Here is a 117,990-nt window from a genome sequence, read left to right on the forward strand (position 1 = left end):
AATTACCTAGTTTAAGTTTTGTTTTTTAAATTTTTTTAATTAATTATCGGTTTTATTACGGGAAAAACATTAAAAAACCAATATCCACGGGGGTTTGGAAATCAAAAGAAAAAAATGATTTTTTTGATCGCGGGGGCCCCGGGAAAAAGGGGCCCTTTTAAAATGGCTGATTTTCTGTTTTTATTTTTTTTTAATGGGAGGACCCCGGGGGGAAGAAGGGGGCCGATATATTCGACCTCTTTTACGCGAATTATGTGCGTAAAAGGACCGAAGTGTAAATGTACACTTTGGTCCTTTTTACGCACGTAATGCGTGCGGTGAAAGCCTTATTTACGTTCTTTTTTTTTTTTAATAGGTTATTCTGGTTCCAAAAATTTATTTTTGGGTTACAAAAGTCTTGGGCCCATATCGAAGGGAATGAGAACTTGAAACTGTGAAGGAACTCGTTTGTCCTTGTCTCGTCGCACGTGGTATGTTAATGGTAGTTTTGATTTATTTATTTTTATTCGGCGTCTGACACCCATATTAGAATCTGATTACATTTAAATTCGCACCGGATAAAACCCAATTCGTTAATTTACTCTTCTCCCTAGATTACAGATCCAAGATACTAAAGCTTCTTCTCTTGAGCATGACTTGTTCCTCTAGCATCACTACTACCTCCAACTCATGCGCTACGTCACTGAACTTGCACTCTAGATACTCCGTTTTCATCCTGCTTAACCTGAAACCTTTACCTCCGATTCTGTTTTCTGAAAAGTGGTTTTTAAAAAAGTGCTTTTGGACAAACGCCTTTTTTAGCTTCTGAAAAACAGCTTCTGCTACTCCACAGAAGCACTTATTTTCTCCCAAAAGTCTGGCCAAACACCTCACATTTTTAAATTAAGTATTTATGTAGAAAAATAAACTTTTTTGGGAAAAATAAGCTTGGTCAAACAGTCTATTAATACTAGCATTATTCTACCCAATACACTCTACCAAACGATCGCTTAATCGGCTTAGGTAGGAAGTAGTATTATATTTAGGCTATTTTGTAGAAACGTGTTACAGTCAAATATAGAGTAACAATACAAACTTAGCATAACACTTTGAGTAACTAATGGTGATACTGTTACTAAATATGATAAATTTCTAAATATTCACAGGTGATCAAAAGGGTACATTTTAACTAATTGAATGTTACACATTTTAGTTAAATACAACAAGGGTCAAACTTAATATTTACGACTAATTAAGGGACTTATTATATTATTAATCTGAGATAAAAAGTCACTCGACCTAATTCAATATAAATTCATGCCGATTTATAATTAATTAGGCGTTTAGCCACAAAAATTATTCACTTTATTCCGGAATTTTTTTTTCACTTTTCAGCGTTTGACCATAAGAATTTCGAATACAATTTCTTTTTAACTTTTTTATAATTACATTTTATCAAAAACTACAATTTCAAAAACCATAACCAAACACAATACCAACTCCAACTCTAAAATTTCAAAAAAAGTTTTTTTTTTTTTTTTTTTTTTTTTGGTATCTATACATAAACGGGCCTAAGTTACAAATTAGGTAAAATTGTGTATTAAATGCCTTTTCACGTCATTCATCCAAAAATTTACTCCATTTGATTGACTCTCTCTGATGCAATTCCGTGACACTTCACTGACATTTTCTACCTTTTTCTCTTTAATTGAGTCCCCGTACACAATTTATTCCTTCTTTTATCACTTCATTTATCCTGTGATTTGCTTTGACATTTTTAAATTTTTCAAACGTCGATTTGACCAATTTAATATTTATTTTGACCTATTTAACGAGCCAGAAGTGTAGTTAAAGCTTTAAGTCAGATCTATTCGAACGAAATGAGTAATTAAATCTTAACTGCATACTGTATTTATCATGCTTTAATAGTATTTTATCATGACATATTATCTTTGCTTTGAGTTGATTGTTTTTGTGTCGAGCGTCTATCAGAAATAACTTTTCTACCTCACAAAGAGAGAGGTAAGATATGCGTACACTCTTTCCTCACAGATTTCACTTTGCAAGGTTACACTAGGAGCCTGTTTGGATTGGCTTATAAGTTGCTTATAAATTTATTTTTTTTGAATGTTTGGGTCATTTAAAAAAATTTTGTCTTAAAATAAGCCCAAAAAATTAATTTAGCACGTTTGACTTAGCTTATCTACAGCGGCTAATAAAAATTAAGTTCAGTACTATAAGTCGCTTTTTTAAGCCCGTCAGGCGAGGTGCCCAAGACTTTTCTAACCCAAAAATAAATTTTTGGAACCAAAATAACCCATTAAAAAAAGAAAACCTAAATAACCTTCTAGCACAGATTATGTGCGTAAAAGGACCAAAGTGTAGTTTTACAACGCAAGTCCTTTCACATACAGCATTGCGTGCGTGGCGGCCCCCCCCCCCCCCCCACACAAACCCCAACCTTCATTCTTTGAAAATCAAACTCAATTAAGCTTTTTTCCATACTTTGATCGAAAATTAGTCACGTTTCAAAACACCGGAATATAAATATTTTATATAAAACTTAATATTTTTTTCGTGTACAATAATATCCACTCATTACATCAAGTATACATATACATTTAGATCGTCGTTTTAGAGATTGTAAAGTGCTCCGAAGTAAGTTTGAAAACTTATCATACATATATGTTTAAATCGTCGTTATACGGTTCTAATTAATATAGGACATCGCATGAGTTATTATTAATCGACAATAAATACTAAAATAACTAATTATCATTAAAAAAAATAATACCCAAAATTATATATAATATTAACATAAAATGTACATTTTATTTACAAATATACAATCAACTAAGGCCTAAGGATCCTCACAACCCCGCAAACCTCACTATCATCGGGATCCTCTCTCCTCCTCTTAATGATGATGATTTATGGCATGATCATCCTTTCTTCCCTTCCGAGGCCCTGGGTGAAAATATGCTTCCTGTGGGAGACGGCGGTGGTCTCCACCTGAGTAGCCTTAATAGATGCCTTAGGAGATGACTCAATCGGAGAGGGCGGACCACAGACAAGAATGAACTCGAAATAACATATAAACAATTTAATTTAGATTTATCATAAATTAAACATGAAATAACATATAAACAATTATTTAATAAATTATTTCTTTAAAAAAAAAAAAAAAAAAAAAAAAAACTTGTGTGTCGACGACCTCCGAGATGGGCCGATCGAGGAGGGCTCCAGTCGGCTCCTCGGTGGTCTCTTGAGCGCTACCGGGCTGGAATGAGTGAAGACGGGTCAATACGAACAAGAGAGACGGGTCCCGGACGCTTGAAGAATGAAGTTATAATACATGTAAATAATTTAGTTTAGATTAATAAAATAATTAATTAATACATTATTTTATTTGTAAGAAAACAAACTTGTGTGTTGATGGTCTTTGAGATGGCATGTGAGGAGGCTCGGAGCGGCCGCGGAGCGGAGATGCGGATGAATGCAGAAGTCCGCTTTGGGCGTAAGGAGGAAGAAAGTAGTCATCGAAAATAATATTCAAGTCATGTCCTCGTCTCCGTAGTCGCTATAAGTAGATCACTAATCGGCACCTTCGTGGAAATGATGACCAAGGATCATAATGTGGGACCGTATCCCGGCGATATCCAAGTCTCCGTGAAGTCGACGGCCGGAAGAAGAAATCGACGGGATATCTATACCGAAACTTTGACGACGAACTATATCGTCGAGGGCTCGTACTAGACCCTCTGCAACCCGCAGGCCACCTGCCGCCGGCCCGACCCCTCTATCGGCCTTACCGCCAGAACACCCCTACGAGTGCGAGGGCTGCGGAGCATCTTCGTCGACAAGATGCCACTCCACGTGCTGTGTCGCCTGGTATCGGTAAGATTAACTATCCGTGCGCATATGCCGCTATCCTGGGATCGGTGGACTCAAGTAAGGGAATGCTCTCATGGCGTATCGTCGAGTCGTCCGTAGCTGCATATATTTGCAAATTTTAAGAATCGAATAAATTCGTAAAGTAATACATAATAAGATGACGATTGAAGAAACTTACTAGCGCCTCATACGCTCCTGAGAGTGATGCATGTCCTCGATTATCAGGACGCGGCGTCGAGGGGTTGGTAATCAAGGAGCGAGTGATACACATGTACCACGTCATGTACTCATGGACCGGAGTGTCATGTTTGACCGCCGCTAGAGTCGTCATCCTCTCGTTCCATGAATCGACTTGCGGTGCGCCACGCGCCCGTGTCGCCTTGTCGATCGAACGCTCGTCCTCGGTATAGTAGGTGTGCTCCCGACGTGTAGCCGCGGGTATGATGCGTACATGCCCAAGCGTCGTAATACGATCGAGGTGCGTAATCCTCGACGATGTCCATATGGATCGATGGACACCGTGCCATCCACGTGTGCTCACCAGCCACACAAAACGGCGGCATCGACCCGAAATACGTTAAATACGGCGTCCGTATGAAAGCCTATAAAAGGAATTCAACTAGTTAACAATAAAAGACTAACAAAAATAACAAACTAATGTTAAATCAAAAAAAACTTACCTCGGGCGCGGGTCGTGCGGTCTAACTTATCCCTAAACGGGACAATGACACGGTGCGTCCCCGCCTCTCGGTGTACGGCTACCATGACCATCTCCGCGCGTATTGCATATCCTCAGCAACATAGTCATCGGGAGGGTGAGCAACTATTGGCTGAAAAGGTCTCAACCTAGTCCACACCCATATCTATCATAGTCATCAAAAAAATTATTTATCAGTCGTCATTTCAAAAAAATATATTTAGTATTTTATCTACACACACTTAAATATATTACCTGAAGAAGAGAGCTAAATGCAGTGACCTCAAGCCTCTTGCCCATAGAGGCTTGATCAAATCCTCTGTACATGTAAGCCAGGACAGCGGCGCCCCTCGTAGCAACATCCCGGCGGTCTAGATCCTTAATAAAGAGCAGATACCTCATGCTCATATTCGCACCCGACGTGTTCGGGAACATGATGCCCCCGAATATGATGAGAATATATAAACGAGCACGTCGATCAACATCAGCCTGAGGCGTCGCCTCGTCAATTGGATCCTGCAGATCTACGAAGCGCAAGTGAGCATAGAGGGAGGACCGCAACAACCGACTCTGTCCACACATATCCCTCTGCAGAGGCTCGAAACCGATGAGCCTAGTTAACTCCTGGCGATACGGTAGCATCTCCGGAGGCTCCACTCTATACAATGCCTGTCCATCAATCTGTAGACCATAAATCACCTCGACATCCTGTAGGGTGATGGTAGCCTCGCCAGTGCGGAGATGAAATGTATGGGTCTCCAGTTGCCAGCGCTCAATCATGGTCGTCACTAGAGCCCTATCGTGCACAAGCCGACCAACCTCGATGCACCGGTAGATACCGCCAGGATGTAGTATATCTATGACACGGAGATGTGGGGAATAACCTCAGAATATCCCGTGCGACTCACGAACAGTGCGGACCACTCTACCAGAGGATCTCGGTGCATCCCATACATACTGGGACCTATGCTCATGCTGTATATAAAGTACCTCTCTATTGTCGAAGGACCCCGGCTCCATAGTGGTGTCCTATCTATTTTAGGCATTTTAAATTAATCATTAATACATGAAGTAAGGATTAAAATGGTATATTTTTTCCGTATTTTAAATTAATCATTATTTTTTTAATTAATCTCTAATACGTAGTATTAGTTATGTAATATTTTACCGAGAAATTATACAAAGGATTGAATCCTAAACTAAGGTTTTTCAATTTCTAATTAGCAAATAAATAAATTAACAATTAAAGATATAAAGATTAATAATTAACAAATCAAAAAATTAACAATTAGCTAGCAAACAATTAGCATATAATTAATAAATAAAAAATTAACTAACTAATCAAATAATAAAAAATTAATTAGCATATAATTATTAAATAAAAAATTAACTAACTAATCAAATAATTAACAAATTATTAAAAAATAAACAATTGGCTCAACAAAAACTAAATAAATAATTAGCTAGTCTAACAATTGAAATAACTAATCTAACAATTACCAAATACTAAATAAACAATTAATAAAAAATAAATAATTAACTAACTAATCAAATAAAAAAATTAATTAGCATATAATTAATAAATAAACAATTAACTAACTAATCAAATAAAAAAATTAATTAGCATATAATTAATAAATAAACAATTAACTAACTAATCAAATAATTAATAAATTATTAACAAATAAACAATTGGCTTAACAAAAACTAAATAAATAATTAGCTAGTCTAACAATTGAAATAACTAATCTAACAATTACCAAATACTAAATAAACAATTAACAAATTAACAACAAGTAAAAAAATAAAAAAAAATAAAAAAAAAGAAGAAAAAACGGGCTGAAAACAGCCCTTTTGCGCACAAAAAAAGTGCGTAAAAGTTTTTTTTTATTCATATTCGCACAATAGTAATGTTTAGGTTAATAATGTAATAGAAAATCGTAGTAAAATACCTAGATTGAAGCTTTGATTTTGAGTTTTTGAATTGAATTATGTCGCATTTTTATTGCGAAAGAACTTGTTCTGAAACTTTAATATATCAAAAATATTGACTTTTGGGTTGGAAATCAACAAGAAAACGACGTTTTTGATCACGTGGGACCACGGAAAGGAACCTTTAATGGCTGATTTTTTTATTTTATTTTTGAATTGGGGGCACCAGTGGGGAAGAAGAAGGGCCCGATTTATGTAACCCCTTTTACGCACAGATTCTGTGCTTAAAAGGACTTCAGTGTAAAATTACAATTTGGTCCTTTTACGCACATAATCTGTGCGTAAAGGCTATTTAGGTTCATTTTTTTTAATGAGTTATTTTAATTTCAAAATTTTATTTTTGGATTATAAAAGTCTTGGGCCCTCCGGACAGGCTCTAGATATGTTATTATTGTTATTATTGATCTAAAGTCCGAAACACCTGGACATTCATACCGTACAAACAAATGAAGTGCTTAGTTTCTTTATTATATCAATTAACTGATCACTAGGTCTTACTAAATTATTTTTTATTTCACAAAGAAAAAAATACAGAAAAATAACTAAGTCCAGTCCCATACAACAGTTATTACCTCCTTACATAATCAATTACACATAGTTTGGCTAATTAAAGCAAAAACCCCTTAAGATTTTCAAGAACATTATAAACTTCCAAAAGAAGATACTGGCAGGTGAGCATGTGGGAAAACAGTAATCACTGAAATAGCTATAAGCCTAGAACTTTAAAGCTTGAATAATTACTGCCAATTTGTCATATCAATTTGTACCTGATTTTCACTATTTTTTTTTTTTTTTTTGTTTATTGACTTTACTTGAAGGTACTACTCTGTATTTACTTTTTATCAGGAGTTGGTCGACCTGATTTTCAGTACTTACAATGGTTTTGATTTAACGTGACAATTTAAACTTTAATGTTGTTTCGAATAACAATGGTGTACAAAGGAAAAAAAAATAAAAAATTATGGTGGTAGAGCTCAACTAAGAGCCCGTTTGGATTGGCTTATAAATTGCTTATAATTTGCTTTTCGAACTTTTTGAGTGTTTATCAGTTTTAAAGTCATTTTGTCTTAAAATAAGCTCAAAAAAAAATAGTGGCCCATTGACTTAACTTATCTAAAAAACGAACATAAAGGTAAAAACGTTTTTTATAAGCAAAAAAAATAAGTTAGACTACTCCAACTTATTTTTTTAGCTTATAAGTTAACGAAATGAACTATGCGCAAGTAAACATCCAAACAGGCTCTAACACTAGTTGTGTGAGGCGCCACCCATTGCTTGATAAGTGAAATTTTGAGTCCCACTAGTAATTTTGCTTGCCCACCCTTTATATATTCTTTTCACTTTATCATTTTCTTCATATTTTTTTTAACCAAAATATAGCAAGAGAAAAAGGTACCAGATGATACGAAATATTTTTGATTGAGCCATACAATTTCATAGTTCAACCAACAGACATTTAGGAGGCACTAGGACATGTAATTTGAAATCATGCGATAAAATTAATATTTGGACATGTATTTTATAAAAAGTAGTTATATTACTATTTATGTTAAATTTTCTTTTTTATTAAACTAAAGTTTGATTAATTGATGTTGTATTTTTTTAAAAAAAGTATTCTAGTAGCGTATTAATTTTGTTATGAACTGTAACTTGCTCATTTAGTAAGACTGTATGAGAATTGAGAATATTTTTATAGTTTTCACAACTTGTAGAATTTTTATGTCTATAAGAAAAAATACAACTTAAGAAATTTAAAATGCATATCCAAACATGATTTCATCTCATGATTTCAAATCATGTCCAAACGGCTCCTTAGTTTTCAGTAATAAATTTGTTGTTAATTTGCCTTCTAGTTCTCACCTAAAAAAAAGAGGATATTTTTCTTCAAAATTTTAAATATATGCAAAACATATAAGTGAAAGTGGTTACAATACAAGGAATAGTTAATGCATTTCTGAAATTGCTTTTAACAAATTACATTTTTTACATGGGATTTAAAAATTGTATTCTAGCAAGGTGATCTATAAATTATATTTTGCGAACCTGTTTGGTATGAGAATTATTCACTTTTCACGAAATATTTTTTTCACTTTATTTGAAAATCAGTGTTTGGCGTAAATATCAAATGCAACTGTATGTGAAATTTAGAAAATACCTAAAACCCTATTTTCACCTTTTTTGCGTTTTTCACTTTCAGTACATTCAAACAACAAACACAACTCCATCTTTGACTCCGACTTCAAAATTTTCAAATAAAGTGAAAAATATTTGGTTCCCATGGCCAAACACCTACATACAAATGTGAGTTAAGATAAACCTCGTTTTTTAAAGGGTTTATTACCTCAATTGACTTAAAATGCATGTATGTCACATTTCGCACATATTTGCATATTTCAGATTTCTAATTAAAATTACTCCTTCCGTCTCAATTTATATGGTATTGTTTGATTTGACACAAATTAAGGTTAAGAAAGAAATGAAGATTTTTGAAAATTACGGTCTAGAAATCTTAAACATTTGTGTGACTATAAATTATTTCGTTAAAGGTAAAAAGAAAATTTAAAAGTTAAGTTATTTCTACTTTCTACTAATTATAGGAAGGTAACTTTTTATTTTTATTTTTTATAACAGACTAAAAATGAAATGATACCATATAAATCGACACATAGGAAATATGCATTAGTGAAATTCGATAAAAATAAATTCCATGTTTTGGTGAAAAAATCATAAAGGAAATCATGCGGAGTAATTATTTTCCATACAGAAAAAAAGCTTTATCTCTATGCCGGAAATTTGATGTGGAAGAAATAGATGAGTTAAAAATTTTTGACTCTGTAGAAAAAGAGTTAAAAAGCTTGAAAGGCAAAGAAGATCATTATGTAGTTCGCCTAATTAATAGTACTTCGTACTCCATAATTAATTCATTCTTTAATCATCATGAGTTAGACATGAATTTGAGTCTAGTAGATTTTATCCGTTTTATAATTGGACATAAAAACAATCTTTCTTCGACTATCCTTCCTGTCTTAATTCTAATAGGTCATTTGGTACACAGGATGATAAGGTGGGATATTGCAATACTTTAGTTTAATTTTGTACTCTGTTTGATAAAAAGTGTAAATTCATTTCATGATAAATTTATACTTCTACCAAACAAGGTAAATGATGTCCAAACTTAATGATGGAATATCCCACTTTATTCCATTAATCTTGAGATTATTTTATCACATCTCTTAGATGGGATAAATTAGTCTCAGTATTATAATCTCAGGACTATAATTCCAGGATAACTTAGTCCACATACCAAACAACCCCTTATTGTATTGCATTTTGTGATCCCTCATTCTTTCATTACAAAAAAAAATGAGTAATTTGCGAAGGTTGAAAGTTACAATTCGCGAAGGTTTCAGCCTCTTCTAACAACTAATGGAGGCTAAAACCTTCCACGAATTGCAACTTTCAATCTCCGCGAAATATTTTTTTTTTTTGTAGTGGCTTTTCAAATAGATGGGATCTAATATCAATATATATCAGCTCCACGTTTGGATTCCCTACAACGAGTGTGCTAGAGCCATCAACGAGCTTTAACTTATCCAATGACGTTATAGGTTAAGTGAAGTGAAAATGACATTTATACCCGAATAAAGTGATCAATAACATCGCTACAATGGTACGTTATCCTCTATTCGAGACTAAAATAGGTTAGAAAAATGATTTTCATATCTTAAAAAGAAATACTTTGTTAATATCTAGGTTCATTCCTTAATCCTTAGTCCCTCATGTTCATAATAAATGTTCACTTAGTCTTATTTTGATTCAAAATAAGTGTCTACTTACAAGTTAATAAGGAATTAACTATACTTTTTCAAATTTGCCCTTATTAAGTGTTAAGTGACAAGATCTTAATGTGTCAAGTTAGTTATACTAATATGCAAATTTTAAATAAGGATAGTTTAATCAAATTACCTATTTATTTTTAGAAGTTAATACTTTTTAAAACGGTGTGCTAAAGGTTAAGTAGACACTTGAACCGAGTATACTAATATGTTAATTATACTATATTACTCCCTCTGGATAAAAAAAAAAAGTGTTCATTTAGCCTTTTTCTCTTGGGTAAAAAAAAGTGTCCACTTATCAAATAAAAAAGAATTATTTTTTTCTTCCGGATATTCCCCTATTAAGTGTTATAGATCAAATCTCAATACCTATTTAATTAGGGATAGTTTAGTTAAATTACCTATTTTTGTCTAGGAGTTACTCCCTCCGTCCCATAATAAGTATCACCTTAGCCAAAAAAAATTGTCCCATAAAAAGTGTCACCTTAGGAAACTAAAACATAAATTGACTTCTTTTTTTTTCAATTCTATCCTTGGACAATAAAGTAACATCTAAATGATGATTGAAAAATCCACATAATAACTTGGTATTATTGGATTCCCAATTTCAAAAGATTTACTTTTTGTGCATGTTCTAATCAAGAGGTAAAAGTTATTTGTTTTTGTTACATAGGGGTAAAATAATTTGTCTTTATGATATAGGGGTAATTTGGTAAACTTTATGTTGCATTATTGGTTCCTTAATATATACTACTCCCTCCGTCCTATAATAAGTGTCACCTTAGCTAAAAAAATTTATCTCATAATAAGTGTCACCTTAGGAAACCAAGATATAAATTGACTAGTTTTTTCCAATTTCACCGTTAGAAAATAAAGTAACATCTAAATAATAATTGAAAAAGCCACATAGTACCTTGTTATTGTCGGATTCCCAATGTCAAAAGGTTTACTTTTTGTGCATGCTCCAATCAAAAGGTAAAAGTAATTTATTTTTATTATATAGGGGTAATTTGGTAAACTTCACATTACATTATTAGTTTCTTAATATGTGTATTTTTGGCTAAAGTAACACTTATTATGGGACTGAGGGAGTATGTTTTTGGCTAAGATAATATTTATTATGAGATGGAGAAAATAATATTTTTGTAAGAGATGTGTATATGGTTAAATGAACTTTTTTTTATCCGAAGGATTAACATATTCCTAATGGTTGGAATATTGGATTATGCATTAGTGTTAGACATTTTATCTAAATTATTGCAGACCCTTTATCTCTCTCGTGATAAGTCATTATGACAATCATTACGGTGAAACCCTTAGTTGCTCCCTTATTTCTTCGCATGTTAGCTTTTGAATGAAATTAAAACTGTGCAACTGTTTTATCAAGTTCTTGAATTAATGAAATTAAATGGCGTTTAACAAATGCTAACGTCCGCTACTTCATCTATATATACATTCTCATGTTCCTTTCTTTTTGAAAGAGATTAAAGTACAAATTCTCCCTCCCGCATATTAGAGCCCGTTTGGATTGGCTTATAAGTTGGGCATATTATTCGCCTTTTTTTGAGTGTTTGCTAGGTTTGTCTTAAAATTCGAAAAAAAATAAAATTTTGTAAGGCGCAAAGTTTTAGAAATAAGCCAATCCAAACTCTTATATTCCTATTAAAATAAAATTTTGTTAGTTTTTATGTTCCTACTTTATATTAGAAGAGCTTATTGAATTCTACAAATACACCTATACTGGGTAAATATTCTTAAGGATATTGTCTTTAACGTGCACTCGCACCCTTCGAAAAAAATTATGTATATATATGTGTATATACCTTGAGAAATTAGTATCTATTTAATTGTGCCCTCTAACAAACGAAAGCGTCTTTGGGGCATGTTGGTCGCAACTGTTGCTTCCCTTACATGTCACCTCGGATTAAACCCGAATGTCACTTTTAATTATTTTTTTTAGCCTATTTTTAGAAAAACAATAAGCGTTAATTGAGCTCGCCCAGATTCGAACCTGCACTGTCACCACATGTTGCACAACCTTAGCCACTGTGATATCTCTTTCAATTGCTTCATTGTGTTAAATTTTATTTATTACACATATTTGACCCATATATTTGTATTTTCATCACTGCTAAGTTATTAGTGACCGATCCGACACAGTATTATTTCTCAATCGTCATTAAAAATTTTATTGGCGTTTATGTTAAAATAATAGTGCCCCTGCTGTCTTAAAATCCTGGATCCGCTTCTGCGTGATAATCACCAAAGGATGTGGTGCAGCAGGTGGGACTTTGCTCCTTCCTTAATCAAAGATATCGGGTTCGAGCCTTGGTTATAGAAAATCTTTCATACACAGCGTTTCCCCCGAATGGACCCTACGCGATGCGAATTCGAATTACTCTCCTCCAATACGAGCACCAAACACTGGATGGAAAAAAAATGATGCTCGTGATTTGTAGATGCTAGATTTGACCGTAGGCACTTAGTAGCTCAGTTGGTTGGCTGCCTGAACTTTCACCTTATTATTGAGGGTTTGAATCCCCACATTGTAATTCCCTCCCCATTTTCCCTTCCCCCATGTAATAAAGTAATAAAGCATTAAAAAAAATGCTAAATTGGACCACACATACTAATAAATGGAAAGAAAAAACATGTACATCTTTTTTTGAATGAAAAGAAAGAATTTAATGTAACAATTTAAACTTCATTACTAAACAAATTTGAATGAAAGTCTTTATTGCACAAAGATTTACCACATTTTCTTACCACTTTTTTGGGAACAAATCTATAAACACAAAAAAAAAAAAAAAAAAAAAAAAAAAAGAGTATCAAATGGTGTCTGTATAAAGTCCAAAAATATATAACGCGTGCCTTTCATATATTTATATAATATATTTTAATCGTTAATTTGTAATACCATCTCAATTTTCCATAAATATAGTGTATCCAAAAATCAAATAGTTATGGGCCGGTACTGTTCACTTGTTCAAGATTGGGGCGAGCCCAACTAATGTTAAGAACTCCAAAGTGGCCATGTATATTCAGGTGGGTGCTCTTTTTTCATTTTTCTATTCTTATTGGGACATAATCATGTGAGCTTTTAATACGTTTGAATAAACTGGACTTAGAATAAAGATACATTTAACTTTAACTATATTATTTAAAAAGATGAGAGACTTTTCAAAGAAGTTCAAAAAGAAAAATATGACAATCATAAACATTTAGCATGATTTTTATTCTTATCATTAACATGCACCATGTACTGTCGTTGCCCCTTTCTAGGTTATCACAAATTACTTTTATTTTCCTAATAAGTTCGATAAAAAATATTCTCGTTTATCGTTTCTAGTTCGTCTGACCAATAGATGCATTAGTAATATATACTACTGTTCATCCATTAGTATGTTACATCAATGGATACAAACTTAGTATAAATATATTATTGTTTGAATCTTGCTCGTCTCTATAAGTCGATGATCGTGGAGTGCACTCGTCCCTATTAGTGATAGTTGAAGTGTTGTGGCATAGATTCATGTTCAAATATTGCGTAATAACTTATCTCTTTCTTGTGAATATTATGCGATATAAATTGTTTATGTAGACTTCATTTTGTTGCATATAATGTTCATGTCATTTTAGATGGTTAATATGTATGCAGATCGAATGACTAAAATGCTAAAATGTCTCGCTTGTAACCATATTGTAATTTTCAATACAATGGACAAATGTGATTTACATTGGCGATCTAACAGATGAAAGACAATATGGATTGCCCCAAAAGGTTTCCAAAGACCAAAGAAGAAAAATTGACAAAAACTAATACACACTCCGTTCCATTGCTAGAGAATTCAAAAAAGATTTTGGTTATAATTTTATAGAAAGCAAAGAGAAGTGTTTGTGGACCAACTTACTTTAGGCTTGCTGAACAATGACCTGTAATGATTGTAACCAATGGAGATGTCTAAGTTGGCCTAAGAAACGGAGGGATCATTGCTAACACATTCATATATTTTATTTTATTAACATATGGTAATTATTATTGATAAGGCCTCTATTAGAAACACTCCATAGCTAAAAAAAAAAAAAAAACGATCGATATCTTTATTTATACAATTTTATATTGAAATGTTTTGCATTTGAAAGGCCCAAATCACAACTAGAATACCGGTATTGATAAGCTTATATTAAAAGAGAAACACTCCATATCTAATAATTATATATATAATAAAAAAGTTATACAAAAAACAAGAATGGACCATACATATATATGTATAACTTACATATACTTATATATATGTATAACTTAATATATATAGTATATATACTTATATACTACATATATATATATCCATATATAATGTATAACTTAATATATATACTAAATATATATAACTTAATATATATACATATATACTATATATACTAAATATGTGGATAACTTAATATATATACTATATATATGTATATATATATATATACTATATATATACTATATATACTTAATATATATCTAAATATATGTATAACTTAATATATATACTATATATATATTAAGTTATACATATATATGTATAACTTACATATACTTATATATTGTATAACTTAATATATATACTATATATATGTATAACTTAATATATATACTAAATATATGTATAACTTAATATATATACATATATACTATATATACTATATATACTTATATATATATACTAAATATGTGTATAACTATATATACTTAATATATATACTAAATATATGTATATAACTTAATATATATATCTATATATACATTATATATACTTAATATATATACTAAATATATGTATAACTTAATATATATATATATATACTTACTATAAGTATATACTATATATATACATGAGCCATATTTTTTATTCTTTATTTATACAATTTTATATTCACCAGCGAATGTTTCGCATTTGAAAGGCCCAAATCCCAAGAAACAACTAGTTGTGCGTAAATCATTACATCTACTATGTTGCTGTTTTTTTTTTTTTAATTTCGGGTGGTCGAATGGATTAACAATAGGTGGCTAATAAAAAAGTTTATTACTCGTAATATATTGTTATTTTAAGAACAGAACTAACCAAAATGATTGAAAGTAAAGCATTACAAATTCTGCATATACAAGTATGATTCTATCGCCAAATCAATTTACCAAAAAGAACAAATTTTTTCAATAATCCAAATATTTCTCTTTGGGATTTATAAATTTTTTGCTCGAGAATTTAATACGTTGCAAGTTCTTTCTTACCAAAATTTTTGGATCTCCTTGACATTTTAAATAATTAACATGGTCATTGAAGGAATTACAAGAGTTGCAACTTAATTTTAAATTTAAATTATAAATGATCGAAAGTTCTTTCATTTTTCACCTTCTTTGTTCACCTCACCGGTTCACTTTAATTTTAAATTTTCTTTCAATCTTCCATGTCCTGTTTGATACTTAATAGTTAATATATAGTAGTAGTAGTAGTAGTGTTACAGTATCTGCGAATACTGTTTTAATTACTAATACTTGGTTGATCATTGATATTTGTATATACCTAACTAAAATTAATCTTCGAAATACTGGTGAAATATTATAACGTCTTACATCGTTCAACCATATGGCCATGTACGCAAATGTTCCTTTTTAGGCCATAATTTAAATTTTGTCCCTATTTTAAAAGTTGTGCCAATATAGCTCTTGAAAACTTATCTTTTGGGGGTAATATTAAATCCCGGGTATAATGTTGTTCAACCTTAGTTTAATATTTGCAATAACTTACAAAAAGTTAGACTGTGGTTTAACATTTTTAGTTTGCTCAAGATGAATCTTTAAGTCATAATCTAAAGTATATAAGTTGTAAGAGAAATAAAAGAGGGCCATTTACTAAATAATTATTCAAAAAAGGATTAGATGACAAAGATTTCTGGATAATATCTTCAAATAGAATGTAAAAAAAAAATTATGGGCTACCTTATTTGATACCGTTATTTAGTTGTACCTATTTTTTAATTTTTTTTACACGTCTACTCATTTCGAAACTACTTCCTACGTGAAGTGTCTGAAATTACATATGAATGAATTCAAGCAAAAATGGTTGAACTTCAACCACATAAGCATGGATTTTAGTCATATGAAACTATGGATACCACGAATTTAAAGTTGTTCTAAAGTAAATAAACTTACATATTTTTTACGCACTTAATATGTGACTTTAATAGTGATCTCAAATTCGGATATGTGTGCGCTTTAGCCTAATTGAATTACTCCTTCCGATTAAAAAAGAGTGTCCACTTATCTTTTATTTTTTGGTTAAAAAATTGTGTTTACTTATCAAATCAAGAAAGAATTAATCATATCTTTTCATATTTGCCCTTATTAAGTGTTTAGTAACCAAATCCCACCACCTATTTAATTAGAAGTAATTTAGTTAAATTACTTATTTTTATTTAGGAATAAATATTTTCTTAAAAATTATGTAAATAGCCAAGTGAACGCTCTTTTTGAACCGGAGGGAGTAACAATCAGTTGGGCCAAACTTCAAACCATAATCAATAACAAGGGCCCACAGAAAGCAACTGCACGTTGTCCAACTAAGCAGAAGAAGCCCAGTTAAACATGGCACACTCACGTATTCCCTCCGCCTTATCTTTAAAAAAACTAGGTGCATTAAATATTCTCCCTCCAAGGTGTCCTAAATGAATAGGCAAAATAAATAGAGCAAACTAATACTTCTTCCGTATAAAAAAGCGTGTCCACTTAATTATTTACATATCTCTTAAAAAAATATTAATTTCTAAAAAAAATAGATAATTTGACTAAGCTACCCCTAGCTAAATAGGTGTTAGGATTTCATTACCCAACACTTAATAGGAGCAAATTTAAAAAAATAAGGTTAATTCTTTCTTGATTTGATAAGTGATAATTCTTTTGGCCAAAGAAAATTTAAGTGAACAATGCTTTTTTTGATCCGGAGGGAGTGTATTTGATCAAACTTTCAAAAAATTATTTATTTGAAAATCACTTTATGTTAAAATATTTTAGAGAGTAGCAATTTGTCTTTACCTAATTAAATTATAAATCATATTTATCATTATTAAAAGAAACTATACTAAAGTGCTTTAGAGAAAACTAAAAACAATCTCTGTTCTTTACTCAAAATCACTTACTCCTATTATTTTTCTAAAATCTTGGCCAAACACCTTAATTCTCAAAAAAAAAAATCTTCAAATAATAAGCAATTTGGGCTTCTTAAAAGCTTGACCAAACATGCTATAACTTATAAGTTATGTATATTATTGGTAAGTTATTATGAGCAAATCTAATATGATAACCTGAGAAATAAAATATTAAGTTGTTATAGTGCGTTGAAATAAATTATTGGTGTAAACCATTATTTGTGTTTATAAATTAAATTCAAATAACCAAAAAAAAAAAGGATAAAGGCAACATAATTGCTGAGAGCGAGTCCTTATTACATGAGAAGCGCATATAATCTTGTGAATACTGAAGCCTTTGGGTGGCACTCTTTTATGTCACCAATAATCCTACCTGTCGTCTAATACCATTTTTACTTTGTAAATTTTAACTTTTGGTCCCTTGAGGTTTTGCATTGCTTTCTATTTAGTCCTTCATGGTTTCAATGTCTTTAATTAGGGGCATTTTAGTCAAGTTATCTATTTTTACCTAGAAGTTAGTATTTTAGGGGGGTGTGAAAATGGCTAAGTGAACCCTCTTTTTAATCTGGAGGGAGTAGAAAGTAATTGTTTCGTCATCCTATTTCTACCCCCTAACACCACCCCCCCCCCCACCTTTTTTTCTCAATTAACAATTATTCTTCTTTTTTTTTTTAAAAAAAAAAATGTTATATAGTTTGGCTGTTTGAGAAAAAAATAAATCATTGTTATCTTATTGAAATGCATTTTGAACTAATCGATTTCTCTCGTTTTTTAATATTACGTGATTTCGTCTAGCTCAAATTTGAGATATTTTTTCATATCATGTGAGAATAATAATGTAAGAACTAGTAAAGTATACTAAGACGTTTGTCAGAATCATATACGTTGAAGAAACTTGATATACTGAACTCGTAATTTCAAGAGAAAGTGTGATTCTCTATCTTTGATTAGGAAAGCAGCATATAGCATGGGTAACGTTTGTTTATTCTCATCCTCTGGTCTCTCTTCCATGTTGGAGGCCAAACATTATGTCAAATTTCCCAACTTGGGAGCTCCGTTAGCCTCTAATACATTCGTAGATCTTCTAAAATAAAAAACACTATTTTAACCTTAACTACAACTATATATTAAACACACGGGACGCTAAGTGGTAACACAATAAATATGGAGTGCGGGAGAAGCACTATAAATTTTGCGTGGAAACTCCGATAACTACTTTGTTCTAAAATAGAGATATTCCTTATCGTAAAAGTAGCTAGATGCACGAATAATGTAATGATTGTTCTGCTATCTTCTACATAAACATAGTAAACATGAATTTCCATAAAGATACAAAGTACTGGCGGTTGAATAGTAAGACTCTGCGCACCAAAAAAATAAAATAAAAATCATGCTCATATCAAGCTACTAAGCAAATATAAACATCACTAATAACCAAACATAACATTTATTATATGAAAATGATTTATTTTACGTGACCAATCACATATTATATCCGAAATGCGTTAAGTTGAAGGTCTTTCAAAAACAACCTTTCTATTTCCACGAGGCAGGAATAAGGTCTACATACGCTTTATCCTCCCCAAACCCTACTTCTGAAAATATACTATATATGTTTGTAATTATTTTATCCGAAATTGTATTAGCAGATACTTTTTTGCCAACCGGACCAAAATTATCAAAGGACTAAATCAATACCAACAAAAAACTACAAGGATGAAAAATGAAAAATTTCTATCATTTCCCTCAATAGAAATTCAAACCACAAATCGAATTACATAGACCCAGACAAAAGCAAAAGCAAACCTTATAGGGAGAGAGAGAGAGAGCTCTCAATCTCTCTTCTAATAAATTTATCCCCCCACTCTTTTTTTTTTTCTTCAAATTTTTCTTTATTTGTATGGTTTATATATAGTTTCTAATTAATCGAAAACCTTATCAAAAATGGCGGAGCAGAAGAGTAACAACAATAGGTGGAGTTGGGATGTGCCTGGATTTCAGCCACGTAAGTCGTCGTCGGAGGAGCACGCGCCGCCGCCGACGCGTCCGTTGGCTCGCCGTTACTCGATCTCCGCCGCCGGTGCGCCGCCGTCGCCGCCGCATTCTGAGCTGTCTAAACATGCTATCAACTCTAAGCTCTTCAAATTGAAGGATAAACTAAAGGTCTCTTATTTTCGTGCACTTAAAGTACTTTAATTAGAGATATTAGTGTGTTTTTGTATAATTGAAGTGTTATAATTACAATGCAATTGGAAATATACGGAGTATCTTTTTTTTTTTTTTTTGTTTTTTTTTTTTGAAGTTTTTCTGGAAATTAGAGGTAGAGGATTAATGACTGTTCATTTGTGTTATTGAGAGATGGAAATGTTAATTGTTAAGTTCTTAATTTGTTTAGGGTGGAAAATTCAATTGAAGGATAAACTAAAGGTCTCTAATTTTTTCATGCCAATTTACATGCTTTAATACTTTATCTAAAGATATTAGTGTGTTTTTGTGTAATTGAACAGAGTTGAAGTGTTCTAAAATGCAATGCAATTGGAAAGATATATATTAATTTACTCGTGTTTGAAGTTTTTTCTGGAAATTAGTGGTATATGAGTAATGACTATGTTCATTTATAGCAGTGAGAGTGATTGGTATTTAGTGTGGAGTAGAGTTATTGAGAGATGGAAATGTTAATTATTAAGCTCTTGAAATTGAAGGATAACTAAAGGTTTCTATTTTTTCATGCCAATTCGCGTGCTTTAGTAGTTTATCTAGTGATATTAATGGGTTTTTGTATAATTAAACTGAGTCGAAGTGTTTAAAATATACTGCAGTTAGAAAAATATATCCTTTATTTGTATTTAGTCGAGTTCAATGTTTTTCTGGAAATTAGTGGTAGAGGATTAATTGCTATGTTCATTTATAGCAGTGAGAGTGATTGATACTAGTGTACAGTAGTGTTATTGATAGATGGAAATGTTAATTATTAAATTCTTAATTTGTTTTGGGTGAAAGATTCAATTTTGGAATTATATGGGATTATCCTTTTTTGGTCCTTGTTGTTGGGAATGGTTAGTTTGCTACTAGATTATGTGTAGTTTAGAACTAGTGTACAGTTATACTATGTCGAGATGCAAAAATTCATAATCAAGATTTTAAATTTATTTAATAAGTTGAAATTTGTTTCCGCCACTGGGTGAAAAATTCCATTTGGAAGTATATTGAATTCTTTTTGCCTCCTATTAGTGGCTACGGAGTTTGTTTCTAAATTCTATGTGGTTAGCTCGAGACAGAGATGCCTATAAGTTCAAAAATTTGCTCAAAAATATTGATAATAAATTGTCTAAGCTCTAAGCAAGTTCGGTCATTGGATAAAAATTTAAGAATTACAACTTTAGCATGTGGAACTAAGAGATGTTCACGAGTGGTAGAGGTGGTAGTACGAGTGGTTGATGCTAGGGTACAATAATAACATAGAGAGATGGAATTTTTCTTGAGAAGATAAGGTAATCTTATAAATAAACCAGATAAAGTTTATGCTCTCACCACTGGACAATATTAGTAGAGGAGCATTAAAACAAAAGTACCCACAGCTAATCCTGTAAAGACTCTAGCAGACTAGCAACTGTAAAACTATTTCAGCCTCATTTACATGTTCCATTCTACACCAAAAGCAAAAAAAAATAAAAATAAAAATAAAAATATAATTGGCCTTTATATTGTGAATGGAATTAGCAGCGTCTTCAAAACACTGGACCTCCAAATTGATTTCCATGGCTAAGGCTTTTCAGGATTGTACACCTTTGTTAGATCTTTGTAGCAAGAACTTACTGAAAAAAGTAGCTGCTGATATGTATTCAGAAGGCTGAGGAATTCAGCAGCCCTGTCTACTTCTCAATCATTGAAATTTCTTCTAAAATGTATGCTCCAAACGCCGTCAATTTGATTTCTGCTAAAGAAGGTAGAGAGAGTGGAAATTTTGAATACCATGTTCTTAATTTTTTTAGAAAAGTTAAACTCTTTTGACGTATGGAGTGAATGTTCCATTTTGGAATTATATTGAACTTTTTGGGTCCATCGAAAATGGTTGGTTGGCTACCATTCTATGTATTTTTGATCATGTTTGAGGGAGCGAGAAAGACAGATCTTTACAGATTCTAGTATTTACTCTCTAGTAATAACTAGCAGGCTCTTGTGAATTCGTCTCTCAGATACACAATTAAAAATATTAACTTTGGCATGTCAAACACGAAGATCTCCACTAGTTATTACCGAGACATTAATTACAAGAGATATAGGCTATATACCAATGTTTATATTTAGTGGTAGTACAAGTGATTGATACTAGTGCACATTCATATTCTTGAGAGGTGGAAAAGTTAATCATATAGGTTCTCAATTGATTAGTAGCCTAAAATTTCTTTCCAATTATAGGGTGAAAGATTCCATAAGTATTTCTTTATAGCATCCAGTATTGGTATGTGGAAGTATCCAGTAGCTAGGACTAAGTTTTTCCATACTAATCTGCAAAAGCAAAATGAGAGGGATATGGTAGGATTACCTAAAACAATCAAGATCAGCTTGACTAAACTTTGAAGATACCCATACGTAGGAGAGACAAGTCTAATAGGAAATTGCATGCGCTGCGGATTGTCTTTTTAGATTCACTTATTGCTATCTAACCAATGAATTAGCAGTGTCAAAGTATAAACAATTGTGCACATAGTCAAGTCAAAATAGAGCATTTAATGCATCTCAGGAAAGGGCGTACTGGAATATAAATGAACACCTGATTGTCTGTTTTAAACCTTATAAAAAAAATTAATCTTTAACGTTATGAAAAGACACTTAAAGCTGGAAATATCTGAGCGTCCAATTCAAATCGGTGTAGCCCAAGGCTAGTTCAAATAAGCCCTTAAAAAAACTCTTAGACAACCAATTCTGGATATATATCTCCAACACCCTTCAACACAGGAAACCCATTGCACTCTGAATGTCAAATCTATATCATGTCAAAAGATCCGAGCATCACCAAAACCCTTGAGGCAAAGGTGGTATTATGGTCTAGGACCATTATGGATACTCCAAGTCTAAAACCATTATGTAATGGATGTGTGTTATTGTGTGTCTCCATTCTATATTTTTATTACTTATTGTTGGAATGCATTGCCAATATTATTCCTATATTGGACATGGCCGACTTGACTGGACCATGTAATGTAGTGAAGTAAGAGAAATGAAGAGGAAGACACATTAGAGAGACTGATTGCAGTCTATTCATGCAAATATAGTGATGTAAACTTTGTATTTGGCATGTTTTTCCAGTTTACTGAAGGACATCCTAGCCTAGAATTAATCAAACCTTTTAAAAAAGTTGATTTGATGTAATGCATTAGCATGCAACTCCATGATTACCAGTACTATATTAAGCACAAGGCTTTAAACAAATTGCTACTAATTTTTTTGAAGGAGCTAATGTTATTTTTCCCCTTAGGGTAATTTGGGCGCGTTCTTGTGGAAAACGAAAAGATCTTGTTCCTAGATAATGTGACCTGTTCAGGGAAATAGCAATTAAGTAATTTCTTACCGAGAACACTTTTTTTTTTCCGAGGCAGCTTGTCAGGGAAGATTACTCAGAGCTGAGACAAGAAGCCAGCGACCTGCAGGAATATTCCAATGCGAAACTAGACCGTGTGACACGCTACCTTGGTGTACTTGCTGATAAAACCCGCAAGCTAGGTAAATGACCTGTACTACATCTATGTAGTTATTTTTATGTTTTGAGGCTTGCCATGAGGCCCAACCTAACTCAACCCGCGTTAGCCACATGCTTCTAGACATTCTTAAAGTGTTTATAAATATATCTTTCCTCAAAAGTCCCAACATTTTTTAAAAGATGTTAATCACCTCGAGAATGCCTTAAAGTGTGCGGCTATATGTTAAGCACCTTGTGACGCCTTTTGTGCTTCACTTCACTTATCACAATATTTTGCTTTAGTATGTTGAACTTAAATCCACGATGACGTTTGAGAAATCAAAGTTGATGATTTAGTTAAGAGTCTATATTTTCACAATTAAGAAATTTATCATTGCTAACTTGTTTGTTTAAGAAAAGAAGGTTAATCTTTATTACTATGAATTATATATTTCAACATCGTTCTTCTTGTACTTTTGTTTATGTTTATGATTTTCTTGTCATTACTCCCACGGAATTTATGTAATCTGTCATCATTAATAATATACCATTTTTTTTATAAAGATCACTAATAATATACCATATTGGAAAAATTCAGTAGTGCTAACTCCCAATGCCCTGTTACACAGATAAAAGAACATCCCTAAACTCTATTAATTGCATAATGATAACACTTGATGTTTGCATCTTCAGAAAAAATGATAATCTACGGATTAAGATAGATAATTGAAATTTAATATTGTCTAGAAAGTTCAAATAAAAATTATTTTATGTGTCATTCTTTCCATTCCCTCTCCTTTTAGATCGCTTTCCTAAGATGTCCTTTCGGAAGTTGGGAAACCTTGTCAACAACAACAACAACAACAACAACATACCCAATGAAATCCCACAAAGTGGGGTCTGGGGAGGGTAGAGTGTACACAGACCTAACCCCTACCTTGGGAGGTAGAGTGGCTGTTTCCGGTAGACCCTCGGCACAAGGACAAGTAATTCATTGGGAAACCTTGTCAAACACATGTAAATTATAAGCTTTTCGCACATTGTGTCTGTTTGTAATAGATGGATCAACCAACATAAGACACAGATGCAACTTGAAGTTAATCAAGTTCCAAAGCCTTTGAGGAAAGATTACTGCTAATCTTGTACAGCTGAATTCTTTTTGGTCTTTTTTTCTGTCTTCTCCTGTCCTATTGTCTAATAAGTTTTGGTTATGGTGGCTTTTGATTACCTAGCATTCTGATCATAATTTGGATTTCTGGTTTCTCTCTCTACTTTTTCAGATCAAGCTGCACTTGAAACAGAAGCTAGAATCTCACCTCTGATATCGGAGAAGAAAAGGTTATTTAATGACTTATTAACTTCCCAAGGTATTTAGTTATCTATGCTCCTGGTTTTATTATTCTAGCTTCCAACCTTGTCTTAAAATGGGCATATACGATTTGTTTTGATAAGAAATATGTGCATATACATTAGCACTTGCGCACACACATGTATTTTCAATCTACATGAAATGTTCAAATCTAGAAATAAACTGTAATCTAGAAAAAATTATCTTTCAGTACTGTGACATTGATGTTTGTTGCCTTCAGATAGGCATAGAGATATATCAGATATGTGTATGTAATACATAATATATGTAGATGAGACCTTATGTTATTATTTCAGGAAACATAAAGGTGTTTTGTCGTGTGAGGCCTCTTTTTGAAGATGAAGGTCCATCCATTGTCGAATTTCCTGATGATGTTACAGTCCGTATCAATACTGCTGATGATAGCGTAGCTAACCCGAAGAAGGATTTTGAATTAGACAGGGTTTATGGACCTCATGTAGGACAAGGTATTGGGGATTTACTTGTTTCCTTATTGTACTAACTCTTGATGTGTAACTTAACATTATTACCTCCTCTTTGTGCAGTTGAACTTTTTAGTGATGTTCAGCCATTTGTTCAGTCAGCATTTGATGGATACAATGTGGCTATATTTGCTTATGGTCAAGCACACTCAGGAAAGACCCACACTATGGTCTCTTACTCATCTCTTTGCGTCTTGTCCTTCTTTTTTCTTCATCTGTTTATTTTGAACGATTTATACATTTCTTCTCTTTATGCATTCCGAAAAACTGCCAATTGTAATCTGTTATAAACTGGGCAGGGTTTAAATGCGTAAGATCTTATGAAATCTTTCCATTAGGAGGTTAATTTTTAAAGTTTGTATACTTAGTGTTGGTTGTCGAAATTCATTATTTATTGTACAATTGAGACACATTGAATACCTTGGGCCTTTACCAAAGTTTTGATCTGCTAAATACCCAACTCTTTTAAGCCGTTTGTTTGATATTAATGTTGGTTCCTCATTTTTCCCTCTTCATGCAGGAAGGATCCAGCCACGATCGTGGTTTATATGCTAGGTGTTTTGAGGAGCTCTTTGATTTATCCAACTCTGATGCAACGTCTACATCCAAATTTAATTTCTCAGTTTCCATTTCTGAACTTCATAATGAACAGGTTTTATATGATTTCATGTTTATCATTTAGATTTAACTGCTTTCTCACCTTCGGCATTATTATGATGATCCGGTAAGGGATCCATATGTGAAATTTTTGAAGTTAGGGCTTTTCCAATTGTTGCAGATACGAGATCTGCTCATACATTCTGGAACTGATCTGCCGAAGGCTCGCATGGGGTCATTGGATTACTTTGTAGAACTTCTGCAGGAAAAAGTTGAAAATCCAATGGATTTTGGCAGAGTACTGAAATTAGCTTTTCAAAATCGAGGAAGTGATACATCAAAGTTTAGAGTTTCTCATCTGTATGGTCCACAACTCTTTCTAGTTGGTATCTGTCTTTTGCTGTATATGTCTTTTCCTTCAACAAAAAAACAATTTAGTTCCTGTAGAACATGTTCATTTTTTTTTTTTTGATGAAATAAGATGTTGTATTAGGAAGGCATCAAGTAGATGCAAGTTACATACACAAAAGAATCATGGTTAACTCCTGAGAACAAAAACTTCAATTCTAAATCTGGGATTGAAAAAGGTTCCTTTTCTGGGAAAAAGAACATACTCAACATAAGAAACATTAGTTCTTTCCTGCCATAATCTCACTCGAGATTCTGTTTTGTCTAAAATTGCTATTCCTCTGTGTTGAGCTCATTGCTCTACATATATTTTATTTGGTCGAGGTACTTGGAGTTGCATCAGTTGTGCACTCCTTCATACTGTCATGGCATAACTTTTTAATCTTGTAACTCTGTTCTCTAATGTAAGGTTCTCAAAGCAAAGAAAGAAAGAAAAAAGTTCCTGATTAGCATGTAGGCACGACTCTGTCTCCATTACGTCTCTGTATGACTCTATCTGTACTTCTTGCAACGCAAATGCAGTTTCTGTATGTCAATATGATGCATTTTTTTCTGAGTTGTCTAATTGTTTGGAGAAATAACGCTGGTGTGTTTTCCATTTCTTCTAATTGTATGTTTCTTTGGTCTTGCAATTCTCAGGATCGTCACTGTACATATACATTATACCAACTCGATCACTGGAGAGACCTCATACAGCAAGCTCTCTCTTGTCGATTTGGCTGGAAATGAAAGCACTATTGAAGAGGATAGTGGGGAGCATGCAACAGAGTTGCTTCATGTCATGAAATCACTTTCTGCGTAAGGGTTCATGTCAACCTTTTGTTATCAATAATAATTGTATTCTCAACCCATGCCTGTTCACTTCCCATATCTAGGACACAGCGGTAAGGAGTTTATGGTGTATTTGTTGGATCACAAATGGAATTTGGTGGATCACTTTGCAATTTCGGTCCCATGAAGACCTTCTCTTTGTTCTCAGTCTATTTCTGTTTCCGGATTGAAACTCTGAATGCCTTTGTTTAGCTGATGACATTCATGTGATGGTTTTTAAACTCGAAAAATATTGGCTTTTAAAGCCTATCTTATGTTTTATTTCTCAATTTTCATACACGCAAGATCACTGGGAGAGTTCTAAAGGGCAATGCTTATAGGCATGGAAGCTTAAAAAAAGGAGGACAGTTGATCCCACAGTCAAGTGTGTGACAAGAGCTCCTACAGGGGCTGATTACATTAGAGCTTTTGAGAACATAGTTGGGCGAAGAAAATCAATTTCTTGAATTTGTTTCTATAATGATGCTTGTGAGATGTTAACAATTGTGTACACCCTCATGGAACAATTAAATATGACAGAAAAAGAAATCTGAGATCCTTTGTTTTAGTGCTCTTTCTCTGTTTTTATACTCATTTTTGATACTGACATGCAGATTGGGAGATGTTTTGAATTCCTTGACATCAAAAAAGGACACTGTTCCATATGAAAATTCAATGCTCACCAAAGTACTTGCAGACTCATTAGGTAACTAATTGATTATTGTACTGGTCAATATAATTCTTCAATACTATATTGCTATATAAAAACATACATACATACAAACACACACGAGGCCAATTTTCTCCTCTATGGTGAAGGGCTCTTCTGTGAAATTCTGTTAACTGATCTTCAGAGACATTGAAGAGCTCTACTCAAATGTGCTTTATTTTATGTTGACGTCTACTCATATACTCTTCTTCTCCACGACTAAAACTATATTTCTTATTATAATATATTTCTTATTATTTATTGTTTACTTTTATCGCCGCCCCAACTAGCTTTGGATTGAGGCATCATTGATTGAATGATTGATTTATATTATTGTAATTTCTTAAAGCTTAGATTTCTGGCTGTATCATGTAGGAGATTGGAATTATTGCCTCACTGTAATAGAGCTAGCAATCTATCTTTTGTACCATATGCATCTTGTTGATGCCATCAATGATACTTCATCAAAAAAGAACGAGACTGTTGCCTTCGGTTTTCTGAGGCATTATTTTTGTCACCTTATTGCTAAGTAGATAATATAGAGTATGATAATAGATACATGTATATTTGGATTAATCCATCAAGTACACATCATTTTATGATTATTTGGCTGGATCCTAGCATGGCTTGTTCAAATAAAAGGGGAGGCTTTCTAAAGGGTGCAATTTCTGGATTCTGCCCTTTGACTTGCTTTAGCAAGTTCCCTTGACAACATGTACCTACTGCTTTTATAGTCTAAGATGCAATTATCCTTTCTTGATGGGAAATTTATTGGTCCAACCAACATCTTGAGGATAAATGTAACACTCACTTTAACCCTACATTGTTTCTCCTAGAGTTGGACTTGGGTAGGCCAAATTCGAAACTTATCTAGTGTGCAAGTTGGTGAAGACAGAATTTGGTAAATAGAAGTGTTCCCTCTAACAACTTAAGCTTTTATATTGGATGTTCACACCATTCGACATGGTATCATAGCAGGCGAGGTCCTGGTTCAATTCTCACTGCCACCGTTATCAATAAGAATTTCCACGTGTTTGGCTCATGAGAAAATCAAGCCCACACGTGAGGGGTTGTATTGAAGATATAATTAAGTAAATAATAGTGTGCTCTCTCTAACAATTTTACAATTTAAGCTTTTAGATGAGATGGTCGCACAATTAAACACAAGTGATGCTTACAATTTGAAGCTGCATATTGAGCGGATTAGTTGATAATGAAAACTAATAAGGTCTCTTAGCATTTGTGTTCTTGATGGCATCTGTGGTTTACATCTGGAGGGAAAGAGTATCTATCTTTTGCCTTACAGAATGTTTTTAAGCCTTACACTATGTTGCAACAACACCTCTTACTCTTAGATGTTTTTAATTTTTTTAATTCTGTTATCCCTTGTAAAGTCTATTTGCGGGCTAGACACCTCTAATGTTTTTTCGCCTCTTCTTTTTGCAGGTGGAAGTGCAAAGACACTTCTTATTGTTAATATCTGTCCGCATGCTTCAAATTTGTCTGAGACGTTATCATCCCTCAATTTTTCTTCTAGAGCTAGAAATGCCACACTAAGCCTTGGGAATCGAGATACAATCAAGAAATGGAGAGATATTGTAAGTCTTGATTTGTTGACCGTGGACTCTCAAAGAGGAGTATGGCGGATGGTCGAAGTCCTTGTTTATTATTATTTTTTTCTTATTGGGGGTTAGGGCAATGTTGTTTACTTTGATGTAGATGTACATTACACAGTGACATTCAGAAGTTGAAGTTTGATTCACCGGCTAAGTGATCTGTGGGTTGGTCAATACATATGGACATGAAACAGTCTCTCAATTAATTATGAATTCTACTGTTTCTCTTTTGGTAGGCCAATGATGCACGCAAGGAACTCTATGACAAGGAGAAAGAGATTACTGATCAGAAGCAAGAAATAGTTGGGCTAAAAGAGGAACTGAAACAGGCCAATGATCAAGGAGTTCTACTCTTCAATGAAGTTCAAAAGGCATGGAAAGTTTCTTCTACACTACAGTCAGACCTAAAGGTTCGTGGCTTTTTCTTTTTGTTTCCTGTTTCTTTCTCATTATTTAATCAGCCTAAACTTACCATATATTTGTTTTCTCATAACTTTTAAAACTTCAAGGTGGTTCTTGTTAGAATAATATAAGAGGAAAGATCATGTTTCTGCTACTAAAATTGAACATTTCTCTAGTTGGTTGCATGTGTCTCTTAAGAGATTGTGGTGCTATTTTTTGTGGTGTAAAAGCGGCAAAAGCTTACTTTATCTAAGAGAAGTCTATATGGTTAACTATTCTTAGGATATATTGAAGCATATATGCTTACATAGGGGCCTATGGGTCTTTTACATACTATCAGAGACACTTACCTTTTAGTCTGGTCCACGCTGTTCCCAGCGATATTATAGTGCATGTTTTGTTTGTTACTCTTCTCTCTCTCACATTTTCCATTATCTTGATCGTCTTTCTTTGGCAAGACCAAGACAAAACCAAAGATAAATTTGAATGATTGACATGGTGAAGTCTGTTTACGTGGTCCTTGTTATTTATTGTATGATTGGACTACTTAATAGTTTAAAACTTGTAACTTGTTCTGCTGATGTTACTACTATTACAAATTTCTACTCGTTTTCTTCTACGTCACCAGGGGAAGTGTTGCTTCTGAAAGTATATTGGTTTATTCTCTCAGAGTATATTGGTTTATTCTCTCAGAGTATGCTAATTTTCTTTCCTCTGTCCAAACTGATAAAACTCAAACCTTATGTCTGGTCGGGAAGCATGTTACTACTAAGCTCCAGTGTTTTCCCTCTGATGTAGGCTGAGAATATCATGATCACGGATAAACTTAAGACAGAGAAGGATCAAAATACTCAAATTAGAAATCAAGTAGCTCAACTTTTACAGTTGGAGCAAGAACAGAAATTGCAGATACAACAACGTGATTCAACTATTCAGATGTTGCAGGTTAGTTGCTTACAATTGCCTTTTGCTCTCTTAGCCGTGTATCTGTATACCGTAATCAAGTTAATCTACCTTTTTAAGATGTTATCTTGCTACATTATTCTACTCATTGTTGCATACCGCTGGTTAATTTCAAATTGTTGCTAATGGACTCAGCCTTTTGTCTAATAGCCTACATGATATTGACTCAATTTTTCTAAGGGGAAGGTCCATCAAGGTAGCTTGTTACCTGGGCCTTCGTGGGTCGCCCCAAGTCAGTGCCCCATAGCCCAGGCCTGGGGCACTCCACTGAAACAAAAAAACTTTCAAATTGTTAGTACATCAGCCAACAATGGAAGTATAACAGAAAAGTGGGGAATATCTTAAGACTGTCATACATTTTTCCCTTGAGGCTTGGGGATTATGATCTTGCAAGCTTGAATAAAAAGATTACACGGGGTTTATGGTTTATCATTTATGCAGACAACAACGATAATGTTTAACAAAGAACGTGTCAAACATTGTTACTGTTCAAATTGGCTCAGTTCAAGATTCTTGATGCTTTCATGTCAAGGAAGTTATTACTTACTTCTGTGCTGGCCCATCGCTGTATGCTAGAGAAGCTATTTTTGTGACTCAAACTTGAAAGAGGATATCTTTGCCTCGAGGCTCACTGTTTTCAATTTTGTGATGGATGTCTATTCAGTCAACGTTCCATACTGTGTTATTTTAGTTTCTGCAAGTTTACTTTCTCGCATTGTCTACCTTTTATTGATATACGTATTTTTATAACGTAAACTGCATTTCACCTTTTTATTGTGGTTGAAGAAGTACATTTTCCTTTTGCACATGATTCTGCTTGAAATTTCTGATCACGTTATATTGTTGTTGTTGTTGTTGTTATGTTGTAGGCCAAACTGCAAGCTCTTGAATCACAGTTAACTGAGGCAGTACGTGCCAGTGAGGCTAGGTTAAAAGATGGGTCCGAGTCAAGATCTGCAGATCAAACAGGTTTGAAGGCAACGAGGGATGACATTGACTCAGCAGCTGTTACCAAGAGGCTAGAAGAGGAACTTTTAAAACGTGACACACTTATTGAGGTAGCTTATTCATGCTGACTGTGTATATGTGGTACATGCTTTTATATTCTTTAGTTAAATTCTGTTAAAGAGGAATAACAGTAAGGATGAATAGGCTTTGGTCCTTGTGTAAATTTTTATGGGCCATTAATATGCTTAAATTAAAGAATCTTTATCTATATGTTTAATTAGTATCTTCCGGAAATGGAAATTTGAATCTTTTGAGCTTTTTCCTGGGTTAGATATATCTTGCTATTCATTTGAGTCATTAATGTGTTTTGTCTTTCTGACAGAAATTGCATGAAGAAAATGAGAAGTTATTTGATCGTTTGACAGAGAAAGCCTCTCTAGCTGGATCAACACAGGTAATAATAGTGGTGTCCCAAGTATTTTTCTCGGATGTGCTAGAATTTTAATTCTTTAATTAATTTATTCCTAACTGTTGAAAACTTGGAATGTATGACCATCTCATTTAAAAACTTACAAGCTTAAGCTGTTAGAGATAGCAAACTTATATTTTCTTAACTATGAGTTCAACACTTACACTGTTATATTCTCTTGATATGATGGGTTCAAGGGACTTTAGGCTACCTTATATTTATTTGGACATCATTGATGATTAGGCAGCAAACTTGAGATTAAGATTTAAATTTCTCCATACTAAAAAACAGAGGTGGCCAAGAGATGAAACTTTGTCATGAGAAAGAAAAAGGGTACTAATTGACAGATTTACCTTACTGGAGAATGGTACTGAGGAACAGAGTGATATTGATTTATGGGAAAGAACAGACTGAAGATATCCTGCATTATGATGGTTAGCTCCCTATCAGATGTCTTTGGATACATAGTAATCATGATTTGAGATTGTTTGCAAGAATTGCGGAGTTAATACTTGTGCCATGAAATGAATCTCTCTCTATGGTGTTCGGTAAACATCCTTGGATTTGAATCATAAGATTTCTGCTATTAGTCACTCGTAATTATCATGTGAATGCCTTTTGCTTTTGTTTTATTTCTGATCATCTATGCTAAACTGATAGATTGCGTGGCTCGAGCATTTTGCTCTTGCTGAAAGAGTGCTTTATTCTCATCTTAAAGCTGTTATCAGTAAAGCTCATTGGTGCTCTTTTTGCACAGGTTTCTAGTCCATTACCAAAAGCTCCAACTGCTCAGAATAGAGAAACTGGAAGGTGTATACTGTTAATAGATTAAGCATTTTCTGGTATCCTTATTGTCTTTTCTGTACTTTCATGGTTATTTAATGCATCTTGCGTTGTGGGTGACAGAAATGATATCAATGCCAAAGGACGTGCTACAGATGTGCTAGCATTGCCCTCACCAACTGATAAGCCAGATGGCACTGTTGCTTTGGTTAAATCTGGTGGTGAAAAGGTCAAGACTACCCCAGCTGGAGAATATCTTACTTCTGCATTGAACGAGTTTGATCCTGATCAATATGATGGTCTTGCTGCAATCACCGATGGAGCGAACAAGCTTTTAATGCTGGTAAGATCCTTTTCCCCTTTTGCTCTCTGGAGCACGCAGTAGGTCGTCTCGTCTGAGAATATGCTCTATTCGGAGTCTTTATGGAAATATCAAACTTTTTAGCAACTATTTAGAAATCAAGCTGGACATGCTCAAGTAAGTGCATTGATGTCAAAGCAAGAAATAATTATATGTATTTGTATCAAACTGGACATAGTTAATTATATGAAGTGATATCAGATCACTTAATCATATCTGGATGATGGTGTGATGACATCAGCTTCAATTTAGTCTACAAATAATCGACCACTTTCTTTGAACCTATGGATGTACCCTATCCTGCTATAACTACAACGTTTTGGTCATTTATATCAGGTTTTGGCAGCAGTCATCAAAGCAGGTGCCTCTAGGGAGCATGAAATACTTGCTGAAATTCGAGATGCCGTCTTTGCTTTCATTCGTAAAATGGAGCCAAAGAGAGTGATGGATACCATGCTTGTTTCCCGTGTTAGGATTTTATATATAAGATCCTTGCTTGCTAGGTCGCCGGAGTTGCAATCCATAAAGGTAATAGATTCTTGGCCGTTCTTCCAGAGATTATTCTAGTGGATTTCTGTACTGCCTTTTTGACTGTCGAAAGCAACTGCCTGTTGAATTATCTAGGTTTCTCCCGTTGAGCGTTTCCTGGAGAAAGCTAATAGTGGCCGAAGCAGAAGCTCTAGCCGTGGTAGCAGCCCTGGAAGATCGCCTATTCGTTATGATTCAAGTAGGAATGCACTGGTTGATGAACATATTCAAGGGTTTAAAGTAAATTTAAAGCCAGAAAAGAAATCAAAATTATCATCTGTTGTTCTGAAGATACGTGGTATTGATCAGGTGACTTAAATGCATTACAAGCAATGTGCCTGTCCTTCTTCCCTGTCTGCTTCTTTTTTCGGTGATTGTTAGGTTGTCTGTTAGCTTTGGTCTGTTAAAGGAATGAAATACGTTTTTTTTTTTGAAGATGGTAACAGATTTCAGTTTGTTAATTTAGTAGTCCAAAAATTTAACCAAAAGCTAGCCTCGTGACAGTTACAAGGTTCAAGTGAGATCTACTAGAGACTCTACAACTGGTACAAAGGCTTCTTTACACCAAACGTAAAGCAAAAATATACACGTCATCTAGATCTTTTGTTCAGAGTTAGCTAAATTTTCAAAGCATCTTGAATTCCTTTCCATCAAAATACATGCTGGGACAATTCTCCACCACCTCTTATGTCCCATGCCAGTACCTGCGTCATTCCAACATGCCATCATTTCATCAGTTCTCCTGGGCATTGTCCAGCTCAGCTACATACTTGATATATATTTTGATTAGCTGCGCAACCAAAGGTGTGGCATTGGTCAATGAAGTGGGTGCAAACCTTGGAGATCAGGGTTCCAATCCCACCAAAAACACTAGTTTCTTTCATCTGTCTAAGCCTTGGACAGAGTTGCAAGGTACCTGTGTTGGTGGAGGTAGCAGGTACCTCGTGATATAGTTGAGATGCGTCCAAGTTGGCTCAGACAATTGTTATGAAAGAAACTGATTGTGCTATTTTTGCTTTTTTTATGCTATATATTTTCCCTCTCTTGTCTCTTAACTTTTTATCTGTGCATGTTATAACTATTTAACGTTCAATTGGTAGTGGCTTATGTGACTTGGAATTTAATCATATAGGACATACAGAGGCAGCATGTAACTGGTGGAAAGCTTAGGGAGATAACTGAGGAAGCTAAAAGTTTTGCGGTTGGAAACAGAGCTCTTGCTGCTCTTTTTGTACATACTCCAGCTGGCGAGCTTCAACGCCAGATCAGGAACTGGCTTGCAGAGAACTTCGACTTTCTTTCTGTCACTGACGACACAGTTGGTGGAGCGACGGGTCAGCTCGAGCTTCTGTCTACTGCAATAATGGATGGATGGATGGCTGGACTAGGTGCTGCAATGCTCCCTCACACTGATGCACTTGGTCAACTCTTATCTGAATATGCAAAGAGAGTTTATAATTCCCAACTCCAGCACTTGAAGGTACTTACATGTTATCTTTTGATTTTATTCCCTCCATCACATCCTATTGACCTCTTATTTTTTGCCTATGCCTATTTACTTAGAGCACTTCCAATGGGAAACTTTTCCTTTGGGAAATTCAGACTGTATACAAGAGTTGTGCGTTTATATCTTAAAGTGATGTCTTTCTATTTGCTGCTCCACTTCTTTTGCATTTCAAGTTATTATATTTATCACTTGTCTATCCAAGTCTAATTATCATAAGCTGTTCACAATACACTATACTTGTTTATCTTGTAGGGATGTTAGGGTTATTACTATTGGTATTATTATTATTATTATTATTATTATTATTATTATTATCATTAACTACATGTTCATCATTATGCTTCTGAAATCAACATGTGTTGGAGTTTGAGTTTGCTTGTGTTTGTCTCTTCTGTTGTTTGTTTGATAGTAAAATGATTGTTTACCTATGTTTTCCGAATTTTCTCTTTGTTGTGGAAGGAGTGGCAATTTGTGGTACTTCTCCTTTAGGGCTATTTTTTATCTGAAATTCCTCGCCATCTCTTAGAAACGATGCCAGCTTCCAATCTTAAAATATGATGGGAAAAATAATAAATTCTTCTTTTTCTTCTTCTCTCTCGTTCACCCCTTGGCACAAAATAAAAGTCACGGGGGCCAGCAGAACTTCTCTTTTCCTGCCTTTCCCTGACCTGTTGGTGTTTGCTTGGTTTTTGTTGGGGTTACATGTCTATGGACTATGGTTGCCAAAGGCTGAACTAGTCTGTTGGTGAAGATGTCATCCGGTAAGAAGTTTTTGTCTCACTATACGAACACGTGGATTTGGTCCCCCACGGGAGACATAAGAAAAATGTAGAGTCATATCCACTCTTACAGAAAATCTAAAATTTGGCTCAAACGGGGCTCCAGGTGAGGATGTTTGGCTCGTTCGTGGGTGTCTTGTCAGCTTATCCTAGAGCTTTGGTGTGGGCAGCTGAACACTTTTAACTCAGGGCAACTCCTTTCAAAGCCATATTTTAACATTGTAGCAAGTATGCAATTGAGCTTGCATTTATAAAACCACATCTTAAATCTCGACCATGTTATGCTATTGTTGCACGGGCAGCTATGTTCTTCTCTCTCTCTCTCTCTCTCTCTATCTCTCTCTCTCTCTATCTGTGAGTGGTGGCGAGTAGCCCAACCTATTCTCTTTGCATGATTTTACAAATAATGGTATACACTTATTTATCCCCCCGGACCCCCAATCCCCTCAGAAAAGAAGAAAGAAACTTAATATGCAGTTCTTGTCAAGCGCAATCCTAATATTGGATTAGTTTTGCTTTAATTGCTTACCGTTTGTCGTAGTGTTTATACAGTTTTACACAAGAAAAGTAGATGGATCCAGTTAGAGTCTCTCTTTTGTCTTGTCTCCTGCTTATGCTGTTCTAATTCAATTCTTTATCAGGACATTGCAGGTACACTGGCAACTGAAGTGGCAGAAGACTCTACACATGTGGCGAAGCTGCGTTCAGCTTTAGAATCTGTTGATCACAAACGAAGAAAGGTGCGTTAGTAGATTGAATTGCTACTTTTGATAATGTATGTAATCTCCATGCAATACTGAATACTACCGATGAACCAACATAGCTGCAGATTATCTACTATGGATTTCTTTTGATGAAGAAAGCCGTATTACATGACAGTTGCTCTCTATTGTTGACTTAATTAATATTTTAAGTGAACCGCAATTGCTCGATAAACTGTAAAGCAAGAACTTCAATTTAATTCTATATCCTGAACTGTTGAGAGATTCCAGGAGGTGTTAGAAAGTTGGGCTGAGGATGATTATCCAGAGTATCCTTATGCCAAGGTTACTGAGTATCCCACAGCCTGTCGTATAAACTCATTATCTTGCATAGAGCATTTTATTTGAATTTTAGATGGTCTGGCAAGTATGACTCAGTTACCTTCATAATCAGATTTTGCAACAAATGAGAAGTGATATGACAATGTTGACATTAGAAGATGGAAGTTCACCAGTTCGAAATCCTTCTACAGCAGCTGAAGACGCCAGACTTGCATCCTTGGTTTCCCTTGATGGCATTTTGAAACTAGTCAAGGTTTTTTATTTGCCAGTCACTTTCCTTTGAATCGTTTTTTTTTTTTTTTTTCTTAACTGTGCTGGTGAATCAAAAGGCAAGACTAATCTGATGAATTAACTTTAACAGGACGTATTGAGGCAATCCTCTGTGAACACCCTCAGTAAGAGTAGGAAGAAAGCTATGCTTGCTTCTCTAGATGAACTTGCAGAGCGAATGCCTTCCTTGCTTGACATTGATCATCCATGTGCTCAGAGGCACATTGAAGAAGCACGGCATGCTGTTGAGGTACATCGTTACTTTCATCGCTGGTGGTTGTTAAATATCTGGTGTTTCTGAATGTCATCCCTGAAGATAGGAGCCCAAATGTTGACTATTACACAATGTTTTAGCATAAATATTTCATGTGTACTGTAGCTGTGTGGCCCTTCAATTAACTGAGGAAGGCAATGTTGATTGTTTGCCAATATTTACCTGTTGTGGTTGGGTGTAGATGCGACAACATTCTATTTACTTGAGAAAATGTTGTCTTAGAGAGAAATACTTGCGTCTAGCTTTGAATATGTGAGTGGACGCTGTTACTAACTGCAGCTGAGCTGTCACGAGAGTACAAACATAGCAAAGTGCAGAAGATACTACTAAGATAAATTGCTGAAATGATATGGATAGTATAATTTTTTATTACAAAAATTTAGTCCTACATTATTTGCAGATATATTTCCAGTTCTATTCATATATGAGATTGTCATTCAACTAGGATAGATACTGTTTTTGCTTTCAACTAATGTGTTTTGTCTTTCTAACGATTTGACACAGTCGATTCCTGAAGAGGATGACCGGCTTCATGACACCGTACATGCTTCTCGGCATCCTGCGGATGGGGGATTAGGGGGTGAAACTGACGTGGCACAGTGGAATGTTCTTCAGTTCAACACAGGCTCAACAAACCCATTTATCATCAAGTGTGGAGCTAACTCAAACTCTGAACTGGTCATCAAAGCTGATGCACGAGTTCAAGAGCCTAAAGGGGGTGAGATTGTCCGAGTTGTTCCCAGACCAACCGTTCTTGAAGATATGAGCTTGGATGCGATGAAACAGTTATTCACACAGCTTCCAGAGGCTCTAAGCTTGCTTGCTCTTGCAAGGACAGCAGACGGAACCAGAGCTCGGTATTCCAGACTCTACAGGACTCTTGCCATGAAGGTTCCAGCATTGAGAGACCTTGTTAATGAACTTGAGAAGGGCGGAGTGCTGAAGGATGTCAAGTCATGATAGGTCTTATTGCTTCGGCATAGGGTCTTCGTGCATATCTTTCAGTTTTGTTGGATCAATGCCAGGTTGTATCTCTTGTGCAACAACACTTCAGGTGTGCTGATTATTTCAGTTGTGTTGCCTACTTGGCCTGTAATTTTGGTAATGACGCGGTAATGTTGCCCCAATTTTCAATTTTGGGTTTCAAGTTGTGTATAGTTGTATCATGTGTAACATTGTGTAACATGCCATATCTGGCTTTTTACTTATTCAGAAATGTTCCCTCTCCTGTTGTTCTAGAGCAATTCTGCTTACCGCACCGGTGAAATAGATGGAAGTGAACAAACACATTGCAAATTAACTGTTTTGGAGCATCAAATTAAGAGTTTATGTTGGACAGTTGATTGCAGATATTCGTTTCTGAAGCGTAGTGTTATGTCCACAAACTTCATATAAGCTCTCATCTTGGTTAATGCTATACAAGTGTGTTTTTTTTTTTTTAAGAGTAGAGGGGCTAACTTGGCATTTATATGGTTTGTTGAAAGATGGTGAAAAAAGATTGTGCGATTTACGAAGAGTTTAATCAACAGTGGAACTCTAAATACATCAAAGAAAGTGGGGTACATCTTATCTAATTATGGATTATAAAACTAAAAACACTACACCTGTACGATACGTTTAATTATGAATCACAAAGACATATATATATATATATATATATATATATCAATAACAATGAAACACAGGTACATACATCTAATTATGAATTGTAGTTACATACATTATACATATATGGTCATATAATCAAGAATTGTAATGAGTTATGAATTATATTTATCTATTTATATGTCCTATCATTTAGTGTTTTGATTGACTTAAGTGATAATTTAACATATTAAACCATTTTACTTAGTGTATAATGGGGTTAGTTTCTTTTTTTAATTAGAAATTTAGGTCTATACATATACATATATACTCTCTCCGTCCCATATTACTTGTTCACTTTTTCCTTACACACTCTTTAAGAAATCATAAATAAAAGTGTACTTTTACAACATTACCCTTATCTGTCTCCAATAAATTATACTCCAATTAATATTTTTTACTTTGAAAAACAATTAATGCTAAGGTCAAAATAGGAAAACTTTAATTAATTCTATCTTGGTTTTGTAAATAGACAAGTATTTTGGGACGGATATATTTAGTACTGTGGCCAACTAATATGGGAGGGAGGGAATATATATTTTAAGACCTCAGTTGACTCAACAAATAACCTTAATTATATATTTAATTTTTTTTTTTAGAGTAAATATAACTTTTTATTATCAGTAATGTTATGTACAAAAAAGGTCACACCTTGACATTTTTCCATGACATCACTATATCATGCAATATCCTTTGGCTCATGCAGTATCATTAAAGGGCTTCATCGGCTCAACCTAATATATGTAGGAAAGGTTGTATGCGCAAAAATCAATTGATAAATGGCCGAAGAATGGAGACCGCTGAAGAGGCAAAAAGAAATTCCTTTAACACCGGAGGAGGAGGAGGAGAAGGAGGAGAGGGAGATGTTTATGAATATGATAACAAAGGGGCAAGAAGAGATTCCTTTGACACCGGAGGAGGAGGAGGCGGAGAAGAAGAAGAAGGAGAGGAGAACATACTTAGAGATGAAGAAAAAAGCAATTGATAATCCATTATCTGATGTTCCTTTTTTCCCATTTGGACCAGGATGTGGTGTGATGCCTGACTTCGGGCAGAAGTTTGAATGCAAGTATGATATATTACAAAAGAGGCCTTTAACAGAGGAAGAGGAACGTCGATTCACATATGGGATGAAAGTAAACCTTCCATCTTTCCCACCTTTACCATGGGATAAGAGGCAAACAGTTCCTCTCACCCCTGACCTCGTTCTACAGTTCGAACAACAACGACAACAATGTAGTAGTATTAGTAGTACCAGTACTGTGATGTCAAGGGAGGAGAAGCGAAAACAACTTGCAGCACAAGGAAGATGTCTCGATGGGTCGTATCTAACCCCATATTGCAAGTGTGACAAACAATGCTGTGGATTCCAACCACCATATCCCCCAGAGTTTGCCCCAGTTTGGCTTGCATATAAACGTCAGATTCGTCAATCCCATGTAATGTTTCCCCTTCATGTCGCTAGCTAGGTCAAATTTCTGCCTGTTTCACTAATTCTGTGATGTTGATTTGATGTCTAACTGGGAACTGTATTTTGGCATTAAATCTGTGTTATATTGTGCCCTTTTTGATTTAAACTAACTGGCTGCTATAACAGGCAATTTAGATAGACTTTTGGGCTAAAACAGGGGCCAAACATAGGTTACACCCTTGTGCCATATTAATCAACAAAAAACATCCCTTATCTATCCCAAAGTTGCAATATTTATCCTTCTGTTAGATTTGTGAAAAAACTAATGGCTACATAAAACATATGCTTTTCCCAGAGATCTTCCTGTTCTGTCCTTTCCAGTTGTCTTCTGCAATAAATCTTAGCTATCCAACATCCTCCCCCAGTTGCACTAGAACCCAAAATCAAAATTAATTAACCCTTTTCCTCACTTCTCTTGTTCGGGGAACTAGCTTGTTTTCTTCAGTTTTGTGAAGGAATTGGAAAAGAGCTTATAGATAGAATGGATTTGGTGAACTCGGTGTTGAACTTTGTTGTACCACCAACAAGTTTGGGGATATTAGCTTGTCCACGGCCAGTGGTCTTTCATGAAAGCATGAGAATGGTTTTTTTTTTTTTTTTTTTTTTGGTGAAGATATGAGGATAAACTTGTTATTACCACTGAAGCTTCTTTTAGTATTGGAGAGATAATGAAAAAGTTTAACTAAAAGAGACAACACCTTTTCAGAATTATGATTCTATATGCTCTTCAGTTTGGAACTTTTTCTTTGATATTTATCTCTTTTGAGCAACTTTTTTGATAAATTGATTTAGCGATTGTGTCTTAATCATGAATCCTCCTGACTCTAGGAATCTGTAATAAAATTTGGTATCACAATAAATATGATGGTGTAGAAGAGTTCACGTAGATGATTTCTCTTCCCAATATTCTAGACTATTCAGAAGGAAATAGTTTCTTGACAAAGACTAACGGAAGGATGAATATTGCAACTTTGGGATACATAAGGGATGCTTTTTTTTCATTATTATAGCACAAGGATGTAACCTATGTTTGGCCCATAGTCAGGGATGTTTTTAGCCCAAAACTCTTTTATTAGCCTTATGATTTGGATACTCTTAATCACTCACTCTAGTGTTGGTTTCTTGGACAGTGTTTTGACATTGACGACCATCCCCGTTCGCCTTTTGGTGCTGCAGTAGGACCATTAGCACCATATCATGATTTCAATGGCAAGGCTGAGTTACTGATGGAACTGGCTAACCGTGCTATCCAAGAATATAATGAGAAAGAGTGCAATGTATAGACACACCTTAATTTGCTTTCTGGGATTTTTCCCCGACTATCCTTCCCTTTATTTTTCAACTAATAGTGACTCTCCTTGCAGGTTACCAAATACAATGTTTTGAAGATTGAGAAAGTGAATCATTCGGTGACTTCATACTATCAATATTGGATGACCGTAAAAGTGTTAAATCTAACTCTTGGTACTTCTACTGAGACTTTTCAAATCCATGCTGGTAAAAGTATCCTCAATGATGATGATAAAGTTATCTATTGTTGCCGGCCTAAAGAAGAGGTATTTTTTGTGTGCTTGTTAGGTGAAATATGTCATTTCTAAATGAATTCTTTATTTGTTTTTTATGGAGTAGAATGGACTGGAAATGGTAACTATAGGCATTTGCTTTCTGTGAACAATAACTAACTTTTACTTTGGTTTGTTTCTCCGAACTAATTTACAGGCCATTGTTGGTTTGCCAAGCTGCGATGTTTGTTTTGGCTTGCTGCACAGAGAGGAAGCACTTGAACTATAGTTATTTAAGTTTGGACTGTTTGAGGTTTCATCGTTGTAGTTTAAGTTACATAAATTTGGTCTTTGTTGAGATTCTATGATTTGTAAGTTTTAGTGCTATACTATGATGTTTGACCTGGCCTCTTTGTTGATTGAAGTATCAGCTATACTATCACCAGGACAATTAGGTTTCTAAATTTAGTTCTTTGTTGAGAGCATTTCAATCTCTGTAGTTACAAGCCCTTTACTTTGGGAAGTGATCAGAGATCTATTTGTCATTTGAAGTATCTGATAACTTTTATGATTATGGTAATTGTATAGGAGTTGTTTTGCTTTAAACGAGCTCTAAGGCTACTAACTGTTGCTGTTAAGCTTTAAGCATTTGGACGAAAGATAAAGAGGATGAACTCAACATCTTCAAGGAGAAATACAACTTTCATCAAAAATTGGTTCCTTATTTATCATTCGCTCTTTGTCATTCCAATATCTATTGGGGTTTTACTTGCCAGTCCAACCAAGTTTGATTCAGGGACTCTTTTAGTTATAAAAGCAAAATATTTAGAGACTTAAAAAGGTTTGGTGTTGCCTTTTTGAGTTTTCATTAAGCGAAGCCACCTCGAATTAAAGAAGAAGGTTCCTTTAGATCATAGGCATAGGCATGATGAAACTATCTTGAATTTTTTAATGCAAATTAGAGCGAAATTTATATCCTTTTCTCTTTTCCTTTTTTTAAGGCAATCGTAGTTTTCCACTTGTTTCTCTTTCTGGTAGAGTTAGGGCTCGTCATCATTGAATAACTAGATGTGACCAGAGCAAACTCTAGAACTTTTAGAGCTACATCATTCTACTATAATTGCTGAGAACATTTGAAACTAAATTAGGTGAAAATTGGGGCGGACTCACTAATATTCTTATGAGATATGAATTAGGTGAAAGAGTACACGAGGTATGAAGAAGGTAAAGGGCAGTTAGCTTTTATCATATCTAATCTAGCAAGAAACCCAATTAAAATACTGTACATAGATAGCATATCTAATCTAGCAAGAAACCCAATTAAAATACTGTACATAGATAGCATATCTAATCTAGCAAGAAACCCAATTAAAATACTGTACATAGATAAGGCGGGGTTAGGGAAAAAAGCTAGCTGGAAGTAATCTCTTCTTCTCAGTGAAAGCTAAAGGCCGAGGTATAGTAGGAGTGTGGTGCGTGCTCTCTTTATTGTGTAGATGCGCTCCTGGTAAGGGAAGGCAGAATTTTTGATGTAGATCGATCAATCCTGCCCTATTCAAGTGATCGCCTCGAGCCGAGCGAGATTGGAGACCGCCTTGATGATTGTTCGTAATGGGCCTACCATTTAACGTATGTATGTCACTCACTCTATTCTTTGATAGTGTTTTTGTCACGCCCCGAACCATGGCCTGAGCATAACACAACACTCGGTGCCTAACTGCATGTGACCGAGCGAACCCATAGGCTGGCTGAATCAACACATGATATCAAATCATGCAATGATAAGGAATAAACTAACACATGCTGATCTACTAAAAAGTCTGGCTGAAATATATATATAAATGCGGAAATACTAGTTTAAGTCTGAACATCTGATTAAATAGCCAACAAGGCTAAAACATAAAAGTCTGCTAATATCTGACAAACTAGAATATATCTATGAAGCCTCTAAAGATAACTATCTAACTGCTGGGAATATTGAAGCAGGATAACACCCCGGAGGAACTAGGGCTCACCAATAGCTGATACGAGCGGGTCCTAGCTAGCTGGATCGTCAACTTGTATGTTGTTGTCTGCATCGCGAGATGCAGGCCCCCAAGCAATTAAAAGGGGCATCAGCACATTTGAATTGTACTGGTATGTAAAGCAACTGCAAGAAGAAATATAAGTATTGAAACTGAAACATGAAATAGAACTAAACAGGAAGCAAGAGTTTGAAATACTCCTTGTTCTGAATGAAGAATCACCTGTAAAACTGTAAATATAACTGTGGCCTAAGGCCCAAATAATGTGCACAAAACTGTGGCCTCAGGCCCAAGCAATACGTATGCATAAACTAGGGCCTAAAAATACAGGTACAAGTGTTCAACATTAAACAATTTAGAAGACGGAGACTGTCTATAACTGATAGCATGATAACTGTTTCTGATTATGGAACTTAATAACTGATTAAAACTGATTGAGACTCATGTGATGTCAATACACAAGTCTATAATGATTACGTACTGAGTTCATGATATCCAAAGTGAGCACCATGAACGAATTATGAAACTATAACCCTAGAAGATAGCAGTTCTACAACTATTCAAGAAACTAGGGCTAAACTGTATTCTGAGTCAAATTATTGATAAACATGTAGAATGAGGCGTAGAGAGAATTGTAAACGTTCCCTAACGTAGATAGTTAGCCTCACATACCTGTATTGCTCCAAGTCTTGCAACTACGGGTCTGAAATTGAAAAGAATCCCAAAAGTCTAAGTCTTGAACCCTTAGGTGGGTTTTCTTAAAAACCCTAGGTTAAGAACAATGATTCCCTAATTAGGTTAGAAGAACACGGTAATTAGGTTAGAAGAACACATGATTTAATCCATTTGGAATAGGTCAGGATAGCTTACGTTACTGTTCTTGATGGTGGAGGCGGAAAGCAAGTCGTTCTAGGGTTTAGGGACTTGTAAAAATTAAAAGTAGAACTGAAACCAAGTATTTATAGGTTCTGGTGCTGGTCGGGAAATACGGACCAAAATACGGTCCGTAATTCATATTACGGTCCATAAAACTGGACCGTAATTAACAATGTCTCAAAACAGAATGCCCAGTTAATACCTCTCTAATTACGGTCATGTATTACGGGCCGTAATTCGAATTAAGTCCGTAATTCCTGACCGTAATTTTCCATATCAAAACCAGTGACCAATTTAACAGTTACGGACTGAATTGCGGTTCGTAATTCAAATTATGGCCTGTAATTCTAGGCGTAAAATCCCATATACTGAACTGAAGCAAAGTCTTAATTCCAACATTCTCCATCTGATTTTCTAAGTCTAAAATCATGGTCAAAGCTTAAGTTAAAGGTTTAAGGTGTTACAATATCTCCCCCTTAGGATCATTCATCTTCGAATGATGGATTCTGGTAAAGAGTGACTGCTAAGACATGTGTACACTAACTGGCATGCCCACATGAATACTGAACTAAGAAGGGCTGAATTGAATTATCTGCTGAACTGAATAACTATTGAGCTGGCATGGGTCGCTAAACTAGTCGATTCGGGAGCAGAGGGAAACCATGAAAGGAAATCTGAATGAGAAGACAAATTACCTTCAATGCTTTCTGCTGACTCTTCAAAGAGATGGGGATATATGGACTTCATATCCTCTTCTGCTTCCCACGTAACTTCTTCAACTCTCTGAGTCTTCCAAAGGACTTTCACTGAAGCAGCTTCTTTCATTCTCAACTTGCGAACCTGACGATCAAGGATTTTCACTGGGACTTCTTCATAAGTCAAACTATCGTTAACTGTTATGCTATCAGTCGTAACAACCAACGAGGGGTCTCCCACACACTTTCTCAACATGAACACATGGAACACTGGGTGCACCGCAACCAAGTCTTGCGGCAACTCAAGCTCATAAGCCACTTGACCAACCTTTCGCGGGATTCTGTATGGCCCAATATAGCAGGGACTAAGCTTTCCCTTCTTACCAAATCTCATGGCACCCTTCATAGGCGAGACTTTAAGAAATACCCAGTCATTAATTTGAAACTCTAAATTCCTTCGTCTCACATCTGTGTAAGACTTCTGGCAACTCTGAGCCGTTTTCAACCGCTCCTGAATTAACTTGACTTTCTCCATAGCCTGATAGACCAAGTCTGGTTCTAACAATTCAGCCTCACCAACCTCAAACCAACCAATTGGTGATCTACATCCGCGCTCATACAAAGCCTCATAGGGTGCCATCCTAATTTAGCATGGTAACTGTTATTATAAGGAAACTCAATAAGAGGCAAGTGATCATCCCAATTACCTTTGAAATCAAGGATACATGCCCTCAACATATCCTCAAGGGTCTGAATGGTGCGCTCTACCAAGCCATCTGTCTGAGGGTGGAAAGCTGTACTGAGGTTAACTTTGGAACCCAATCCTTTCTGAAAGGATTTCCAAAATTTGCTGTGAACTGAGCACCACGATCTGAAATAAAATGGACACTGAAGTCCCATGAAGTCTAAAAATTTCACAAAGATACAACTTGGCATAGTCTTCTGCTGCAGCTGTGGTCTTAACTAGTAAGAAATGCGCTGACTTTGTAAGTCTGTCCACAATAACCCAAATTGAATCATGCCTCCTAGCTAAATGAGGTGGACCTGTTATGAAATCCATATTTATCATCTCCCACTTCTAAATAGGAATATCAATATTCTAAGCCAAGCCACCAGGCCTCTGGTGTTCAGCTTTCACTTGCTGACAATTTGGACACTTAGCCACAAAATCTGCTACATTCTTTTTCATATCGTTCCACCAATAGATCTCCTTAAGATCATGATATATTTTCGTGGAACCTGGGTGAATAGAATACCTGGAATAGTGAGCTTCTGACATAATTCGCTCTCTGAGCCCATCTACATCTGGAACACATAATCTGCCCCGATATCTCAAGGTAACGTCATCTCCCCCTTGTTTAAAAGCCGTCGTCTTATGCTTGTGAATCCCCTCTTTCAGCTGCAACAAGTAGGGATCCTTATATTGCTTCTCTTTAACTTCAACGACTAAGGAGGAAAGAGCCCTATTCTGAACAACCACACCGCCATCCTCAGAGTCCAAAAGTCGAACTCCAAGACTGGATAAACGATGAACTTCCTTGGTTATGACTCTCTAATCTGCATTAATATGAGTTAAACTTCCTATGGAACGTTGACTAAGAGCATCAACCACTACATTCGCCTTCCCTAGATAATAGAGAATATCCACATCATAGTCCTTAAGAAATTCGAGCCATTTTCTCTGCTTAAGATTCAACTCTCTTTGCTTGAAAATATACTGTAGGCTTTTATGATCGGTGAAAATATCCACATGCACTCCATACAAGTAGTGACGCCATATCTTAAGTGCAAAAACCACAGCTGCCAATTCTAGATCATGAGTCAGATAATTCTTTTCATGAGCCTTAAGCTGTCTAGATGCATAAGCCACAACTTTACCATGCTGCATTAAAACACAGCCAAGACCAACTCCTGAAGCATCACAATAAACTACGAACCCTTCGGTTCCTTCTGGTAGCGTCAACACTGGAGCAGAAGTCAATCTCTTCTTTAACTCTTCGAAACTCTGTTCACATGCATCTGACCATTGGAATTTGGCCTTCTTCTGAGTCAACCTAGTCAACGGAGCTAAGATAGAGGAAAACCCCTCAACAAAACGCCTGTAATAACCTGCCAGACCCAAGAAACTTCTGACGTCTGATGCTGAGGTGGGTCTGGGCCAGTTCTTAACAACATCAATTTTCTAAAAATCCACTTTAACACCTTCGCTTGAAATCACATGGCCTAACAATGCCACTGACTTTAGCCAAAACTCGAACTTTGAGAATTTTGCATAAAGCTCATGATCCTTGAGTGTTTGCAATACTATCCTGAGGTGCTCTGCATGATCAGCCTAACCACGAGAATACACCAATATGTCATCAATAAACACAATGACGAATAAGTCGAGATAAGGTTTGAAGAATCTGTTCATAAGATCCATAAAAGCTGCTGGTACATTCGTCAACCCAAATGACATGACAAGAAATTCAAAATGACCATAGCGGGTTCTGAAAGCATTTTTTGGAATATCAACCTCCTCCGATTCGACCTTCAACGAAGTTGATCAAATAAGTTATCGTCGTGGAAGAGGATACTTGTTCTTAATGGTGATTCTATACAGCAATGATCCATCCTTCTTTCGGATAAAAAAGAATAACACCGAGACACTTGGACTTATAAATCCTTGTCGAAGATCCTTGATCAAATAAGTTATCGATATCGGCTTAGTCTTGGGAAGTAGGATAATTTCCCTATTATTCTTGGAAAGATTTACGGTGACGTTACCGGCCCGAAGAGTTCAACGTATCCTTGACCGACTAAGTGGTAAATATACACATACGCAATGATCCATCCTTCATCGGGAAAATCAAAGGTTCTTTGTTTTAGTTCTATAATAAATAACGGGACTAACCAATCCATACCAATGATTATATCAAAGTCCACCATCTCTAATTCTATTGCGCCCCATGGTTTTACGATGATAGACTAACACTTGACCATTATAAATACGTCTTATAAATCCCGGGTGTGGCTACTTTAAAGGGTTCACGCAACTATTCGGGTTGTATCCCTTAGCAATATAAACATAAGATAGAGTGAATTTAAGAAAGCAAAAACATCTCCTTAGCATACACCGTGACAACATCTCCACGGGCTTCCGTATCCCGACGGGCCATTCTATATTCGGCTTGGGAATTTTGAGTCTTCTTGAATTAGTGGGCGAGAGCTACATATCAAGTTTCGCGACGGACAATCCCATAGAAAATGACACAGGCGACCACACACAAAACAACCATCCATGCCCGAAGATCAAGTGCTTCTTACCAAAGTTAATGTTGAAAACCACGGTCCTATCGTACCTTTAACTCGAACTTTGATCATGATCCATTGGAAAGATGTGCGATTCGGAAACTCACCGACAACGTGGGGGGTGCACCACGTGCGACACCGTGTGCGATTCGATGTGGTACATGCGGGCATATGATGTCTCGGTGTATCCAAAGAACTCACGATGCTGCAACGTGCGACTCGCGTGGCACATACGACAAATATATCCCTTGTAGATCAGTTGTTTCTCGTTTTTGGACATAATCGAGACGGGACTCGTTAATAAATCATTGGTATTCCTTGTGGAGCACATTGTGTTGATTATCTCGAATTACCCTTCCATTCTATGTTCAAGTTCAAGAATCAAGAATTGGGGGAATACTTTCAAAGGTCTCTAACTCGAGTGTTGAAACAATTAAGGTATGTAGAACTTCTATAATCCACCGAGGCATAACTTGATATCCAGAGTTCAAACCCTAGGGCATTAAAACCAATCCATACACATGAACTTTGTATTTATATTCGTTATTGTACTAATCTTCCATCGGTTATTCTAATTCTATTCGTGTGTTCTCATTATGTTATATGAAATTTTATGATTTTATGTAGCAAGTTACAAGCATGTTTTCAAGTCAAATTATATATATAATTATGAACTATTGTTATTACTATGAATCAAGAACATGTTTGCAATACTATGACGTGGTTATCTTATGAAACCATATTACAAGATATTTCATGAAACCATGTTACAAGTTATTTCGTGAAATCATGATTACAAGTTATTTACAAGTTATTTCAAATCATGGGCTTCTTAGCAAATATCATGTTCATGTTTTTGGGATTGCTTAGTTAAGACAGAGTGAATAGAAACTACGGTCCATAAGAGCAAAAACATCGTTATGCGGTTTGGATCCTTACCTATTATTACTTAAATCTCATATCCCGTGACAACAGTGTTCTCCTGGTAGGGCGCAAGTACCGGATCATGTTGTCGGTTACACTATAGCATTCCCCACGTTACAAGAAGTTTTATAGATTTCCATTGAATTACTGTTTCCAGGCTTTACTCACGTTTCATGCTCATGTTACGTTTCATGCTCATGTTCAAGTTACATTCAGTTTCCGTTCATGTTCTATACCTATGTATGCCATGTCCTTCATTTCAGCAGGTTTTACATACTAGTACTATTCACTATGTACTAACGTCCGTTTGCCGAGCTACATCATGGTATACCGATTTTCGAGCATCGCGATAGGATCACCTCGGTGTCGCTTATTGGTGAGCCCCGCTCCTCTCGGGGTTCAACAATCTTTACATTTAGAATGGTAGTCCGGGGCCGTGTCTGGTAGCCGACCACACACAAAACATGTTACCATCCATGCCCATGAACGACATTATGTTTTTCTATTTCATGCTATGAGATGGTTCAGAATTTTTATTCAAATTTTATTTCCATGATTTATTTAAAGTGCATCATATAGATTATATTGTTTGATGGTGTTGACAAAAGCCATGAGGTTCGCTCGGACCGCAAGGCCGAGTGCCGTGTTACGCCCGTAAGCCATGGTTCGGGCGTCTGTTCCGGTCAGTTCGAAGTTTTAGCCTTTCTAATTAAACTTGGCTCTCTGAGATGGGGCACTAGCTGTAGAGGGAGTGGGTCCTGATGACCTATTCTTAAAGAACTAATGGTTCCCACCTCCTTGAGATCCTCCCTGCAGGGCTTCTTCTTCCTTCAACCTATTCTCATTACCTTGCACGAATGCCCGTATCTTCGAAATAGTCATCTTGTCATTCTGAGCAGCCGTATTGGCATCCCTGTGTAACTCGGGTTTAAGCCCAAGTACGAACCTCCTAACCGTGGCCCTCATATCAGGAACCATGTGAGGGTATGTCTGGACAATACACGAACTTGAGATAATAGTCCTGAACAGTCATGTCATACTGCCTTAGATTCTCGAACTCAGTAGTCTTGGTTTCCTTGACCTCAATTGGCATGAAGTGCTCAATGAAAATGTCTGCAAATTCATCCTACGTAGCAGAAGGTGCATCCTCCCCTCGGGACTGCTCCCATGTCTCATACCAAATATGAGCCACATCTTGCAGATGGAAAGCTCTAAGCTCCGCTGCCTCTGTATTATTAGCATGCATTACTCAAAACACCTTCTAGAGTCCATCAATGAAATTCTACGGGTCCTCATCCTTCTTTGACCCTGTGAACACTGTCAGCTCCATCCGCAGAAACTCCTGAGTCCTAAAAATGTTCGACCCATTACTAGCACCTAAACTAGGAGCCGTTTCTTGTCGCTAGGCCTGGTTTGTCAAAATCTAAGTGAGCAGCTGAATAACTCCTCGAACATCCGTGTCCGAAGCATTGGGAGGTGTAGCTGTAGCATTAGCTGTGGGGGCTGTCTGAGCTTGAGTGTTCTCTTCTGTTGCTGTATCAACGGTAGCCCTCTGGCTAGTAGCTGTATTTCTTTTGTTGTACTTTCTTTTCGGAGCCATTTCTGAAATACGTAATTCGCACGAGTTAGAAGAATCCCTAAAAATATTGCTCTAACTACACGAACTAGAGTATGAAAGAAGTGAAACAAATCCTAAATGTCTCGTTGGTCAACTCTTTATATGTGTGGGGCCGTCACACATATAAAGGCGACTCCACTAGACACGGCTTCATAGACTCCCTAAGACACTTGAACCTAGTGCTCTGATACCAAGCTTTGTCACGCCCCGAACCATGGCCTAGGCGTAACACGACACTCGGTGCCTAGCTGTATGTGACCGAGCAAACCTATAGGCTGGCTGAATCAACACGTGATATAAAATCATGCAATGATAAGGAATAAACTAACACATGCTGATCTACCAAAAAGTCTGGCTAATATATATATTAATGCGAAAATACTGGTTTAAGTCTGAACATATGAATAAATAGCCAACAAGGCTAAAACATAAAAGTCTGCTAATATCTGACTAACTAGACTATATTTATGAAGCCTCTAAAGATAACTATCTAACTGTTGCGAAGACCGAAGCAGGATAACACCCCGGAGGAACTGGGGCTCACCAATAGCTAATACGAGCGGGTCTTAGCTAGCTGGATCGTCAACCTGTATATCCCCGAAGCAATTAAAAGGGGCATCAGTACATTTGAATTGTACTGGTATGTAAAACAACTGAAAGAAGAAATACAAGTACTGAAACTGAACTAAACAGGAAGCAAGAGTTTGAAATACTCCCTATTCTGAATAAAGAATCACCTGTAAAACTGGAAATATAACTGTGGCCTAGGGCCCAAATAATGTGCACAAAACTGTGGCCTCAGGCCCAAGCAATACGTATGCATAAACTGTGGCCTAGGGCCCAAAAATATAGGTACAGGTGTTCAACATTAAACAATTTACAAGACCGAGATCGGCTATACCGATAGCATGATAACTGTTTCTGATTATGGAACTTAAGCAAATAACTAATTAAAACTGAATGAGACTCATATGATGTCAATACACAAGTCTATATGATTACGTACTGAGTTCATGATATTCAAAGTGAGCACCATGAACGAATTATGAAACTATAACCCTAGAAGATAGCAGTTCTACAACTGTTCAAGAAACTAGGGCTAAACTGTATTCTGAGTAAAATTATTGATAAGCATGTAGAATGAGGCGTAGGGAGAATCGTAAACGTTCCCTAACGTAGATAGTTAGGCTCACATACCTGTATTGCTCCAAGTCTTGCAACTACGGATCTGAAATTGAGAAGAATCCCAAAAGTCTAAGTCTTGAACCCTTAGGTGGGTTTTCTTGAAAACCCTAGGTTATGAACAATGATTCCTTAATTAGGTTAGAAGAACACATTATTTAATCCATTTGAAATAGGCTAGGATAGCTTACCTTAGTTTTCTTGATGGTGGAGGGGGAGAGCAGGTCGTTCTAGGGTTTAGGGACTTGTAAAATTAAAAGTAGAACCGAAACCAGATATTTATAGGTTCAGGTGCGGGTCGGGAAATATCAACCAAAATACGGTACATAAAACTGGATCGTAATTAGCAATGTCCCAAACAAAATGCCCAGTTAACACCTCTCCAATTACGGTCATGAATTACGGGTCGTAATTCAAATTACGGTCCGTAATTCCTGACCGTAATTTTCCATATCAAAACCAGTGACCAACTTAACAATTATGAACTGAATTACAGTCAATAATTCAAATTACGGCCCGTAATTCCAGGTGTAAAATCTCATATACTGAACTGAAGCAAAGTCTCAATTCCAACATTCTCCATCTAATTTTCTAAGTCTAAAATCACGGTCAAAGCTTAAGTTAAAGGTCTAAGGTGTTACAGTTTTAACATTGACGACCATCCCGGTTCGCCTTTGGCAAGGACCATTAGCACCATATCATGATTTCAATGGCAAGGTGTAGTTATCGCTATAACCGTGCTATCCAGGAATATAATGAGAAAAAGTGCAATGTATATACCTACCTTAATTTGCTTTCTGTGATTTGTCCCCGACTATCCTCCCTTTATTTTTCAACTAATAGTGACACTCCTTGGTGTTTTCAAATACAAGGTTTTGAAGATTGAGAAAGTGAATCACTTGGTGACTTCATACGATCAATATTGGATGACCGTGAAAGTGTTAAATCTAACTCTTGGTACTTCTGCCGAGACTTTTCAAATCCATGCTGGTAAAAGTATCCTCAATGATGATGATATAGTTATCTATTATTGCCGGCCTAAAGATGAGGTAATTGAACACCAAATCAGGTTTACAAATTGTGTTTTTTTTTTCTCCTTCTATGTTGTGTGAAATAGTTTTTTAACATGAATATTTTATTTGTTTTTGTGTTTAGGTCGCAATTGGTCTCTTAGTTTCTGAATTTTTGTGGGTTTTGATATTATGAGGTGATTGACCTGCGAATTGGCTTTCTATTGGGGTAACTATGTGCAAACACTAATGATATGATGGTTTGTGGGATTAGCTCAAACACAATATGCTTTACGCTAGGCGTATATGGTATGAAGGCTGAAACCATTTTCTAGTGTTAACCTTGAATTTGGGAGCATGTTTCTGTTGGAATTCTTATGGAAAATACTTCATCACCAACACGTGTAAGGACTTTTCTTCATTACGAACGCTTGTAGGACTTCTCTTCATCACGAACACTTGTAGGAACATCTTCTAAGCTTGAGGAAAATACTTGATCACGAACAATTGTAGAGAATTCTTCGTAGCTTAAGGCATGCCAATGGCCTTGTCCTTAAGGATATTTCACGGTATGGGTGCATCCCCAGATTCAACAAGCTCTTCTAGTACAAAACTAGGAGCCAGAAACTAACAAATATTTATCTCATAAAAACCCAACAAAACATAATGAGAAGAAGTACTTTTTCTATGTTTTTTTTCACTCCTCCAAGATGAACCGATAACCTATTATATATATCAACTTAGAGCTTCTAATATCTGCTAGACAAAAAAATTTAAGAATAATAAAGACCATAAAAGACCATAAAAGCAATTGGTCAAATGACCATATTTAATTTATAAACCGTTGGCAACGGACAAATGTTTTCCATTATGAAATGCTACCATTAAGGCTAATAAAGTATAATTAAGTCGTTTGTATTAAAGCCAATAAAAACATTAGAAATAGTCCTTTTATTTTTGAGATATTAGATAAAAATATTATTTTTCTAACAATCCCCCATATATCTCAAAAATAATAGAAGAAATAAAATAAGAAGTTTTGTTGGGTTTTCACATATGAGTACAATGCGTCAAATCGCGTATCCCGTAGACTATGAACCAGACCTAGATAAAATAAGTTTAACTTACAGAACAATTGGTGAAATTTAGAACTTCTATGAACCAAGTATTCTTTTGTAAGCCAGGGTCTTATTCTATCACATTATACTCGCACAATCTTTGTTGTTATCGCGGTTTTGCGCTAAGAGGCCATGCGCGTGTCCTGGTATTCATAAGTGCTCTAGAAATCCGTCACAATTTCATAGGAGCGGCACCACTCCACACTCATATAGGTCCACCCATCAAGTGTATTCTGCAGAGCAATACACCACCTATAAAGGATATGGTAATGGATTAAGAGTTTATAACTCAGCCTCACTTTGCCTTGCAGAACTGCACTATATTCACACACCATAGGAAGGGATATAATTTTATAGTGCATATTTGATCAACTAATGACTTGTTATTACCCATATGAACCTAATTCGTGGGATCTCCAATCACATAGGTTGGGTTACCATCATTATTGATCTTCTCAAATTGACTTAAAAATCTCATTCCCCTTGATGTTTCTTATAGTCTGTGAATTGATCAAGTTCACCTTCTGACTTCACATAATTTACATAATTAATTTCATTTCATAGCAGCTGCTTTAACACATTATGTCTCAAATACATATGTCTATTTTTGCCATTCAAAAATTTATATCTCACTACAGTTATTGTCGCTTGTCGACCACAATATATAGACACAAAAGATGTTGGCTTTATTCCAATTGGAATACTCACTAAGAGGTCTCTTCAACATTTAGCCTCATCACCAACCAACTCCAAAAATTCACTATATTTAGTACCATAATTATAGTACCTTTCAAATATATATTTTTCCAAAACCGAAGAGCATAACATTATAAGACACCCCCACACTTTCAAATATTTCAATCTAAACATAAATATATATAGATGAAAATTTGCGAACATCTTATCATCTCAAAACGTCTGGTAATATTTGAATATAATGAAGACAATAAAAACTCATCAACTGGTGATTTCATTTGTCAAACTAAAATTCAACGGTCACCTTTTTTCTCATGTTTAATAAGAGCCATTAACGCCAATAAAACTAATCATTCAACACGAAAGAGTCAGTATGATGAATATCAAATTCTTATCTTTAAATTCAAATGTAAAACTGTCACAACTATTACATTTAAAAACCATTCAAATGATTGCAGACTAATATAATATCCAAATAATGTATACAATTAGGCATAAACAAATCATGATTACAAAATTCTTTGCCAATAAAAACATTGTTTTTGGTTAACACAATTATCAGGCTCAAAATAAACTTTCAGCCCCACTTTTCCTAATAATCTCATAGAAATTAAATTGGTTTAAAAATCTTAGGAACATGCATGTACCACCTCAGTTAATGTCAATGTTTTTCCAAATATGTGTTCAAGAAGAGAATTTTCCATTCCAAGAACTTGAGTAGTTCTAGAATCACCAACATAAATCAATCATTCTTTTTCTTTAACTTGGGTGTAGAACACAAATTTATTTTAGCATAAATATGCTTAGTAGCACCAAAGTCTAACACCCAATCTCTCACACTAGCCACAAGATTCGCTTGAGAAATGACCACAATAATTATATCATCCGCTTAGCCACACTTATTTTACTTAGCGGGATTATCATTTCTCCGAATCTTCTTTTACATTGAGAGATATAATGGCTTAGTTTGCCACACATGTAATTATAGTTATTTTCACAGAAGATTTTCTTATTGACCTTGTGTCAACTAACCACGTTTTCTTTTCTCCAAATATAAACATAAAATATTGTCATACCTTATTAGCCTTTCCAAGACATGCACATATAAAGTTCTCAGCCTCTTCTTGGTACTTCCCAAACACGGGTGCATGGTTCGACATTTTCCTTGCCTTAGGAACTTAGCAGCAAGAGGTACAAATAAAGACAACATACTTGACGACCCGACCAAACTTGTCGTGGACCAACCGATTCCACCAAGTGCATCCCCATTGTCCCCCAAGTAGTTCAAGTAATATTTATCGCTAGATGCCTTGTTGGAAATATTATAAACCTTATTCTCCATAAGAATAGAGTATAAAAATATCCTTAAGATTGTTGGAATTCTTACGGAAAATACTTCATCACCAACATGTGTAAGGACTTTTCTTCATCACGAACGCTTGTAGGACTTCTCTTCATCACGAACGCTTGTAGGAACTTCTTCTAAGCTTGAGGAAAATACTTGATCACGAACAATTGTAGAGAATTCTTCGTAGCTTGAGGCATGCCAATGGCACTGTCCTTAAGGATATTTCACCCGGTATGGGTGTATCCCCCAGGATTCAACAAGCTCTTCTAGTACAAAACTAGGAGCCAGAAACTAACAAAGATTTATCTCATAAAAACCCAACAATACATAATGAGAAGAAGTACTTTTTCTATGTTTTTTTTTTCACTCCTCCAAGATGAAGCGATAACCTATTATATATATCAACTTAGAGCTTCTAATATTGCCAGTGACAAAAAAATTTAAGAATAATAAAGACCATAAAAGACCATAAAAGCAATTGGTCAAATGACCGTATTTAATTTATAAACCGTTGGCAACGGACAAATGTTTTCCATTATGAAATGCTACCATTAAGGCTAATAAAGTATAATTAAGTCTTTTGTGTTAAAGCCAATAAAAACATTAGAAATAGTCCTTTTATTTTTGAGATATTAGATAAAAATATTATTTTTCTAACAGTTTCCCCCCCTTGAAAAATAATTTCAACCTATAACAACAACAACAACAACAACAACACACTCAGTATAAAGGGGTGGAAAATAATTTCCCGAAAATCATTTTTCTTTGTGAATCTTAAAATCTCTTTCCATATTACTTGTACTCAAAATACTGCATGTGATTTGACTGGAGAGTTAAGTTTTCTTCCTTATGTTTGATACCCTTGTTGCTGGCTGGATAGAAGTACAAAAATGATTGATATGATAACGAAAAATCTTTGGATCCTCGTTTTCCCTTTATATAAGCTCTTGGTGGCATGAACTACCTTAAGTGGAAATCTAAAGTTTGCAATACAGTGAAAGTTATATGTCATTAACGCTTGCATAAAATACAAATTGAATCTTGGATTACGATTTGGTGATAACTTATGGAGCAGAAAGAGATTGGAAATGGTAATCATAGGTACTTTCTTTTTGTGGACAATGCACTAGTACTCTAACTTCACTTTGGTTTGTTTCTCCGAACTAATTTACAGGTCATTATTGGTTTGCCAAGCTGCGATGTTTATTTTGGGAAGCTGCGCAAAGAGGAGGCACTTGAGCTATAGTTATTTAAACTTGGACAGTTTGAGAGGAGGCAAAGAGTGTAGCCTGTGAATGAAATGGGTGAAGAACCATGGCGCGTCAGGTTCAGATTCCAATGGAGACAAAAACATTAGGTAGTAGATATCACGTGGAATTAGTTGAGATATGCGAAAGCTTGGTCAAGACATCTCGGATATAAAAAATAGTTAACTTTTTGTTAGTCCTCATTCTATATGTAAATTCTTTGTAGTTAGTCATATATGTTTAGGAATTTTCTCTTAGATGTATAACTTGTGTGGTACAAGGTTATTTTGGAAACCATGCTCTTTAGATTTTGCTGTGTTTAATCTCAAAAAGGTTGTGACAAAATTATGATAGCAACTGAGCCTTTTATGAAATCTTGAATAGAATACATTCTGAAAGTCTGTTTACTTTTGTCCTCCTGCCATGGAATTGTCTTTTAGAATCATTTACATGCAAAAGTCTAGTTATGAAGCTTATAGACATGATATATTGCCATGGAATTCAATTTGTGTTTTATGAATAATATAAATGATCAAGTAATTTGTTAGAAAACGTGACTCAGGAGCTATGCCCAAAGTTTATTGAATTTGCCAATGTGTATGAAATCACCTATCGGTTTCTAATATTTGATGTTATTATGTATAAACAATGGAGTTCCTTTAATTCCCATAGTCTGAACATGAATCTCCGCATGTTTAAACAACTAAATCAACTATTGCGATCTTAACACGTTTAAAACATATTTACACAATTTTTTTCTTTTTCTAATTCTAAAAAATTGAACAATTTGAATGTTGTGAAGGTAAACATGCCATATCATATTTCATTTAAGTGATTTACCCCTACTTTTGATTTGGACTAACGATGCTAAAACAAAGGTTTACCTTCACAACATTCAAATTGTTCAATTTTATAGAATTAAAAAAAAAAAAAAGTCGTGTAAATATGTTTAAACATGTTGAGATCGTTGATTTGGTTGTTTAAACATGTGGAGATTCATGTTCAGACTATGGGAATTAAAGGAACTCCATTGTTTATATATAACATCAAATATTAGAAACCGACAGGTGATTTCATATACACTGGCAAATTCAATAAACTTTGGGCATAGCTCCTGAGTCACGTTTTCTAACAAATTACTTGATCATTTATATTATTCATAAAACACAAATTGAATTTTGAGTTGTATTTACCTATCTACATCTTCTTCCATTATTATCTGATTAACTTTTCTTTTTATACCCCTCGCTAGGAGCTTCCTCTTTTTCGCTTCCTTGAAATTCGAACCCACAACCTCAAGGTTAGAGGTGGAGGGTGCTTACCCGCTCAACAACCCCTCTCGTCATTGTCTGATTAACTTAAGTCTTAATTTAACATATTTAAACTATTTTACTTAGCGTACAACGGGTTTTATTATATTTGGATAAATTTAGGTCTTACTCCAACAACTAAAATTAATACTCCATTGTCTTAGTATGCTATGGGTTATAATTTACTTTTTGGATCAAGCGAGGCAATTTTAAGGGCTTTGTTCGTGATATTTTAAGGGCTCGTTCGTGATGAACTAGAAATTGAAGTATCAAATCAAAATAAAAACGTCATTGTAAATAAAGTCACACACAATTGCGTTACACTATTGCAATTTTAATTATTAAAAACATCATTCCAGCGCATTGGGTGCGATCCAATTTGTCTCATATTTGAATATTATAAATGATTGGAATAAAATTATAGCAACAAAAATAGTCGTTGAAGAGCCAGTGCAAGAACTAGCCTTTGCAAAGAAAGTGTACAAAACAAAAGAATGTGGAAGATAATTTTGTAAACGACCAATTCTTTTTAAAAGGGGAAAAGGGTCAAAAATACCCCTCTACTTTGGAAAAAAAGCTAAAAATATCCTCCGAACTTATTTTGGGTAAAAAATACTCCTCCCATCCTTAAAGTTTACAAATATACCCCTGTCTTGACGGAAATTATCACCCAAAATAACCCGAAATCATTTTTAAACCTGTTCCATCATTTAAACCCGACCCAACTAAATAATAATTAACTCATAAGATCCCCTTATTCCCCCAATACATAGGTTTGAAGTTTGAGGGAATTGGGGGAATACGGGGATCTTATGGGTTATTATTTAGTTGAGTCGGGTTTAAATGATGGAGTGGGTTTAAAAAATAATTTCGGGTTATTTTGGGGGATAATTTCCTTCAAGACAGGGATATATTTGAAAACTTTAAGGATGTGAGAGATATTTTTGACCCAAAATAAGTTCGGAGGATATTTTTAGCCTCTTTTCCAAAGTAGAGGTGTATTTTTGACCCTTTTCCCTTTCCCTTTTAAAAATTATGCAATACATGCTATTTTTAGTACATCAAATCAAAGAGTAGATAAGAAATAATCATAGCATTACTAATCACATCATTACTAATACACCTTATTCATTATTGTTCTCATACACCCTCCCAAATGACCCCTCGGAATGTTCACCCCTACTCTGGAACAAAAGTGACTCACTTTTACAAAATTAAAAGGCTATTTGTTTTGGTCAGAGTTATATATCAAGGATGTCCTATACTTTAAGGGGTCGTTTGGTATGCAGGATAAGGTGGGATATCCTAGGATTAACTTTGGAATAAAATTTATACTTTATTTGGTTAAAGGTATTAATCTTATTCCAAACTTAGTCTTGCATAACTCATCTTATCTCATCAAGCTTGGTACTATTTTATCCCACCTCTCAGGACATAAATTAGTCCTAGAATTATAATCCCAGAATTATAATCTCGAGATAACTTAATTTGCGAGCCCTAAGGGGCTACTTTTATCTTCTTCTTTTTTCGTGCCAATACAATCCCCCTTAAAAACGGTTAAGGGGCTATAAAACCCATAGCTTAGTAGTATAATAATATTTGCAGGGAACAGAGTACGTAGGGTTTATGTTAGTTTGCTGCATGCGAAATCAAATTCAACTGAGAAAAAATGGCTGAAGAATCAGTACCGAAAAAGAATCAAATAGAAATTAGTTTGACCCCTTTATTAGAGGATGAACAGAAGGAAAACAAATTATACGAAGAGAAGAAACAAAATTACATTCTTGATGTTGTATCTGACGTATGGGAAAAAGATTTATACGAAGATAAGATGCAAAAATACATTCTTGATGTTGTAGCTGAGAACTGGGAAAAAGAACTTCATTTGGCACAAGTAGAGGACAAAAAGAGGCAAAACACACCTGAAAAAGTAAAATCATATGAGGAAAAAAGGCTAAAAGCACTTATTGATGTAGAAGGATATGATAAATGGGAAAAAAAAATGGTTTGTGGGAAATACAAAATGGTTTGATACCGAAAGCGGAGGAGTGGGAAAAACAATACTCATACGAAGAGAAGAGGTTAAAAGTAGTTCTTGATGAAGAAGGATATGAAAAATGGGAAATAAAGAATAGGTTATGGGAAATAGAAAATTATTTGGTACCATTCGCGGAGTGAAAAAAAGAGTACTCATACGAGGAGACGAAGAGACTAAAAACACTTCTTGATGGATATGAGAATTGGGAGAGGAAAAAGAAGTACTCATATGAGGAGAAGATGCAAAAAGACGTATTCGATGTTGTATGTCGTAAGTGGGAAAAAGAACTTAGTTTGGCGCTTGAAGAGGAAAAGCAATGGCTAAAAAAGTTATACAAGGAGAAAAAGCAAAAAACACCTTTGGATGAAGGATCTGAGAATTGGGAAAAAGAGTATTCATACGAGGAGAAGAGGCTAAAAGCACTTGTTGATGGACAAGGATATGACAAGTGGGAAATAAAGAATTGGTTGTGGGAAATAGAAAATGGTTTGGTGCCGTTAGTGGAGGAATGGGAAAATGAGTACTTAAACGCGGTTCATGAGGAAGGATATGAGAAGTGGGAAAGAAAAAATCGGTTTGGGAATTAAAAAATGGTTTAGTACCAGTAGCTGAGGATTGGGAAAAACAGTACTCATACGAAGAGAAGAGACTAAAATCACTTCTTGATGAAGAAGGATATGCAAAATGGGAAATAAAAAATCGGTTGTGGGAAATAGAAAGTTATTTGGTACCGTTCGTGGAGGAGTGTGAAAAAGAGTACTCAAATGAGGAGAAAAAGAGGCTAAAATCACTTCTTGATGGACAGGGATGTGAGAAGGTAAAAGAGTACTCAAACGCGGAGAAGATGCAAAAAGACCTATTCAATGTTGTATCTGAGAAGTGGGAAAAAGAACTTGGTTTGGCACTGGCAGAGGAGGAGCAGTGGCTAGGAGAAGAGGAAAAAAGCAGCACCTTTGGATGTAGGAATAGAGAATTCGGAAAAAGATTGCTCATACGAGGAGAAGAGGCTAAAAGCACTTCTTGATGGAGTGGCATATGACAAGTGGGAAATTAAAAATTGGTTGTGGGAAATGGAAAATGGTTTGGTACCTTTAGCGGAGAAGTGGGAAAACGAGTACTTAGACATGGAGAAGAGGCTAAAGACGCTAAAAGATCGAGAAAAACTTGCAGCAGAAGGAAGATGCCTCATTGGGTTGTATCTAACCTCCTATTGCAAGTGTGACACACAATGCAGAAGTTGCCCTTCGCAAATCCCTTTGGAGGAGTATCCCACCAAAATTGCCCCAATTTGTTTTGCATACTGCCGCCAGTGTCTCCAAACACATGTAAAGTTTTTTTTTTTTTTTTCATATTGCTAAATTTCCATTGCTAATCGTCGTTATCAAATAATAACAATAATTTCATGTCGTTAGGTCTAATTTCTTATCAAAGTTCCATTGTTACCTGTTTCTTAAAGTTACTCGGGGTGTTCCCTAAGATGTTATCTGTGTCTACCTGGCAATTATTCTTTTTTGGCATAAAATATGTCTTGTGTTTGGCCCCTTTTCATTTTAAACTAATTGAATCCTATGACAAGTATTTTAGCTGAATTTAATCTTTATAGATTCACCCTATGATTTGGATTATTTTCATCTCACTTTAGTGTTGGCTTCTTCGACAGAATTTTGACATTGATGACTATCCTGGTCGGGATTTTTGTGGTTCATTTGGACCATTACCACCAATTGAGGATTTCAATGGCGAGGCTAAGTTCTTGATGGGCTGCTAACCTTGCTATCCAGGAATATAACGAGAAAGAGTGCAATGTATATATACGCCTTAATTTGCTTTCTGTGATTAATCCCCAATTATCCTTCCTTTATTTTCAACTAATTGTGACTCCTTGCAGGTTTTCAAGTACAAGGTTTTGAAGATTTAGAAAGTGAATTATTCTGTGGCAATGTACTATATATATTGGATGACTGTCAAAGTATTGAATCTCACTCTTGGTACTCCTATCGAAACTTTTCAAATCCATCTGGTATATGTAACTCTGGTTATGATAAAAAGACTTATTGTTGCCGGGCTAAAGAAGAGGTAATCAAACACCTAATGAAGTTTACAATTTGTGTCTTCCTTTTTTCATTTTCTATTTTAAGAGTGTGTTTTGGGTGGAATAGTTTTTCTTAAATGAATGTTTATTTTATTTTTTGCGTTTCAATGGCTATTGGTCTATTAGTTTCTCAATCTTAGTGGGTTTTGCTATTTTGTGATGATTGACTTGCGGATAAGTTTTCTATTGGGACTGTGTGCAAACACTAATGATATGATGGACTTTGGGAGAAGCTCAAACATAATATGCTTTACCCTGGGTGTGTATGGTATGACTTATGAAACTATTTTCTACTGTTAACCTTGTTGCGGAGCATGTTTTCCTCTCGGGAAATATTTTCCACCCTAAAATAACTTCTTTCGGAAAGTCATAATTCTTTACAAACTTTAAAATCTTTTTTATTCTTACTTGAACTCCAAACACTGCATGTGATTTGATAGATGAGTCTGAAATTTCTTCGTGATGTTTGATACTGTTGCTAGCCCTTGTCCGGATAGAAATATAAAGATGATTGAATATGATAACCGAAAGAGATGTTACCTTTCTCACAAAAAAAAAAAAAAAAAAAAAAAAAAAAAGAAGGATAACCAAAAGATCGTTGGATTCTTGTTTACCCCTTAGGCTCTTGGTGGCATGAACTACCTTAAGTGGAAATTTCCAATATTTCATTACAGTAAAAATTATGCCCATAAATACAGAGTTGAATTTTGGATTAGGATTTCATGATAACTTATGCAGCAAAGTGGACTGGAAATGGTAATCACAGGCATTTGTTTCTGTGGACAATGTACTTGTACTTGATAACTAACTTTTACTTTGGTTTTCCGAACTAATTTACAGGCCATTGTTGGTTTGCCAAGCTGTGAGTTTTGTTTTGGCTTGCTGCCGGAGAGGGATGTCACAGGAGGAAAGGAAGAGGTACTTGAACTATAGTTATTCAAATTTCGACTGTTTGAGATTTCATCATTGTAGTTTAAGGTAGCTTGATATTTGGTCTTGATTGGGATTCTATCCTTTGTAGCTTAGTGCTTTAGTTTTATATTTAATCTGACCTCTTTGTTAATTCAAGTATTTTTATCATATATTATATCACCTGGATTTTACTTGTTTAGACTATTTCAATCTCTCTGTTATAATAAGCCCTTTACTTTGAGGAGTGATCAGAGGATCTTTGTTCTTTGAAGTATCTGATAGTTTTAAGTATTCAAAGAATTTGTTATTTGAATGATAACTGTCCTACCTGAAGATCACTTCTCACGGATTTGGAGGCTAAAGGTGCCTCCAGAGATAAAACACTTCATCTGGCAATGCAGTCATGATCGACTGTGAACTCTGGACTATCTTATAAACTCAATATCTCCACCTCTTCCACATGCCCTAGATGTCCACTCCAAGTTCCTGAAACAATGCCACATGTCTTGTTGCATTACACTCAAGCACTAAGCATTTGGCAATCCATAACCAATTTAGAATCCTCCACTAATGAGCCTTCGTCCTGGCTTCAAAAATTCATCAGCACTCCCACTCATCCACTTGTCAAATACCCTCCTATATCCTAATCACCTATTGCCTATGGCACATCTGGCTACATAGAAACAAGTTCCATTTTGAGAAACCAATGCTTCAATTAGCTTAAAATACATTCAGTAATCAATAGGGCTTGTGAATACTACTATCTATCAACAAATGCCAAGCCCCCTGCCCCTTCTCAGCCCTTATATTTCAAATGGCATCCACCACTGGATAGCTTTTCCAAATTAAAAATATTTGATGGTGCAAAAAAAGGTTCTACTCACAAGTTTGGATTACTGCAGGACTCTGGCACCTTGGATTTGCTGGTACAATCAATGCCAATAGATCAGTGGAAGCAGAAATCCATGCTTTCTTGCAGGGCTTATCACTGGCAGTAATATATAAGCCACAACCACTAAAAATTGAAGTAGTAGATGCCATGGACCTAATTCAGATGCTGGAAACTGATAACTCATTATTTTTCTCTATCTTGGCTGATTGCAGACAATTGCTGAACGAGCTCGATAGGCCCTAACTTGGCCATGTTTACAGGGAGCAAAATCAACTAGCGGACGCAATGGCTCAATTGGAATTTGAAAAGGAATTTGTAAGCAGTGTCGATATTTTTGTTAACCCATCGACTACTATCAACTCCATGCTAGGCAAAGATCAGTCGTTACAAACTTTCCAACGTTGAGTGAAAATGACTGCATCAGCTTCTCTTATCGACAATGCCCAACGACCACTGGACTATGATTGCAGCCCATTTCTTTTTGTTGTAATGTTTTGACTGCCATGCATCCCTGTAGACAGAATGTAGTTGCTCTGATAGGAATCTAACTATGTAGTGTTTTAGGTAGTTTAGCTATGTAATAGTTGTATGTCCGGAATTAAACTTTTCCGTGTAGTCATCGTTGTCTCAAATTTTCTTTTTATCAAGTCAATTCGGTACATTTGAAAACTTAAAATTCTTAATATAGATGTCTCACTTGTATAAACATAGAACAATAATAGTAACAATATTATAGAATGCCATTACTAATATATATATATTTTAACATTTATCTTTGAGCGTAGTGATAACTAATTTGATAAGATTATTATATCAGTGACAAGTGACAAAAAGCCTCTTTTATTAGTGGTTGAAGAATATTGACTAGTTGACGAATATTGACTTCTCATTGTGCTCATTGAGGGGTCATTTGGTTGTTGGTTAGATCTAATTATTTTGATATTTATAATGCAGGGTTTATAAGTTATTCATGTATTAATTATTTTATCTTCTATTTTGTATAAAATAATAAATAAATTGACACATAACTTATACTTGATTTGTTTATGTGAGATTGTAAAATATAACCTAACACTATACTTAGGGTGTTAAACTTTATTATAAGCAATTAAAAAACTACCAAATATCTTATTAACTAATATTAATTTATATAAATAATTATCTTCTTAACCAACAACTAAAAGGCCCCTAAATACTCAAAAGGTTTTCCTTGAATGCACTTCTAATTCAAGCATAATGGATTTTACTTGTTTGCTTTTGGGACATGAAGATAAATAATAAAGTAAAATGTAAAAGTGAATGCTAAAATGTGTGAGTAATTGCACACTTAGCATACAAAGCCAGCCACATGTGACACTCTTCCTTATTTAATTTGTTGGCAAAAAATAATTTCGAATTGGTAGGGCGATTCTTCCAATAATTTGTCTGTACCCTAAAATGACACAAGTGAACCAGTATACTAAGATATTTTGAAGTAACATGTGCAGGATTCAGCAAGATGACCTTGTAAACTTGAAAGAAGAAGTGTTATCTTATCTTTTGATTAGGAAAGTAGCACATACCTAAAATGGATATCTTATTCTTGATCAATTTAAAGATCCTCCTCTCTATATTTAGTTACCATGGTCCGACTTTGTATGAAGCAAGCCTCCCTAGACAGGCTCCAAACCAAAGTGATGGAAAGGCAAATGATCGTATATTAAAAAAATATGAGAGAAATCTTTTTCATTTTTCTTACATATTAAAATACTTTAATGTTAAACTTTCTATTTTGTCTTTAATGACATATTTTTATAATTACAAAAATATCATGGCATATTTAAAATTATAAGTCTAAATATCTCTTTTTTCCCTATCTTATGCTCAGTAAAATAAGGGAGGGAGAGTATTTCAAACCTGCCATAATTATTTAGTAAAAAAGAATAAATATAATGAAATATATATATAAATATATATATATATATATATATATATATTGATATATCTCACTTATATATTAAAATACTTTAATGTCTTTTGTTTTATCTTTAATGACATATTCTTATATCAAAAATATCATGAAATTTTAAAATTATAAGTCCAAATATCTCTTTTTCCCTATCTTATGCTCAGTAGAATAAGGGAGGGAAGAGTATTTGAAACCTGCCATAATTATTTGGTAAAAGTATAAATATAATGAAATAATAAAAAAATCTAAACAATTTTTTTTCTCACCCAATATTCGATATCCACATTATTTGATAAAAGTATAAACATAATGAAATAATAAAAAAAAATCTAAATAATTTTTTTCTTTGGGAGAAGCGCTATATCCGCATTTGCTCGGGAGAAGTGCTCGCTTTTTCACACGTAGAGTTCGAACCCGAGACCTCAAATTAAGAAACGAGTAGGCCTCATTCAGTGTGCCACGTCAAAAAAAAAAAACCATAAACTGTAGCTCAGTGGTATGACCCAATAGTTGAGAGAGTTCAGGATCTTGAAAATAAAAACCCCCCCACACACACAGTGAAGAGGAAAAATGAGCAAAAAAATGGATTCATCTTCATTAACATGCAAGAAATTAACAATAATTACAGTATTAGCAGTTTTAATCCAAGCATTTGGTCTTGCTCTCTTTGTTCTTGGTTTCTTCCCTGTAAAGCCAGCACTCTCAGGATTCAGGTACTCAATTTATATAAAGAATTTATTTTTCTGATTTTTCAGTTTCATTCTTGAAAACCCAATTATGTAATTTGTATTGAGATTTTCTGTTATTCTTGATTCTTTTTTTCTTCAGTGGGGTTGAGAGCTTTTATCCACCTGGAACAGATTCAGCTGAGTTTCATAATACAACTAATTTATCAGATAGTCAGCTCAAATATTTGTACCAGGTTGGTGTCTTTTTTCTTATTTTTTGGGGTGGGGAGGGGGGTTGGGGTATTTTCTTGGGTTAAGAAGATCATATTTGTAATTAAAAGGAGTTTATTCATATTGTGTTCATCTTAGATATTGTTTTTGCTATCCCATTTTATATGAAGTACTATATATAACCGATATCATTGTGTATTATGCATACATTGGCATGTTCCTACCAGGGCTGGAGCTAGGTTGGGCCTAGGGGTTCATCCGAACCCTCTTTGGCGAAAAATTACCTTGTATATACAAAGTTAAATTAATTTTTATGTATATATGGTTAATGTTGAACCCATTGCAAGCTTCTTCATGTGTTTACTTCTTTATATTCTTGAACCCCCTTAGTAGGAATCCTGACTCCTCCGCTGGTTACTACAAAAGGTGCTTCTTTTAACGGGATTTTCGGGGCGGGGGAGAGGTTGGGGGGGGGGGGGGGGGGGCTCTTTTTGGGGTAAGAGGATCATATTTGTAATTAAAAGGGATTTATTCATATTGTGTTCATCTTAGATATCTTCTTTTCTCTCCCATTTATATGAAGTGTATATAAACTGATATCATTGTGTATTATTATGATTACAATTTGCCATGAACCACAAAATGCCTTAAGGTTCTTGAAAGTTTGAAACTTTTTGGGATTTTACAGGAATGTCTATTTCAATAGCATGTCATGTTGTTTTCGTGGGTACTTGTCGAGAGGATCATATTTGTAGTAAAAAAGCATTTATTCAAGTTGTGTCAGGTTAGATAATGTGTCGTCCTATATATATGAAGTATATACAACTGATATCATTGTGTATTATGATTACAATATGGCATGTTACCACATAATTTTTAAAGGTTCTTGAAAGTTTGAAAATTTTTGAGAACTTTATAGGAACGTCTGTTTCAATAGAATTCATGTTGTTTTTCCAGTGTACATGTTGATGCCATTGTTCTGTTGCTTTTGCAACGGATACTTTAAAGTGCTCTATTGCCCTTAATACAACTAATTTATCAGATACTCAGCTCAAATATTTGTACCAGGTTGGTGTCTTTTTTTTATTTTATTTTTGGGGGGGGGGGGGGGGTGGGTTATCTTTTCGGGTTAAGAAGATCATATTTGTAATGAAAAGAAGGGAAAAGGGTCAAATTTACCCTCCAAGTATGGTTTATGGATTATATTTGCCCTCCGTTAAAGTTAAGGGTCAAATTTGCCCCTCCCATTAACATACTTTTTAAAATTGCCCTGATTATGGATGGAAGTATGACTAGGACTCCTTATCAGTCCACATAGGCGCCATGTGTATAAATAAATTTGTTTTTTCTTAAATCTTAGTGTAAAAACCATACAATTAAATTTTGTCATGTATTTTCTCTTTTTATTAAAAAAAAAAGAATACAATACCTAATCTTCTTCTCCGTCAAACCACTACTTTCCCTTCTTCTTCTCCGCCATCGTCATCGCCGTCCATCATCGCCCACCGCCGCCGGTTAATTTACTAAAAATAACCCATTATTTTCCAACTTTCCACTGTCATAGCAGGTTAATGGGTTTGGGTAAAAAAGTTGGCAAGTAATGGTTTACTTTTAGCAAATTAATTGTATGAGGAAAGCTGTACCTTAGGTGATAACGAAGGTGAAAGCAAGGCAAATATTGGATAGTAGAGGGATTCGGGATTCTCACTGTTGAAGTTGATTTACATACTAATAAAGGGGTCTTCCGTGCTTCTGCTCCAAGTGGTGTTTCTCCCGGAATGTATGTTTTTTGTTTATATTTTGTCATAGTCATGAATTTCAAGTTCCACTGTCATCGCCGGTTAATGGGTTTGGGTAAAAAAATTTGGAAAGTAATGGGTTACTTTTAGCGAATTAATCGGCGGCGGTAGACGACGGTGGAGGGAGGTGGACGGCGATGACGATGGCAGAGAAGAAGAAGGGGAAGTGGTGGTTTGATGGAGAAGAAGATTAGGCATTGTATTCTTTTTTCATAAAAAAAGAAAATTCATGACAAAATTTAATTGGTATGGTTTTTACACTAAGATTTAAAGGAAAAACAAATTTATTTATACACGTGGCGCCTGTGTGGACTGATAAGGATTCCTAGTCATGCTTTCATCCATAATAACGGCAATTTTAACAAGTATGTTACCGGGAGGGGAAAATTCGACCCCTAACTCTAACGGAGGGCAAATTTAATCTATAAACCATACTTGGAGAGTAAATTTGACCCTTTTCCCTAAAAAGAATTTATTCATGTTGTGTCAGCTTAGATATCATTTTGGTTATCCCATTTATATGAAGTATAATAAATTGATATCATTGTGCATTACTATGAATACAATTTGGCATGTCACCACAAAATTTTTTGACGTTCTTGAAAGTTTGAGAATTTTACAGGAATGTTTGTTCCAATAGCATGTCATGTTGTTTTCTGGTGTACTTGTTGATGCAATGTCGGAACTGGGTGCTCAAGCACCCATTATGTTTTGTCCAAACACTATTTTTAATCTTTGTTACTGGAAACTTGTAATAACATACAAAGATATTTACTAAGCATCCAATCTTAGAAAGTAATAATTGTAAATTAAAGTCAGTTGAGCACCCATGACTAAAAATCTAGGTCCAACACCATGTTGATGCCATTTTTCTGTTGCTTTTGCAATGGATATTTTAAAGTGCTCTATTGCCTTTAACAGTTATGGTGTTGAATTTGGTAAAACTGCAGGAACTGTCTTTGGTGCCTCCTTTATTTGACCGGTTGATACTCATGGTGAGTGGTTTTATTAGTTTAATCTTGCTTGAAAATGTTTTACTAGATAATCCTTCAGGGCTACTTCTGGATGAAAACATGATTACTATTTTTGCTGATAAAATCTATTTGTTTAGGTTATTGATGGTCTTCCAGCCGAATTCGTGCTTGGGAAAGATGGTGAACCTCCACCTAAGGCTTTCAAGGACGCTATGCCATATACTCAATCATTATTGAGTAAGGGGAGAGCAATCGGGTATCATGCGAAGGCTGCACCTCCTACTGTCACAATGCCTCGCTTGAAGGTAATCGAATTAGTTTTAGAGAACTTTTCTGTTTCGAGAATTGGGCTTCTGAATAGCTGTGTGCTTGTAGGCCATGGTTTCTGGTGCAGTTGGGGGATTTTTAGATGTTGCTTTCAATTTCAACACACAAGCTCTGTTGGATGACAACATAATTGGTTAGTTGGAAAATCCTTGTTAAGATTCTATTTGATAAAGTGGAAAATACTTTCTAAGTTATAGGCTTATATCTTATCAATTGATTAAGTGGTTTCCAGATCAGGGGTGTGTTTGGTACGAAGAATTTTTTTTTTCCTAGAAAATGTTTTCTTGGAAAACAAGTGGGTTTCTTACTTATTACTCCCTCCGGATCAAAAAAAGAGTCCACTTAGCCTTTTTTTCTTGGATAAAAAAAACAGTCCACTTAGCAAATCAAGAAAGAATTAACCTTATTTTTCCATATTTGCCCCTATTAAGTATTATATGATCAAATCTCAATGCCCATTTAATTAGGGGTAGTTTAGTCAAATTACCTATTTTTGTTTAGGAGTTAATATTTTCTTAAGGGGTGTGCAAATGGCTAAGTGGACTCTTTTTTTGATCCGGAGGGAGTATCTAGTAAGCAATTTTTTTTTTTAATCTCATGAGCATTTATATGTAATCTAGCAAAACACTACGGGGGTGGGTAGTGGGGGTTCAGGGGTGCGGAGGGTGGGATGGTCAAGGGGTGGGGGATCGGGGGGGGGTGTGTGGGAAGGAGACAATGAACTTGGAATGTCACTTATGTAACTTGTTTTCCCTACTTCCACTAAGGAAGTCGGTCTTACTAGAGAATATTTGTCACAATATTTTGACCAACTCCATACCAAGCACATCCTAGATACCTTAACATGGCCCATTGTTTCTCTTCCTGTTACAGTTCAATTCCTAAAAGTTGGTTGGAAAATGGTGATGCATGGTGATGAGACATGGCTTAAGTTGTTTCCTGGAATGTTTTCGAGGCATGATGGTGTTAGCAGTTTCTTTGTAAGTCTGTTTAGTACCAGGAATTTGAAGCATTCTTATTCAACAACTTTTTTCTCTCCTGTTGCTCTTGTAATGGTGTAGCTATTTTCCCCCCCTCTGCTGGTGTAGTTTGTTCTGTCCCAATGTCATCCTTTAAGTTAGTGCCATTTCCAGTTTTATTGTTTTTAAGTATCTTTTCCTTCATTTATTCTCTTTAATTTCTTGATTTGTGAAAACATAGGAAAGTGCTTATACTTGGTGTTGAAAAGTTGAAGTTTTTAGCTGCTTGTGGAATTCATCCTGCAGGTTAAAGACACTGTCCAAGTAGATCAAAATGTGTCTCGACATTTGGTTGATGAACTTAGTCGTGCTGACTGGAGTCTTCTGGTAATCTATTTGTCCCTTTATTTGTTAAGACGTTTTCCTAAGAACTAGTTAAATGTTGCATGTGTAGATATTTAAATATCAGGGTTTGGCATATGTGGCCCAATCCTGACTTTTGAGTTTTGCTTTGGCTGAAGGAGGTCCTCAATTTGGGAAATACGGTGCTACAAGGCTCCTAGGGCATTTTTAGCAGGAAGCGAGCAACGAGCAACACTTCATCACAGTCTTCAAGAAAAAAAAAAAAATGGCAAGCAAATATCTAGTATATATGGGCTTAGTCCTTATACTGAATTTGACATATAACCTTACTGCAGTCAAGGAAATATTAGCATTTAAAATCAACTGAGAAAACAAAGAGAACAATAGTTGCTCAAAATGATAGAATTAAAGGAGCATACCTAGTGGGAGTAACCAGAAGAAGAGCAGCAACTGCTGGCTTTCTGTCTTACAATGTAGCAGTAGTTATTATCCTTTAATCCCAACTCAGCCTGAGAAATGATCATCGTAATCGTGTACTTTTGTCTAGGTTCCATCATCATCTCATCATTATTGATGTGTGTAATTCATCAAGGTTAATTTACTTTGACATGTGATTGAGAAAATGCCTATCCCTAGCAAATTACGTTTTAGCTTATTTGAAAAGTTGTTCCTTCAATGAACCGAGGCAATCTAAGTTTTGGTTAGCTATGGAAGGAAAAGATCCAGATCAATTGCCGCAAGTAGAGAGAAAAGTGCTTCTCGTCCCAAGGTCTTGCCTTGGCATAGATAGTTAGATAGAAGTGAGTGAATGGAGCACACTTCGTCGAACTGGCTTCACTTTGTCAGTCATAAAGAGTTAAAGGCTTCGTGAAGTGGCAACTTGCTATGCATATGAACTGCTCTTTATTACATGTTTTGCTTTTGACCAAAGCGCTAAGGCCTCGTCGCTTAGGTTTATCCAACCCAGCTTCTAAAGCATTGCTTGGTTTAGTGAGGACATAGTGCCTTTGCCAGTAATGATAGTCACTATTTTTACCACTTATGAGATGCTGAAGTAAACAGATTATCCTTCTTGAGTATATATTGAACTGGTCTTCATATAAGATGTTCCAGAATCATGATTCCTAAGTCTTATTTTCTAAGGCCATACATGTATAGTCATCTCCTTCCGTTGAACAACTATATTTTCATTTTAATTGCCAGTTTTATTAGCATGCCCACGTGATGTTTGAAATTCCGACCAACACTAGTAAACTTATTGAACAGACGTCTAAATCATTTTCCTTCTGAATATGGCTTATGTTGGTCAGTTATATTCTAAATGGGGCATCATATGAGATCCATGAACATGTTGCTGATGGTTCATCTGGTTCTTTCTGTGGAGTTACTTTTTGTTTGCCACTACTTGATTTAACACAAGCTTGCACTATTTCAGATTCTTCATTATCTTGGCTTGGATCATGTTGGACATCTTGGTGGGCGCAATAGGTGTTTCCCTGTTACTTTGCATTGACATTCCGAAGAAAAAAGATGGTAATTCATTCATAACATTTTCTTCGGGTGTCTATTTACAGTGTGCTGATGGCCCCCAAACTCGGAGAGATGGATGAAGTGATCAAGACGATCGTTCTAAATTCTTTACCTACCAACAATAATGATCAAGGACGGACACTCTTGGTTTGTGCGTCTTCCTTTTCTCCAAATGTTGTGTAGCTTAAAGTGTATCAGGCTTTCTTCATGATAAAATTATAGTAGAGAAGTCAGAGACCATGTATTTATTATTCTATTAGTTTCTCTAATGTGACAGACATATAACTGTATCTTGGATCATAGAAACAGAAATGTAAATCCTACATCAGTATTGTCAAATGCAAAAAAGTCCAAAGTCTACTGGGGCTTTACGTGCAAAGGCGTAATTAAAGTCTGAGATTTATTAAAGAAAAGTGCAATGAGAAATAAAATAAAATGGATACATGTACTTCACACAAAAAAATATAGGCACAAAAAAATTATATGAACAGAGTAATTGAAAAAACTACAACTAAGTGAAACTTAGAAGTAAAAAAGACCTGTAAATTAAGAGCCTCCAAAGGAGTCTTTAACAATATTGACCCACATGTTGATCAAATTTAAGTATTATTTATTCTTTTTAGTTTATTTTAACATCTGTATATGGTAATGTGACAACACATCACCTAATATTCCTGTTGAATGGTGGAGCAATTGTCAAGGCATCATACTCCTCTAGTTTTTGAAGATATCATTTGGTTACTCAACAAACATCATATTTCAATATACCAACTGTGGTAATCCCTTGTCTTGTTTATGGTATGCACCAATCTGCAGTTGGTAGTAAGTGACCATGGAATGACTGAAAATGGAAATCATGGAGGATCATCATTTGAGGAAACTGACTCTTTGGCACTTTTTATTGGTCCAACAACTTTTGGAAGTACATCAGGCAACCCTAATAAAGCCAACCAGGTAGGTGACTATGAATTTTATTGTTGATTCATTATATTTAATGGATTATTTCATTGGTAGAAGTTAAAATCACTGTCCATTTATTATCATTTGCACGTATCAGCTCTCTTCAAGAAACAGTTATTTGTGTTAGGTGGTTAAGGTGCAGGAGTACCTCCGTTCTGATTAGTATGCTTTTAGAAGAAATAACCAAGTTAGCAGAAAGTCTCCAAAATATAGCTAGTGTTTCACCCATGTTGTGCTTGGGAGCTAATAAAAAATTATGCAATAACACAAATAATCGTTTTGTCTGAATTAAAATAGAAATTGGAATTAATGAATTGCTAGAATAAGTTTTGTCTGAAATTTTTTTAAATTTTTTTGGAATACAAGTATTGTTGAAAGTAATTTTATAAGTAGTGCCTTTATGGCATAGTCTTTATTGAATGCTTTAGGAAGTTTTCATTTTCTTCTTAAAAAGATATCTCTGATAGTAGTTGCAGGGTTTCCTTAATTGAAACTGATTAGACAGATTATGTATTCAATTTTTATTCGTAAATCTGGTGTTTCAGGTGGACCTTGCTTCAACTTTATCTCTTCTTTTTGGTGTCCCGATACCGAAGAACAATGTTGGCATGTTGATGGCAGAAACTTTTAAATCGTTAACAGGTCCGATTTGGTAGTTTATGTTGTGAATGTCTGAGCCATCTAGAATGTTGATATTCTGGTGATAATTGTTCAAGTTACCTGTAATACATCAAATGACAAGTCTAGTTTTCTGAATTGTTTCCGCTTTTTCAGTAATGGTTCTACACTTATTTAATATACTCCGACTACATTCTTTTTGGCTGTTGCTGATTGAACATGTAGTTGAGGTGGCACAAAATTTGGCATGTTTAATCATGGGAGTTAAACGCAATTTAATCTGATGTGATTGCTAATTGATGTAATCACAGTTTTACACGGGGCACTTTCCAATATTATTTTCAGTCCTGTCATTTTTTGTGACCGTCTTGTTAAAATCATGTATTCTCATCTTTTTTTAAACTATATATGGCTTTATAAAGTTAGTCATGTTTCTTTTTCATTTTTTTTTCAAGTATTTCAGTTGACCAACAGCTGAGGTTATTGGAGTTGAATTCTTGGCAATTGCTTAGGCTACTTGAAGCGCAATTACCTGGTTTAGTATGTGAAAACTTCTCATGCGACTACTTCAGGGATGATAAATCTGAGAGGACAAGAGGTTACAGTAGTATGGAAGAGACCTTTTGTTGTTTGTATATGAAGGCTGCAGATCTTCAGAGATCTCGCAAATCTGGGGAACAGAAAAGGTGGTTGATGGTTTGTAAAATCCAATTTGATATACTTTTTCTCAGAACTTAGGGGAAAATGCTAATTCTTGTGTTGCTTTCTTCTTATATTTCGTGTGGATTGGCTAGTGAGGACAATTTTCACAGTACTCTTGTGGCATATCATAATTTCTTAAGAACTGCAAGTGAGTGGCTATCTCATAGAGCAACTGATGTGAGTTTAACCTTATAAAAGTTTTCTTTTTGCATTTCCAGAAAGTAATAGAGCAGAGTGTTCCATTTTTTTCTCCCATATTATTACTCCCTCCACTCCAAAAGAATTGATGTTTTAGCCTTCACAAGTTGGTCCAAAATAATTGATGTTTCACAAAACCAAGAAGGTATTTAATTCTTTTTCCCACATTTGCCCTTGATACATTCCTAATTCATGTACAAATTTAAAGATGTATACAACACATAATTAAGGATATTTTAGTCAAAATCCCTCTTAATCTTAGGAGTAAGTGAATTCCTTAATCCATGTGCCCAAGCCTAAACATCAATTGTTTTGGACTGGAGGGTGTACCTTTTTGCAACATTCTTATAATTTTAATTTAATGTTTTTCAGAAACCTGTTGGCCGACTTATATTTGGAGTAGCAGCTATGCTCGTTTCATGTTTGATACTGCTAAGCCTTCTGTTTCTTCTAGGGAAGCAAGTTTTTTCTGAGCAGAATCAACAGTTTTCTAGTGCCAATCACTACCTGAGCTGGTGGCATTTGGATGAAATTTTTATTCTGGTGGTAATCATTATTGTTGTCATGAGCATGGGATCTAGTTCTCTGGTGGAGGAAGAGCAATACATATGGCATTTCATGACATCCTCGCTTTATTTGTTATCTCTCCGAAAAGTAATGCAGCAAAATACAAATAATTATATCCAGATTTGGTCAACTTTTGTGATTCTAATTTCTGGGAGATTTTTGAGAGGATGGCATCAAGGTGGTGTTAATTGGACTCATCTTCCTGACATTTCAAAATGGTTGGAGCAAGCAGGAAGCCCTTATATAAAATTGTTCCAGCTGGTTTCCGGGAACCTCTTAATCAGCATAAGCTTAGTTTCTCTTCTGTGGTCCCGAAAGTTGAAAAAGAACTTTGTGACTGTGGTTGCCTTGATGCACTTATTCCCAGGGTTGCTTGTTCTGCATTATATCACTAAATATCAAGATGTTGCATTCAGTACAGGTAGTTATGATGCTACTTTAATGGCTCAGATAATTTATGCAGTCCTAGGTTTCTGTTCAACTAGTATCGTTGTTGCTGTACCATGGTGTATTCCTCTCCAAAATCATACGCTTTCTGTGCACCAAAGAAAGGCTTGGGGTTCATGTTTTAGGGATTCTGCATATGTGATTGGCTTGAGTTACGTGTACTATTGGTCTCTTTTACAGCTATTGCTGCAGCAGCCTATAAACTCAATGCCTGTACTATTTCTATTCCTACAAGTACTAGCTAGCATTTGTCATGCTTCTACTTCCAACCAGCATCTAAGGCAATGGGTTGAGGTCAGTCAGATCTTTTAAGTATTTATCCAAGTTTCTCGTTTTGCTTCTTCCTTTTTGAAATTTACGACGTCTTTGTCTTTGAAATACACGAGCAAGTTGTAACTTCCTAGTTGACCTAGCTTGTTCTTGAAGGAAGAAAACCCTAGAAAGATTATTACCCGTTTTGGAATTCAAAACATTATGAAACTTTTTTTTAACATCAAAGATAACTCTCTATCCGTTATTTCCTTTTCCGAATTGCTTTGAATTGTTTTAACTTGTGCTGAGGGCATATCGGAAACAGCCTCTCTACCTCCAAGTTAGGGGTAAGTTCTGTGTACTCTCTACCCTCCCTGGCTCCCACGTTGTGGGATGACACTGGGTATGTTTTTGTTGGTTTTCCTCCCTAAATATTTAAGTTTTATAGTCAAAATTTGATTTATGCTATTACTAATCTCTCTTAAAGTTGGTCGACTATTGGAAAGTTAAAAAGGATAGTTAGAATGGGAACAAAAGGAGTAATGATGACGATAAATATATGATTAAAAGAAAAAGCAAAACAACAATGACATCAGTAATATTGCCAAATAAAATATGATCCAAAAAGAAAAAAGAGAGAAAAGAAGAAGGCAAACTTCATTTGATGAAAATGACCAGGAATCTTCTTGTAGGCTCCATATTACGAAATTCAACAAGTATCTTTGTTCATCCTCAATCTATTTTAGTACTAATGCAGGAAAATATCCTTTGCTTGGATGAGGGTAACATCAATTGTCTTAGATTCTGGAACAGCTAAATAGATGTACAGCTTCTCCATTGCTATCAATTTCTATAATTCTAACGAGGTTCACTGACATTCAGTGTGTGTTTGGTATGAAGCAAAATGTTTTCTTGGAAAAGATTGTCCTAAAAACATTTGAATATATTCTAGACAAATACTATGGGGGGTTGGGGGGGAGGGGACGGGGTGTGGGGTGGTGAGGATGGAAGCTAGGGGATAGGGGTGAAGATGAGGTGTATTGGAGGGCAGGGAGGACACAATCAACGTGGAATGCTACTTGTGGAACTTGTTTTCCCTACTTCCACTAGGGAAGTCATTTTCCTCATTATTAAGGAACTTGTTTTCGAATAGAAAATATTTTCCATTTTTGACCAATCAAACATGGGAAATTGGAAAACGCTTCCTTCATACCTAACACACCCTCAACATGAATTAGCTGTTCATGTTCCCCTATTGTTCAATATGCATAATATTTTATGTGGTTAACAGCTCTTAATACTATAACTGCTCAATACTAGTTTCACAAGTCTTGTTTTTCTCCTTTTCCCCTGTCAGGTTGCTGCACTTTATTTTATGGGAATGGCAGGCCATTTTGGTCTCGGCAACACCAACACCCTAGCTACAATCGATGTTGCTGGGTCTTTTATTGTAAGTTTCTTGTGCAAAAATCTTAATATTGTGTTTCATACTAAATTTTCTGTGTGCTTCATATCGGAAATCATCCAATCTTATGTTCTCCGTTGATTTGATTGCCAGGGTGTCTTGAATCACTCAACTGTACTTTGCGGCATCTTAATGTTCATTATTACGTATGCTTCACCAATGTTATACCTCCTTAGCATGGTGATGTACTCTTCTGCAAGTGGTTTCATAGTTTCCCAGAAAGGCGACTTTGGATCGTTGCTCAAGAGGACACTTGGTTTTCCTTGTCTGGTCCCATTGGGCTTGAGTTCTGTCCTTTTGATATCTTACACAATTGTGTTGCTGCTAATGAGGAATCATTTATTTGTTTGGAGCGTATTTTCGCCCAAGTAAGTGTCACCACAAGTTCAATCAGTATGCATGTATAAATTTTGCTTCATCATATATCCAAATCTTTCATTGTAAGACAAGTTGTTTAAAATAGTTATTGTTCTTTCTGGGCTTCTAGCCTGCTTGGGCAAGCTTCTGGTAAGCCTAAAGTGCTTTTTTTAATTATATATAAAAAGGATGTTTATTTAAGAAAGTTGAGGTGTTTGGCATAGCTTTTCGAAAACTGCAAGTGTTTTTGAGCAGTAGCAGAAACTGTTTTTCAGTAGCTAAAAAATAGCTTTCCTGCAGAAGTACTTGCAGAACCTAGGCCAAGCTCAAGTAACTGCTCGAATATAGGCATCAACGCTTTTCAAATTGATTAGTCAAACATGAACTGCTACTCCCCATTCAAAAAGCACTTTTCAAAATAAGTAGATCTTGGAAGCTTGGCCAATCATGCTATTCCAGTTATCCTTTTAACTCCTCTGTTATTTGTCTCATTTTGAATTTGTTTTGGAGATTAAGAGTGACATTTCTTTTGTTCAGGTTCATGTACGTTTGTGCTATGACAGTGTGTGTCTGTCTTGGTGTATCTGTTGTAGCTTCAACTGTGATCTATATCTGTTTGGTATTGGCGTCCCGAGAAAAGTTGCAGACTCATACAGACTAGTCTCAAGAAAGAGCGTGGCATACAACTAACCCGATCCAAGTGTTCTTCCATCGAGAGGTATGCCAGTTGCTTTAGCCTTTAAGGTGATCTAAACATTCTGGGGAAGTTGTTATGAATTAGAAGGAAGCATACTACGCCGAAAGCTAGATTTCGCTATAGCCTTCCACACTTCAACCAAAACAATTTTGATAGGAAAACTTACACCATAGCAGGTAAATGATTCTTTTTTCTGTTCAGTGGCCAAAATGGTTGATGGGAAACTGAGAACATTGAGATGTAGATGTTGATTATTAGTTCGAATCTGTTTTGTTGCGATTTTCGCGTAGGTTAAAATGAGTTTTGGCAGTTTCAATGTAATATCTGTGTGGAAGTTTTAGTCCGTGAACACATACCTTCTAGCCTTGAAAGGCTTTTAATTTGTAAATTGTAGTGTTCCTTTTATAGTTTGCTATTTTATCAATTTGGATACATAATGTAGATTTATTCATGCTCAATTTGGATTAAAGAAACAGTGCCGGCTTTAGGGTGAAGCTGATAAAGCAAAGGGTTTCCCATTTTGCACTATTATAGGTTTATGAATTAATTTTTGAAAAAATCGAGTATTTTAAAGTAAAAAGTACAATTTTTTAATTTAAAAATAAAAGAAAACTTCAAAATTAATGTGAACAATTCGAAGCATATGAAAAATATTTTTGGTTTGTTATTTAGTGATATAATTTGAGGTCATTGGGTCATGCGAATATGAAAAAAACATTAACTTAACCGCAAAAGTTTCTTAAAAATAAAAATCTTAAGGAAAACGGTACAAGTAGATAAGAATATTTTAATCAGTATACTCAGTCAGATAAAACTACTTGATTATTTTTCAAACGCATAATGCTTTTAGAATAATGTTTACAATTCTTATAAAAATTGCATTTTTCGAAATAAGTTTTCAGAATAAAATTGATAAAATCTTATTTAAGAATTAAGATTAACAATGTCTCAAGAAAGATCAAATGAAAGCTGGGGTTCAACTGAATCCCAAACTTTGGGACATCAAAAAAGTCATGACAGTACCAAGCAAGTCATAACTAGTGTTGTCAAGAAATTGGTTGGTAAAACCAACGATGTTAATATAAATTTATGTATAAAAAATTATTAAAATTGTAATAAATAGTAGATATGAATCCCTAATTTTAAAAATATAATGGGTTTAATGCTAAAAATTTATAGATTGAACCCATAAAATTTAAATTTTATCCGCTTTGTACAAAAAGTGATGATATGAATACAACTGCTCAATTTGTTCATACTTTTGTTTTTGAAAGATCGTACCCACAAATTATAAGGAGTTCTAATTTTGGCAAACAAATAAATTAAGGAGTTTTTACAATTACGCCAACATAAAATATCTAGTTTGGCCTATAAACCAACATTTTCCTTTGTTTTCTTTGAGAAACGAAAACTAGGACACTGTTACGGGAATAGGGTTGTGTTAACTTGCTCCAACTGAAAATTCAATCTGACTTCTAAAACATAAGCGAATATAGATGAAAGGACCCCATTTTCCCGTATTCCTCTCTCCATGACCAGAACATTGAAAATTTTGTCCTAACATAGACGAGAGGATCCCATTTTCTCGTATTCCTCTCTGCACGAGCAGAACATTGGAAAATTTTGTCCTAACATAAATGAGAGGACTCCACTTTCTCGTATTCCACTCACCACGAGAAAAACATTGAAATTTTTTGTCCTAACATAGATGAGAGGACCCCACTTCCCGTATTCCTCTCTCCACGAGCAAAACATTGAATTTTTTTTGTCCTAATTAACATAGATCAGAGGACCCCACCTTCCCGTATTCGTCTCTCCACTAGCATAAATATATGTCCTAACATAGATGGGAAGACTCGACCTTCCCATATTCTTTTCTCCACGAGCATAACATTAGAAATTCCTCTCCTAATGAGAGGACCTCTACATTAGAAATTCCTCTCCTAATGAGAGGACCTCTCACGTATACGTCTTTCAACGAGCAGAATATGAGAGATTCCTATTCTAGAGAAAATAAAATGAAGAAGAACACTTGCTTCCATCCTCGATTATCATAACTACAAAGTATAATATTAGTGGTGGATGAAATTGAGGTTAAATTGTTAAATTAGCACGTTGAATAAAAAGATCATTAGTTCAACTTTACCATATCGTGCATAAGGTTTCTTCAGTTTTATGTATAGTACGTTAGTTATATTTTTCAGTATTTACGGGGCAATAGAAGAATATTCAATTGCCATACATTAGTTAATAAATTTTCACCTCTTCATTAAAACTAAAATTCTAGAAAGTATGACCACTGCAGATAATATTCCTCTGTCCCAATCATAATGTCCAAATTTGAACTTCTCATAATGTTAAAACAAGTACTCCAATTTATCTCTTTTTACAGTAATCATTTATAAATAAGCCCTTTAAAGAATTTCCATGTCCAAAATAGTCCATGAAAAAAGTAAAAAACTTCCAATTTTGTTCACATCCCACCTCTTCAAAAACTTCTTTATAAGCTTCCTCCATCTTCATCTCTTTCTCGTCTACAAAACTACTTGCAACAACAAAATTTTCAAAAAAAATGGAGTGGCGATATGAAACAAACAACACCCATCATTCAAAAATCTAAATTTATCTTACTGCTTCTCAACACTTTCTTGAACAACACAACTTTCAAGATTGCCGTAAATACGCTTTAGAAGCCATTTATTTCACGGGATGAACGTGCCGCGCATGAAATGCACGTGGAGGAGTTTTAGCAATTATGCTAACATAAAATATCTAGTTTGGCCTATAAACTGTTGGAAATCTTACGGAAAACACTTCATCATGAACACATGTTGGGACTTCTCTTCATCACGAACACTTATAGGGACTTCTCTTCATCACGAACACTTGTAGGGACTTCTTCTAAGCTTGGGGAAAATACTTGATCACGAACACTTGTAAAGAATTCTTAGTAGCTTGAGGCATGCCAATGGCACTGTCCTTAAGGATATTTCACCCGATATGGGTGTATCCCCCAGGATTCAACAAGCTCTTCTAGTACAAAACTAGGAGCCAGAATCTAGCAAAGATTAACCAAAAGAAAACCCAGCACCAGAAAATAAAATAGGAATTATTATATTCATCTTATAAAAGAGAAACAGTTGTGACTATATATAGGAGGATTAAGTCCTATCCAATTATGATAGCCAGTAACGTTTCGTTGGTAATTGTCAAAGAAAATTGAAAACTCTTTAATGGATTAATTGTCATTGTCATGGCTAAAGTTAACGTTGGGATGATAACGTTAGAGCGGCCATCAAAGCTATTCAATAGTCATTAGGAAGAATAATGGCCAATCAAGATGGGGGTGATTAATGACTTTTGATCATGGCTAGTAAAGAATAAAAATATTTCTTTTGTATTAAAGCCAATAAAAAACCTTAGAAATAATCATTTTATTTTTGAGATATTAAATAGAAATTAATATTTTCTAACAATCCCCCATATATCTCAAAAATAATAAAATAAATAAAAATAAGTAGTTTCTTTGGGTTTATATATATGAGTACAATGCATCGAATCATTGTCTCGTAGACTATGAAGTATGACCACTGCAGATAAAACAAGATTAAACTCACGGAATAATTGGTGAAGCTTAGAACTTCTATGAACCAAGAATTCTTTTGTAAGCTTTAGGGTCTCATTCTATACATTATACTCGCACAATCTTTTGTCGTTATCGCGGTTTTGCGCTAAGAGGCCATGCGCGTGTCCGGGTATTCATGAGTGCTCTAAAATCCGTCACAATTTCATAAGCGGCACCACTCCACACTCGTATAGGTCCCATCTCAAAAGTGTATACCTGCAACAATACACCTTTTTATAAAGGATATGAATTGGATTAAGAGTTTATAACTCGACCGACTTTACCGAAACAAGCAACGTACCCATATTCACACACCATAGGAAGGGATATAATTTTATGTCTGCTCGATCAACTAATGACTTGTTATTACCCATATGAACCTAATTCATGGGATCTCCAATCACATAGGTTAAACCATTATTGTTGATCTTCTCAGAATTGACAAAAAATTCCATTCCCCTCGATGTTTCTTATAGTCACGTGCAGTGAATTGATCGTATTCACCTCCGACTTCACATAATTTACATAAACAATTTCATCTCATGTTAAGATTTGGCTTTATCACATTATGTCTCAAATGAATGAGTCTATTTTTGCCAATAAAATGTTTATTTTTCACTACAACTATAGTTTTTGCAACCACAATGTATAGACACAAAAGTTGTTGGTTTTATTTCATCCTAAATACGCTAAGAAGTATCTTAGCCTCATTACCGCCAACTTCAAATAAAAGTAAAATTTCATTATGGTCTATTTGGCTAATTTTCATATTCATCTTTCAAACTCATAACCACGTGTGGATCTTGAAACCACTTGCATCATTGTACCCCTCATACAACAAATATTAATTCACTATAACACTTTTCAATCGTTGCTTCTTTTCAAAATCAGCTAGCATAATCCCGAGTAAGCCTCCCCCACACTTTCAAATATGTCATAATAGGGAATAACTTTTCCACAATTCATAAGATTTTCCAATTGTGTATGTGACATACAAACTTACACATTAAAAGTATATCAAAGATAAAATAGAGAAGTGAAAATTTGTCTCTTAGTTTCTTCACTATATCAACATGAAAGCATACAAATATATATAGGTAGGAATGATGACAGAGGCTCTACAAGTTTTGAAGATATCTTGTTGTTATTACACAATAAAAGACTTTTTATATCTATTCAAGGCTACCAACATAAAATAATGGTGTGTGCAATTAAAGGCTATTCAAATTGTCAGATTCATTTTTCCACAAAATGAAGTCAAAGCTTATAACGTAGGAATACGTTAGAATATGTTAATGTCTATTATAAAACCAATCAACAGTAAGATCCAATTTTCCAGAAGACTACCATTAGGAAAGCATTTAATAAGTTTTTTTTTTTTTTTTAAAAAAAAATAATAATCTAGACAAAAACTTGAACATTTCTTAGTATAAGAAAAACTAATATATCCAAGTCTAACTTACCATAAACTAAATGAAATAATCATGTAAACACAAGTACTAGCATTTTCACCTTGGAAGATATTAGGCACAAACAAATCATGATTACAAAATTCTTTGCCAATAAAAACATTGTGTTTGGTTAACACAATTATCTTGCTCAAAATAAACTTTCACCCCCACTTTTCCTAATAATCTCATAGAAACTAAGCGGTTTAAAAATCTTAACAACATGCATGTACCACCTCGTTAATGTCAATGTTTTTCCAAATATGTGTTCAAGAAAGAATTTTCCATTCCAAGAACTTGAGTAGTTCTAGAATCACCAACATAAATCAATCATTCTTTTTCTTCAACTTGGGTGTAGAACACAAAATTATTTTAGCACAAATATGCTTAGTAGCACCAAAGTCTAACACCCAATCTCTCACGCTGTACAAAGATTCGATTTGAAATGACCACAATAATTATATCATCCGCTTAGCCCACACTTATTTTACTTAGCGGGATTATCATTTCTCCAAATCTTAATACATTGAGAGATATAATGTCTTAGTTTGCCACACATGTAATTATAGTTATTTTCACAGAAGATTTTCTTATTCACTTTGTGTCAACTAACCACGTTTTCTTTTCTCCAAATATAAACATATAATATTGTCATACCTTATTAGCCTTTCCAAGACATGCACATATAAAGTTCTCGGCCTCTTCTTGGTACTTCCCAAACACGGGTGCATGGTTCTTGACATTTCCTTGCCTTAGGAAATTAGCGACAAGGGCACATTGAAAATAATTTGACGTCCCCTTACAAACTTGTCGTGGACCAACCGATTCCACCAAGTGCATCCCCATTGTCCCCCAAGTAGTTCAAGTAATATTTATCGCTAGATGCCTTGTTGGAAATATTATAAACCGTATTCTCCGTAAGAATAGAGTATAAAAATATCCTTAAGATTGTTGGAAATCTTACGGAAAATACTTCATCATGAACACATGTTGGGACTTCTCTTCATCACGAACACTTATGAGGAACTCTCTTCATCACGAACACTTGTAGGGACTTCTTAAGCTTGGGGAAAATACTTGATCACGAACACTTGTAAAGAATTCTTAGTAGCTTGAGGCATGCCAATGGATTGTCTTAAGGATATTTCACCCGATATGGGTGTATCCCCCCGAGGATTCAACAAGCTCTTAAAGTACAAAACTAGGAATCTAACAAAGATTAACCAAAAGAAAACCCGTGCCACGAGAAAATAAAATAGGAATTATTATATTCATCTTATAAAGAGATTTATGGTGACTATATATAGGAGGATTAAGTCCTATCCAATTATGATAGCCGAGAACGTTTCGTTGGTAATTGTCAAAGAAAATTGAAAACTCTTTAATGGATTAATTGTCATTGTCATGGCTAAAGTTAACGTTGGGATGATAACGTTAGAGCGGCCATCAAAGCTTATTCAATAGTCATTAGGAAGAATAATGGCCAATCAAGATGGGGGTGATTAATGACTTTTGATCATGGCTAGTAAAGAATAAAAATATTTCTTTTGTATTAAAGCCAATAAAAAACCTTAGAAATAATCATTTTATTTTTGAGATATTAAATAGAAATTAATATTTTCTAACAAACGAACATTTTACTTTGTTTTTTGGGAGAAACGAAAACTAGGACATTGTTAGAGGAATAGGGTTGTGTCAACTTGCTCCAAATGAAAATTCAATCTGACTTCTCAAACATAGATGAAAGGACCCCACTTTCTCGTATTCCTCTCTCCACAACCAAAACATTGAAATTTTTTTCCTAACATAGACGAGAGGACCCCACTTGCTGGTATTCCTCTCTCCACGAGCAGAACATTGAAATTGTTTGTCCTAATTAACATAAATGAGAATACCCCACCTTCCCGTATTCATTTCTCCACTAGCAAAAATATATGTCCTAACATAGATGGGAAGACGCGACCTTCCCATATTCTTCACTCCACGAGCAGAACATCAGAAATTCCTCTCCTAACAGAGATGAGAGGACCTCTCTTTCACGTATACATCTTCCAACAAGCAGAATTTGAGAAATTCCTATCCTAGAGAAAATAAAATGAAGAAGAACACTTGTTTCACTCCTCGATTATTATAATTACAAAGTATAATATTAATGGTGGATGAGATTAGGTTAAATTGTTAAATTAGCACGTTGGAAAAAAGATCATTAGTTCAACTTCACCATATCATACATTAGGTTTCTTTAGTTATATTTTTCAGTATTTATGGGCAATAGTAGAATGTTATTCAATTGTCATACATTGATTAAATAAATTTTCACCTCTTCATTAAAACTAAAATTCTAGAAAGTATGACCACTGCAGATAATACTCCTCTGCCCCAATCATAATGTCCAAATTTGAACTTCTCATAATGTTAAAATAAGAACTCCAATTTATCTCTTTTTTACAGTAATCATTTATAAATAAGCCCTTTAAAGAATTTTCATGTCCAAAATAGTCCATGAAAAAAGTAAAAAACTTTCAATTTTGTTCACATCTCACCTCTTCAAAAACTCCTTTATAAGCTCCCTCCATCTTCATCTCTTTCTCATCTACAAAACTACCTGCAACAACAAAATTTTCAAAAAAATAAAATAAAATGGAGCGACGATACGAAACAAGCAACACCCATCATTCAAAAATTCAAAATCTTCTGTCTGCTTCTCAACACTTTCTTGAACAACTAAACTTTCAAGATTTCCGTAAGTATGCTTTAAAAGCCATTTATTTCACGGGATGCATGTGCCACGCACGAAATGCACGTGCAGCGCAGGAGAGGCACGTGCAGTCCACGAGATGCATATGTGACGCACGCAGAAACTAGTTTATTGAATATACTTTAGACCTGTTGTTAAGATTTGGCTTTAGGCCACTAATTTCATTAAGCCACCCCTGTACGGAAAGTAATGATATGAATACAACTACTCAATTTGGTCATAATTTAGTTTTTGAAAGATCGTACACCCAAATTATAAGGAGTTCTAATTTGGCAAACAAATTAATTTAGGAGTTTTAACAATTACGCTAACATAAAATATCTAGTTTGACCTATAAACGAACATTTTCCTTTGTTTATTTGGAGAAACGAAAACTAGGACACTGTTTGAAGAATAGGGTTGTGTTAACTTGCTCCAAATGAAAATTTAATCTGACTTCTAAAACATAAGCAAACATAGATGAAAGGACCCCATCTTCTCGTATTCCTCTCTCCATGAGCAGAACATCAAAAATTCCTCTCCTAACAGAGATGAGAGGACCTCTCCTTCACGTATACGTCTTCCAACGAGCAGAATATGAGAGATTCCTATCCTAGAGAAAATAAAATGAAGAAGAACACTTGCTGCCATCCTCGATTATCATAATTACAAAGTATAATATTAATGGTGGCGAGATTAGGTTAAATTGTTAAATTAGCACGTTGAAAAAACAAGATCATTAGTTTAACTTCACCATATCGTGCATAAGGTTTCTTTAGTTTTATTTTTCAGTATTTATGGGGCAATAGAAGAATGTTATTCAATTGTCATACATTGATTAATAAATTTTCACCTCTTCACTAAAATTAAAATTCTAGAAAGTATGACCACTGCAGATAATACTCCTCTGTCCCAATCATAATGTCCAAATTTGAACTTCTCATAATGTTAAAATAAGTAGTCCAATCTATCTCTTTTTACAGTAATCATTTATAAATAAGCCCTTTAATGAATAGTCAATGAAAAAGTAAAAAACTTCCTATTTTGTCCACATCCCACCTCTTCAAAAACTCCTTAATAAGCTCCTTCCATCTTCATCTCTTTCTCGTCTGCAAAACTCCCTGCAACAACAAAATTAAAAAAACATGGAGCGGCGATACGAAACAAACAACACACATCATTCAAAAATCCAAATTTATCTCAATGCTTCTCAACACTTTCTTGAACAACGCAACTTTCAAGGTTGCTGTAAATACGCTTTAAAAGACATTTATTACACGGGATGCACATCCGGACACGAAATGCATGTGCATCAAAGGAGATGCACGTATGACGCACGCAGAAACTAGTTTATTGAGTATACTTTAGACTTCTTATTAAGATTTGGCTTTAGACCACCAATTTCATAAGTCGCCCCTGTACAAAAAGTGATGATATGAATACAACTGCTCAATTTGATCAATACTTTGGTTTTTGAAAGATTGTACACACAAATTATAAGGAGTTCTAATTTTTTAGGAGTTTTTAACAATTGCGCCAACATAAAATATCTAGTTTGGCCTATAAACGAACATTTTCCTTTGTTGGAGAAACGAAAACTAGGACGCTGTTACAGGAATAGGGTTGTGTTAACTTGCTCCGATTGAAAATTCAATCTGACTTTTAAAACATAAGCGAACATAGATGAAAGGACCCCACTTTCCCGTATTCCTCTCTCCACGAGCAGAACATTGAAAATTTTGCCCTTACATAGATGGGAGGAACCCACTTTCTCGTATTCCTCTCTCCACGAGCAAAACATTGAAATTTTTTATCCTAATTAACATAGACGAGAGGACCCCACTTCCCGTATTCTTCTCCCCACAAGCAAAAGTATATGTCCTAACATAGATGGGAAGATGCGACCTTCCCATATTCTTCTCTCCACGAGCAGAAAATTAGAAATTCCTCTCCTAACAGAGATGAGAGGAACTCTCCTTCACGTATACGTCTTTCAACGAGCAGAATATGAGAGATTCTATCCTAGAGAAAATAAAATGAAGAAGAACACTTGCTTCCATCCTGGATTATCATAATTACAAAGTATAATATTAATGGGGGGTGAGATTGAGGTTAAATTGTTAAATTAGCACGTTGAATAAAAAGGTCATTAGGTCAACTTCACCATATCGTGCATTAGGTTTCTTTAGTTTTATGTGTAGTATTTTAGTTATATTTTTCAGTATTTATGGTGCAATAGTAGAATGTTATTCAATTGTCATCCAATTGTGATACATTGATTAACAAAATTTTCACCTCTTCACTAAAACTAAAATTTTAGAAAGTATTACCCCTTCAGATAATTATAAGCGCTATATCACAAATTCCAGTAGTATAATCAAGAACGAGATAATTATAAGCGCTATATCACAAATTCCAGTAGTATAATCAAGAACTGAAAATATGAAAGAATGAGATTATTAAATACTTTCATTTGTGAGTAATAAATCGTAATCTCTTTCGGAAAGAAAGGCTTAATAATAGAGCTTGCGCAAATTAACTTGGACCAAAGTTATAAACACCAACTATATAAACAATTTATTATACTATCAATGACTTTTAACTTGGGATAATAGATAAAATACCATTTTTATCAGATTATTAATTGATGATATCTAGAGAAAATTATTTGTAATTACCTAATAAGTATAAATAGTTTTACAAAGTCGGTGCATCAAACTCAAATAGTTGTTGGACCTAAACCGATATATAGCTCCACTTTAACTTAACATCATGAAAATGAAATACTGTTCTTGATTCTTTATTGTTGAGATTTTGCAAATTGCAGTACAAACAAAGTTAATTGCTTCTTTCTCTTCAAAAAGAAAAAAAAGTTTAATTGCTTCTTAAGGAAGCCTCGGACAGATACACGTCCTCACACTTTGGTGAGTTACCAAGTTTACCCTCATAGTTATCAATAGGGGTGTACAAACCAAACCGACAAACCGCACCAAACCGATAAACCGAGAAAAAAATCCGACTCGTGGTTTGGTTTGACTTGGTTTGGTGTTGGAAAAAAAAACCCGACCATAATTGGTTTGGTTTGGTTTGGTTTTAGCTAAAAAAAGTCAAACCGAACCAAACCGACCCGACATTACGTGTATTCGATTTTAAAAATATTTTATACATAAGAATATTTATTTGTAATGTAATTTGTAAATATTTCTTAAATTTTTTTCATAGCTTTTTGTCTTTTATCTTATTATTTTAAGCTTGAACTTAAATTTGAATGTCAATCGATTTTATATCTCATAGATGTTAATAACTCAAATAAAGTCCAAATCAAAACCAACTCAACACTAATGCTAACAAAAGAAATTCAATTCTAACACCAGGAATGACAGTAATGTTGGATATCTATTCTTTAGTTTTGCATAATTGGTTTAGAACGTAAAAATACATAGCTTAATTTTTTCTTTGTCATGTAATTAATACTTATTAGCCGTACTTATTTTATCATAACTTAGTATTTAGATTAAAGTCATTTTTCTTTATGGCTTATTAATTAGCAATACTTATTTTAACCGATTTTATTATTTTTTTGTTGAATATTTTAATACGATGTCATCATCCATCTCACATTTTGTGTTATTTTCTTAAGAAACACCTTAGTTATATAGTTGTATCTTACTAGGACTAAAGAAATATTTGAAGTAAAAGTCATATGTTTTGTATGAAGACTTTTTCATATAAAAAAACTGTGAAAAAAATGAAAAAAACCGAATAATCCGAAGAAAACCCGAAGTTGAAAAACCCGAATTTTATTGGTTTGGTTTGGTTTATAAATTTAAAAACCCGACGCAATTGGTTTGGTTTGGTAGTTGAAAAATCACACCAACCTGGTCCATGTACACCCCTAGTTATCAACTTAAGATTGGTTGGTTCTTACATTGATTATCTTAAAGTAGATTGTTAAAGCATTTCCATTATATTAGTACTTCAAAATGTGTTTAATATGTACTTTACCATGTAATCTTTAAATGAATTATGTGAACTTCCCTAGTTTTTACAGCAGAATTTATCAAAGAATGTTCTATTCTTTAACAGAGTAAGTAATCTTCAAAGTCATTTATTGAAGATTCTTTGCCTTATGAAGTCTGATATTTAGACTGTTGAGATAATTCTTAATTAAGGCTGAGTTCATTATAGTTTAAGCAAATTAGATGGATTAGTTAACCCTATACTTTAAACTCACCATTTCTTTTTAAGTAAAAATAATACTCCTCTGTCCCAATATACTAAAAATATATTTTCTCTTTTATTTCCTCACTTTTATTGTTATCATTAAATAAATAACAATTTCTTAAACTTATTGGAAGACTAATACTCAAATTTTAATTTTTAAAGTATAGTAAATATGATGGTTTATCGGAAACAACCTCTCTACCTCTCAAGGTAGGAGTAAGGTCAGCGTACATTTTACCCTTACCAGACCCCAGTTATCAGATTACACTGGATACATTGTTGTTGTTATTGTTGTAGTAGTAAATATGAGTAATTTAATAAAATAAATGTTTAATAAATACTTTCATGAAAGGAGTGCAAATGCATTGTGAACAAATTCTAAATAATCTCTCTTTCCAATCATAATGTCTTTTTTGATGAAATAATTGTTATCATTAGCATCAGGCATCAAGAAGATGCAAATTACAGGTAAAGTTAGAGCTACCTGGTAGCATCAAAAAGCAAAAAATCACCTTGTTAGCTTTCTACGGTCAAAACAAACTATCTTAAATACGGTGAGCTAACAAAGTCCAAAAAAGTTTTCAGGTGAATCTACGGGGAGACATTTGCCCAACTAAATAAATACAAAAGGCGGTTTGCTTTCAAGGTTGGTGTTGGGGTTGATAATCCATCAAAGCATCTTCTATTCCTCTCCTTCCATATGCTCCAAAAAATTGCGGCGGGTATCATTCTCCAAATGTTCTTAATGGTGTTATCAACCCTCCGTCTGCTCCGGCCTCGATAGCATTCTTGATGGTACGAGGCATAACAACGATTCCAAAAAGTGAACAGAACATGTTCCAAAAATATGATGCAAATCTACAATGCGAAACATAAGGTTGTTGGTTTACGCCTTCTTGTGACACATGTAACATCTATTAGCCATATGAATTTCCCTTTTCATAAGGTTGTCCGGGGTCAAGCATGCCTCATAAAGAGCGGTCCGGCTAAAACGGATGACCACGGGGGGCGGTTTGATTTTCAGTTAGTTTCCAAGGCCGAGAAATCGGTAATTTCATTTTGTTCCATAATCATTTTATATCCTTTCCTCACGGTGTATTTGCCATCACTTGCACCTCCCATTTGAACTTGTCGTGATATGCTCGTTTAGTAGGATGTCGTTCGGTATGGCTAGAAGCGACTAGATCTTCAACCTCCCGGTCTTGAAGATTCCTCCCGGTGTGATGTTCCGGATGTGCCCAATTTTGTTTTGAGTGATGGTAGATTCGGGATGACAAGCAATCGAAAAATAGCGGGATAGTCATGTCTTAAGGTTGAGTTTCCCGGCCATTTCTCCTTCAGAACACGATTCGTGACCATTGCTGTCAAAAAGTGATGATTTTCGAGAACTCTCCCATGCCGTATATATGCTTCCAAACTCCTACCCCATGTGGTGCACTAGTTAGTTTGGTGCACCATTTGCTTTGAGAACCATGCTTAGCATTAACCACCCTCTTCCATAGAGGTTGATCCTCTTGTGTGTATCTCGAGCCACTTCATCAAAAGACACTTGTTATGGGGTGCGAATCTTTGATTCCCAAACCACCTTGATGCTTTGCATAATAATCTTTTCCCACTTTACTAAATGGAACTTGTGCTGTTCTATTACTTTCCCGAGGAAATTCCTCCTTATTCTATCAGCTTGTTCCCAACTTTCGTTGGCATAGGGTATAGTGACATGTAGTAAGTGGGAATGCTATCCAGACACACTGCGATTAGAGTGATGCATCTCCCATGGAGAGGTATTGCATTTGCTAAGAAGCTAACCTCTTCTCAAATTTTTCCACCACTCCATCCCATATAGCGGTAGACTTATATTTTGCACCCAATGGGAGGCCCAAATATGTGGTAAGAAATGTGCCGATCTTTAGCCCGAATTCTAAACTCTAGGTTTAGCACTTCATTTTGGATAAATCACGCTTTTGTGCATGTTAATATCTGATTTGAAAGAGCTTCTAAAATAAGAAGGGTTAGATTTAAATAGAGCACACGATCTCTGTACGCACCACGGAAGATCGGTGTGTCATCGGCATACGATAGGTGGGAGATGTTGATTGTGTCACGACACCCACATCAAAGCCTCGATCCATTGCAATGCTTTTCTTGTGTCTAGTAGTCTGCTTAGTCCTTTCATAGCAAGAATGAAAAGGAAGGGAGAGAGGATCTCCCTTTGCCTTAAGCCTCTTTGAGGGAGAAAAAGCCAGCGAGCTTCTATTGACTAGGACAGAGTACTTCACTGTTGAGATGTTAAAATTGATCCACTTGATCCAATCATAATGTCCAAAATTAAACATCTCAGATTGTTAAAATAAGTACTCCAATCTATCTCCTTTTTACGGTAATCGACTAACCATTGATCTTAGTCACATACTCAAAATTTATGATAAATAATTACTAAATTTCCAAATTAATCATGTACAGTCAAATCTCTCTATAACAGTATCGTCGAGTCCAAAAATTTTCAGCTGTTATAGAGAATAGCTGTTATACACCTATAACAGCATTGACATTTAAATAATACTTCGCTGTTATAGGCAAAAAAGATGCATAAAATCTAATTTTCATTTTTAATTGTCAAATTCTAAAGTTAATCACACTTTATATAACGAAAGAAGTTCGTTTAATGATGAAATTATATATATTCATATGATCTATTTTGTCATAAATAGTGTATTAAATGATCAAATATTTGGTCAAAATCTCTACAGTTATTATTGGTAATCATAGGTACTCTATTTGTGTAAAGATGGTTAATTATTATATTACAAAAAAAAAAAAAAGATAGCTGTTATATAGGGTAATTTTACTAAAAGTTGGTTGTTGTCATTATAGAGAAGTAAAATATAACATAAAAAATCGGTTTTGAAAAAATTTGGCTGTTATAGAGAGTAGTTATATGTGAGTGGTTATAGAGAGGTCATTTCCATGTCCATAATCGTCCATGAAAAATTCAATTTTGTCCACTTCCCACCTCTTTATAAACTCCTTTATATAACTTCCTTGCCCCCTTCCATCTTCATCTCTGTCTTCTGCAAACACTCTCTGCAACCAAAGAAAAAAAAAATGGAGCATAGATATGAAACAAACAACAACACCCATCATTCAAAAATCCAAATTTATCTCACTGCATCTAAACACTTTCTTCAACACCGCAACTTTCAAGATTGCATTAAATACGCTTTAAAGGCCATTGAAATTAATCCACATCACACCCAAACTTCACAAATCCTAGCCATAGCCAAAGTTTTATTACATTCAGATGAAGACCCAAATTACTATTCTATCCTTGACCTTCCAAACTACACTCAAGACCAACAACTCATCAAAAATAATTTCAAGAATGTCACAAATCTCTTAAACCCTAATAAAAATGTGTACCCTTTTGCTTCTGAGGCTTTTAAGGTTGTACTTAGAGCTTGGTCTGTGCTTTCTAACCCGACCCATAAGACCCGTTTTGATAACGGGTTGAAAATCAAGAAGAAAAAAGAAGAAGGGACCTTTATGAATACTTTTTGGACTGTGTGTCCTTATTGTTACTATGTTTATGAGTTTTTTAAGGTTTATGAGGATTGTTTGGTGAGGTGTCAAAATTGTAAAAGAGGGTTTCATGCTTTGCAAATTGTGGGCTCACCTCCACCTGCTGACGTGGCAGAGAAGGGTGAGTATTATTGTTTTGGTTTTTCTGTTTTGGGTGTGAAAGGGAAATCTTTGTGGTCCCCATTTGTGTATAAAAATGAGGAGGGATTTAATGTTGATGAGTTTATTGACATTTCTGATGATGAGGCTGAGGAGGATGGAAATGGGAAAAAAGAGGAATTTTTGGGGGTTGAAAAGGAATTTGTGAAAACTAATGGTGGTGAAGTGGAGAAAGGTAAGAAAAAGAGGATGAAAATGGTGGGTAAGTGTACAAAGAAGGTGTTAGGGAAGGGGAACAGAGTTAACATGAATGAGGTTGTTTATTCTGAAGTTGAGGGAAATGATGATTTTTTTGGTAATGTGGGAGAAAAGACTAAGGAGAATAATAATGTTGAGTTTTTTGTGGGAGATGATGATGATGATGATATCTATGTTGGTTTGCAAGAAGATTTTGATATGGGGGTTGAAGATATTGGGACATTGTTTTTTTGAGTAATTTAGGAAGTTCTGCCTCTCTCTTTTTTGTTTTGTTATTATGTTAGTAGTACTATTATTGGGTGGTACAATTTACTGTTGCCAAAATTGGGTAATAGGTGGATACTGATGTTAATAGCGATAGGCCTCTTTATTGATCAAGAAAGATATATGATTGAAATGGTAAGAGAATTGATATGGACCTTTATTTCATTATTATTGACTAACATGAGCAGATTTTTGTTTCCTTTTTTAAGGCATGCTTTCTTCAATAGTGTGACCATTTATGTGTGTGTTTTGTCTTTGTTGATTTACTTTTTAAGAGTAAAATGAGTAAAATTCTATCTGACAGCTTATCATCACTTCCATTTGACTCTATTGAAAGAGGACTTGAAATTTATGATGAAGTTCTTGATTTCTTTCAAGTCAACCTCCTCTAATTTCTAGGCAAATAGATTTGTCCCGGAGGCTCTCCGGCCAGGGAGGAGCTTGCTATCGTAACCTTTTCTCCCCGTGATGTGAAAAAGAGTGACGAACTCATTTTTATTCAGTCATAGGTTGGTCCAAAGAATAATCCTTTCTTATCTCTTTTGAAGGCCTTTGTCCTACTTATAGTATCAGTCCTCCAGCCTATACTTGACTACTTGTGTTTTTTATTAACCAGGAACACATGCATTTTGTTGGCATTCAAAAAAAAAGATTATTCAATCCTCTAGACAACAAAAGGTGCGTAGCCTCTTCTGAACCAAATAGGTATTGAACACTGTTGAACTGCTATTCTTTCTATTTCGTTGCTGCAACATTTACTATTCTACTCAATTCCCAATTTCAATTTTCAAAATTGATCAGCACCTACATATTAGATGTTAAAGTTCTTGTTTGAATGAGCTTTATGGATTTGTATTCAGCCTCTGTTCCTGACTCATTGTATTGGAGCAGCTGCTTCACCATTTGTTGGGCTTTTTTGTTATCTTTTGCCTCCTGATAATGATGTTTAATTCTTGTCCTTGTTAACTTTTCCTAGTTTTCCTTGGATTTTGGAAAATGCTTCAAAATGCATTGAAGCAGATAATCTGTCCGTAGGATTTTGCTCATGATAATACAACATCAACTTGCTTGTTATCTAGTAATTACCAAACAGATGAAGAAAGTTGAGAATGATGGGGTGGGGTTCAAGATTCAAATTTAAGCAGAGACAAAAATACTATGTGACTTTTTCCCATCTATTCAATCAATCATGCGGGTGGGGCAGTAGGTAGGTATCAGCAGATTTACTCGAGGTGCGTACAAGTTGCCCGAACTACACGGCTATGGAAAAAGAAAAGGTCACAGAGTGTCTTCTTTGGATTTTGCTTATGTGTTCCAAGTATATGGTTGGACTGAATAGATGTTACGCTGTTCACTTAGCAGAACTTGCTTTTACATCTTGTTCTTCTTTCTGCTTTAGCTGCATGATGCACTTGTTCTGCGCTTTGTCTTGCTTAGTCTGCCTTCACCCATCTTTGATATGGCTAGTAAATAAAGAATATGGTATACTAACAGAGACGGAGGCAACCTATTAGTACCGGCTTCATTTGAACCCAGTACTTCTGACGTAGAGCATATACATGTAAAAGTTCACTGAAATTGCAACAAACGGTAATATGAACTCACAACTTTTAAAATAATATAGCGTCAATGTTAAAAACCTTAAATGTTGAACCAATAAAGCTGAAATCCCGGATCGGACTCTGTATACTAATTTTTTCCCATCAGATCAACTTAAGTCTTGGTGGATAGCGTTGATCATACCTCTAGTGAGGGTAGCAGGTATTGAGGCATTTGCAAAAATGTTTTCTTTGAGGCTATTCTTTAAATTCTGTCCTCCATTAGCTCAATAAGCTAGTCCGCAAAAACTAAAAAATCATCCAACTACTTTTTAGGATTATTTGCACTGCATGACCTTTTTTGGGCAGCTCTTTAAATTTTGTATCCGTTACTTTTGTTGGCTGTTTCGTGGTGTTGTAATTGTAATGCCTTCCTTCTCTTGAATGCCTTTCAATACTTGTTTGCATTTTATAGCGTCAAGAACATTTTGTTTATTTTAAATTTTTTGCTTTAATACTGAAGATCATAAAAACTCTTCCATAAAAGACAGGTATAAACATTATATAACTATAAAGACAAATCTTGGAAGTACATGGCACTCAATACAATCTCTCATGAAATTAAAAAAAAATATAATCAAATTATAGGAATTAATGACGGAAAAAGTATACTATATCCCATAAGGCTAAGAATACTGAACTCATATAGACACAACTCAAGAATGCAGAATTAAATATATAAGGGGTGCTAGATTATGATCATTAATTCGAAGGGTGGGACATAAGTCATTTTCCTTTCTGGCATGTTTTTTCACAGTTTTTGAGGATATGCTTTAGATTAGAGAAGTGATTTAATTTGTGTTCTGACAAATGAGAATCTCTAGTGTGTATATATAGGTATATGCCATGAATTGATATTTTTTGATGACTAATTAGCTGTGTAACCATGTCTATTTTTTTCTTAACTGGTGGTGTTTGTCAACCTAATATAGGTTTTAAAACAACAAAACAAAACCTACTACTCCATATCAACAGCAACAACAACATATCCAGTATATTCTCACAAGTGAAGTCTGGGGGAGATAGAGCGTACGCATACTTTACCCCTATCTTGGGAGCTAGAGAGGTTGACTTTCAAATAAGGTCAGAGTAGAATTAACATAAATAAAGAAGTCATCGCAAAATATAAAAGAAAGCATAACAAAGCATTATGTACAAAGTAAATAGTAACTACAACAACTAATACTCTCACCGAAGTACAAGAGACATCAGAAAGTAGCAGAAATCGAACAACAATAAGCTACAGGATAGTGCTACGCCTATGGGAAGTGTGCGAGACAATGCTCTGCTACCTGCTAACCTTCTACCCTAACCGTACCCCTGTCCCCCACAACCTACTGCTCCATATATTACATAAAAAAAATTGAGAGTCTTAAGTGTGAAGTTGAACTAACAAAATATTCCACGCTTACATCTTATTCAACCCCTTGCATCCTTCACCAAAATTTCCCCTATATATATCCATTCCACCAATTCGAATAAAAGAACTCCCACTTTGAATTTCGGCAAAAAAAAATACAGTTTTATCTGATTATGGCAGATTTCAGGAATTGATAATGGCAACTCTCGGCCACCTTCGAGAATTTATGCTTACTGCATTCTAATACCTTAGCCTTGCAAAATTTTAAAATGCAAAAATTATGTTTCATATGATTGAACGATTAAATCACTTCATCTATCAAATCTCATTTTTATGGGTCAAAAAAGTGGAATTTTACTGGAAGCCTGGACCTCCAATTACTTCTGAGTAAATTTTGATTTATCATTGGTGGAAAGTATATGGAGAATAAATATAAGATAAGGCCATTATAAGATAAGGCCTTTCTGATTGACCGTTGTGTATCAGTGTCTCACAGAGACAAATATTTATCTTTAGTTTGATGTTTACATTATCGTAACTTTGCAATATCTTGAAACTTGACTATTAGTAATATATCATCTGAGAATTTTTAACCCTCAATCTATCGAAACATAACATGAATCTATAATGCTATTCTAATTTCATGTTATTTTTTTTTCTCGAATTCTTACTTGCTTCAACATTAAAATTTTCCTTTAAAACTTTTCTCGTTCTCGAAAGGCAAAAATAAAGGCGGATTCACGATTTATTTACATGATGACCTCAAGTTAATATATAATAATAACTGAATTCAAAATAAAATATTTGTATATGTAAATATCGAATGGATAACTTAATGGGCTTCTTACGAAGGGGAAAATGATAACAACAATTATAGCCCATCTTTTACTTACATCTGACGTGGCCTGAAGTTCTTTGCGAATCTCTTATATACGATATCTGAAGAAATTGTCAAATGTCCATGTTTCATTTAATGATCCATATGTCACCTACACTTTATCACTACAACAGTGACAGTGCAATTAATTAATTCAAAGCACTAAGTGCTGAATTTTTACTTGAAGAAAATTACAAAATTTAAAGATGTAGTAAGTAAAAATACTTATTTCACTTGAAAGACTCAAAATTACACCAATGAACACCTTGTATACAATGTTATACATAAATTTACATTGGCTATATACTTTCATAGACCGAATATATATTGTTATATAGTGAATATACACTACATAAAGGCAAACGATAAAAATCCTTCTCGTACGTCTACACTGTATATACTGTATAACTATGTATACATGTGTTTCATCTTGTATAACTCTTAGCATGCATAGATACGTGGATATATAATCTATATACATATTTATACATAGATATACAAAATATATACATATCTTATAAACTACTTTACTCCCTTCAAAATAAATTGACAGTAAAAAATCAAATTCAACATGAATATCCATCAACTCCACATTAATACTGAACCATCTTTACATATAGACCAGAGTCATACCCTGTGGAAAGCCTTTGGGTACTTCCCAATGAACATCTTGATTAAACCACCTCCTCAAACGTTAGGACTCCAAACCTCACAACGGACTATCATATCTTCCACTAAATACAAGTTTATAAAATATATGCTGTTAGTTAGTTGTCATTAGAAAGTAATTTTAGTTGTTCGGGAGCTCCAAAACTTGAATCTCAAAGTTAAATTTGGAATATGGCTTTTACTTTCAACAATTGGTTTGTACTCGTCTTTATGATGATCTAAATGTTGACCATAATAAGATTAGTGTTAATAGCTATAATATGTGGAAATACACTAGTAATTGTCGACGAACTTTAGAATTGGAGAAAATAAAACACTGATATTTATTTCATATTTGCTAGTACATCATTTCCAGTACACATAACACATGCATGCATGATGCAACCTGCATTAGGCTAAGGCCTAAAGGTAGAACTCCAAAAACGTACGTACTTATTTTCTTTATTATGGACTAAATTACGACTGGTGGATGGAGTACTTTGAAGTTGAAGTTCTTCATTTATTTAAGGGTTATTGGCTTCCAGAGATTCTTGAGCAGTTCTGCAACAGCTTGTGCAGCTTCCTCCTCTCCCATATCCACCGCAGCATCCGTATCTGCACCCTCCACCGTGGCCCCGGCCTCCATGACCGCCGCTTCCGTGGCCCCCACCGCCATAGCTGCCACCACCATGACCACCTCCTCCGTAGCTGCCGCCACCGTGACCGCCTCCTCCTCCATAGCTACCACCTCCGTGACCGCTTCCTCCGTAGCCGCTGCCTCCACCGCCACCACCATAGCCTTGTTTTGCAGCATTTAACTGGCCTTCATTTGCTGCTACATACACAAACATACAACAAATTATATATATTGTCGCATGATGGTATTTGACTGGATACTATATTTGTGGAAAAAAATACTGACTTTAATTTTAACACGCGTCAAAAGAGTATCCTTAATTGTGGTCTCACAAATACGTCATGATGTTTGTAGCCCTCTCCATTTTCTCTCCATTTTCTGCATCATACAATAGTTTTAGATTAGAGACACATGGCTTTAAAGTTAGAATTAATGACTAAGATTTAATTGATTAAAACAAGACCCTAACCATAGTTTATATAATTAATAACTTATCCATAAATATATTAAAATACTTTCTCTCTCTTCCTATTTAATATTCTATCTTTTTTTCAATCATGATAACTCTTTAATGGTGATATTTGTAAAATAGACAACTCTTTCATTAAAATATACAATTACCAATTGAATAATGGGGTCTATATTATGTGAATTAGTAAGCATCATAATTGAAAAAATGGAAAATATCACCAATTGAATAATGGGTCTATTAGGGGAAAAAAATTAAGTGGCAAAAAATAATCTGGTAAATTAGAAAAAATATTTTACTGGGTAGGAAAAGTAAATAGGGAGAGAAAGAAAAATATTCTAATATATTTATGAATAAGTTATTAATAATGTAATCATGATTAGGGTATTGTTTTAATCAATTAAATCTTAGTCATTAATTCTAATCCATGCCATGTGTCTCTAATTTAAGGTATTATTTTTTCGGAAAATGGAGAGAAGGGGGAAATGGAGAGATCTCACATTTTGTGTTATTTTCAATCCCACAAATACGTCATGATGTTTGTATAGTTATGAGAGCATGCATGCAGAAGCGAAGGTAGAGTAGAAGATATGGATTCGGCATATTACAATAGTTTTGGTTAAAATAAAGCTTTGTATCTGTCTTTAAAGATTCATCTAATATATACAAATTATTATCACAGAACTCAATAACTTAAACGGGCTAGAATCACGAATTTAAATTTTTAAGTTTTGAATCCGGCTCTGATTATTCTGAAAGCATGTCATTATGGGTAAAAAGTGATATTTAATTTTAAAATCTTTTCAAATAGAGAAAAAAGATCATTTTAGAACAAATTAAAAAGAAAGGGCGTCATATAAAGTGTAAATTATGAATACTTATTTTTTATTTCTTGTCATCGAGTGAAAAGGTCTGTTCACAATATACATCATGATGGACGAAAACGAACTACATAATTTCCATGAACTATATCTTTGTACGTCAATAAATCCATATGTTTAAGAAAGATAGAAATACTAATATAGTCTTAATCTTACTTAAATCTTTAGTAAGTTCCTAAGGCTAAAAATATATGAGTAATGTTAGATCTGAGTATAATATTGCCGCAAAGCGTAATCTCATAAAGACATATTTATAAAACTTTTACAAGTAAAGATAAAATCTAAATGATAATCTAAAAAAGGACATTTGGGTAAATCAGCCTTTACCTTTAGTGTCATCTTGAGATTTCTTCTCATCAACTGCTAGAGCAAGAAAAAGGAAAGCACACAAAAGTGCTCCGAGAATTAGGGTATTAAGCTTCATATCTTGCAACTTTTTTCAATAGCCAACAAGAAAGATTTTTGAGAGTACAATGATACTGGCTTTCTGCTTAGCCTCAATTTATAACCAAAAAATCCCACTAGGAGACATAAACTATGAAGTGTTTCTGGTGATGATCTGGCTCTGAACTCTAGTCTATCCTTTTCATTTGACGTGTCCAATTAGTTTGATATATAATGGAATATGAAAAAAAATTGATGTTAAATAAAAAATAGTATAATGTATCAAAATGTCTTTAAAATTTATGTTCTTCAATATGTCAAGTGTGATATTAAAAATAACGGATTCTAAACAGAGAACGTTGTATTCTTTTTTATACAGACACTATCAAAAAAGTGCTAATTTTCAATAGAAACTTTTGACGAATTTCTTGTCAGAATTTGGCTTGTCGATAACGTTTCTGAGGATGCTTAGATAGATGTGTGGGCGCGCCAAGAGAGATAGGATTAGGAACGAAGATATGCGTGGTAAGGTAGGAGTGACTTCAATGGTAGACAAGATGTGAAAAGCGAGGCTGAGGTGGTTCGGGCATGTAAAAAGGAGGAGCACAGATGCCCCGGTGAGGAGGTCGAGAGGTATAGGTAGACCTAGGAAGAATTGGGATGAGGTGATTACACATGACATAACTCATCTTCCTCAACCGAGGACATGGCCCTAGATAGAAAAATATGGAGGTTGTAGATTAGGGTAGAGAGTTAGTAGGTAGTCAGGAGAATTTCTGTTTCTTTTGGGTGAGTATGGTTTTGCTTAGAGCACCTTGTCGGCTCCCTTTTCTACTTATCAGTATCGTTATTGACATTATATTACTATCTTATTCTTCAAACTGTGTTATTACTGTTGTTTCTTTTACTTGAGTAACCTTTCTGATTATTACTATCAGTACTTTTCTTTTCTTCAGTAATTTCACCATAGCTTTTACTTTTGTATTTGTCAAAGCACTTTTTTTTTTGGCAAACATTTTTCTTAAGCTGAGGGTCTATCAGAGACAATCTCTCTATCCCCTTCTCCCCTCCCCCTCCAAACAAGCTAGGAATAAAGTCTGTCACCCGCCTGAGACTCCACATAGTGGGATGATACTAGGCATGTTGTTGTTGTTGTTGGTAACGCTTTTGATGAATTATCCATCGAAAATCTCTTACCGTCAAGTCAATTTTCATAGAATATCCATTAAATTAAAGATTTTCATGTAGTGACACGTAAATTGAAATGGAGGAAGCATACATTTAGAAACTTTCTTCATGGTATGACGAACTGATTATGGGCCTTGGAAGAAAAAAAGGAAAACAAGCAAGCTTGAGCTAAGCTACGTGGTGAATTAGGAGGATGTACATGTGGAATTTGAGATAATGCTGCTTACAAGGAAACATTTTGTCACTATCTCCATATAGTCAATATATTGGATTCTTTTGTTAATCATTGTATCTCATTTTCAACATATTGAGGTAAGCGGAGAAGTGGCGAAGTATAATTCTGATAAAACCGACTCCAAAGAAATACGAAATGATGTCATACTTCGAAATTTAAACTTGTGACCTAAAATATAATAAATGGATTTGATTAAACCCCTTCATTATTATTAGGAGGAAAGTGCACCAATAACTGTTTTTATGACTCCTATATAAAGAATAGTTGAAATATTTGAAGTCTTTTACTTTATTTCATAATCAACTTCTGACTATTGAATTTGAAGTTAAAATTATGAATCTGGAAGCTAAGTTAAGTTTTGCCCTCGAGTCTGAAGTTTAAATGTTGTTAGTTCTCGCAGGCCTGATTTTATTGCACAGTCTGAAGTTGACCTGAAAGCTTAAAGAAGATGAAGAAGCAAAAACAATCTGAGTTTGCCAAAATTCGCTATATTTTAAGTACTTTTTAAAAACTAATCATATTTTAAATAGGAATACTCAAATTAGAGCGACTACGAGATGAGATGGAGAGGACATGTGGATGCATTTATCAAACTACTCTTGTGTTTCAGCAATTTGTAAAAGAATAGTCTAACAAAATTATAAGCAGGGGAGGAGACAGAAGGTATACTACAAGACAAAAATTAATAATTTTAATGAAAATTTATATTTGTGTTAAAAAATTTATTTAATAAATATGATGTTACCAAATAGATACACTTGAAATATACTAATTCAACGGAAGATTTAGCCCATCAACCCCATATTAAGTTTCAAATTACAATACTTACTCAGATGTTTACATCTAACTTAATAATTAATCTTAAGAATCGACAATTTATCATCAAAACACATATCACTTAACCATGTTAAGAAAAGTATATGCAAGATTGTATGTCTTACATTCGTTGAATTGATATAAACACCCAATACAAATAAATTTTAACCAAAAATATACTACGTACATGCTAATATTCTTTGTTTTTTTTCTACGTATTTTCATCAGCATATGGATGTATGTATCCTCAAAAATATCCCCGTTTTGCTGGACGTATTACGTATATGGATGCATGCACCATGTACGTGTCCTAAAAAGTATTCTCCTAGTGCTTCCAGCAAATGAGCTAGTATTTGTTTGGTCTTGAAGGCAGTGACACAACCACAGGAATAAAGAGGATTTAATTGAATTTCTTTCATCGAAAAGTTATACTATGCAGATAAGGTAATAAATAAACTTTTGGGCACATATATGAATTCTTAAAATAAATTTTGGCACATATATGAATTTTTAAATCCTATTGACGTAAAAGAAATACAAATTTTAAAATTTGTATGTGATTTTCCGTATTCATTACAATCCCTTTGCCAAAATTCTTAATTTTGTCACTGCTTGAAGGACGTTCAACCAAAATACTCAGGAGTAGCTAAAGGATAATTGTAGCATCAATAGTCCAGCCGTATAGAGCCTAGGAATGAGGACCCTTGTTAGAGTCCACATCGGGTGTGAGATGGACCATTTACCATCTTATATAGTCTTCGATAATTATTGCATTATGTGTTGATTATTGGGATTGAATTAGGTGCATCACTACTAAAAAAATTATATTTTCCCACTAAAAAAGTATTCAGTGACTATTTCCCACTAAATGTCAGTGGAAAAAAATTTAAATAGTATTGTTTTCACACGAAAAAAGTATGAAGCTTTCAAATAAGCCAAAAGAGTGAACTGCTTCCCCACCACGCGTTTTCCTATTGAAATTTGGTTCGGTGGGAATGATGTTTTAAAATCAAGTTTTATAAAGACAAATTTTCCACGGAATGTCAAAAAGTTTTTAAAAACATCTTTTTCTAAGTAATGCATCGAGTTAAGACCATTTCGAATTTCGATTTACCTCGACGTTGTTCCACATGTTATATAATTCACGCTTCAAATGTCTAGTCTTAAGCGTGTCAGGAGTATTAAAGTCCCACAATGGTGTGGAAATGGGGTCGTTTGCCTCTTTATATGATCTTGAATTCTTGAGCAATGTAAACAGAAAAGCTAAACAGAACATGGATAAATTTCAATCTGAAATTCAGCATTTGATCAAATCCAGAATAGTTTTGTAATACTAGCAACGAGAGTTACCATGCGCAGTTTTATACTATATTCTTAGACACTATCCCAATATAAAACAGAAGTTGTTTTTGTCACGCAGAAACTTCATTCTCAATTTTATGAGATAAGACATTATATACTTATATACAAGGGAGAACCCATAGATTTTGTGGTCCTCACAGCTGAGAACTTTGATACTTTGTTCAATCAAGATACTACACGTGGGCCTCTACCATTAGCTCCCACTGCCTTTTCCTTGTCTATTTCATTTTTCACACTTCTCTTTTTCTTAAAGCCTAGAGGAAAAAAAATCTTTAAGCCCATTCATCACGGGCCTCTGCCATTTATATATTGACATTGTGGTAATCTTTTCTTGTCCTTATTCTTTACTCCGTTCTGTTTACTTATATTTCATGGTATTTTTAGTTTTTCTACGTAATTTAAAATAAATATGTTATTTATATAACCAAGAAGATAATATTTTTGTCTAAAAAATTATTCTCATTTAGATAAGTGAAATTTTAATATAACCAAGAAATCATATTAAATTTGTACTATTAATTAAGGATAATGTAGTGAAAATACTTCTTACATATTTAAGGTTAGTAATATTTTAAGGGGTATGTCCGAACTAAAAACACCTTTTGATATGTACCGGATGGAGTATTAGATTACCCTTTGCATTATTTGTCATTATACATGGTAAAATTTTAGCAACTTTGGAGTCACATTTTCGTTTCCACCTAAAGCTTTTATTAGATCTTACTAATTACTCTTCCTTCATACCCCTTCCGTCCACTTTTACCTGTCACATTGCGCTTCTCGAGAGTCAAACTGAATAAACTTTGACCAATATTTTAAGATTTTTTTTCATTATATTAATATGAGAAGAATTGCAGCTTATATTTTTTATAATTTCCGAACGTCTATAAATACCAAATTAATCTTATTTAATTTAGTTCGAGAGAGAGAGAGAGAGAGAGAGAGAGAGAGAGAGAGAGAGAGAGAGAGAGAGAGAGAGAGAGAGAAGATTAGTCAAATTGACTCTCGAGAAGCGAAACTTGACAAGTAAATGTGAACGGAGGGAGTATCAATTTATGTGACATTTTTTTTTCAAGAGTCAATTTGATTAAATTTTGAAGTTAAATTAAATTAGAGAAACTTAAATATTTTAAATTAAAATATAAATATTTAAAAATTATACAAAAGGTACTATAAATTACAATTTTATTTTAAGAATAAACCATATATGAGGAACTAAATTGTTCTTAGGTTTATTTAATAAATTTAGTTATATTCCTTTTTTTCGTCTAAAACTAAAATCATTCAAGTCACGCATTCATACGTGGGAGAGCAAAGCTTAAACCGGCACATTTAACTAACATAAACTCATACAACATAGATTATCATGAGCGAAATTAATTCCTAATATTATATTTAAGAAATCTATCCGTGTCTATAAAATAAAGAAGTTACAAATCCATTAAAAGAACCAATATTTTTATTTTAAGTTTTTCAACGAGTTGTAATTATTTAAATCATCTTACTTTGCGGTAATGCCGAGTCGCTTATTTTCCTTTGGTATTTAATAATCTCTCTTGCCAACCGTCCTTCCTATAAATAATTTAATGTTTAAAAATCATCGAATTAGGTGAATAAACTTTAATAATTATGAAGACTTATTAACAATGCATGTTTAAGATGCCTCTGGATTATATTACTTATGTGATAAGAAATTATGAAGCAAATAATATTTCTTTAATTAAAATAATATTGCTTTTATATCTTGAGTTTGGGCCCGGGCTTAGCACGGGCCTCATATAACTAGTATCTTGTCTAACTTCTTTTCTTTCTTTTTTTCTTTTTGTAAATGAATATTATGGAGTATAATGAAGGAAAATCCTTAACAGTAAAGAGGATGATAGAACATGAATACATGATAGTATATATCTGTTGGCCGATCTGACCCTCTTAATGCATAACTACATTTTGTTGAATGGCGGTTATGCCTGGACCAGCTTCCGTGCACCTCTATTATTTCATTAGTACCTGATACCTCCACCAGTATAGGTATAGGGTAACCCTATCTATCAAGGCTTATGCAAATTGGAATCACCTAAAATTTGAATCCAAGACCTCATGATTCTCCTCCCACTTTATTAACCACATCCTGGTGATGCCTCTTAACGCATAACTACATCTTATCATAGAAAGCCCTAAAATTCCCGAGGGGAGTGGGGGGTGTAGATACATATAGTCTGATAAAATTGAAAATGATAGACCTCAATAAGGTTAAAAGAACCCCTCGCATATGTCTAAAGTCAAAATCTGGAGTTACTATATGATAATCTCAGAACTCTGAACCTTTCTGCATCAAGATTATTAAAAAGGAAACATGGCAAATGTTTTCAAGTTCTTCTCTCACAGATTTCACTTGCCAAATGTTGGCATTCTTGATCAGTAAGAATAGATCAGATTAGCTAGTCAGTTAATTTTATTTAATTATCATGTTCACTTATGTGGGAGTAATGTTACAGCCTAGAGAGCAGATGACCTATGGCCATTGTTGCAAAAATTGCAGCATATTATATGTTAATTTCTAGAACTTCAACTTGTATGATGGCAGATAAGAATTACCTTATATAGCACTATAACTGTATAATCAACTACATAAGAGCTTCCATCAAAGTCAGCCTCCTGAGTTCAAAAAGAAAGAAAATCTTCAGATATGCTCCCTGTCCCAAATTGCTAGTCCTACTATTGGGGTTATGCACAACGTTGTCCACTTTCATTATATGGAAAGTCTTAATACATTTTGATTATGCCAAAACTTTTCTGCAACCACTTTTACTCAACATAGATTAATCCTAACTATATTAATTTTCAATACAAAAAAGTCTAAATATGAGTGAATAAGTTTCTCAACAAATATTAAGCAACTTAACAATCAAAAAACAAATACTTTATTAAAGAACTTATGGTTTCAACTCTTTTAACAATCTGTTTTGAAGTCAAAAACGTGACAAGCAAATCAGAGTCACAGAGTGAGTACCACAAATGAACAAGAACCTGATTGTATTTTGTTTCCACACAGTTAGCTATAATGAAGTATCACTAGTACAAAGTATCATCACCAAACAAGGATCTCGACAATCAGTTATGAGCATTCAATTCTTTTGCAGAAAATACCAACAACGATGATACCACCTAGCATTCTTACCTTGAACTCTCACTGATGACAAGCGTTTCTCCAGCTCCAATTTGCAGATGAAAAGGAAAACATGTGATGCACATCCCTCCAACTCCAAGATGTCAAATCCCAAAACCAGACTCCCCTGGCAATAGTGAGACTTGACTTCTTGGACAGTTCAAGCAGATACACAAATCATACACCTCAATAGGTTTGAATTATCAGGATGTTCATCATATCCCTGTTACTTTCTCGAAAAAAAAAAAAAAGGATGTTCATCATATCCTCTGAATAATGAGATCAAATACAATAAGACCCTTTTTTGCTAAGTAAAGGTATAAGGAGATTAAAAAAATTAGACCTATAAAGCAAATGAGGATAAAGGCTTTGGTACCATATAGCTTTGTGCACTCTAATAAGGAATTATTCCAAAATATAAATAATAATTATTAGATGAATTACCTGGCCTCAGAATTTCTGAACATCACAAGATTGCTATACTACAGAGTTTGCGCAGCTTATGCAGCATATATTAAATTTTACGCATGTAAAACAAGCCATATATTAGAAAATTGGATAAACATACAGATGAATCAAACCTCACAACAAGAAATGATACATAACTCAGATGCAACTGGATTCTATGAGCTCGAAGCACGTGAAAAGATTAATCAATCTTGGAAACATGAGCCTGTACCTATCACATTGTCACAGTAAATAAAGGCTCTTCACTGCACAAAATTCTGCTTATCTACTACAGTTAAACATGTTCAGTTCAGAAGAAACTCAGAATACAGCACATGCTTTTAGATTTTAAATCATGTGTTCAGATTCAAATAAGATAATCACAGAGGTTATACATGATAAACAAATCTTTATGGCAATAGTTAGCAGAAAAAACTTCCTTTCACCGTTAGTAGTTGCTAGGCATTTATGGATGTCAAAACTTTCAGTTGACAGATCAAATTGAAAACTAAGTGCTACTATACAGTTCCAATTCTTTAACTTTACTATAACTTGCTTCAATAATAAAGAAAAGAAAAGAGTGATACGTGTAAACAATAAAATAGGGGGGAAATGTGCTAAAGAAAAGGACATTATTTGTCCTATTACACAAAGGAAAAAGACAGCTAAATTAGAAAAGAAGCTACTTGAATGGCCCTCCTCTGGCAAGAATTAGTCCTTATGTTCCAGTGTGACTGGCGATTTTACAATATTCATTCTAAAAGATGCAGAAAATATATCACCTCTCTTTATCTTTGTTTTGCTTAAGTAAATGGTAGCACTGTGTACAGTAGCACACAAAGCCTATGCAATTTTAAACTGAAGAATGACCTCTATCATAATGTGCAACCAAGGATTTGCATACAGACCATCATTACAGCTAGCTAAGGCTAGCAACCAAGTGTTATTCTTGAAAAGTGAAACAAAAAGTATGGGGAGACTGTACACGTATATCTTTCTGGAAGTTGTATGAACATAAAAGCAAATGAGGATAATCCACCTCTCCTATAGCGACTCGCAATCTCAGAAGGAAGAAAAAAGAGACAGAAAAGTACAATCTGCTTCCAGCTAGAGTGCATCGATCAGGTAAAGCTAGTCTACATGCTAATAATTAGCTCAGACTTCGGAGTCGACGAGAGCATTGGCATGAACCTTTCAAGAACGAGCAAATGTCATTAACCATCCTGACGTGCGGCTTGCTTCTGGAGCAGAAGTAAATTCAGCTATTCACAAGTTCCAGCAAGACTGATATGGAAAAATTCTAGCTTTTGTAGAATACAATGTCACGGCTGCAGTTGGCCTTAATAGCTTCTTCTAAACCTTGTACACGGTCAAAATCAACTTTAAATGTGACCATGGTAACTCCATCTTTCCCGGTATCATAATCCTGCTTGATATCTTCTGCTTGGAAAGACTGTAGCTGCGAATCCAAAAACAGATCCCCGGAAATGCATTAATAGAAGTGAATGTGCAAAGATTATGCTCTTGAAGCATCAAGCTTTTGATTAAGAGAATGAACCAAAAAAAGAGCCAAGCTGAAGAACCAAAATCTATTACCGAATAGCGCAACATTGAGAAATATTATTGTAGTAGCTTTTTCACACATAAGATCAAATTACCTGATGGTATAGAACTCCTAATATTTCAAAAGGAACCTCCAAGCCCATCGGGACCTAAAACCAAAAAGTATTGCTTAATCAATTAGTAGGTCTCAGGTTTATGCTAAACGCACAGAACGAAATGAGAAAAATAGGATCAACATTGCAAGTGGAGTTGAAACTATGTTTATACTTTAGATTTTATGAGACATGTAGGAGCATTTCTCAAACATTCTGAAGCTACTCCTCCATAAGCTCTAACTAGACCTCCAGTGCCAAGTTTAATTCCTCCAAAGTGCCTGCAATTTAGAAAATCAACAACATAAAGATACATGCATGCTTTCACTTATTGGAAACATTTCCCAGTTTAGGCACATGAAAATTTTTTAACCTCAAGAAAAGATGCAAATCTAATTTACATCTCCTCATGGATTATGAATAGTTTGGGTACCTGATCACAACAACCATGATTCTATCCAATCCTGAGGATGCAATTGCAGAATGTATCGGCTTGCCAGCAGTACCGGATGGTTCACCATCATCATTAGTCCGATATTGTTCTCCAACCTAAATAGAACAAATGATGGCCAGCGGCGGATTTAGTCATGGCCCAGGGTGTTCACCCGAACACCCTGGGCAAAAAATTACAGTGTATATTTAGGGTAAATTTTCTGTATTCATGTACATATATTAACTTTTGAACACCCTGAACAAATGCAAAAGGCCAGGTCAAGTGGTCCTGTTGTTTTTCCGAACACCCTGAGTGGAAATCCTGTATCCGCCACTGTATTTGGCATGTTAAGATAAAGAGCCACGAAAGATATAAGCAACTTTGGACAAAACTAAAACTAGAGAGACTCTGTTTCTTATTTGTCCACGTAAGGATAAGCAGTTATTATCATTATGGATGGAAGCAATGGTAACCCAAAATGCTAGTCACTAGGCGTTGTTTGGTTCAAAACTAGGTATCCTTGGATTATAACCAGAATTATAATCATGGGATTATATACCACCTTCTATATGGGATAGATAATCTCATGATTGTGGTTTAAAAAATATTCTGATTATAGGTAATACCCTCAACCAAACGCATAATAGATTCAATCCCAAATTTTATACCGGGATAACCCACTTATCCCTCCAACCAAACGATCCCTAAGTCAATCACATGTTCTCAATAAACCAATGTATCAACTACACTTCAATCACAAACCAGTTGCATACACTTGATAGTGTTTCAACAAGTGTAGCTGCTTTTTAGGATTAATACATTGACACCCCTTAAAATTGCCAGCCAATTTCATTTAGACACTCGAACTACAGTTTATTTTAATTGAGCACCTGAACACATGATACAGTGTTCCTATTAGACATTTTCGGTTCAAATTTTGAAACTTTTTTGCACGTGCTTCAAAAATTCATTATGTACATAAGTTAATCATTTAAGATATGTCACCTCCTTTAATTATACGAATTAGTCTCAATAAATTGTAAAACCTCAAGCATGTTCCAATTGATGATATGTATAATTAAAGGTGATGACATATTTTATGTCGTAAACTTATCTAGGTAATGAGCACTTGAGATCACGAGCAAAAGATCTTCCAAAATTGGAACCGAAAGTGTCTAATAGGAACATTTTATCATATATGTTCAAGTGCTCAATAGGAACAACTCCAGTGTCTAAATGAGTTTTGGTGGCAAGTTTGAGAGGTTGTCGATGTATTCAGCCATTTTTTTTTTTTATGACGAAACGACTTTTAGTCATCAAATCCCAAAAAAATTCTAAACATTTAGCAATAAAAACATGATTTTGGCCACAAGAACATACCTTGTAAGCCCAACAATTATGTGTAGCTCTAGGTTCTCGTACCTAAAATCAAATCCAATCAATCATCACAAAATACAACCAAAACCCCAACTAAAACAAATTCAAGATTACAATTTCAAGAATGAAACAAATTGCAAAGATTCAATCTTTACACATTCAATAGACACAAAAACAAAGAGGGTACCTCAGAAAGGAAAGATTGAGCAGAACGCTCATCAGGAATGTGGCCAGCAATTGCAATAAATTTGCTCTTCTTGATTTCTTTTTCAAAAATAACCCTTTCTTTGAGTGTTGTAAATGCCCCTCTATTAGGATTTGAACTGCTAGTAGTGACCATTTGTTTGAAATTAATACGAAGGTAGAAGTGGTGGTTAATCTTTGAACAAGGAGTGGAAAATAGTAACCAAGAAGCAGACATCTATGGCAGCTATTTCGTCAAGATTAAGGATGTTTGGCACGAGTGGAAAATTAAAAAGGGTAAAATTGAAATTATGAGATTGTGGGAATATACCACTTGGTTTTGGTAATTACAAATTTAGCTGTGAATTTTATCATGTTTTTCAAAATTAACTTTAAAATGGAGTATTATTTTCAAATCAACATCTGTTATAATTTAAAAGAGAAAATTACGCTCTATGAAAATTAAAAAAGAGTAAAATTGAAATTTTTACCCATTTAGTTTATGGAATTGTGAGAAACATACTACTTTGTTTTGGTAATTACGAATTTTATGGTTTTTTCTTCTTCTATTTTTTTTTTAAAAAAAAAGTATTTTTTTAAAAAAAAAAAGTATTTTTTTTTTAATTACAAAGGGTATAAGGGGATTACAACGCGTATTCGACCCCTCACCAATAAGCGTAAAGTTTCCGCATTCGGCCAACCAACCGAACTTACATCCCTATAATTTTATGGTTTTTTCGATATTAACTTGAAATATAATTTTTGAATCAATATTTGTTTTATAATTTGGTTGATTGATGAAACTTGGGATAGAGAATTTAAAATATAAAAGCCCAATTTGAAGAGTATTTCAAGTGAAATAATAATTTTAGCTCACAAAATTTCAATCTTTCTCGAAGAAATTCACACTCAGCATAACTAATCAAATATTATTAAATTTTTAACTCCGACTTCATATACTCTTTGTTATAATTATATGCACGACTCCAACTAGCAACTATCCTTCCTGAGTATAATAGTAAAAATCATTATGAAACGTATGTGCAAAAAGAAAAATCCTCCAAAATGCCTGTCGTTTCACTATAGGAATAAAAATAAATTTAAAAGGTTTTTTTTCATATAATGGTAGAAAAAAAAGATTTTCTATTTTGTTATCTTGAAGAAAGACCTATGCACCTAGGCTTAAATGATAATTTATAACCACTCACGAGTGGGGTGGGATGACATTTGACACTCTTTAATGAGAGATCTCAAATTCAAGCTCTAAGAATATAAAACTTTTTTTTTATAATAAATTATGTACCACGCGAATTCAAATTAATCGAACCAATATGTTTTGAACACCAGACAAATATAACCAAAAGCACATCAATTGTATATCATTCTCATTTTTCTTTTTCTTTTTCTTTCTTTAATTTCTCTTTAAAACTTTCAAGCTATAATTGTAGGTGAGATACTCTAGCATATGTTCCCAAATGCTGAGAACAATTGGCAAAAGCAAGACAAGGCCCAAATAGGAATTTACCATAGGTTTATACATGTTCCAATCCACTAGAGTTTGTGATTTGAATGAATACGCAACCTTCTTTTCTATTTATAATAAAACTCTTTTCCTTCATTCATGCATAAAACATGAATTCATAGAATGCAACTTGCTTTGAAGAGTCATTGTAAGAAGATACTTGTGTTATCATATTCAAAAGTGATGGTTCAATTAATACTTAATACAGTTTGTGAAGATAGAGGTAAGGTTTCAGACACATTTTATACTCCGCAAACCGCACTTGTGGGATTACACTGGTATGTTGTTGTTGGTGTTACAGTTTGTGAAGATGTTTTGGCATTTTAGGCATTAATTGGACGATGTAGTATTTATGCATACAAGTATAAACTTAAGTGATAAGGGCATAGCTGACTGATGGTTTACTTTTGTCCACATTATTACGTTTGACGAAAAAAATATCCAGAATGAATTTGAGTAGCATGTGTAGCGAAAATATTTGTGCACTATTATAATTTATTTGGTCAAATTTTTAGAAAGCAAAATACTTATTTTGGTGTTAGTTGCTTGATCAAACTTTGCAAAAGAACGAAAAAGACACCTTTGAATATTAAAAAGTAACAATTATTTTTCTGCTACAAGAAAGAAGCTGAAAAACAAGATTCTTCTTAATAGTAGAAGCACAATTTAGTTTTGGTTTTTTCAGGACAAGATTCTCCAAAACAAACTACTTGTACAATACTAACACTAACACTTATAAAAGATGGGTAATTTACATATATATACGTATTTAGGGAGAATATTTACGAAACGTGACGACATTTTTTTATTTATAAAACATGACATTACAATACCTATACACATACACATTCTACCAAAAAAAACCCATTCCAACACCCAATTCCAAGACCTCTAGTTCCGTCCATCCTCCGGCCCATCCGTCGGAATTGAAGGGGACGGAACCGAGTTCAAAACCTACCATTGTTTGTTCTTGTTGTTAATGATGCCAATAAGGAGTTTGATACTTTCTGGTGGGTTGATGGAATGTGGAGAATGAAAGGAGAGTGTAGAATAATGAAGAAAGATGATAAAACCCTAGGTGTATGAATCGTTGCTTCGGCCAGATCTTCTTCTTCATTGCTCCGGCCAAACCACTGTCCCCTTCGTCTTCTTCGTTGCTCCCAAAATGTGACCGACTATTTTTTCAAGTGAGCATGAAAAATATGTGTGAATCGTGTATAAAAAAGTTGTACGAATATACGTGTCGTATTCATACACTAATTATACACTCGTAGAGAGAAAAATAAAATTTTCTGACTCAATATACTTGACTTCATACAAAGATTCATACATCGTCAAGTTTTGTAATTATTCTTTATGTTTTGTAAATAAGGAAAACTATCGTCAAGCCAGAATATTTCTCCTTAATATATATATATATATATATATATATATATATATATATATATATATATATATATATATATATATACACGTAGTTTTCCCTGAAATGATTTGACCAGATACAGATTGCAACTATTTGAACTTATTCTTCGTTAAATTTCTATTTTTCAAATGTTTTCCAATATTAAACTTCTTTAACATAATTTGAATGTTAGAACAAAAAGTCGCTTTGGCCGAGTGGTTAAGGCGTGTGCCTGCTAAGTACATGGGGTTTCCCCGCGAGAGTTCGAATCTCTCAGGCGACGAATATTCTTTTGCCTTTTCCTCTATCAAAAGTGGTCCTGGCAAAAGGCAAAGTCAATCAACACCTCCCCCTAATAAACCCAAGCCCAAATGCGGTGACTCGGTTCTGTTCTTTCCAACTTTCTAGGCGATTGCGTCAAAACAGTACTTATTTGTCATTCTCCTTTGGGCGTCACACAAGTGTGAACGGCTCACAAGTGAAGTCAAGCACTCAAGCTGTAATTATTTGGTAAATTTCCTTTATTTGGACTTTTTTAAACTTTTTTTCTTATCATTTTAATTAAGTCCATCATGAT

General features: G+C 34.6%; 6 protein-coding genes and 1 non-coding gene across 11 annotated transcripts; 4 read left to right on the forward strand and 3 right to left on the reverse strand.

Annotated features, from left to right (window-relative positions):
• Positions 1–4,677: 4,677 nt before the first annotated feature.
• Positions 4,678–5,350, reverse strand: LOC132060528 (protein MAIN-LIKE 2-like). The gene is made up of 2 exons (XM_059453544.1): positions 4,826–5,350; positions 4,678–4,719 (listed from the first exon to the last, which is right to left on the reverse strand). Exons 1-2 carry the CDS (start codon positions 5,348–5,350, stop codon positions 4,678–4,680), a joined length of 567 nt encoding a protein of 188 aa, XP_059309527.1.
• A 14,015-nt stretch (positions 5,351–19,365) lies between these two features.
• LOC132058987 (kinesin-like protein KIN-14B) lies at positions 19,366–38,811 on the forward strand. 2 transcript variants are annotated; one of them, XM_059451428.1, is made up of 23 exons: positions 19,366–19,752; positions 23,190–23,313; positions 24,550–24,636; positions 24,935–25,105; positions 25,184–25,290; positions 25,641–25,772; positions 25,899–26,077; positions 26,765–26,923; positions 27,550–27,641; positions 29,091–29,242; positions 29,497–29,670; positions 30,461–30,607; positions 31,495–31,683; positions 31,956–32,027; positions 32,800–32,852; positions 32,949–33,168; positions 33,523–33,714; positions 33,811–34,023; positions 34,847–35,194; positions 36,642–36,740; positions 37,156–37,296; positions 37,405–37,563; positions 38,092–38,811. In XM_059451428.1, the coding sequence occupies exons 1-23, from the start codon at positions 19,534–19,536 to the stop codon at positions 38,545–38,547; spliced, it is 3,885 nt and encodes a 1,294-aa protein (XP_059307411.1). In that variant the 5' UTR covers positions 19,366–19,533; the 3' UTR covers positions 38,548–38,811. The 2 variants fall into 2 exon arrangements, with proteins under 2 accessions (XP_059307411.1, XP_059307413.1); XM_059451430.1 differs by lacking the exon at positions 19,366–19,752 and adding an exon at positions 19,933–20,016.
• Positions 38,812–40,010: 1,199 nt separating this feature from the next.
• LOC132060529 (uncharacterized) lies at positions 40,011–66,129 on the forward strand. Its single transcript, XM_059453545.1, has 5 exons — positions 40,011–40,670; positions 41,833–41,979; positions 42,067–42,258; positions 64,514–64,591; positions 65,690–66,129. The coding sequence occupies exons 1-5, from the start codon at positions 40,011–40,013 to the stop codon at positions 65,711–65,713; spliced, it is 1,101 nt and encodes a 366-aa protein (XP_059309528.1). The 3' UTR covers positions 65,714–66,129.
• Positions 66,130–67,897: 1,768 nt separating this feature from the next.
• On the forward strand, positions 67,898–80,976 carry LOC132058988 (GPI ethanolamine phosphate transferase 2). Of its 3 annotated transcripts, XM_059451431.1 has the most exons (17): positions 67,899–68,138; positions 68,254–68,347; positions 71,074–71,118; positions 71,235–71,402; positions 71,473–71,557; positions 72,298–72,404; positions 72,690–72,770; positions 74,182–74,234; positions 74,321–74,423; positions 75,093–75,230; positions 75,782–75,878; positions 76,318–76,540; positions 76,649–76,733; positions 77,127–78,062; positions 79,378–79,470; positions 79,579–79,853; positions 80,380–80,976. In XM_059451431.1, exons 1-17 carry the CDS (start codon positions 67,996–67,998, stop codon positions 80,501–80,503), a joined length of 2,850 nt encoding a protein of 949 aa, XP_059307414.1. In that variant the 5' UTR covers positions 67,899–67,995; the 3' UTR covers positions 80,504–80,976. The 3 variants fall into 3 exon arrangements, with proteins under 3 accessions (XP_059307415.1, XP_059307414.1, XP_059307416.1); XM_059451432.1 differs by lacking the exon at positions 71,074–71,118 and having other exon boundaries at positions 67,898–68,138; XM_059451433.1 differs by lacking the exon at positions 76,649–76,733 and having other exon boundaries at positions 76,318–76,550.
• A 20,597-nt stretch (positions 80,977–101,573) lies between these two features.
• LOC132058989 (glycine-rich cell wall structural protein-like) lies at positions 101,574–103,735 on the reverse strand. 2 transcript variants are annotated; one of them, XM_059451434.1, is made up of 2 exons: positions 103,568–103,735; positions 101,574–102,088 (listed from the first exon to the last, which is right to left on the reverse strand). In XM_059451434.1, exons 1-2 carry the CDS (start codon positions 103,662–103,664, stop codon positions 101,778–101,780), a joined length of 408 nt encoding a protein of 135 aa, XP_059307417.1. In that variant the 5' UTR covers positions 103,665–103,735; the 3' UTR covers positions 101,574–101,777. The 2 variants fall into 2 exon arrangements, with proteins under 2 accessions (XP_059307417.1, XP_059307418.1); XM_059451435.1 differs by having other exon boundaries at positions 101,574–102,085; positions 103,568–103,733.
• Positions 103,736–112,110: 8,375 nt separating this feature from the next.
• On the reverse strand, positions 112,111–114,798 carry LOC132060563 (uncharacterized). The gene is made up of 6 exons (XM_059453567.1): positions 114,491–114,798; positions 114,307–114,348; positions 112,927–113,042; positions 112,669–112,774; positions 112,497–112,550; positions 112,111–112,297 (listed from the first exon to the last, which is right to left on the reverse strand). Exons 1-6 carry the CDS (start codon positions 114,722–114,724, stop codon positions 112,139–112,141), a joined length of 711 nt encoding a protein of 236 aa, XP_059309550.1. The 5' UTR covers positions 114,725–114,798; the 3' UTR covers positions 112,111–112,138.
• Positions 114,799–117,614: 2,816 nt separating this feature from the next.
• Positions 117,615–117,696, forward strand: TRNAS-GCU (transfer RNA serine (anticodon GCU)). Its single transcript has one exon. It is a non-coding gene; the product is annotated as a tRNA-Ser (tRNA).
• Positions 117,697–117,990: the final 294 nt, after the last annotated feature.

Source organism: Lycium ferocissimum, chromosome 6, assembly GCF_029784015.1.
Source record: "Lycium ferocissimum isolate CSIRO_LF1 chromosome 6, AGI_CSIRO_Lferr_CH_V1, whole genome shotgun sequence".
Taxonomy (NCBI): domain Eukaryota; kingdom Viridiplantae; phylum Streptophyta; class Magnoliopsida; order Solanales; family Solanaceae; genus Lycium; species Lycium ferocissimum.

Excerpts from the sequence above, each read along its gene's own strand:
- LOC132060528 (XM_059453544.1), bottom strand. The coding sequence starts at position 5,350 with ATGATTGAGCGCTGGCAACTGGAGACCCATACATTTCATCTCCGCACT. Across the intron at positions 4,720-4,825 it reads CATTTAGCTCTCTTCTTCAG|GTTGAGACCTTTTCAGCCAA; the intron begins GTAATATATTTA and ends GGTGTGGACTAG.
- LOC132058987 (XM_059451428.1), top strand. The coding sequence starts at position 19,534 with ATGGCGGAGCAGAAGAGTAACAACAATAGGTGGAGTTGGGATGTGCCT. Across the intron at positions 27,642-29,090 it reads AGTACTTGCAGACTCATTAG|GTGGAAGTGCAAAGACACTT; the intron begins GTAACTAATTGA and ends TTCTTTTTGCAG. Across the intron at positions 36,741-37,155 it reads TTGATCACAAACGAAGAAAG|ATTTTGCAACAAATGAGAAG; the intron begins GTGCGTTAGTAG and ends CTTCATAATCAG.
- LOC132060529 (XM_059453545.1), top strand. The coding sequence starts at position 40,011 with ATGGCCGAAGAATGGAGACCGCTGAAGAGGCAAAAAGAAATTCCTTTA. Across the intron at positions 42,259-64,513 it reads GTTGCCGGCCTAAAGAAGAG|GCCATTGTTGGTTTGCCAAG; the intron begins GTATTTTTTGTG and ends ACTAATTTACAG. Across the intron at positions 64,592-65,689 it reads TCACAGGAGGAAAGGAAGAG|ACAATTGCTGAACGAGCTCG; the intron begins GTACTTGAACTA and ends GGCTGATTGCAG.
- LOC132058988 (XM_059451431.1), top strand. The coding sequence starts at position 67,996 with ATGAGCAAAAAAATGGATTCATCTTCATTAACATGCAAGAAATTAACA. Across the intron at positions 68,348-71,073 it reads AGCTCAAATATTTGTACCAG|GAACTGTCTTTGGTGCCTCC; the intron begins GTTGGTGTCTTT and ends GTAAAACTGCAG. Across the intron at positions 75,231-75,781 it reads ACCCTAATAAAGCCAACCAG|GTGGACCTTGCTTCAACTTT; the intron begins GTAGGTGACTAT and ends CTGGTGTTTCAG.
- LOC132058989 (XM_059451434.1), bottom strand. The coding sequence starts at position 103,664 with ATGAAGCTTAATACCCTAATTCTCGGAGCACTTTTGTGTGCTTTCCTT. Across the intron at positions 102,089-103,567 it reads ATCTCAAGATGACACTAAAG|CAGCAAATGAAGGCCAGTTA; the intron begins GTAAAGGCTGAT and ends TTGTGTATGTAG.
- LOC132060563 (XM_059453567.1), bottom strand. The coding sequence starts at position 114,724 with ATGTCTGCTTCTTGGTTACTATTTTCCACTCCTTGTTCAAAGATTAAC. Across the intron at positions 114,349-114,490 it reads CTCAATCTTTCCTTTCTGAG|GTACGAGAACCTAGAGCTAC; the intron begins GTACCCTCTTTG and ends ATTTGATTTTAG. Across the intron at positions 112,551-112,668 it reads CATGTCTCATAAAATCTAAA|GTCCCGATGGGCTTGGAGGT; the intron begins GTATAAACATAG and ends TTTTGGTTTTAG.